The sequence below is a fragment of the Primulina eburnea genome, chromosome 10 (genome assembly GCF_022965805.1).
Source record: "Primulina eburnea isolate SZY01 chromosome 10, ASM2296580v1, whole genome shotgun sequence".
NCBI lineage: Eukaryota > Viridiplantae > Streptophyta > Magnoliopsida > Lamiales > Gesneriaceae > Primulina > Primulina eburnea.
This window is the reverse complement of record NC_133110.1, coordinates 36289211-36433389: the sequence shown is the minus strand read 5'-3', so window position 1 is coordinate 36433389 and position 144179 is coordinate 36289211. Positions and strand designations below refer to the sequence as shown.

Below are 144179 nucleotides of genomic sequence, written 5' to 3'. Positions count from 1 at the left end.
CGGAAATGTTGGTTTGATTTTAAACTCTTCACAATCGATTGCCACCAAATTCATCATGAGAAAATCACTAATGTTGTACTAGGGATTTATTTCAAACCAATTTGGTTGTTTTGATCAATTTATTTTGGGTATGTTTTTTAATTTAATTGAATGTAATGGTGATTTCAATTATTTTAAAATATACCCAAAGTACAACCTAAGGTTTCCCATGAATTGAAGCATTTGATTAGGAGGAAATGTTTTTATTAGGGAGATATTGATGAATGGATTTCGAATGACACTGATATCTTTATTTGAAAATCAACGACCATAATTATTATTAAAATGGTTTGAAGTTGATATATATGATGAATTGGCAAAAACTTGTGTGAGACGATCTCACGAGTCGTATTTTGTGAGATGAATAACTTATTTGAGTTATCCATGAAAAAATATTTTTTATCCCAAGAGTATCACTTTTTATTGTGAATATTGTTAAAGTTGGCCCGTCTTACATATAAAGTTTCCGAGACCGTATCACAAGAGACATACGCCAATGAATTTGACATTCACTCGAACTTTATTTACCCAAATCATGTTTTTCAATAGAATATCTCGAACGTCTTACTTTGTATGCGATGAGTATCTTATCTGCACTGAATGTTACTATTATAATGTTCAGTCCATACTAACCATGTTTTGTTTTTCTATAAATAAACAAATCGAGCTTTCCTTCTATAATTTCAGAGGAATTAAAAATTCGATCCTAATCCTTGGGTATTATTATATTCAGATGGGGCCCAAATGTTTTAACATTCAAATCCCAAACGATGTTAAATTCGCCGGAGATCTATTTCATGTTTTTGTTTTGAATAAGATGATCAATCGATCATCTCACTTCCGATCATCTTATACAAACACACATAAGTAAAACTTTCGATATAACGTAGATTCATCCCTTAAATTCATGTCATGGTACACATGTGATAGCATTAAACCACAAGGAAGATATCCACCAGTATTACATGTAATTACGAATATTGTGCAACGTCCAAATTATGATAACAATAATTGGGAGACTAGTGGATTATTTTAATACCGGAAAATTTTCTTTTACAACTTTACAAAATTTTCCAGAAATAAACTCCGCCACCATTTCGGCCGAGACAAGTGATTTTCGGCTAATTTAGTGCCGGTGAATTTTCAAGGATTCCCGCTTGTCATCTGCATTTCAATTACAGGAAGGATCCTTTAGCTACTGCACTAGGTGGTTTCAATTTTCTTCTATTTTCATAAAAATTTTATTGGAATTCAATCAACATTTCACGTTGAAAATACATGAAAAAGACTACGAGTTTATAAGTTCGAAGATATCTTCAGTTGTATGAGACTTTTTGGGTCAAGTCCAAAAAATGAATTCATGATGATTTATGCCTAAAGTACACGTACAATATCATACCATTGTAGATATATGTGACTTCCATTGTACAACAAATGGTATCAGATCCATGGTTCATATCGAGTCATGTGGGTGGAATATTTATCGGATACTTAAACGAATGAGGTGAGAACTCCCGATAAATTTATGATAAGACCGAGGCAGACGGGGCTCCAAGTATTTCACATAAAGCGTGCGCTCCCAATGCACTGGAGAGGAGTAGCCTTGAGGATGGATGGATGTCATTGAGAGGATGTTCGGACCGTCAGAAGAATGATGGTCCTTCGTTTGAGGGGCTGATTGTTGAAAATTCAACCAAAATCCCACGTTGAAAATACTCAAAGAATGTTATGAACTTATAAGTTGGAAATCTCAATTGGTATGAGATATTTTAGATAAAGTAAAAAACAGCAAATCCATGAAACTTTATAATTAAAGTTGACAATATAAAATTATTGTTGAGATATGTGATTTCTATTGCACAACAAATTGTATTATTTAATGGAGTGAGTGATAGCGTTACAGAAACTAACTTTAATTGGTTGGTGAAGTCTTACAAATTAGGCAAAAATTTGTGTGAGACGGTCTCACGGGTCGTATTTGTGAGACGGATCTCTTATTTGGGTTATCCATAAAAAAATATTACTTTTTATGCTAAAAGTATTATTTTTTATTGTGAATAAGGGTAGGGTTGACCCGTTTCATGGATTAATATCCGTGAAACGGTGTCACATGAGACTCACTCTACAAATTATACCGGAGGGAACCCGTCATTTAAAACTTCCACTCATTTTTTGAGAAAAGATTAATAGTTAATTTTCAAATTATATTAATTATTACATTATTTATAATTCTAATTTTTATATAATATTTACGTGTTTTATCCATTATTTTACTCACACATGTTTACTCATAAACTTTAGAGTACGTGTATAGCCGACTTCACGATTTTGGGTTTTGGGCGTGACATTTTGAGAATTCCCCGAATGGCTGATACTCTTATTACCCTTCCAGAAAATTGGAATTCTAATATGGAGTTATTTTAGATTTTAATCGTGCAATTTGTCGAAATTTGGTTTTCATCCAATAACTTGAATTTGTTTGTTTTCTTTTTTGTCCTTTTTTCATCAGAATGCACTAAACTATTTTATATTTGACATTGATTTTCTCTTATGTGACTCATATGGTGCAAACAAAGCTCGTGTTACAATTTAATCCATCTATGCAAAATTGTAAGGAAGAATAAATCAGAACTGACACTCAATAATTCAAAATTAGATGAAAAAGCTTCATTTCACTAATGTATATTTTAATGTATAAGAAATAAGTTTATCGAGAAGTTTGTCATCAATCATGTCTTCCTAGAAAACCGAATATAAGAAATCAATAGCCGTCTTTCATGTGCAATTGCTTCGATATTAGAACATTTACGATGGTTTTGTCCGGGTAAGAAAATGAAAAATAGTGTAAAAAAGAAAGTTGTATTAAAATAACTTCATTACTATTATAAGTACTGCGAATGCACTAAAAAAGAAGGAAATGAAAACATATAACAAAACTAATAATAATTCCAAAATGTGGCAACACATATTGCCATTTAGGATGGTATATAATACAGCTAGATAAAATACATCATATACCTCTAAAGCAAGGAAAGAATAATAGCAATGCTTCATGTCTATATATTACATTATGCATTTGAGTTTACAGGCAAAATGGTTGAAACCCGAGATGTTTGACACGAATTCTCCCCCACTCTAGTGTGGACACTGCGTGTATTTTCGGCAAGTTATGGAGAATGAATCTGAGTCGGTTGCTATTTACTCCAAGAGCTTGTTGCAGGTGCCAACTCCAACAGCAGCTGCAAGATGCCAACCAGCGTGCAGAAATGGAGTTTCAGGGAATATGTCATCTGCAATGAAAAGTGCACCACCTAACAAAGAAGACATCTTATGCACATTATGGGCCATCCTCAGATCTGGATCTTGAAATGCTCTCTTTGCAAATGCGACCTGAATAAGTAATTATGATCAGAAATATTTTGCAAGTGTGCCATGTTTTTCCAAAAATAATGTGTTGGTCAGGACCAAAAACCAAAAGGCTATGATACTCAATTGAACAGCTTATACATAAATATCCATATCTGAAGGCCAAAACCATAAAACATTCACAGAAGAAGTGTATTTTTAACATGTGTAGCAACACGAAAGGTCAACTACAGTCAGTAGTCACCCAGATGAAGTTCCAAACCTAGATAAACATAAGTCATGGAATTTATCGTCTGCAATAATACTGATATTTATTAATTTAAAAAAAGAATCAATCAGGCATTGACCAAAAGTTAGGATGACAAGGTGAGGCTAAATTAAAATCTTCTTCAACAACTAAAAATTACTAAATTGAACGAGGATACCAAATAACCAACTTTGAAGAACCAAATACTGTTCGAAACTAATGAAGAGTAGATAAATCAGAGCAGTGCTCCCCTGATATTACAGGCCTCACGAATCAGAGAATAAGACAACGCTGTAAACTTGATGAGCACGATACATTAGAACTAGATAGATTAAATCCTTAAAGTTGCAGATTATACCTCCATCAGCCCTGTGTGAACTGCTGAAACCATCAAAGGCTGCACTGGTAAACATATGGCTGTTGCAGCCATCAGCAACTTGGGGTTTTCATCACGAAGTGCTCTTGACAGGCACTGCGAATGGAATCAAGTTGCAATAGCAAAAATGAAAAAAAATCCGGTCCATGGAGATCAAATTCAAAAAATCTGTTCTCACCACCGTTGCTGTGGCTATCATTGTGTAGTCAGCCCATCTTAGATACTTCCTCAATTTCCCCCTTGAAGCATGATACAAACTGGAGGCAACACCCACTCCGATCAAAGAATTGGCATAGAGTTTACAGTTAAGGTTTTTCCTGCATAAGCATGAAAGCAAATATTAGAAGGAAAAAAAGTGTATAAATTATCACTCGTTAATGCAAGTCGAAGGGAAGCTATTGTAATCACCTTGGTGCATTGATCCCAAGGAAAATAAAAGGAAGTGAAGTAAGCACATTAACAACTCTTTCGGCAAGGTTCCTGTCACCTGAGAGGAATTAGCACATTGTTACGACAGAAATTGAAGGGATAATTGATAAAGAGGTGATAAAACAGACTAAAAGGAAAGAGTAATTTATTTAAAGCAATTTTTTTGTGATTGGAATACCATTAAGACAACAATTGATGGGCCTCAGACAAGCAGATCTTTGCTGCCAAACTTTCCTGATTAAAAGATGAATAGGGTCAGTTACATAATTATTGAAACATGTAGGACCGAGGGCTTGCCACTTTACCGAAGTTAAAGCTGGTGATAATTGTGCAACTCAATTTTTTTAAACCGTACATCAGCTCAAGCGTCACGTTTCGATTGCTCTGACAAGCAGAGACCATTACTATATCCCAACAATCTCCCTCCCAAAATTTGCACTTTTTGTAATGAGAATCGAACCCGTGACCTTGACTCTGATACCAATTGTAAAACTGAACGTTTTCAGTTTTTACCAAAGGTTATAACCTATGGAAATGGTGCAACTCAAATATTTTAAATTGTGACATTGGCTCCGATATCAATTGTAAGACCGAGCGTTTGTCGTATTACCAAAAGTTATAACTAGTGGTAATATTGCAACTCCAATCTTTTAAACCGTACAACAACACAAGTGCCGCGTTTCAATTACTCTAACAATCAGGGTAACAAAACCCACATGTTTCTATTTCTTAGAAACTTTTTTGTGGATTGGTAAAATATGTGGAGATTATATTTGAAATGAAATGGAATCTACACTCACTGCATGTTTAGCCGCGGATCACCCCAAAAGTTGAAAGTTCCATGAGATAACTTATTAAAATCCCCCTGTTTTATCTCTTGGAACGAAAATGGTGAGTGAGGTATCAAATGCACTCCATGCACTCCGTTTAAGGCCCTGCTAGGTTTCAATGCATTCTCGGGAGTCATATGAAACTTGGCAATCAGTCAAATTGACTGATTGCCAGAAATAATGAGCTTCAATATGAAGCAGTGAGGAAGCACCAAGTCTCTGCAAATTCAGTTAAGAACAGTATGAAAAGAAAGCTTATTGCTTTTAAATGATTTCATGCATTTCTATTTATGGCTAAAACCTTGCTGTTGAAAGCCGTAATAAAAACTGAATAATTAGTAAAAATGGTTGAAATCTACATCATACATTTAATTCTACAAACATGATGTGCATGCTTCTCACAGACATTGTCGACTTCGCGAAACTCAGGCAATTTCAAACTCTTATCTATCCCATTTTGTTTCAATTGTCAGAGATATTTGCCCTGGTTTCTGTTCTGAAATAAAAGCATCTTTTCCTCAATTCATTATTATAAAAAAAATCATGTGAAAATTTTTCATCTCATTTTTGTTTACTTCTTTTCTTCCCAGCATATAAAAATTAAAAGATACATCCCATTCAAAATTTTCCAAACCCTTCAGATATGAATAATAATTCTAAACAATATTGAAGAAGATTGATCATTCTCCGCCTCTCACATCCTAAGAAAACATTATCATGAAACAACATCCCAAAATTTTACTCTACAATCTTCACATAATCTTTAAATCAAAATATTAAAACGCAAGGCAAGAGAAGAGCGAGACTACGCACATAAGTATTTATCACTCTCACTACTGTTATCCACACACATTCTCCTTGCCGGCCTCCATTAATTTGACTAGTTTAGTCATTAACACATGCTACATTTTTCTGCCATAACCCGTTTGAAATTCAAAGAAACCTGAAAATTATCTAAATTCGCATTCAAATAAATGATTTCTAGCTGATTAGCAGTTTCCACTCCACATGACCAATCACAAAATCAAATCTCCACTTCCTCCTTTGCATGCATTCAATGCAATATGAACAGATATTTAATTAAAAGACAGATTAAATCACATCCGCCATCTCTTTGCATCAAACATCAAATGAACTACCATTCCCAATTCAATAGCACACCAGATCAAATTTGGGCCCAACTTTCAACTATCTAGGATCAAAATGAACAACTATACTGCCATCAAACAAATGCAAAAGGACGAAAATAAAGAAACTCAAGCTAATAAGATTAAAGAATGTATCAGAATAAATCAACGATAATAGAAATCGCTACAGTAAAGCTGTTTCATCGAAGCCCAATCATCACTAAACAAAAAGCCTTCGCCCACGCTCCAAAGAAAAAGGAAATTACCTGATTAAAAAAGGGAATTCTGTGGCCAAATGAGGAGGAGAAGTTATTTATAGAAATTTGATTTGCCGCAGGAAAGTCAAAATTAGGGCATGGATTGGTCCAATTGCAATTGAAGAGATGCGACTGACGAATAAAGAATCTTCCTGTAGAAATGTGCTGCGAACCGCATATTCGTTCGTTGCTGCCGAATCTTAGTTTTAGATTTTGTCCTTTTTTTAGTAGCAAATAGCATTCGGGACAAGTAACATATATTAGTCACCACGCACGTGTTATGTTTTTGCATAATATTTTTTATAATTTTATTTAATATATTTTAACGATAATCAAAATATAATTATAAAAAATAATAAGATACTATATCCTTTTGGGTTAACGAGATCCTTCTTACGTAGACACTACCCTCACTTCATTTCAACAGATAAGATTTTGCCACACATACAATTTCAAAAAAAAGTGGGTCCTATATATACATGAACAAATTTTGGTCATTCATCCTATCATGGGGACAATGCCTACATAGATAAGATGAAATGAACCGTCATTTTGATACATAAATTAAAAAAATAAATAGAAAAACAAAAGAAAAATAGACTTAAGTAGGAACAACCTGCAACTTGATGTTTAGAGAATAAAAACTCTGTTCATTGAATTACAGTAATTTACATTAAAAAAATTGCATTTTATTAATATATATATATAATTATTAAAACAGACTATAACACCAAAATTAATTACTTTAATTGTCTCAAACAAAATAATATAATATATATATAGTATAAAGAATGTTGTTACACGCAGAAGGATTTATGGCAAAGGATTTCTCAAGATTGGGATGGATGTTGAGGGACGATGGATGTGTGATTTATTGCACTTTTATATATTTATTTATAAATATATGAGTTCCGTTGTGAAATTTATTTGGTGTCCCCATTATTTGTTTTGTTTATTTCTTATTTTATTTGTAATCACATAATGATATGAATCCACGTAAGTCCACCTAAAAAACTAGCTCATGAGAGGAGGATTGTGGATTCATATATATTTTGTCCAAGACAACTCTTGCTAACCGATGTAGTACACATCATTCTCGACCCCTTTAGACTGCACGTCCTCGTGCCAACTCCTTCGTTAACCCACACTCCAGGGCACTTCCAGGAAAATGCACCCACACGAACAGTCAAGAGTATGGCTATGATACCAAATGATATGAATTCTCGTGCGAATGAAAAGCAAACACGATTAAAATCGAATCGCGCCCTCAATTCAAATACGAACAAGGATCGTGTTGTGTTGTCCCGATCTTTTGAATCAAGTATGGTGTGATTTTTACCCCTAAACTACTAGGTTTAGTAATAAAGAATCACGATGAAAACAATCGAAACTAGAACGAACCTTCAAAGAACAAGTCAATGACAATCCGCACAAGACGATCGACAAACGCCACAAAGTTAAAAACTTTGATAAGTTTGATTTGTAACAAAGCAAAAGCTTTAATGGCTTGAGAGAAAACTCAAGAAAAATGTATTCTAATCAATAATATTCTGAATAGTTGTTTACAATCATCAAAATTCGCCTACATATTGTTTTCAAAATAAAAGATACTTAAAATCTAATCTAAACTAGGAAACTAGGATTCTCCTTGCAGCATTCGCGCCCGGGCGATAGGATATTACTGCTCGAGTGCCAGGTCTTCTGGACTGTTCTCTCTCGGGTGGTAGAATTTGATTGCTCGAGCGCCGATGGTTCTGGAAACTTGGCTTGGACAGCAAGTGTGGCGCTCGGGCGGTAATATTTGGCCGCTCGGGCGCCAATGCTTCTGTAATCTTCGTCATCTATCACTTGTATATTGTTCATATGACTCCCAAGCTTGCTCCCATGCATCGTAAACCTCTCTTGGTTGCTCATAAGCCCATGCAATGCGTCCTTGAATTTCTTCGTTCGCCTCCTCGTGATTGGTCCTCCCGAAAACTCTAAAGGACCTCATGCTTCCCTTGGGGTTTGACATACCATGTTCGCATCACATAACATATCAACTTTTACGAAAAAAATCCAAGTTTACTAATTTAGTGTTGGTTTGTAATTACTTGATTTTGGTAATAACAAAGTTGCTTTTGCATCTGATTAAAAAAAGAAAAAAGGAAGCCAACGTACAATTATAATCAAAAGAAATTTTAAGTTGATAATGTCTTCATTCATTTATAGTTTGATACTCCATTCAATGTTTCGTTCATTTATTATTTTATTTTTCATCACATGACATATCAACTTATACCAAAAAATCGAAGTTTAATAATTTATAATTACTTGATTTGGGTAATAATTAACAAAGTTGCTTTTGCATCTGATATAGAAAAAATCAAATGTACAAGAATCTGAACGTTAAAATCAAAAGAAATTATAAATTGAGAGTGTCTTTATTCATTCGAAGATAACTAAACAACTTACAAGTATACAAGCACTCAATTGCTTAAGATCTTCGACAAACTTATCTGAAAACATCGCGTTCAATTTTTTTACAGTCATCAAAGATCCACAGAGCTTCTCATAACTTTTCAACTCGTTCTTTAATCACGGTCAAGAGTTGTTAAATCTAAGGATTCATATAAGTTTTAGTTATTGTATTGTTGTTTAAGTTGTACTATGAGTTCATCACATAACATATCAACTTATATAAAAATATCCAAGTTCAATAATTTAGTGTTGGTTTATAATTACTTGATTTTGGTGATAACAAAGTTATTTTTGCATCTGATAAAGAAAAAGTCAAACGTTACAAGGATTTGAGCGTTATAATCAAGAGAAATTATAAGTTGAAGGTGTCATCATTCATTTGAATATATCTGAACGAATAATTCATCAATGATCAATAGGGTTGTAACGAATAATTCATCAATATATCTGAACGAATAATTCATCAATGATCAAACCCTATTCTTAGAATCTTTTACACACTTATCTGAAACCCATGTGTTCAACTTTATTACAATTCATCAATGATCAATAGGGTTTCTCATAACTTTTCAGTTCGTTATTTAATCACTGGCAAGAGTTGTTGAGTCAATTGAATCTAAAGATTCATATAAGTTTGTAGATGTTGCATTGATGTTTAAGTTGTACTATAAGTTTCAATTTAGGTAAGGTATGAGTCCTAAATTGAATAGTGTTATATAAACTGTAATGCCCAAGAATTAATCACTGCAATTAACGATGATTGAATTATCAGTTCATGTGATTATGAATGGACCAATCGGGATACCGAGAGGAGTATTTAGCATGAAATGGTGAAGGTGAGGCCGAGGGGACACCGCACCCGCGGCCTAGGAAGCACCGCACCCGCGGTTGTGCTTCGGGAAATATTGTGCATCGAGACAGTAGGGTGACCGCACCCGCGGTGCAGCAACGACCTCACCCGCGGTGCTGTGTGTTGTGCGGAAAATGAGCCATGTTCCGTAATGCATGCACGAGTTGTATATATATATATATATACATATGCAACGTGATCCTCAGAGATAGAAATCTGAAAAAGGATCTGAAGAAGAATGGAGAAAATCCTTACGCCTTTTGCGAGAAATCCGTCCGTCTGATTTTGAATCCGACTTCGGTATTGAGTTCCTGGCAACGTAGGCTACAACTGGACGTAAGTTTTACTACGTTTTGACATGTTTTAGAAATATGATATTGTCAGAAATGAATGGAACTCATATATGTTGTTCTTGACATGTTAGACATCGTAGAATCGAAGTCAGATTAAGAAATAGACTGATTATGGAATTGTTATGAATTTCTGATTATAATCGGTTGATATCGGACAGATTTAGATTATGGATTGGATTATGGATTGTACTGGATATGGGTTATGGATTGTAACTATTATCTGGTGATGTTGTATTGACGGGGATATTGGGATTGTACCATTATACTGTTGATTTTGAATTAAATCCAGATTGATCAGATTGTTATGGATTTGAAAGGTATATTGATATGAGATTATTGATATTGTCATTGTCAGACAGACTGTGACCTCAGGACTTCGACTGAGCCAGAAACCAACGAAAGAAAGGTATAAGTCAATGTGGTATTGAGAGATGGACTTGAGTCGGTTTAGACTTGGGTTTCCCTAAATCACATACTTTACTTTACTGCATTGATATTTGCATTGAGTTGATTGATATACTTGTTCTCTTGATTTTAGACAGTAGGTATTAGACGAGTAGTCTTATGACAGAAGTTCCGTTAGTGGTGGGATCACCACGGGCACATTGCACGATGTCATAAGATTTTGTATTGGCGGTTGTGCCAAAGACTGTCACTGGATGTTTGGCTATCGTTGTGGATAGGATGGTGGCTTTTTCTATTACTGTTAATGTAGTAGCCCGAATGCCGAATTGGGTAATTAACGGACTAATGGTGATTAATCATGATCGGAAGGTCTGAAGATGGTTCGGAAGCACCGAAGAGTTCGGACGATCCGAAGTGGGTTCGGTGGATCCGAACATGAGGTGTCAAGAGTGGATCGACACGTCAGTTTTCATGCAAGATCGGACGGTCCGAAGTGTATGATCGGAGGATCCGATCATGAGCTGTCAAGAGCCGATGGACACGTAGGGGTTCGGACGTTCCGAAGAGGGTTCGGACGATCCGAACATGGCCTATAAATAGTGCTCGGATTTCTCATTTGTGACTTGCCATTTCTTGAATTGTGTCTCCTTTTGAGAGATTTGGAAGATTCTAGGGTTAGTTTGTCGGTCGAGCGATAGCCAAGAGTTGCCAGGATTGGTAGCGTAGCGACGGCGGAGTTTCGAGGCAATCGACATCAAAGGGCTGTCGACGGACGAAGGTAAACCCTAAATCTTTGGTAGTACTAGGGAGTACTGGTTTTGCTAGTTGAGCATGGTAGAATTGATTGGGATATGCTTTTGATGCGTAGGCTTGTTCTAGACCTGTTGTCTAGTTGTTCCAGTGGATTAGGATTGCTGTGATAGAGGTACGGAAGTACTATCCGAGATATCCTGGTTGAGTATACATTCATATATGTGTTGCATGATTATCTGCTGCATTATTATATGTCATATGACGCATGCTATTATGTCACGAGTTATGATGCATATTGCATATCATGTTGAGCCGTATCTCCTTCGAGATAGCCTTTACTGTTGAGCTGTATCTCTTTCGAGATAAGCTATATCTTGTGGGGCCGCTCAGCCCTGTCCTGTCTTGTGGACGCATGGACACCGAGAGTACACAGTGGCCGACGGGTCGGGAGGGCTTCGGTGGTCCGGGACATTTTAGGTCCACGTCTGTTCTTGTAATGGATGCAGTGACCCAGAGGTTGGACCGCGCGGCACTATCCACTTGGCGCCTCTAGACTGAGCATTGTTGAGATCCTTTTGTGACTCCTGTTTCTTGACTACCCCGGTATCATGATCATAGCATGTGCATTTCATATAAGTCTGTATACTCATACTTTTGTACTGGGTGTTCTTATCGCTCACGTCCTCGGTTTTGTTTATCTTGGACACCCCATTTCCCACGGGGCAGGTCTCAGGTTGGATGGTCCCGGAGGAGCAGGAGGAGGACGTTGAGTAGCCGGTTGGTTTAGTTTCGGTACCATTTGATTCGATATGGTTGTACCAGATATTCTTTACCTTATTTTGAGTTGTTCTAGACTTCGATTGGGTTGTATAACTATCATTTGTTGGTTGTTTCCGCTATTATCTCTGATTAGTAATTATTAAGTTAATTGCATGCTTAGTTTTCAATTAGTAGGTGATTCTGGAACGGGTCACTACATTTATGGTATCAGAGCATGTGTATGATTTTTGGGATATAGATTCTGTTTTGGGATTTCCGTTGACCATTTCAACATTTTTCCCCATTCTATCTTGTAGCGATGGCTGACCACTTTGATGACGAGAGTAGTCAGAGGAGTGTAGGTCGTTGGGGCGACCAGGATGATCGTAGGCGTCATCATGAGCATCGTCATCGTCGGGATGGTCCTAGGCGTTTCGACATGCATCGTTTTATTCAGATGGGGCCTAAGCCTTTAGTCGGCGGTGAGACTCCCGATGATGCGGAGGATTGGTTAGAGCGCATGGAGAGTTGTTTCCGTGCATTCCAGTGCACCGACGAACAGAAGATGGAGACCCTTAGTTTTCTTCTCGAGGGACGTGCTCGCAGGTGGTGGCGATCGACTTCTGCGCCGATAGTCCAGTCTCAGGGTAGAGCGACTTGGACCGATTTCCGTGCAGCGTTCACGCAGCTGTACTCTCCTCCAGCCCTTCGCCAGGCGAAGACGATTGAGCTCCTGAACCTTAAGCAGGGGAGTATGTCTGTTGATGAGTATCAGCAGAAATTCTTTGAGTTGTTACCCTTCGCTCCTCATATCAGTGGCAGTTCTGAGGCCAAGTATGATCATTTCCTCCAGGGTCTTAACCAGGAGATCTTTGACCGAGTCACTGTCTGTGATAATCCTACTTCTTATGATGGGTTAGTGAACCGGTGTCGCCAGGCAGAGATCAGTCTCCAGCGTGGTAGGGCTATTCTTTCTTCAAGACCTCCGAGTACTTTGAGGCCTCGATCTCAGTCGTTCAAGAAATCTGGTTCGTCTTCTTCTGGATCTGGATCACGGTCTAGTGGTGTTTTCCGCTTTGGTAAGAAGAAGGAGTCTTGTGCGCATTGTGGGAAGAACCATCCATCGGAGCAATGCCGAGTAGCCGCAGGAGCTTGTTATCAGTGTGGGGAGATGGGGCATATTAAGAAGAATTGTCCTCAGTTGCGAGGTGGAGCAGGATCTGGTTCCGGATCTCAGACGACTGTTCAGCAGAGGAGGCAGGGTCAGGCAGTGGGTAGTTCGAATCTTCGACCTCGTGCCCAAGGTCAGGTTTTTGCGCTGAACCAGGATCAGGCTGCGGATGAGACGGAGAGAGTCATAGCAGGTACTTTTTGTTTATGCGGTATTCCTGCTTTTGTACTTATTGATACAGGAGCCTCTCATTCCTTCATTTCTGCACGATTTGTTAAGCGTCATAAGTTACCATACGTTTCTCTAGACGTCATTCTTTCTGTTTCTACCCCGATGGGTCATTCGGTTTTAGCCAAGCGTCTAGTGATGGGTTGTCCTTTAGATTTTGAGGGTAACGAGTTGACTGCGAATCTTATGATCTTAGAGATGGAGGATTTTGATTGTATTTTGGGTATAGACATTTTGACTACCTACCGAGCTACTGTGGATTGTTACCAGAAGCTTGTTCAGTTTCGTACGACTGAGAGCTCTAGTTGGTTTTTCTATGGTGAGGAAGCGCGACCTCCGATGCCAGTGGTATCTGCTCTGAAAGCCTGTCGTGCTTTAGAGGCGGGCGGGGAAGGCTACCTCATCTATGCAATTGATACGTCCACAGGTAGTGTTGGTATAGAGGATATTCCAGTGGTTTGTGAATTTCCTGATGTTTTTCCAGAAGAGATTCCTGGTTTTCCTCCGGTTAGAGAGGTGGAATTTGGCATTGAGTTAATGCCAGGGACTGCACCGATTTCTCGTGCCCCTTATCGTCTTGCGCCGTCAGAGATGAGAGAATTGAAGCAGCAATTGCAGGATCTTCTTGATAAAGGTTATATTCGCCCGAGTGTTTCACCTTGGGGAGCTCCAGTCTTGTTTGTCAAGAAAAAGGATGGATCGATGCGGTTGTGCATTGATTATCGCCAGCTGAACCGTGTGACGATCAAGAACAAGTATCCATTACCTCGTATTGATGACTTGTTCGATCAGCTTCAGGGTACTTCTGTTTACTCCAAGATCGATTTGCGATCGGGTTATCATCAGATGAGAGTCAAAAATGATGATATTTCCAAGACTGCATTTCGTACTCGCTATGGGCATTACGAGTTTCTAGTTATGCCATTCGGATTGACGAATGCGCCAGCGGTGTTCATGGATCTGATGAACCGAGTCTTTCGGGACTTTCTAGATCAGTTTGTTGTGGTTTTCATCGACGATATCTTGATTTATTCCCACAGTGTGGAAGAGCATGCCCAGCACTTGAGGATTGTGCTGCAGATTCTTCGCGAGAAGCAATTGTATGCTAAGCTGAGTAAGTGCGAGTTTTGGATTGATCGTGTAGTATTCCTTGGTCATGTGATTTCCAAGGAAGGAGTCTCTGTGGATCCTAGCAAGATTGAGGCAGTGCTGAATTGGTCACGTCCGACGACGGTGGCTGAGATCCGTAGTTTTCTGGGTCTGGCAGGGTATTATCGTCGCTTCATTGTGAATTTCTCTCAGATAGCTAGACCATTGACGCAGCTTACTCGGAAGGATGTCCAATTTGAGTGGTCATCTGAGTGCGAAGATAGTTTCAGAGAGCTTCGTCGACTTCTGACTTCTGCACCTGTTTTGGCGTTACCGTCAGGATCTGATGGTTTCAGTGTTTACACCGATGCCTCTTCGCAAGGCTTAGGATGTGTGTTGACACAGAATGGTCATGTGATAGCTTACGCGTCCAGACAGCTGAAACCTCACGAGGAGAAGTATCCAGTTCATGACCTAGAGTTGGCAGCTATTGTGTTTGCGCTGAAGATCTGGCGTCATTACTTGTACGGGGTTAAGTTTGAAATTTTTACTGATCATAAGAGTCTGAAGTATCTGTTCACTCAGGCTGAATTGAACATGAGGCAACGTCGTTGGATGGATCTACTGAAAGATTATGACTGCGAGATCAAGTACCATCCAGGTTCTGCGAATCTCACAGCTGATGCTCTTAGTCGCAAGGTGAGAGCTTCTGCACTTCAGACCAGTGCTATGATTAGTACTATCCAGGATTGTTGTTCATTGGGATTTAATTTCAAACATCGGAAAGGTATGGGGAGCATTCGTATTGCTACCATTTTATCTGAGCCAGCTTTATTCACTCGGATTCGAGATGCTCAGATGTCTGATCTCAAGACTCAAAGGTTAGCTCGGTTGGCTGGTGGAGACAGTAATTTCCATTATCAGTCTGATGGTCTCCTATGTTTGTCTAACCGGGTAGTAGTACCAGAGGATGATACGCTGAGGGAAGAAATTTTGTCTCATGCTCATCGAAGCAAGCTGAGTATTCATCCAGGAAGCAATAAGATGTATAAAGATTTGAGGACACGATTTTGGTGGAAAGGGATGAAGCGCAGCATTTATCAGTTTGTCTCCAAGTGTCTGGTTTGCCAGCAGGTTAAGGCAGAGCACCGTCGACCGGGAGGGTTATTGTTGAACTTACCCATCCCTGAATGGAAGTGGGAGCATATCGCGATGGACTTTATTACTCACTTGCCATTGTCTTCGAGGAACAGTGATGCTATCTGGGTAGTGGTGGATCGACTCACCAAGTCTGCTCATTTTCTGCCGTATAACCGTGATTTCACTTTCGATCGTATGGCTCGATTGTACATTCAGGAGATTGTACGTTTGCATGGAGTGCCTGTCAGTATTGTTAGTGACAGAGATCCTCGTTTTACCTCACGGTTTTGGGGTAGTTTCCAGTCAGCTTTGGGTACTACACTGAGTCTGAGTACGGCTTATCATCCGGAGACTGACGGTCAGACGGAGAGGACTATCCGTACACTTGAGGATATGTTGCGAGCCTGTGTTATGGATTTTGGAAACGCTTGGCAGGATCATTTGCCTCTGATTGAGTTCGCGTACAACAACAGCTATCATCGTAGTATTGGTATGGCACCATTTGAGGCGTTGTACGGGCGACGTTGTCGTACTCCATTATTCTGGGACGAAGTTGGGGAACGACAGGTGGAGGGACCGGAGTTAGTCCAGCAGGCTATTGATAAGGTTGCAGTAATCAAGAAACGGATTAAGACTGCTCAGGATCGACAGGCTAGTTATGCGAACACTAAGCGTCGACCTCTTCATTTTCAGCCAGGTGAGAAAGTGTTTCTCCGAGTTTCGCCTTTTCGCAGGATATTGAGATTTGGTCTCAAGGGTAAGCTGTCTCCGAGATTTATTGGTCCTTTTGAGATTCTGGAATGTGTGGGAGATTTAGCTTACAGACTTGCATTGCCGCCGTACCTATCAAGTATTCATGATGTGTTCCACGTATCCTTGTTGAGACGTTATGTAGCAGATAAGTCTCACATCTTGCATCCATCTGAAGTTCAACTTGATTCGGATTTGTCTTACGTAGAGCGACCAGTTCGGATTCTAGATTGCAAAGACAAGGTGTTGCGGAATAAGATCATTCCTCTTGTCTTAGTGCAGTGGCAGCGCAGAGGCACTGAAGAAGCCACTTGGGAGTTAGAGAGTCGTATGCGTTCAGAGCATCCAGAGCTCTTTTGAGTTGTGCTTTGTATATGTTTGTGTTTTTCAATTGTAATCGAGATATCAGTTGTATTCAACAACAATTGAGATGTAATAATGATGTTGTTATTTCGTTTTGTTCATTCTCTAAGCCTGATTTCGAGGACGAAATCTTTTAAGAGGGGGAGAATGTAGTAGCCCGAATGCCGAATTGGGTAATTAACGGACTAATGGTGATTAATCATGATCGGAAGGTCTGAAGATGGTTCGGAAGCACCGAAGAGTTCGGACGATCCGAAGTGGGTTCGGTGGATCCGAACATGAGGTGTCAAGAGTGGATCGACACGTCAGTTTTCATGCAAGATCGGACGGTCCGAAGTGTATGATCGGAGGATCCGATCATGAGCTGTCAAGAGCCGATGGACACGTAGGGGTTCGGACGTTCCGAAGAGGGTTCGGACGATCCGAACATGGCCTATAAATAGTGCTCGGATTTCTCATTTGTGACTTGCCATTTCTTGAATTGTGTCTCCTTTTGAGAGATTTGGAAGATTCTAGGGTTAGTTTGTCGGTCGAGCGATAGCCAAGAGTTGCCAGGATTGGTAGCGTAGCGACGGCGGAGTTTCGAGGCAATCGACATCAAAGGGCTGTCGACGGACGAAGGTAAACCCTAAATCTTTGGTAGTACTAGGGAGTACTGGTTTTGCTAGTTGAGCATGGTAGAATTGATTGGGATATGCTTTTGATGCGTAGGCTTGTTCTAGACCTGTTGTCTAGTTGTTCCAGTGGATTAGGATTGCTGTGATAGAGGTACGGAAGTACTATCCGAGATATCCTGGTTGAGTATACATTCATATATGTGTTGCATGATTATCTGCTGCATTATTATATGTCATATGACGCATGCTATTATGTCACGAGTTATGATGCATATTGCATATCATGTTGAGCCGTATCTCCTTCGAGATAGCCTTTACTGTTGAGCTGTATCTCTTTCGAGATAAGCTATATCTTGTGGGGCCGCTCAGCCCTGTCCTGTCTTGTGGACGCATGGACACCGAGAGTACACAGTGGCCGACGGGTCGGGAGGGCTTCGGTGGTCCGGGACATTTTAGGTCCACGTCTGTTCTTGTAGTGGATGCAGTGACCCAGAGGTTGGACCGCGCGGCACTATCCACTTGGCGCCTCTAGACTGAGCATTGTTGAGATCCTTTTGTGACTCCTGTTTCTTGACTACCCCGGTATCATGATCATAGCATGTGCATTTCATATAAGTCTGTATACTCATACTTTTGTACTGGGCGTTCTTATCGCTCACGTCCTCGGTTTTGTTTATCTTGGACACCCCATTTCCCACGGGGCAGGTCTCAGGTTGGATGGTCCCGGAGGAGCAGGAGGAGGACGTTGAGTAGCCGGTTGGTTTAGTTTCGGTACCATTTGATTCGATATGGTTGTACCAGATATTCTTTACCTTATTTTGAGTTGTTCTAGACTTCGATTGGGTTGTATAACTATCATTTGTTGGTTGTTTCCGCTATTATCTCTGATTAGTAATTATTAAGTTAATTGCATGCTTAGTTTTCAATTAGTAGGTGATTCTGGAACGGGTCACTACAGTTAATCAGTATTGTATCGATGTGGATAGATTAGTAGCTCTTCTATTACTGGTAATCGATGTCATATCGATGTGGATAGAATTAGAGTTGCTTCTATTACTGTTAATCGGTACTATATTGATGTGGATAGAATAATAGCTTCCTCTATTACTGGTAATCGATACCGATCGATGTGAATAGAACTGGAGTCTTTTCTATTACTGTTGATCGATACTATATCGGCGTGGATAGAACTGGAGTCTTTTCTATTACTGCTAGTCGATATACGCATGCCAACTTCTGGAATCGGGATCCCTAGACTAGGACTGAGTCTAGTCTGAATGATGTAGCTACGAGTATTGTCGACAGTTTGATATTGATTATGTTTCAGACTTTGCTACATATATCTGTTACCTGATTACATGCTTTATATTGTTTATATGATTGCATGTTTCGTTGATTTATACTGGGAGTATATTCTCACCGATTTATCCGGCTGTTGTCTTGTCTGTATGTGTACTTGACAACAGGTGGGACAGGATCAGGGTCCAGGAAATGAAAAGAGAGATCGTGATTAGAGTGGTGGCACCGGACTTGGACTAGAGATATGGTTGAACACTTGATAGTAGTTGTCAAACCCTAGTTTGAATAAATGTTTATGATACAGGACTTGTATTTTATATACTGATATGTATATATGTCTTGATTTCACCACGTTCCGCATTTTAAAAGAAAAAAAAAGTTAGACCCTGTTTTAATTGATTAATTAGTCTCAATTGTGATTAAGAACTTGATTAGCGTCCGGGTCCCCACAACAGGTGGTATCAGAGCGATAGATCCCTTGACTGAGATAGAAGCTAGTGAGCGGGGTAGATTGATTTTCTTTCCTGCTTTTGATTGCTAGCATGATTCCTGTTTTAATATATGCTACCTGAATTATCTGATATTGATATGGTATTGTATATTATTAGAATGGATCAGCTGTAAGATGATCCGAGGAGGCTTGAAACAGGATTATTGTTGGAATTGCTAACCCTTTTGGTTATCAGATATGCCTCCGAGAAGAATGCCAGAACAGGGAAGTACATCGAATCCCCCTATGGATGTGACCCCTACTCCAATGGAGCAATTGTTGAAAAGATTTCAGTCATTCCATCCACCGACTTTGAAAGGAACGGAGAATTCCGTGGAATGTGAAAGTTGGTTGGACGATATTGAATCGTTGTTCGAATCTTTGGAATATACTGAGGAAAAGAGGGTGAAACTGATCGGACACCAGTTGCATGACGTTGCTAAACACTGGTGGAACATGACAAAACGGACTTTGGAATTACGAGGTACGTCCATTACCTGGAATGTGTTTAAGACTGAATTTTATCTACGGTTCTTTCCAGTTTCATATAAGAAGGACAAGGGAGCCGAGTTTGCAAACTTGAAACAAGGCCAGTTAAACATTGAGGATTATGTGGCTAAGTTCTCTACTCTGCTTCGATTTTCCCCTCATGTGGCTGGGAGTGATGAGGTCGTTGCAGACCAGTTCATAAATGGTCTAAATCCTGAAATCTTTACCCTGGTGAATACCGGAAGGCCAAACAATTTTACCGATGCCTTGAACCGAGCTAAGGGAGCCGAAGCCGGTCTGATGAGACAGAGAGAAGCTTCGTTTGTGCCTTCAGCACCGAGTTCACAGATGCCTCCACCATTTCCTCGATTTGAGAGCGGCGGTGGAAGTGGGAAGAAAGATTTCCTGAAGGCTAAGGGGAAGAAATTCAAGAAAGCTGGAAGTAGTTCATCCAGTTCGAGTGGCTCTAGACAGACTAGTCAGGGCCAGAGTTATACAGGACCATACTGTAGCACCTGTGGAGGGAGGCATTCCACAGAGCAGTGCAGAGGAGTGTTCGGCAACTGCCGCATCTGTAAACAGCATGGACACTTTGCTCGAGTGTGTCCACAGAGAGGTGCCCAGGGATCACAGGCAGCTGAGTCATCGGGATCAGTGGCTCAGGCAGGTAGACGACCCTCTGCCATTCATACTTTTCAGCCAGCACCGTCTACTCTGTTACAGCAGAGGCCAGGAGGGGGCCAGACAGCGAGCCAGCCTCCTAGACAGCAGGCCCGATTGTTTGCTTTGACTGAGGAGCAAGCTAAGGATGCACCTGATGATGTCGTGGCAGGTAACTGTTTTATTTCTGGTTATTCTGCATATGTATTGATTGATACTGGTGCATCCCATACTTTCATATCTGAGCGATTTGCTTTGATGCATTCTTTGCCTATTGAGTCTTTAGCTACTGTAGTATCTGTCTCGTCTCCGTTAGGGACAGGTTTGATATCAGTGAAATCTGTGAAAACTTGTAGACTGCAGTACGATGGACATACGATTGAATTAGACTGTATTGTACTTGGGATATCTGACTTTGATTGCATTATCGGTATCGATATGTTGGCCAAGTACCAAGCTACAGTCGATTGTTTCCACAAGATAGTTCGATTCAGACCTGAAATGGCTGAGGAGTGGAAATTTTATGGTAAGGGTTCTCGTGCTAGAATTCCTTTGATATCTGCAATGAATATGACTCGATTGTTGCAGAAAGGAGCGGATGGATTCCTGGTATATTCAGTTGATTTACTGAAGTCGAGCCCATCATTGGCGGACTTGCCAATGGTGTGTGAGTTTGCTTATGTCTTTCCAGATGAGATTCCTGGATTGCCTCCGATTCGAGAGATAGACTTCAGCATAGAATTGATGCCAGGAACTGTCCCGATTTCGAGAGCTCCTTATAGGATGGCACCAATTGAGTTGAAAGAGTTGAAAGAACAGTTGGAGGATTTACTGGCCAAGGGATATATCAGACCGAGTGTATCTCCTTGGGGTGCTCCAGTACTGTTCGTGAGGAAGAATGATGGGTCGATGAGACTTTGTATCGACTACAGGCAATTGAACAAAGCAACAATAAAGAATAAATATCCGTTGACACGGATTGACGATTTGTTTGATCAATTGCAAGGTTCATCTGTGTATTCCAAGATTGACTTGAGATCGGGATACCATCAACTGAGAGTCAGGGATGCTGATATCTCAAAGACAGCATTCAGAACCAGGTATGGACACTATGAGTTTATTGTCATGCCATTTGGTTTGACGAATGCACCGCCGGTATTTATGGGATTGATGAACCGCGTATTCCAGAAATATTTGGATGATTTTGTTATCATATTCATTGATGATATATTGATTTATTCAAAGAATATGATTGAGCGTGCTAATCATCTGAGGACTGTGTTGAGAATTTTGAGGGCAGAGAAATTGTATGCTAAAATGTCGAAATGCGAGTTTTGGCTGAAACAGGTTGTGTTTTTGGGTCACATTATATCGAGAGACGGTATATCAGTTGATCCCAGTAAGGTTGAAGCCGTGATTAGTTGGCCGAGACCTACATCTGTGCCAGAAATTCACAGTTTTATGGGTTTGGCAGGATATTATCGCCGATTCATTAAAGATTTTTCGAGTATTGCCAAACCGATTACACAGTTGACTCAGAAGAATGCTCCATTTGTGTGGACAGAAGACTGTGAATCCAGTTTTCTTGAGTTGAAAAAGAGACTGACCAGTGCGCCTGTGTTGATGATTCCTTCAGGCACTGGTGGATTTGTGGTCTATTGTGATGCATCTCACCGAGGATTGGGTTGTGTTTTGATGCAGCGGGGGCATGTGATTGCTTATGCCTCGAGACAGCTGAAATCCCATGAAGCTCGTTACCCAATTCATGATCTTGAATTGGCAGCCATAGTCTTTGCACTGAAGATATGGCGACATTATCTGTACGGTGAGAAATTCGAAATATATTCTGATCATAAAAGCTTGAAATATCTGTTTTCACAATCAGTGTTGAATATGAGACAGCGGAGGTGGCTGGATTTATTGAAAGACTTTGATTGTGAGATTAAATATTATCCAGGGAAGTCCAATGCAGCAGCTGATGCACTAAGTCGAAAGATGTGTTCTTTATCTTTATCAACGATTGGTGTATCGAATTTGATTGAAGATTGCTGCTTGTCTGGATTAGTATTTGAGACAGACCGTCAGCCGCTGAGATTGTGTGCTATTCGGGCTGAACCAGAGCTACTTTTGAAAATTAAAGAAGCTCAGAAAGTTGATCAGAATATACAGAATTCGATTGTTATGGTCAGAACTGGACATCGATCAGAATATCAGGTTCTAAATGGTGATTTGTATGTGAATAATCGTATTGTTGTGCCAAATGTTTCAGAGTTGAAACAGCGGATATTGATAGAGGCGCACAACAGTCGTTTTAGCATTCATCCTGGTGGCAGAAAAATGTACAATGATTTAAAGGCACAGTATTGGTGGAAACAAATGAAGTCTGATGTGACTAAATTTGTAGCCAAGTGTCTGAATTGCCAACATGTGAAAGCTGAAAGGAAGAAACCAGGAGGACTATTACAGAGTTTTTCGATTCCTGAATGGAAATGGGATCACATTTCGATGGATTTTGTGACACAGTTACCGAGATCCTCCCGAGGTTGTGATGCAATTTGGGTCGTGATTGATCGATTGACCAAATCTGCTTGTTTTATTCCATACAAAATGACATGCCGATATGATCAGATGGCCGTTATCTATGTCAAGGAAGTTGTTAGATTGCACGGAGTGCCGAAGTCGATTGTTTCAGATCGAGATCCTCGATTTACTTCGCACTTTAGGCAGAGCCTGCAACAAGCTCTTGGTACGAAGTTACATCTTAGTACCGCATATCATCCACAGACTGACGGACAGTCAGAGCGTACGATACAGACATTAAAAGATATGCTGAGAGCTGTAGTACTTGATTTTAGCATTAACTGGCAAGATGCATTGCCTCTTTGCGAATTTTCGTACAACAATAGCTATCAAACGAGTATTGAGATGACACCATTTGAAGCGTTGTACGGAAAGAAATGTCGATCCCCTCTGTATTGGGATGATATCTCTGAAGTTCCTGATATTGGACATGATATGATCAGAGATATGACTGAAAAAGTAAAATTGATTCAGAAGAAAATGAAGGCAGCCCAGGGCAGACAAGCCAAATATGCCAACCTCAGACGACGACCGTTGGTATTTGAGGCTGGAGACCGAATATTTTTGAAAATTTCACCTTTCAGAGGAGTTGTCAGATTTGGCAAGAAAGGGAAGTTGTCTCCACGATACGTCGGTCCATATGAGATTCTCGAAAAGATAGGAGATCGTGCCTATCGACTTGCATTACCGCCTTCATTGTCTGGGATACATGATGTTTTTCATGTATCTATGCTGCGGAAATATCTCCCAGATGATTCTCACGTGATTCAGTCAGACGAGACCGAGCTGGATGAGACATTGAGTTATGTCGAGAAACCGATCAGGATTATTGATCGTAAAGAAAAACAGCTCATAACGAAAATGATTCCCCTGATAAAAGTCCAATGGACTCGTCATGGCGTAGAAGAGGCCACTTGGGAGACTGAATCTGATATGAGACAAGAATTCCCAGCATTGTTTCATTAATGTAAATTTCTTATACAGTTTCTGTATATACTCCTTATTGATATGATAGATTGCCTGTGATTTCGAGGACGAAATCATATCTTAGGGGGGAGAAATGTAATGCCCAAGAATTAATCACTGTAATTAACGATGATTGAATTATCAGTTCATGTGATTATGAATGGACCAATCGGGATACCGAGAGGAGTATTTAGCATGAAATGGTGAAGGTGAGGCCGAGGGGACACCGCACCCGCGGCCTAGGAAGCACCGCACCCGTGGTTGTGCTTCGGGAAATATTGTGCATCGAGACAGTAGGGTGACCGCACCCGCGGTGCAGGACCGCACCCGCGGTGCAGCAACGACCGCACCCGCGGTGCTGCGTGTTGTGCGGAAAATGAGCCATGTTCCGTAATGCATGCACGAGTTGTATATATATATATACATATGCAACGTGATCCTCAGAGATAGAAATCTGAAAAAGGATCTGAAGAAGAAAGGAGAAAATCCTTACGTCTTTTGCGAGAAATCCGTCCGTCTGATTTTGAATCCGACTTCGGTATTGAGTTCCTGGCAACGTAGGCTACAACTGGACGTAAGTTTTACTACGTTTTGACATGTTTTAGAATTATGATATTGTCAGAAATGAATGGAACTCATATATGTTGTTCTTGACATGTTAGACATCGTAGAATCGAAGTCAGATTAAGAAATAGACTGATTATGGAATTGTTATGAATTTCTGATTATAATCGGTTGATATCGGACAGATTTAGATTATGGATTGGATTATGGATTGTACTGGATATGGGTTATGGATTGTAACTATTATCTGGTGATGTTGTATTGACGGGGATATTGGGATTGTACCATTATACTGTTGATTTTGAATTAAATCCAGATTGATCAGATTGTTGTGGATTTGAAAGGTATATTGATATGAGATTATTGATATTGTCATTGTCAGACAGACTGTGACCTCAGGACTTAGACTGAGCCAGAAACCAACGAAAGAAAGGTATAAGTCAATGTGGTATTGGGAGATGGACTTGAGTCGGTTTAGACTTGGGTTTCCCTAAATCACATACTTTACTTTACTGCATTGATATTTGCATTGAGTTGATTGATATACTTGTTCTCTTGATTTTAGACAGCAGGTATTAGACTAGTAGTCTTATGACAGAAGTGTCGTTAGTGGTGGGATCACCACGGGCACATTACACGATGTCATAAGATTTTGTATTGGCGGTTGTGCCAAAGACTGTCACTGGATGTTTGGCTATCGATGTGGATAGGATGGTGGCTTTTTCTATTACTGTTAATCAGTATTGTATCGATGTGGATAGATTAGTAGCTCTTCTATTACTGGTAATCGATGTCATATCGATGTGGATAGAATTAGAGTTGCTTCTATTACTGTTAATCGGTACTATATTGATGTGGATAGAATAATAGCTTCCTCTATTACTGGTAATCGATACTGTATCGATGTGAATAGAACTGGAGTCTTTTCTATTACTGTTGATCGATACTATATCGGCGTGGATAGAACTGGAGTCTTTTCTATTACTGCTAGTCGATATACGCATGCCAACTTCTGGAATCGGGATCCCTAGACTAGGACTGAGTCTAGTCTGAATGATGTAGCTACGAGTATTGTCGACAGTTTGATATTGATTATGTTTCAGACTTTGTTACATATATCTGTTACCTGATTACATGCTTTATATTGTTTATATGATTGCATGTTTCGTTGATTTATACTGGGAGTATATTCTCACCGGTTTATCCGGCTGTTGTCTTGTCTGTATGTGTACTTGACAACAGGTGGGACAGGATCAGGGTCCAGGAGATGAAGAGAGAGATCCTGATTAGAGTGGTGGCACCGGACTTGGACTAGAGATAGGGTTGAACACTTGATAGTAGTTGTCAAACCCTAGTTTGAATAAATGTTTATGATACAGGACTTGTATTTTATATACTGATATGTATATATGTCTTGATTTCACCACGTTCCGCATTTTAAAAAGAAAATAAAATTTAGACCCTGTTTTAATTGATTAATTAGTCCCAATTGTGATTAAGAACTTGATTAGCGTCCGGGTCCCCACATAAACCGTTGTAAAACTGAAGTCTTGTTGTAGATTCTTTTCTACGTGGAAAAATGTAATAAATAGAAGAATTAATTCTTCAAAATTTCATAAAATCTATTTTATTGCTTACTTTGCCGCATTTACTATTATACAATTTACATTGTTAAAAGCTTAGTCATTCGATTATATTATTATATAGATCCATTCGGACTTTTCCGTACTTTGAAAATCACTTTTAAGCGAACAAGCCGCATTTATCCTATCGAAAATGATTTTTACAGTTAACTATTGTTGAGTCTGTTTGAGAACCATCTCAAGCTCAAATATTTGGAAAAAAGTTTCAAGAGTTTATTCACCTCATATAAAATTTAAACCAGCTCTTAACAAATGGTATTAGAGCGGGCTTTTCTCAACCTTGATATAAATATATTCACGATTTCTTTTAACAAGATTCCAATGTTATCGATAGAAGATTATGATGACCGAAACATTCGTATCCAGGCACATATTTTTGCCAAGATTATGGCATGTGGTATGTCGTCATAGATGGACCCATGAAGATTCTCAAAGCTAATACTGCAATTTTTATAACTGGAGGTGGATCTCAGATGCTAGAGAAGCACTGGTCTGAGTGGACAAACGAGGATAGGAAAAAACACCAATATAGACAAATGTGGTGTAGTGACCCGTTCCAGAATCACCTACTAATCAAGAACTAGGCATGCAAATAACTTAATTAAATATAATCAGAGATAACAGCGGAAAATATGGCCAACGACAATAGTTATACAACCCAATCGAAATCAGAATAACTCAAAATATATTCGGTACAACCATATAGAATAGAACAGCACTGAAAACTAAACCAACCAGCTATTCAACGTCCTCCTCCTCCTCCTCCTGAGCTGTCCAACCTGAGGCCTGCCCCGTGAGAATGGGGTGTCCAAGATAAACAAAACCGAGGACGTGAGCGATAAGAACGCCCAGTACAAAAGCATGAGTATACAAACCTATATGAAATGCACATGCTATGAAAATATACCAGGGTAGTCAAGAAACAGGAGTCACAAAAGATCTCAAAATGCTCAGTCTAGAGGCGCCAAGTGGATAGTGCCGCGCGGTACTACCTCTGGGTCACTGCATCCACTGCAAGAACAGACGTGGACCTAAAATGTCCCGGACCACCGAAGCCCTCCCGACCCGTCGGCCACTGTGTACTCTCGGTGTCCATGCGTCCACAAGACAAGACAGGGCTGAGCGGCCCCACAAGATATAGCTTATCTCGAAAGAGATACAGCTCAACAGTAAAGGCTATATCGAAGGAGATACGGCTCAACGTGAAATGCAACATGCATCATAAAGCGTGACATAATAGCATGCATCATATGACATATAACAATGCACCACATAATCATGCAACACATATAAGAATGTATACTCGACCAGGATATCTCGGATAGTACTTTCGTACCTCTATCACAGCAATCCTAATCCACTGGAACAACCAGACAACAGGTCTAATCCAAGCCTATTCATCAAGTGAAAACCATCACTAAAACTTATCTACCAGACTTAACTAGATAATCCTGAGATAAATACTGATACAATTCCAAACCTTCGTCCGTCGCTAGCCCGCTGATGCCGCTAGCTCCCAACTAGAGCACAGCTCCGCTACAAGACCAGCAGCTCCCCGCTAGTGCCCGAACCTCGGAAAAAGACTAGAATCTCACAGAAACGACTGAAATGCTATGGAACTCTCTGAATTGGCGAGTCACAAATGAAGCCTCGCGCCTCTATTTATAGCCAATGTTCGGACGATCCGAATCATTTCGGAAGCTCCGATCCGGCACACTTCGGACGGTCCGAACCCTGATCGGACGATCCGATCCTTGCATGACTTCCACGAGTACAGCCACCTGTCTCGGACGATCCGAACCCCAATCGGATGATCCGAACCTTACCACGTGTCCAGAACCCTTCCACGTGTCCAGCCACCTGTCTCGGACGGTCCGACACCTGGCTCGGACGATCCGAACTCATCGGACGATCCGAACGTGTTCGGTCCTTCCGATCCCACCGAAAATATAATTAATCCAATAATTACTCACATTAGGAATCGGGTTACTACATGTGGCCAAAAACATTCTCTACAAGACGCTAGACAAGAATATGTTTAGCAGACGTGTTCAACAGGCAAGGAAATTTGGGAGAAGTCAACCAAATTATGCGAATGGAATGACTAGACCAAAGAGAACAAAATCATTGTGGCCATGCAGAAGTTTGGCAATGCCAAGATGAAACAGATGGAAACCCTAAATGAGTTTGATGAGTGCTTTTGTAGCATTGTTATTGAACTTGCTGCTCTTGGCAAAGAATTTACTATTCGTGAGCTTGATTTTAAGGTTATGTGAGATCTGTTCAGATAGTTGAACGTAAAGACAGTGGTCATGACAGAATCAAAATATATCAACAAACTTGAGTTGCATGATCTTTTTGCAAGCTCTGTCCAGTTCAGAGACCTCATCAAATTAACCATTTTGTTAAAGTGAATAAGAAATAGTTTCTATATATGCCTCTTGTACAATCGCATTGACGTGAGCCTGGCCCCTTGGCATAATACTAAATGAGTATAAAATACTTTCGCAGTCATTTGATTAAGTTAAGACAGAGAACAAAAACCTAAAAAATAAGACAAGTGACTCCAACTGTATCTAGTAAAAGTAACTTGATAATCTTCGGGTGAAACAAAATCTATTGGAACCTGAGAATGATAATATGAGAAGAATATTTTAAAAAACTCTGAATGAGAATCAAAAGTTATTCAACACTTGGAACAAGTCTTCAACTTCTTTGGAAAAGATGCAAGAGTTGCAAAAGCTAGCTGGTAGCAAAACTGGCCTAGGTTATGACAACCACGACTGAAGCTCCTTGGAGGTAAGTATTCAATCGTGTCTTGACAAAGACAAATCTAATATGATAAATTTTGTGTGATTTAGCACGGTATATGAATATGATGAGCCGATAATTCAAACACGCTGGGGTCTATCCTATGAGAACATGGCTAAACATAAGGGACTGTGATACATCAAACCGAAGAGTTCTAAGCCCGACAAGAATTGTGATCGAGCTTTTCTTACACTGAAAATCTCCAATAAAATTAAATCTTTTATGTTCAAATAAATTGCAAGTATATGAATCAAATTATAGTATATGTATTGTACGGATATCGTCTCACAAAAACTGTATCACACAATTATTACTTTCAGAAATTGATCTATAGTAAAATATAAACGATATTTTTGAAATGTTATAAGTTTAAATTGCATTCAATGTAAAATTATAATTCAAATAATAAATAAACGAAGCAATTTAAAATGTAGATTAAAATAAAGTTTCAAAAAATTTATTGAAAATTTTAATTCACTTATCTCTCGTTTATTTCAACTAATTAATTTCGAAAATTACTCATGTTTTTGACAAAGATTTCCTAAATTATTAACACACTCTTTCAAGCTATATTAAAATAATTCAACCCAATGAATTATTTGATTATTTATTAAAGGTGATTGGTCGCATGCACGATTTATGTAATCTCTTTACTTTCGGTCTATTGGACTATCACTACCATTGTGTATTCAATTTTATATATATATACAAATTGTAAATCCACGAATTATGCTACTCGTTTATATTGCAAATTATTCTCTCAAATTCATTCACAATATAAAACACATAATTCAAAGAAAACAATAACATAATCAAGCAGGATACCAAAAGGAGAAGATTAAATTAACTAAAACTATGTATTGGGGTAGGATCTCCTTAAATCCCACAAATATGAAAATTTAGCTACTAAACAACTTCATCAAATTATAAAAAACAATGTTTTAAACTAGAAATACAAAAAGAAATGAAGAAGAATGAAAACATTACTTGACTCCGAGCTTTTTTCTCTCTACTTTTTCTTGTGGCTGCTAAAAAATGATAATCCCATCCAAAATTTCGAGTATTAGGGCTGCTTGCATTTAATTGTGTCCAATAATAATACACCAAAGAAGGAAAGAAATCATGTCCTCAAAAAGTTCCATAATTTGTCGTGCTGGAACGATAAGAAGTGATTGTCCTAGCACGACATTAATTGTCTGTGTTCTTGCATATTCCTCAAGCGCACTGAGACGGTAAAAAGTGACCACCCTAGCGTGAGATCATATGTCCATGCACATCATATTTTTCTTTTTCCCGCAGGGACGGTAAAAAGTAACTATCATAGCGCAATCTGCAATGTCCAGCTTCTTTATACTCCATGTGCTCGTGCCGGGCGATCGAGAATGACAACCCTAGCGCGACTTCTTCTGTCCCACTTCATTAAATCTTCAAAATTTTCATATTTTTCACCAACTTTCTTGCAAATCACTAAATAAAGGTGAGTCATTATCATATGCAACAATTAACACAAAACATATGTTAAAACTAATGCAAGAAAGATTAACATAAAAATCAACACACAGAATTACGTGGTTCACTAACAATGTGTTAGCTACGTCCACGGACAGAGAAGAGGATGCTTTATTGCTTTTGGTATTCAGAAATTACAGAGTATGTCTCTAGGTTACAGAATAAGCAGTATTTATGCTGCTAAAAAAAACCCCTAGAACATAAATGAAATACGAGACCCTCGTTAAGGGTTGCAGTAGGGGCTAGATAGGTTCAAGGCATATTCTAACAACATAAATGAAATACGAACTTGACACACGAACTCATGCCATAAATAGACTAAAATCAACTTAGTAAAACATGAAATATGGCTCGTATCAACTTGGCTAAGGAAAGACAAGGCCCGACTTGACAAGGTCCACTACAAGAAAAATGGTAAACGACAACACACTTTTAACAACGGTTTTTGTTAAAACCGTTGTTAAAAATGTGTTTTTTAAGAAAAAGACAACGGTTTTTATAAAACCGTTGTCTTTTGGGGGCAAACTACAACGGTTTTATAAAAACCGTTGTCTGTTGAGTGCAAAAGACAACGGTTTTTAGGGTAAAAAACAACGGTTTATAAAACCGTTGTCTATTAGCGTTTTTTTGGGACATTCGACAACGGTTTTAGAAAAAACCGTTGTGGGAAGTGTGTTTTTGTGGCATATTTAGCGACGGTTTTCTTTAACCGTCGCTAAAAGTAGCCACGGTTTTACTTAAACCGTCGCAAAAGTATAAATCGACGACGGTGTAATCTAAACCGTCGCTAAATTTAGCAACCGTTAAAGAAAAACTGTCGCATGTTTAAAACTAGCGACGGTTTTTCCAAAACCGTTGCTAAATTTGGCGACTGTTACATATCAACCGTCGCTAAATCTAGCGACAGTTTAGATTAAACTGTCGCCGATTTATAATTTCGCAACGGTTTAAGTAAAACAATCACCATTTTCAAAAAAATTAATTCCCACCTAAACTTCCCCCCATTTTCTTTCACAACTCTCTATAAATACATGCAAATTTGCTTCAATTTCTTCCACTTCACTTCACAACAATTAAAATTTTTCTCACTTACACGATTTTACAACTACACTACACTTAAAATTTTTACATCTTACATGATTTTTTTACCACTTCAAAACAATTAAAATTTTTATCTCTTACACGATTTTATCACTTCACGACTTTTAAATTTTTTTATCTCTTACACGATTGTGCCAATTCAAAACACAGATTTATTAAATTCTAAAAACTTTTTTTATTTTACCTAAAATATCAGCGACGGAATGTATAAACCTAAACCGTCGCTAAATAGAGACAGTTTTGCACATGAATACCGTTGCTAAATGTAACGACAGTGATTAGTAAACCGTCGCTAAATTTAGCGACGGGGTTTTGAACAGTCGCTAATTAGCGACGGTGGTTATATGCAGACCGTCACACATATATTTTGCCACAGTTGTCACAACCGTCGCAAATTGTAGTTTCGACAACATTTACTAACCGTTGTCTTTGAGCAGACCATTTAACAACATTGGCTTTAACAACAGTTTTAAAATAGCTACAACAACGGTTAAAAATCGTTGTCGTATGTTATTTTTCTTGTAGTGGTCACTGGTCTCGCTCAAATCGGTTTAGCAAAAAGACATGGAATACCAAAACATTATTCAATGATTGCAAGTACAAAATATTAATAAATTCAAATAATTTACTCGGTATCTTGGCCGTAATTACTATAGACATATTACCGGAGATGACAAACTAACCACTTTCATAAGTAACTGAATGCAAATAACCAAAAATCACTTTTGGAGACGATTCAAAAGATAAGATTATAGATGATGATAAGATTATGAACGACAAAATTATTATTAAATACGTTTTATGATCATAAATATATGTAGTACAAATTCATATCATCGTTGCGTAAGTACACGCATGGGTGTAGTATGTATGAATCATAAGATTATATACATAATATCTTCTGTAATTTATATATTTAGTTGAGGTGAAAATACCTTTTAAAATATTTTTAAAATGTTCCAAACGCACTTGCAACTTACAGGGGTAAAAAGAATTGAACCGAGTCAAAAAATATTCAATTTGTATTCCAAATAATTGGATTCGATCCAAGTTCGAATACGTATATCTTATAACAAATTCAAAAGCTTGTTATTTTGTTCGACAAACTTTATTATCTTATCCTTATATTTATAATAATATTTCCAATAGCTCACAAATATTTTATAATATTTGGAACCGAGGTAAAATAATAATAATTAACAATTCAAAGTTTTCAATTAGCAACATTAATTACAAGTTTTTAACCATCAATCACTACAATCCTAGGTACGATAATAAGCAACCTCAAGGTGTCGTTGGAGCATCAGCTCCAAGTAGTACGAACTGTGACCTTTTCAGCCTAATTTTCTATACGAGAAACAACACATATACCATCGATAGGACCAAACATATATGCTTCAACTCATATTTAAGATAACACAACAGTCTCGATAACAAGATATTGATAGAACTCTTTACTCTCACCATGCCTCCAAGAAAGGGTTGGGGAAGAATGCCCTGGTGTGAGTTAAGTTGGACATAAGTTAACACAAGCACTGTAGCCAAACAAACAATCCAATCGGGCCACCTTTGTACACTCTGTCGGTTAACAAAGAAATAACAAAACTGATATTTGATTTGAACAATACCAGGATATCAATAAAACTTTTGGCGTCTCTTAGAACTTAAGAAAGAAATGGGGAAGAATGTCACTACGTCCCGCCAAACACATTAGTTATACAACCATTGTGTCTACAGAAACAATCCAACATCAAAACCTCAGTTTCACTAACAAAGAAACACAAAAATGAAACATGGTTTTGACCAGAACAAGCTATTAATAAAACTTTTGGGGTCTCGTAGAACCCCAAGAGATGATTGGGAAACGATGCCATTAACTCCCGCCGAATGCAACCATTGTAGTTACACAAACAAATAACATCCAACGGTCCAGTATGAGGAGCGGCCGGATGGAACTTCTTGCTATCCAACTGTGCTGCCTCAGCAATTCTCTTGATTAACAAAGACAAGAACATAACTGAAACACGATTCTAACCATAACAAGGTATCAATAGAACTTTTGGTGTATCTTAAAACTCCAAGAAATAATTGGGGAAGAATGCCATTGTGTCCCACCAATGGCATCACACAACAATTGTAGCTACAAACAATCCAACTATGAATGATAAAAACAACAATCCAACCGTGTCACCTCATATATTCTCTTGATTAACATAGAAACATAAAGAACCAAAACACGATCTGTATAACCACATAAGGAAAAGACACAGCACTGAAAGTCTATCACCACATTCCAAATGCTTCACTACCATTTCCGAGTCATAACACAAGAAAAACAACGAATCCAATATACCATCTCCATGAAGCACTACAATATATTCATTCCCAAGCCAGAATAGTAATTGATGGATAAAAACACAAAAAGGATAAAGTCGCTCCAACTAAATTAATAAATCGATCCCAACAAATATTGATAACAAAGGGAACGAATAGCCATAAACAATCAGAAAATCACAAGGCAGAAACCCAAGTAACTGACTGTCTTGGCAGAAGAACTTACAAGAAGCTAAATGAAAAAGACCACGAAAAAGGATCTTTTGATATTCAAAGTGTGTAAAATCAGAACATGGATCAAAACCATGATTGATTATACATTAGGCAATCTAATAAACACATACTCAAGAAATGATTCCTCTTTATACCTCGAATAACTGTTACTGAAAGGCAAACCCTTTCAAATACTCAGGATCACGCTTGGCACGCTCCTGGAACTTCTTGAACCATCGGTCCATGATGTCCATAGGCACCACCAGCTTCGACCCATCTACCCCACAAAACGACTGCATGAAATTGAACAGATTCTCCCCAACTTTCAAAGCCAGCCGCTCGATCTTCCGTTCAGCGGCCACATCCAGCGAGGGCAGCGAAGCAATATCCTCCACCGACACCCCGATGTTAGCCGAAAGAGGCGGGGCATCTGGGGCCATAATTTGAAGCTGGGCTGGATCCGGCCAGGATAGTGAGAGGACCGCGGAGGGGCGTGCGAGGGTGAGGGCTCCACAGAAGACAAAAGGGGAGCCGGGGGACTGGATGTACAAGGCCAGAGCCTTGTCTGGAGGGAGGGTGAAATTGTTCAGCAAGAATATGCAGATTTCTCGGATGGAATCGTAGGATTCGCCGACGAAATGGTTCATATCAAGCAGCCAATGGGTGGCGTCGATTTGCTGGAACGTGGAGATGTCGAGAGGGAAGCTTCGATTCGGGAACACCACTCCGAACATTATTGATTCCTCTTCTACTGCTACACTCGACGGGCGCAATTAGCAAACGTTTCGAAGGTTTTAAAGAACTTTTTTCGTTTTTCCAGAAGAATCCCGAAAATTCCAGCTAAAAATGGATAAATCAAATATCGCAAGCCTTCAGTTTTCAGAAAAATTTAAAGTAATCTCGGACTTAAATTAAAAAAAAAATAGTGCTTTTTGTTGGTGGAAAAGGGTATTACAAGTTCCATCAGTTGAACATTTAACACAATATTTTTTTCCTTAATCAAATGTTATTTGGCTTGGGAATTATGGATTGTAAGTTTATTTCCTTGTTCCTTAGATCTCTTACAATTTTCTTCTATGCTATGAATATAAACTTTTCATTTTTGAAAAAAAAAATGGATCGTATTCTTGTTCTATAAATATGGATCCCCTCCTAGTATTTTGTTTTCCGATGTCCGTTATTACGTGAATCAACGGATTTTGAAGTCTCTCCATTATGAGAGAATCAACCTGATAATCGAAACCAATTGTTCCCACATACACTTGCATCAAAACCATAGGCACCAGATATAAAGACATCGTATTAGCACGTGTACGTTTTTAGTTAAGTTAGTTAGTCAGTTAGTCAGTTAGCTAGTTGGTTAATTGCTCAATTAATTGTAGCATTAATTGTCATTAGCGCTTGTATATATATCAGTTTGTACATACACATAAGATTGAATGAATGAGAATACAGAAGTTCACATTCCAGGAAGTTTTTCTTTCCAACTCTAATATGGTATCAGAGCTATTCCCGCTCCACTCACTCAATAATTGAGGCTCCAATTCAGAGCTTCATCGCAGCATATTCCGGGGATCTACTTGCAGTGAATCATCGCTGATTTGATCATATCTCACGGATTGAAGATTAGCTGGATCTTACTGATTGAAGGTGATAATCAGATTGATTTTTTTTTCATTACCGGCAATGGCACCAGTGACCAATGTGTCTGAGGATTCCATGAGCCCCTATTACATACATCACTCTGACAGCCTCGGGCTTGTTCTTGTCTCTCAACCGCTGACCGGAGATAATTTTACATCTTGTCATTGTGATATGATCATAGCTATATCCGTGAAGAACAAACTAGGTTTTGTTGATGGATCAATTCCGAGACCAGATGATTTCATGCTATTGAACTCATGGAAACGCAACAATGGCATTGTGACATCGTGGATACTCAATTCAGTCTCAAAGGACATATCGACGAGTATAATTTTCACAGAATCTGCCTTGGATATTCGGCAAGATCTCAAGGAACGATTTCAGCAGAGCAATGGCCCGAGGATCTTCCAATTGAGACGTAATCACCGACAAGGATTAATGACGGTTAGTACATACTTTACGAAACTCAAAACTATCTGGGAAGAACTCAATAATTTTTTACCTCAATGTATATGTGGAAGTTGTTGCTAGGGAGTTAAGAAACTTGAATCACATCATCAAATGGATTATGTGCTCGCATTCTTGATGGGGCTTAATGAGTCATTCTCTCAAGTTAGAAGTCAGATTCTGTTAATTGATCATTGCCTTCAATCAACAAGGTGTTTGCCATGATAATTCAAGAAGAAAGACATCGTCAACTTGGCTCGCAATATTTGCCTACTGAATCGGCTCATGGCATGGCTCTCACAGTCAAAGGCGAAGTTACCAAGCCTTCATCTGGAAGCATGTGATCTGTCCACAGAAGCCAACCAAGTACATCCTCTGGTAGACTTCGTTTCAACTCAAGGAGTTATCCGAGAGAGCGTCCTTATTGCTTTGTTTGCAACATGAATGGGCACGCTGTAGATACATGCTACAAGATACATGGTTATCCACCAGGTTTCAAGTTCAAGCCTCGAAATCAATTTCCGACTCAATCCAGCTCGGTCAATCAAGTTTCAGATAAATCTAACCTATCTGATGGGACAATTGATGATGTTGGTGGTAATGGTGGACAATTCTTTCAAGGCCTTGATAAGAATCAGTACAGTCAACTCATGAATATGTTTGCCAACCACCTATCCTCTACTATCTCCAAAACGCATGATGAACCTGGACCATCACACTCCTCAGGTACATGTTTTTCCATATCTTCACCACATCCCTTACTATCTTCATCATGTTGGATAATGGACTCGGGAGCATCACGCCATATCTGTTCGAATATTAAAGATTTTATTCATTTGAAATCTGTGTAACACTCGGTGGTCACGTTGCCAAATCATACACAAGTTGATGTTAAGTCATGTAGGGATGTCAAGATAAACGACAGATTGATCATTGGGGACGTTTTGTATGTTCCAGAATTCAAATTCAAATTATTTTCTGTGGGATCCTTTATTGCTAATACTGAGATGATTGTGAGCTTTTCCCAAGATCAGTTCATGATCCACGATCCCAAACTCAGGAGTATGATTGGCAAGGGTAGGCGTGTTGATAATCTGTATGTCCTTGAAGCAGCCAATCCATCAGAATTTCAAGCTAACGCAATTTCTGTGCAAGTATGGCATAATCGTCACTGACATCCTTCCAAAAGAAATCTAGAATGTATGCAAGATCAACTCCACTGCCAAAAGGTTACTATGGACAACAATAATCCATGTTGCATGTCCTTTAGCTAAACAGAAACGATTACCCTTTGTTTTGAATCATAGTATGTCTTCATTTCCTTTTGAGTTAATACACTGTGATATATGGGACCTTTTGTTGTTCCCACCGTGCATAATCAAAAATTTTTTCTTACTCTTGTGGATGATTGTACACGCTTTACTTGGGTGTTTCTTATTCAAAGCAAGTCTGATGCGTCACAACTCTTCTCACGTTTTATACTATGGTCGAGACACAGTTCAATTGCAAAATCAAAGCTATTAGGACTGACAATGCTCGAGAGTTAGCATTCACATATTTGGTGAATAAAAAAAAGATGATACATCAATTATCTTGTGTTCAAAGACCATAACAGAATTCTGTGGTTGAAAGAAAACACAAGCATTTGTTGAATGTTGAAAGGTCACTGTACTTTCAATTGAAAGTACCTATCCACTTTTGGGGGGAATGTGTCTTAACAACGACCTTTCTGATCAATAGAACTTCTTCCCCTTGGCTCCAAAACAAAACACCATTTGAGCTCTTGTACAAGACTTCTTTTGATTATTCAACACTTAAGGTGTTTGGTTGCTTGGGTTTCGCTTCCACACTCCCAGCTTCAAGGAATAAATTTTAACCACGAGCAAGAATGCGTGTCTTTCTTGGATATCCTTCTGGTATGAAAGGTTATAAGATGTATGACCTCAATAATTCAGAGATTTTTGTGTCACGGGATGTGATTTTTCATGAAGGTATATTTCCTTTCCGTTCGGTTAAATCATCAGACCCATTAACCGATGTTTTTCATGATCTTGTGCTGGCCACACCAGCACCTGGAGGCTTTTCTTTGGATGATCACGCTCAAGGCAGGATATTGGATCAAAACTCTGATCCTATTCCGGCTGAGGAGACAATCACTCAATCTGTCACTCTACCCACACAAGCTGTTGTATCAGTCCCAAGATCATCTGCCAACCCCCATCATATCTTCGACACTACCATTGTAACTTGTTAACAGCACAAACATCTCCTGAAGTTTCAACTACATATCCCTTAAGTTACCACTTATCATATGACACTTTGTCTCCACAACATCGGGCCTTTGTTCTTAACGTATCAACACAATTCGAACCCACATTCTACCATGAAGCTGTCAAATACCCACAGTGGAGAGATGCCATGCATGATGAACTCTCGGCTCTGGAAGAAAATAGCACGAGGTCTATTGTGCCACTTCCCCAAGGCAAACACACCATTGGATATCATTGGGTATATAAGATTAAACATGCCTCAGATGGATCAGTTGATCGATACAAAGCTCGGATAGTCGCTAAGGGATACACTCAACAAGAGGGTGTTGCTTTCTTTGAAACCTTTTCACCAGTCGCCAAACTTGCTATGGTTAAGATACTCTTGGCCTTTGCTGCTGTCAACAATTGGTGTTTAGTTCAGCTAGACGTCAATAATGCTTTCCTCAATGGAGACTTACTTGAAGAAGTCTACTTGGATTTGCCTCTTGGATATTCAACAACAGCACTGTCGAAGCATATGGTTTGTAAGCTTCATAAATCTTTATATGGACTCAAACAAGCATCTCGACAATGGCACTCGAATTTTTCTCATTCTCTTCTTGGTTTTGGTTTTACCCAATCAAAATCCGATTACACATTGTTCACTAAAGGCTCTGGGTCATCATTCATTGCATTACTGGTCTATGTCGACGATATAATCATTGTAGGACCATCTCATCCAGCCATTAATTCTCTTAAGGCATTCCTCAAAATACAATTCAAGCTGAAAGACTTGGGCAACTTAAAGTACTTCCTCGGCCTGGAAATTGCTCGATATTAGTCCGGGATTTATCTCTGTCAGCGTCAGTATGCATTACAGCTATTATAAAACACGGGCTTCCTTGCTGGAAAGCCAATCACTACTCCCATGGATCCAACACATCAGTTAGATGCTGATGATGGAGACCCACTTGAGGACCCTTCTGTCTATAGGCGCCTTATTGGTCGTCTATTGTATCTCACCATCTCACGCCCCGATATTACATATGATGTCCAATAGTTGATCCAATACGTTGCTCATCCTCGTTCCTCACATTTGACAGCTTCTCATCATCTACTCAGGTATCTCAAATGATCACCTGGTCAAGGAATCTATTTCTCAACTATGTCATCACTTCAGATCAAAGCCTTCGCAGATGCTGATTGGGCGTCATGTCCTGATACTCGACGCTCCGTCACGGGTTTTTGCATCTTTCTTGGTGACTCTCTTATATCCCGGAAGGCCAAAAAGCAAACTACCACCTCCCGATCCTCTGCTGAAGCCGAGTACAGGGCTCTAGCTGGCACCACCAGTGAGTTAGTTTGGATCTTGCAGCTGTTGAAATACTTTCAAGTCCATATATACACTCCAGCAATCATCTTCTATGACAATCAGGCGGCCATCCACATTGCCAATAATCCAACATTTCACGAACGTACTAAACACATTGAAATCGATTGCCATTTTGTACGAGAAAAGATTGTCGATGGCCTCATTAAACTCCTTCCTATACGCTCGCACCTACAACTCGCCGAGATGGCCATCAAAAACATTTTTTGTCCATCTTGAGGGGGCGTATTAGCACGTGTACGTTTTTAGTTAAGTTAGTTATTCAGTTAGCCAGTTAGCTAGTTGGTTAATTGCTCAATTAGTTGTAGCATTAATTGTCATTAGCGCTTGTATATATATCAGTTTGTACAGACACATGAGATTGAATGAATGAGAAAACAGAAGTTCACATTCCAGGAAGTTTTTCTTTCCAACTCTAATACATCGCAAAAGCTCAACTTAAAAAAAACTTTGATTTCATTGCAGATGTTACGACTATCACCTTACCACTCAATAGCTTCAAACTTGAAGGGTTTTTCCCTCCTCCGTCGAACAAGTGGCGATATTCGGCATTACATATCCTTGACATCGAACAATTACTAAGCTAGCCGGGGGCAAATTTTTGGACAGTGGGTTTGTAGACGGAAGCAATGGTCAAAACCATAAGACTTGGAGCGGATCACATAGAGTGATTAGGATCCTTGTAGTCTATCTATGCTAGCAAGGAATGAACCAGTTTTACTAAACCTCATGCTTCAAGAGCTACATAAAAACTCAAATTTCTTTAAAACCACTTGTTAATCACGTGAAATCAAGATCTTATCCACATGCCTAATACATCATTTGCAAAAGACTTCAGATTTTGCCACATTGATGATTTTTTTCCGGTTCTGCAGCCGAAGCTGGTACTTTGTGCGAATCCCTGCAAAAATTAAACATACAAATGCTTGACAAGGACGATATACAAGATATGGAAACTATCGAAAACAAATTCTTCACGAATTGATACAGCATAAGGAGTTGATTCCGCAATCCCACACGTATATCACAAAACATGCTCATGTGAACTTCAGGGCACAAGCACGACAGATATTCCAATGAAATTGTTTCCATTTCCCAATGAAATAGCAGTTAAATTCTTTTAAGAGATTATAACATCTAGTCAAGTGGAAAAGAGATTACGATTCGTGTGTTTCTAGTATTCTTGATTTTTGCTTATCATTCGGATTCAGCTCATTCATTCGGATTCAGCTCATCATATTTCAGAAAATCTTCAGAAGCCATTTCTTTCAAGTTAGTCTCTGGATTCTCGAGATCACAATGCAAAATACCATCACATTCATCCATCAGGTGATGAGATTGAGTTCCACTATCTTTTGATTTATCACTCTAGCAGAATAAGAACCAAATATTAAAAAAAATCCAAAATCACCAGAAACAGGTCCATTACACAAAATGTTGATAATCCTATGATCTGTTCAAGATCGGAGCAAAAAACTTGCACAAGAATCAGACTTCGATCTCTGAGCATCACATTTAATTAAAAAAACAAGAAGAATTTGTTTACCTCAACTAAAATTGAAGATTGTGACCTACCCTTCTTCCGATTCAACGTTCGGGGAACTGGATTCCTCAATCGGCAGATTCAAGATTGATTCATCCACAATTACATAATTGCTTGAGAACTCTTCGGCTCCACATAATGACTTTTCCTTGTCCACTTGTTTATCCACAAAAACTCCATGTCTCTTAACACCATAAAAAATTGTGGAATTTGATTCTGTTTGAATGCTTGACGTATCCATGTTCAGAGTTACAAGCCCACTTTCTTTATCTAGTTTTGTTGCTGATGGGGAGTCAAAACTATCTGCTTCCAATCTAGAGTCATTGCCTGGAATCAGTACATCTAGGGAAGGTTTAATACAGTTGATGACTTCTTCTGATTCCCTGTTCGAGAGACATCTTGCAACCCAATGTTTAAAGATGGATTTTATTTCAACTCCTGAAGGTTCTGTCTTACAACATAGTATCTGCCGCCAACATTTTTTTTGGCACCCGATGCAGTTGCGAACTTCCCCGTTCATTGTTATGTACCTGTAAACCAGACCAACATAATTAAACCTTAATACTCTTCACTAACATTTTGGTTGTGGTACAATCGTAACTCATCGTCAAAGACCATGTATAATATTAGCGGCATCATGCGTCAAATTTTCACTCACTTGTAGGGATGTAAACGAACCAAACCGTTTGTGAGCTATTCAAAAATCGATTCGATAAAAGCTCGTTTAATAAGGCTCGTTAAGATAAATAAACCAAACTCAAGCTTTACAGTATTCAGCTCGTTAGCTCGTGAACATGTTCGTTGGTAAGTTCGTTGGTAGTTTTGATATTTGATTTATTGATTTTGCATATTATTTATGAAATATATAGAAAAATCTATTAAATTATTTATTATAATAAATTACAAATTTTAATAAGAATAATATATTTTTCTTTAATTATATAATTTACTTTTTTAATTAATTTAATGAAAATTTAAATGTATCATTCATATTTATTAAGCTTGTTTAGGCTCGATAAAGGCTTGAATAAGCTCGTAAGCTATGCATATATTCGTTAAATAAAGCTCGAGCTCGGCTCGATTATAAACGAACCAAGCTCAAACATTTAAGAGTTCAGCTCGGCTCGACTTGATTACATCCCTACTCACTTGTATCACATCATATAATCATGACAAGTGTAAAGGGAAAAAAAACATAAATTTGTGAGTTTTGTGAGAGTGTATCTAAAGAGGAAGAAGTATTCTCTTATTAATTCACCTCAAATAACGAAAGCAGCTTAGAGATATATATACTAAACATTAAGGAAGGATAAAGCCCTAAATCATCCAATATTTTAAATACAAAATAAGAGATAAAGTCTATATATCTGACAGCTTATTCTAATCTAATCTTATCGTATATTCAACAATCCCCCTCAAGTTGGGTTTTATATATTGATCATACCCAACTTGGACACCAAGTCTTCAAATTTCGGATGACAAAGAGCCTTTGTTATGATGTTTGCAACTTGTGAATGGCTAAGAACGTTGGAGAGTTTCAAGGTTCCCTTCTCGATCTTTTCATTTATGAAATGAAAATCGACTTCAACGTGCTTAGTGAGATCTTGATGAACTGGATTCTTAGCAATACTTATCGCAGCTTGATTACCACACTGTAGTTCCATTTTCTTGATGACCTTCTAATTTCAATTTTGTCAAAAACCTTTGAATCCATATACCTTTGCAAATTCCATTAGCCAAGGATCGAAACTTGGCTTCTGTATTGTTGTCACCACATATTGTTTCTTGCTTCGCCATGTGACAAGGTACCCCATACAAAAAAACAATATCCAAATGTGGATTGTTTGACAATAGTTGATCTTTCCCAATCAGCGTCACTTTATAACTTATTGTTTCTTGTGGAAGTCTTGCGAAAGTATAGTCCCTTTTCCAGGAGACCTTTTTAGATACTTCAATACCTGGGAGACAACATCCATATGTTCTTTTGTTGGATTGTTCATGAACTGGCTTATGATGCTTACAACAAATCCAATGTCAGGTCTTGTGTGATACACAAGAGATAAAAATCAAGAGAAACAAAGTTACTTATAAAGTGTTGGGTGCATGATCTCGCCCTTATTCTCAATGCAATGAGTCTATCATCAAGGTCAACCACATTAGATAAATCAGAAGTTGGTGTACCTTAATTTTTTTCCAGAGGGTCCAATATCAAGGGAGTAATCTTGGTCTGCAAATCGTGTGAATGTTCCTGAAAAGGCTTTCTACAATAATAAACATGGTCAAAAGGTACAATATGATGTTGGGATATGGCTCAGAGTTATCTGGTTGGATTGTGTATGGTATGTTGAAGAGCTCCAAATTCCGATGTTTATGTATGCTCCCTCTGAATCGAGGAATGGGGAAAAAAGTTCAGTCTCATTTAAAGCGACATCCATGGAAGAGTAGAATTTCTTAGTAGTCGGAGAATAGTATATGTATCCTTTTTTATTAGACGAGTACCCAAGGAAGACACATTTGATAGAGCGAGGATCAAGTTTGTCACGACGTTGGGAATGAATGTGTACGAAAGATGAAAACCAAAGATTCAAAAGGGGATGTTGTGAAGGAGATGTGAATTTGGGTAAGATTTGAGGATAGTCTGAATGGGTGTGCGGTACTTAAGGACTCGAGAAGGCATTCGATTGATAAGGTAGGTTGTTGTGAGGAAGGATTCACCGTAGAAATGATGATGGACGTTATTAGTGAATAACAGAGAAAGATCCACCTCAATTATATGACAATTCTTGCATTTCGTGACATCATTTTGCTGAGGGGTATCAACGCAGGAGCTTTGATGGATAATTCCTCGAAAGGATAGGCAATCTCCAAGGATTGAGTTAAAGAAACCTCTAGCCCGCTCAGTGCGTAGTATTTGGATGTCTGTTGATTTGTGTTTGGATCATAGTGTTGAATGTTTTAAAAATAGTGGAGGTCTCACTCTTATATATCTCTCGTGAGAAAAACCCAAGATAAACAAGTATGATCATCTGCAAATAGTAAAAAGCAATGTGTACTCAATATGTTTTTCACACGACAAAGACCCCAAATATCATTGTGGATTAGTGCAAAAGTTTTGGACGATTTATATAGTTGTGGTTTGAAAGATGTACGAGCACGTTTCAACAGTTGATAAATATCATAATGTAGATAATTATTTTATTAGATAAAAATGGAAATATATTTTTTTAGGTACAAAAAATTTGGATGACTAAGTTATATTTTCATAAAAATCACTATCTTTATTAGACATAAAAACAGAAATAGGGTGACAGGTGATATCGGAGGGCGGAGACATTGGGGAACTTCATATAAAAAATGTACATGCATGCACAACAATCAGTACAATCGTCCTTCCCAAAGCCAAATCATGAAAACAAATTAGTCGAAAAAAATGGTAGAGCACACGAACTTGTCGAAAATACGTTAGACCAATATATATATATATATATATATATATATTGTGGCTGATAACATATTAAAATGTAGTGCGGGAACAAATAACACATTACGTAAGCATATATAGGAATTAGATAATTATTATGATTAATCAAATAGATGTCCCGAGATACCCAAACTGAGCTTGAGTCAAGTACTTTTGTACACAACCCATTGGCGACTCAAACTGATTTTGTATTACGAAATGGGCTATATGACGTGAAAAACTGTCGTAGCCTGACATATGATCTGACGCACTAAAATCGATTATCCAACATTGTGATAAATCAGTTTTTAACAGTAAAGCAATAGGAATTTCACCTTGGATCGCCGCACTACCCGTACCAATAATATCATTTGATGAAGGAGATGGAAGTTGTCCGAAAGCTTTTGAAGTACGTCCAGTTGCTCTTTTTTCAATGGCACTGATGAAGAAGACTGATCAGAGGCATTAGTAGCAGCGAGGGCACGACATTCTCTGGCTTGCTTCCAATCCCATGGCTTCCCATGTATCTTCCAGAAAGTGTTGATATTGTGGGTTGGTTTCTTTCAAACATCACACCAAGGACGTCCATTATTCATCTTTCCTCTAGTAGTGTTTGAAGGTTGTCGAGTTGTCACTCCTTGATGTGCAGAAATATTGCTGGAAGAGGATGCGAATTGTTGATGAAGGGCGAGGGCAGAGCTACCAGAGGATGTGGAAGTGTGCTTTGATGAGCCCAGCATTACCTTGCGTCTGCTATCCTCCTGACATATCTCTGAGAATGGAGAGTGTAAGCTAGGTAATGGCTTGGTGCTAAGACTCGCTTGCTTTCCATAGTTGATCATCCAATATTTTAAATACAAAATAAGAGATAAAAAGCCTATATATCTCGCAGCTTATCCTAGTCCAATCTTATCGGATATTCAACAAAATTTAATATTTAAAAAATGAGCAGAACAAATATTCTCATATATTTTTCCACCCCGACATTATACAATTGACTCGGGCCAAACATCAGACATCTCAAAATGAAACTGTTATGTAATATGACAAATATCAGCATTTTAAAAATGTTGAGAACCAAACTACTTTCCAACATTGCAAAGAATTTACAAGCCCTCTCCAAGTTAAAGAAATATGAGCAAAAGTAGATTGTAATCCACAGTCACTGCTATATGTAACTTAAACACAGTCCAAAATTTATACAATATATGATGGAATATGTAGGACATATTTTCATTACACAACTTTGAAAATCCAAGTATTTCAAACATCAAAAATCACAAAAGAAAATACACCTTTGTCCAACCGCGTATTCGACGTCTTGATCACTCCATGACGTCCAAACTGGCAAGAGAACTTGGCAGGCACAACAACGTTCAGACCGAGCCTCATCTATGACTGATCACACAACATTCACTAACATTATAATTTTAGTAAAATACATATTAGCAAGTTACACCCTTCAGAATTATTTTGATTAAATTAAAGGCATTAATCTAAAACGAATAAGATTCCACAAAAATTATTTCCTCAATAATTCAACTACCCTCAAAATAATATGAAGATAAAACAAGAAAATAAGTGAATCATCACCTGGAAGAGGAATCAAACACAAATGCTTACTAACTTTAATAATTAATCAAATAAATTAGCATTATGTGTATCACAAATGTAAAATACCAGTAATAAATAAAATTGAACTGCAGGGTTTAAAACCTTGGCTACTGCTTGCTTTTCAAATAAACAAGCCGTTCGAAAACGGGTAAAAAAACAAGCAGGAGCCGGGGCTTAAAAAAAGAAAATAGGGGAAGAGAATTTGAAATACGATTGAGATGTACAATTCAAAACAAGTGAATTATTCAATTATCAATAATTATATATTTTAGTAAAATGATAATAACTCGATCCTATGAAAATTATCAAATAAATCCCTATTTAAATATAATTGTTCCCAATTAACTAAACGATATCCTTTATTTATTAGTACAAGTAATTTATTTATATTTTTTTGAATAGATTTTAAATTCATTGAAGCCTCCAATTTTTTTATGATTGCCATTTTTTTAGGACAAAAACTTATGTGAGACGATCTCACGGGTATTATTTGTGAGACGGATCTTTTATTTGGGTCACTCATAAAAGAGTATTACTTTTTATGCTAAGAGTACTATTTTTTATTGTGAAAATGGGTATTGTTGACCCATCTCACAGATTATGATCCGTGAGACGGTCTCACATGACACTCACTCTTTTTTTAGATTAAAACAAAAAAATTCAAAATCCTCATTTATTGGGATCACTTAATGTGGGATTATGCATAATTTACTCGGATACTAACAAGAAATAATTAGTATGATTGTATATATCCTTTGTATTAAAATACATTGAAAGTCAAATTAAATAATTCAACAAACACAATATAAATAACTTAAATCAAATAATAAACAATAAATTGTTAGGATTTTTGTTCACCTACTATTTAATCTGCTATTAAGATTCGATCTCAATTCATAAGTCATGTTTTTTTTACAAGAATCAATACTCTACCAATATATTATGTCGAGCTATATTAATATAATTAACAAAATGTAATAATCAAATGTCCATATGTTATTTAACAATTGTAATCGCATTAACAAACAATGGAATCTTCTAGTTTTTGGCCTATTGGACTATGACTATCAACATATATTCAATATCAGATGTCTATGCAAGTTGTAAATTCAGGGATTATATTTACTATCATGTTATAAAATCTCTTGTCGGACTCAATTATAACATATAAAATCACTTCGAAGTTAGTCATGCTACAAAGATACAATAACCACAATAACATAATCAAATATGTTCAAAATAAAATATCATCTTAAAAAATAAATCAAAACATATATGTCTAAGGGATTTAATCCCCAAATACCAACAAAAAAAAAGAGAAAATGTTGTGATGCGGTTTTTGTGCTTCACTTTCCCTCTTGCTCTCCCTCTTCTCATTAGCATTTTTCTGATGAAAATGGTGGCTCCTAATCCTTTTGCTCCCTAGGTTTTTCTTCTTTTTTATCAACCAAAGAGTTCATCAATTCATTCTTTCTTGGCCCGAAAAAATTTGTGTAGATCTGTTTTTCATCTTCGCGTCGCATTGGGGTGGTCATTTTTGTCGGCAATAATGGAGTGGAGCAATTAATGAGGAAGGACCACCTATTTAGTTAAAAATAAAAAACGTGTTTTGAAAATTGTAGATGGAAGAAAAAACGTAACGCGGTTTCACATCTCAATTTTAAGTTATAAATAAGAGCTCCCTCTTTCATTTTGAAATCATCCTTTTTTCGAGATTATTAATTCTATAATATTTGTGAGGTATTTTATTCTCTTGTATTAAGAGAGTGTGTGTTCTCTTTGGAAACACAGTGAGTGAGTTGTACACCGTAAAATATTATAGTGGAATTCTTTTCATCTTGTCCGTGGTTTTTATCCTAATAATTGCTATAGGTTTTCCACATAAATCTCGGTGTCCAGTATATTCTTTATTTTTGGGTTTTATTATCTCAAATTCCGCACGTGGGATCAACAAGTGGTATCAGAGCCTTGGTTTAAATTTTCTTAAAATTCTGAGTATGCTTTGTGGTTGCAGCCCATACTGATCTTCCACATCAGCAAAGATTTTTTTTGAGATTTTTTATTTAAGGCGAGATTATTTTGTCCAGTTTACTAAATTGTTGTAGACATAATGGTGGGCAGGTACGAGATAGAAAAGTTCAACGGAAGCAATTTTATGCTGTGGAAAATAAAGATACAAGCAGTTTTAAGAAAGGAGAATTTCTTGGCGGCTATTGGAGATAGACAAGTGGAAATTACGGACGATGGAAAGTGGAATGAGATGAATGATAATGGTGTTGCCAATTTACACTTGGCTATAGTAGACGAAGTACTGTCAAGTATATCTGAGATAAAAACAACCAAAGCTATCTGGGATACCCTGACAAAGATGTATGAGGTCAAGTCGTTACACAACATGATTTTCCTAAAGAGAATGCTTTATACTATTCGGATGGCGGAATCCTCATTGATGACCAACCATGTCAACGAACTAAATACTCTATTTTCCCAACTCACTTCCATGGGGCATAAAATAGGGGAAAATGAACGTGCACCATATTCATATGATCAACTTATCATCAACATAACCAACAATATTCTTATGGACTTTCTAAGATTCGACGATGTCTTAACTGCCGTTCTCGGAGAAGAAAGTCGACGCAAGAATAAGGAAGATAGGTTGGTAACCTCGAAGCAGGTAGAGGCTTTACCGACAATAAGAGGAAGATTTATGGACCATGACTCCAGTGGGAATCAAAGTCGAGAAGTAAGAAGAAAAATATTTACTGCTTTAAATGTGGCAGTAAAGGGCACTTCAAGAAAGAGTGTACGAGTATCAAGAAAAGTTCTCAAGGAAATGTGGCCAGTATTTCAGGCGGTTGTGAAATATTATTCAGCGAAACAACAACTGTTGCAGAAGGCAGGAACAAATTTTGTGACACATGGATTATGGATTCAGGAGCGACGTGGCACATGACGTCTCGGAGAGAATGGTTTGATCATTATGAACAAGTCTCAGGAGGATCTATATTCATGGAAAATGATCATGCCTTGGAAATCGCTGGGGTCGGTACTATCAAAATTAAAATGTTTGATGGCATCATTCGCACTATACAGGAGGTACGACATGTGAAAGGATTGACGAAGAATCTTTTGTCCTTGGGGCAATTGGATGACATCGGTTGCAAAACACGTATCGAGAATGAGATCATGAAAATTGTGAAGGGTACGCTTATGGTTATGAAGGCGGAAAAAGTTGCTGCAAATCTGTATGTAATTTTGGAGGAAACACACAAAGAGGAAGAACTAGTTGTTGCATCAATTGGTTCAGGAGAAGAATTAACAGTGCTATGGCATTGAAAGCTCGGGCATATGTCAGAACGAGGGTTGAAAATTCTCACAGAACGGAAGCTGCTTCCGGAACTTACAAAAGTGTCACTACCCTTTTGTAAGCACTGTGTTACCAGTAAAAAAGACAGATTAAAGTTTGGCACTTCTACTGTCAGGAGCAAAAGCATATTAGAACTGATTCATTCGGATGTTTGGCAAGTACCAGTTGATTCCCTAGGAGGAGCGAGATACTTTGTCTCGTTCATTGATGATTTTTGTAGGAGATGTTGGGTGTATCTAATCAAGAAGAAATCAGATATTTTCCAGATCTTCAAATATTTCAAAGCGCGGGTTGAACTTGATTCAAAAAAAAATCAAGTGTCTGAGTACTAACAATGGAGGAGAATATACCAGTGACAAATTTGATGCATATTGTCAACATGAAGGCATCAAAAGACAATTAACAACGATTTACACACCCCAACAGAATGGAGTGGCAGAACGGATGAACAGGATCTTGTTGGACAGAACAAGAGCTATGTTGAGGACTGCAGGTCTAGACAAGTCATTTTGGGTGGAAGCAGTCAAAATCGCTTGTTATGTTATCAATCGTTCTCCTTCAGTAACGATTGAACTGAAGACTCCGATAGAGATGTGGACCGGAAAACCAACAGATTATTCTCATTTGCATACATTTGGAAGTCCTGTGTACGTTCTGTACAATGAGCAAATAAGATTGAAGTTGGATTCGAAATTCAGAAAATGTATCTTCTCGGGTTTTGCAGATGGAGTAAAGTGATTTCGCTTGTTAGATCCTACTGTTCACAAGCTTGTCATCAGCAGGGATGTTATCTTCGAGTAAAATAAAGTAAAGAGACAAAGACACACTGAATTCAGAAACTACTATTTTTCAGGTGGAAAATAAGACAGAAGAAAATCAAGTTTCTTGTGAAGCAGTACCAGAGCACGAAGAATTTCCAATGTGAGGCAATCAACTCGAGATAGAAGACCACCAAGTTGGCTTTCAGATTATGTCACTGAAAGCAATATTGCATATTTTCTATTAACAGAGGATGGGGAGCCATCGAGTTTCCACTAGGCTACTCAAAGCTCGGATGTATCCTTGTGGATGATAGCAATGCAAGAAGAGTTGGAGACCTTAGACATGAATAAAACGTGGGATCTTGTTACACTACTATGAGGAAAGAAATCAATTGGAAATAGATGGGTATATAAGATCAAGCGTGATGGCAATAACCAAGTGGAGCGGTATCGTGTTAGTTTGGTGGTAAAAAGGTATGCTAAAAAAGAAGGCATTGACTTCAATGAGATATTTTCTCCTGTGGTTCGGCTTACAACAGTCAGAGTGATGCTGGCATTGTGTGCGGTGTTTGACTTACACCTAGAACAACTAAATGTGAAAACAACATTTCTTCATGGAGATCTTGAAGAAGAAATCTATATACTCCATCCAGAAGGTTTTTCGGAAAAAGTCAAAGAGAACTTGGTTTGCAGGTTGAACAAATCTCTGTACGACCTCAAACAGGCACCGACGTGTTGGTACAAGAGATTTGATTCCTATATCATGAGCCTTGGATACAACAGATTGAGTGCAGACCCTTGTACATATTTCAAGAGGTCTGTTGATGATTATATCATTTTGTTGTTGTATGTGGACGACATGTTGGTAGCAGACCCCAACAAAGATCAGGTCCAAGGTGTGAGAACCTGAATTTCCAGCAGCAGCTAACATTTTGCAGCAGCTATCAAAATTCAGCATCAATGCAAAATTTCCAGCAGAAGCTGGTATTTTTTCCAGCAGATAGAATCCAACAGCAGATAACAGATAAAATCCAGCAGCAGAAGAGTTCAGCAGCGCAGGATTCCAGCAGACAGTTACTAATTCAGATTATGACTTGTAACTAAAGTATTTAACATGGAATAAAGGCTGTTAATGTCAGATTATGGCCATTAATTGGGAGGCCAACAGTCAGAAATGTGCCTATAAATAACACTCTCAAATCTCTGATTGGTGTTACACAAATACTGAGTTATCACTTGAATTTTCGAGTTAAGAGAGTGCTTATTTTCGAGCTGTAAAATCCAGTAGAAAGAGCAACCAGATTCCAGAAGACTGCAACCGAAACTTTCAAGCAAATTATTACTGTAGTGGGCTTATGTATAAATATCTTGAAACCAATTTGATGATTCCTGTTTTAAAGCAAAATATAAGTATTCTTGATTCCTGATATCTGATTTTTGAAGCACTGAAACCTAGTGAACTAATGGTAGGAATATATATTCTGAACATTACTGATTACTGGCCTCACTCGTTAGAGGAGAGAACATATAGGGGACTGATATCAGTTTAGCCATGAAATTCACGAACGTGCTTCGTGCTTACTTGTTAAATTTCTGATTACTGAATACTGGTTACTGAATACTGAATACTGAATACTGGTTTCTGTTCTGAAAATAAGAATTTATGTATATTATTCGTATTATTGTTTCTGTTAAAAATAGTTTTGAAAACTGGGAGTTATTCCCGCCCCCGCTTACTGAGTGACAACCATATCACTCACCCACCAAATCATCCCAGATAGGAACGACGAAGAAATGCTATAAGAAGAGGAACAAATCCAGTTCTGGGGCTGGTGAAGAAGATTGTTAATTCTCAGTTTTATTTTTTTTGTTTTCCGCTGCATCTGTAAGACATTGTTATGTCTGGTTTGTTTTACATTTCCACTGTAAAACATTAATTATTTGAGTTTGTAGCAGACATTGAAATATTCAGTAATTATGAATAAAAAGACTGGTTTCTGAATTATGTATTCTGAGGCTTGTTGTTTTCGAATGTAAATTTGAGAGCAACGCCGGTGTCAACTAACCCCCGTCCCGGGGCGTGACACAAGGATTGAAGACACAGTTGGCTAGGGAGTTTGATATGAAGGACTTGGCACCAGCAAACAAAATTCTAGGGATGCAAGTTCACCGAGACAAAAGTAATAGAAATATTTGGCTTTCTGAGAAAAATTATTTGATGAAATTCTTGCAACGCTTCAACATGCAAGATAGCAAGCCAATCTCGACCCATCTTCCTGTTAACTTCAAGTTATCCTCCGAGATGTTCCTAGAAGTGAAGCAGAGAGGATGGAGATGTCTCGAGTACCATATGTATCAGCAGTGGGAAGTTTGATGTTCGCTATGATCTGTACAAGACCAGACATTTCTCGAGCAGTGGGAGCAGTTAGTTGGTATATGACGAATCCTGGACGAGAGTATTGGAGCACTGTTAAGAGGATCCTTAGATACATTAAGGGTACCTCGAATGCTGCATTATATTATGGAGGATCAGATTGTACAATCAGGGGCTATGTCGATTCAGATTATGCATGTGATCCTGATAAGAGGAAATCTACTACTGGTTATATGTTTACACTTGTAGGGGGAGTAGAAAGCTGTGTTTCAAAACTGCAAACAGTCATGGCGTTATCTACGACTGAAGAAGAATATATGGCAGCTACTCAAGATTGCAAGGAGACAATATGGATTAAAAGGTTATTTAAGGAGATCATACACAAACAAGATAAGGTTTATTTGTTTTGTGACAGTCAAAGTGCCCTACACATCACAAGGAATCCAGCCTTTCATTCCAAGACTAAACACATTGGAGTTCAATTTCATTTTGTGCGAGAAGTAGTAGAAGAAGGAAGTGTCGATATGCAAAAAATTCATACAAAATATAATATGGCTGATTTTCTGATCAAGCCATTGAACACTGATAAGTTTGAGTGGTGTAGTTTCTCAAGTGGGCCTATCAGAAACGTAAGCAGCAGGAAATGGCAAGATCGAAAAGATGTATGGAGATGTGTGATTCTCAATCAAATCTCTAGTGAGAGAAATGTCGGCAATCATGGAGTGGAGCAATTAACGAGCAAGGACCACGTATTTGTTGAAAAATAAAATGACGTGTTTTGAAAATTGTAGATGGAAGAAAAAACGCAACGCGGTTTCACATTTCAATTTTCAGTTATAAAAAAGAGCTTCCCCCTTCATTCTGAAATCATCCCTTCTTCGAGTTTTCTATAATCTTATAAGAATTTGAGTGATTAGTTCTATAATAGTTGTGAGGTGTTTTGTTTTCCTGTATTAAGAGAGTGTGTGTTCTCTTTGGAAACACAGTGAGTGAGTTGTACACCGTAAAATATTATAGTAGAATTCTTTTCATTTTTCTGTGGTTTTTACACTAATAATTTTTAGGGATTTTCCACGTAAATCTCGGTGTCCAGTTTATTCTTTATTCATATTTATTATCTCAAATTACCGCACGTGGGACCAACAATTTTTGTAGACGCCGTGCACAATGCTTAGATTTTTTTCCTTTCGCGTTGGGACGATCATTTTTTCAATCCCTGGCGTGACCCTTAGCAAGATCTCTGTTGTCAGACATTTTAATCCACCACCTCTATTCGTTTTTTGTCACTTTTTTCAATAAAACAACCAATTTAAATGAATAGCAGCCTATATGCACAAATTATGAAATAAATGAACAAATACGGACTTGATGCAACAAAAAATGCAATAACATGCTCAAAAAAATTGATACGACGTACTAAGACATGTAAAATTGACACATATCATAAACAAAGTCTATATTACTCGTGTCTAAAATATTAATCAAGTATCTTGTTTAAATTTAACCAAAATAACAATTGTTGGAAATATTTTTTCGACCATTCCAATTATTTTTATCTCATAAATAAGGATGTAGTTTCTTTAATGTAATTAGTTAATTTCGAATAAAAATTTATTATTTCTCTTCCAATTTTTTTTTCATTTTTTGAGAATCAACGTGCCTAGACAGGTCGTAGCTTAAAATATGTCTGAATTAAGTCGTAGCTTAAAATATGTATGAATTATTCACTCATTTAAGGCCCATATATGTTGAGGCCACTAAGTTCAACAAGAAGCAACTTCATAATGTCGCCAATGACTAGTGCATTTTGGCACTTCGCAATCGGTGCTAAAGATAAAACGTTAGTTGATTACACTTTTTTGTTGTTTTAAAATTAATTATGATTATATAATATTATATTTTATATATATATATATATGTATATATTTATTTATCATATATATTTTATCAACACCAGCATAAACCAAGTCCAAAAAGAAATTAATAAATATGTGTGGGGTATATGTGGATATTAATGGGGCAAGTGAGAGGATATAAATCATAATACAATTGTTATGGTTCTTTCTATTATACTTTTCAGTTTGGTGAAGAACCTAACTAGTAAGATCAAATCGAGTAGGTAGTCTGACGAGTTATTTCCCTAAATTTTGAAATTTCAACATTATTCTTTAAAATTGAATATATATTTTTTACTGATCCATGCTCTCCTAATTTGTGTTAAAAAAATTATATATTAAATTATAATTAATTTATGCACGTATTTATATGTGTATGTGTTATGCCGGGGTAAATTGGGTTAGTTGGGTAAAAATTTTATTGGGGGGGGGGGGGGGGGGGGTTATTCTTCTTTCCTGGGACTGCTGGAAACCGGGCGGAGGGATCTTGGGCTAGGTGTTCTGCACACTTGTAAAACAAAGAACGTTAGTGAGACGCCTGAAGATTTTGTAACGTTGTCACTCTAACGCTTAAGATAGTCAAGTATTTACGCGGAGGAAGGTGCGATATATAGAGTATACAGTGAGAACTTGTGAAAAATGTTATGTGAATGTCCTATATGATCGAGAAAACTGAGTATTCATATAGAGAAATGTAACGATGATCTTATTTCCAGTGTCTGTCTACTCATCGTGATCAAACAAATGCTCACGCTTTGTCCATCTGATACTATCACTACTGACATCTCATATTGTTTTCAATCTTGTTACACCACCCTTACATGCGCTGACTGACATATTAATGATTTCGATGCATATTGATCCATACCTGTGTGGCCATAATCAATGTATGTCCCGAGATGCTCGTGCAGAGGTCATAATGCGAGGACACAAACATTGTCTCTCATCCATTATTCTAGTCTTCTTATACCGTTCAAGCTAAACTAGGAACCCAGGTTTGTTTGAGCATACGCTGATCTAATCAGCTTCCCTAGTTGATGTATACCAATGATGGCTTATATGATAACAGTTTCTTCACTTGTGTTGATTCTTGCTCCGTCCTCCCTTGGCTTCCCAATCTTTCTCATTATGCCCTAGTCCAAAAATGACCTTGACTGTTTTCTGGGGTATCAGGGTGTATTATCCGTGCACGACAATATTAGATGCACCAATCCCACTTTCAATTCAACCTTTTCTGCATGAAGGAAATAAAGCCTGCATACCTTCTAAAAAAAGTGATTAATTGGGTGGCTTTGGTCCAAAAGAAGGTGGTTTTTAAAATTTTCTATTGAAAATAAAAAATCCCGTGTGAGGATTCTTTAAGTTTTATATCGAAAATAAAAAAATAAAAGGGTTTATTATATTCATTGTTATTTTTTAACAGAAAGATAACATTGCGAAAAAAATACTATTTTAAAAAATTGTTGTTCTAAAAACACATTAACAATATGAGAAGAATATGTTTGCATGTGTAATGTAACAATATTCATATTTGCGGCTATAGTGGATCAAATCAGAAATTTATAAGCCTCGAATATGCCTATGATGCCGACGACTTATAATCGGTTATAGATTTGGAATAAGGTATCGGGTTCGAAATCCAATTATAACAAACATCTCCCCTAACTTTAAAAAGATTTATATGACAATCAATTTTCAATGTCAGGCAGGTACATACAAGCTTGGCGATTATAACTCGCTTAAAATATATAAGGTACGTTTTAAAACTGATGGATCTCGTATGTATTGATTTTAATATTATTAAGTTAAATGACAAGTGATGACCGTATGAAATTTTATGTTTAAGAAAATTTTTAATTTTTCCGCAAATTTTGAAGTAGTAAAAGTACGGTACGTTACAGTTGGTATCAAAGCGGTGTTCTTGTAAAGGGTTATGCCTACTGCCAGTCGCAAGAAGCTCACGAAGTCACACCTCAAGTCTGTAAGTTTTAAAGTCTTTTAAGTAATGAACATCAAGTCATGATTTCAGTATGTGTATGCTTTAAATTCTATTACCTGTATGTTTAGATGACATACGTTTTTAGAGTACAGGCTGACTTGTCATTATGAATTGAGATTGGATCTTTAAAATTTTTATGCATGTTATGACATGAAATGAGAAAGTAATTAATTTCTTGCATGTTGGTGTGGTGGACTTGGACATGAGTAAGAATTTTACTTTTGGGCGTTTGGAAAAGTTGAAAATGATTTGTCTATATTAATTTTTGGTTAGTAGTACTGATGTTATACTTGTGGGTCATAAGTTAAACTGGATAATGATGAATGCTTTTGGGACTTGTAGATTTTATAAGAAATTTCTGATGATTCATGGTTGTTAGCTGAGTTGATTCTTTTAGAACTCCATTAAAGGATTAATGGTTCAGGACTACGACGATCTTTAGAAATATAAAGACGTAGAATTTATTTAGGATGCATGTCTTCCCAGTTGGATTTAAGGATTGAATTGCACGAATTGAAAATTTTAAAGACCTAAGTGCAAAGCAATATTCTAAGGGATTATTTTCGAATTTACCAAATTTTGGGATTAAATTTTTAGTTCAAGAATTTTAAGGTTAATGGGGTTAAGTCGAAAAATTTATGGGTATGAAGATGCAAATTTCAAAGAGTTGTATGGCCAAAAATATAAATTTTGGGAACTTTAAGGGCCAAATTGCAAAGTCCGAAATTTTTGAGGATTAAATACGAACTTTTGAGGAACACTTGGGATTTTAAATATTAATAGAAATGTAAGACATGATATGGAAATTGATTTTTGGGTTTAATAAGCTTAAGATTGTCGAACTTTATGTTACGAGAAACTTATAAGATGGAATTAATAATGCCAACAACTTATGGGTAATTGTGGAATTTTTGAAATTTAGGACAATTGGGTAATTTTTTTAGGAAATTAAGAATTTATGCTACAATTTTAAGAAATTGAGAGAACTAGTATAGCGGTAAATGAGAATTGAATGGTTTAAATGATAGAAATCTCGGGGATTTAAGCTCGAAGAGATCATTAGAACATTGAAGTATTTGGGTTATAATATTATAAGAAATGGTAATCAAGGGAGTTGTAAGATGAATTGATATTTGGCTCGAAAGTTAGGCGCTAGTGAATTAATGTTGCGGCAAATTAAGAATTTAGAATGATAACGATTTGAGGTAAAAGTTGCTCAATTAACTAAGTTATAAGAGTAGACAATGATTTAGCAAAATTTTTGGGAACTTAAGATTTATGTGTTATAAGTTTTTATCAATGATCTTAACAGCTAAGACTATACTTTTGTTGGAATTTTATTTTCTAGAAAGTTGAGTATGATCGATGGTTAGGTTACTCGATAGATGTATGAAAAGATTTAAGTAGACATCTGGTCTTGAGAAATTTTTTTTTTAAGTTATTAAGAAAATTGGGAATAAGTAAATATGTGTGTTGGAATTATGTTATCTAAAACTATTTGGATTGCACAAGTTGAATTTAAAATGTATGAAATATTTGTTAGTACGGAAATTTCTGTGGGTGAAATAAATACAAAAGAGAATTAGTGGTGTTCAACATAAGTTATCAATCAATGAATATTAAGATTTTTATTTAGTAAGAAATCTAAAAGTTTGCCATGGTGGTATGACAAATCACGATGCATTTTATTAATTAATGAATATTACAATACAAAGTAATGGATAAACAACAATTACAAGTAATCGTAAAAATAAAGAAAAAACATGAGGAGGATATTCTCCGATAAATACAAGAATCGTAAATATAATAACTAAAATAATTGAAAATAACTTTGCAAAAGTCATCTTCTTTTTCTTCGAAAAAAAAAAATTTGATGAAGAATAAGTTTTAGAAGAGAAGAGAAAGTTGGAGTGATTGAATGTATTTGTGAGATGGTATTTATAGAGAGAAAAAAAAAACTAGCCGTTAGTTACCGTTTTATGACCGTTGGTATATGTATGTATTTGTATAATTTTATGGTAAAAATATGGTGTATATAATATTAGATATGTTTAAATAATTATGTATATCATATCTCATTATTATAATGAGATGTCATAATTTATTTTGTTTAAAAATCTTATAAGCTTTTATACTTGTCGTATCCCTTACTCGAAATTTAAGATTGACAACAATTTTGTAATTTAGATGTACTTGTAAATAGCTAAGTTATGTAATTTTGTATCGTAAGGAAAGAATCGATTCAAGAGTTGTAGGCCAATATTATTATGAGGTAAGATAATGTTTAACTATTAAGTGTATTGCCGAGGATAGGAGTTGATCAGTAATTTTTGGGTGCTAAGAATTTTTAAGATGAACTGCGTAAATGCAAATGTAATAGGTCGTTGATCATTACGGGTATAGTATAAGATAGGTATGATACGATAAGTTTGAGCCTCCATTTCTAAAATTGGGAACGGTGAGAAAAGTTAGAAGACGAGATCATAGTAAAGTAAAAGTAAGTCTCCATAAGTCGTTTTAAGTTGTGAATCGCAAATGAGGTTTTTGGTAGGAAATTTAATTAGTATTGAAGAGAAGTAAGGACAACATAAAACTTGATTTATCAGAGTAGCGCAGCGGTAGCGTGGATTTTTGGAATATTAGAATTAAGAATCTAAACTTTTGGATTATTGAGGATTAGCGAATTTCGGGGACGAAATTCAAATTAAGGGGGATAGATTGTGAAGTCCCGAAAATTTTAAGTCCATATGAACCACGTGCGTGCAAGTTATTAAAATCCTTATGTATTTTATTAAATGATTTTAATGCATACTTTCATTTAATTTATGAAATTTATTATTTTAATTATTCATGTTTATTTAATGTATGTTAAAATGTTCTTGAGTTTATGTTTCAGGCGATTATTCGAGGCGGTATCAAGGAAAGGAGACCGGGATGTTTTTTTAGTAATTTTAATGGAGACAAATTATTGTAAGATAAGATTTAAGTATTTTAAATGATTTATTTAATTCTTAGTATTTTAAAAGTCTAGTTTAATTATTATATGATATTATAATTTTAAAACTTTTATGGATTAGTAATTTGTGTATTTTAGTTATTTTTTTAAGCAAAATGATTAGTAAGTTAGTAGTCCTTAATTAGTAAGTTAATTATTAATTTAAACCTTAACTATAATTACCTAATAATTGACTATTTTCTACACACATGTATTATTCATTTTATTCTTAGTCAAACACATTACCCATTTGTTCTCCTAATGCACACATAAACATATTCAAATATTTAATTTAAACTTACACACACTCACACCTTACATACATACATATACACGTATACTATATATACACATCAAACAAAATATATATTTCAATCCAACTTTTGACTAAGGGAAAGAAATGTTTCTAAAACACTTCCCTATCAATTCTTGTCTCCATTTCCTTCCTTTTTCCCTTTCCTTTAAACAATCGTACAATCTCTGAAAATTTCCAGCATCATTTCATTGAGGTTATTTAAAGAAAATCGAGCTACGTTCGTCCCGGATCGTCTATCGCTCCGTCTCCGCTTCGGTATCGTCGTTACGGTATTTTAAATATCAAAAGGCATGTATATTCTGTTCTTGATGCATCGATCTTGTCATATTATGCGTTGTGTTGTTATTTATGCGAAAATTATATGTGCGATGCGTAGAAGTTTGAGCAATCACGTCTAGATCAAGTTTGAAACAAATTTTGGATTACCAAATTCACGTTTTTGCTGTTCTGTAAAATACTGCGATTTTCGGTACATATTTTGAGAAAACTTTCAACTACAAAAACGTATATCTTTTTGATACGTTCGATTTGATATAAAATTCGAGTTATTTGGATTAAAAACGAGTGAGTTATGGTGTTTTTAGTATGACTGCTCAAATTAGATCCGAAAATTCCTGTTTTGAAGTTCTTTCGCAAACTGCGATTTTTCTGTAAATATTTTGAGAAAACTTTCAACTACAAAAACGTAGATCTTTTCGATACGTTCGATTTGATATAAAATTCGAGTTATTTGGATTAAAAACGAGTGAGTTATGGTGTTTTTAGTATGACTGCTCAAATTAGATCCGAAAATTTCTGTCTTGATGTTCTTTCGAAAACTGCAATTTTTCGGTACATATTTTGAGAAAACTTTCAACTACAAAAACGTAGATATTTTTGATAGATTTGATATAAAATTCGAGTTATTTGGATTAAAAACGAGTGAGTTATGATGTTTTTCGTATGACTGCTCAAATCGTGTTTCAAGAAAGTTATGAATTTTAATGTGTTCTTGAAGTTTTTATGTTGCAGCCTTTGTTGGGGATTGATGGGTGATCGTTGCTGCATATAAGAAAGTTAGTAATGATGTTTAGAGTATTTTTGAGGTTTCGATTCATGTCGTTAAGAGCTTGAATTATTAAGATGTCGTAAGAAATTAACTTTAATATAAATGACAATATTTTGGGTCGTATGAATTGTAGGGTGATTATAAAAGTTTAGTTCATTGTTATGGTGTCCTAGAATGGTCTCATAGTGATGAATCTTGATGCCTTATGTGTTAATTGGGAGAGTAGACATGTCGCAAAATTTTCATAAAATAATTCGTCGAACAGAGCGGACACGGACCTGGACACAGAGGTAGGCACGGTGTCCGTGCCTTCTTTTTTCATCACAACAATTTTTAAGCGCACGGACACGGACCATGATACGGACCTAGGGACGGGGTCCGTGTACCTTCAGATTTTAGGTATATTCTTTTATTATTTAAGGTTTGATTTGAGGTTTTATACCATGGTTTAATATGATGTTTTACAGGGTTATGTCATGGGAAATTATAGAATGTTCTAAGAATTTATTTAGCTTGGGATTAAGCATGACATTTACGTTTAAGTTGTACAAGTTAAGTTTATGTATTCATATTAGTATGTTGCAGCAACGACCCGATTGACATCCAACGAATCCCTCAATGCAAAGTAAGTATGTATGACGTGCAAAGAAAATATTTGAAGTTTTTGAGGTATGCTAAATGTCTTGTGACCAAAAGTGAATGGGTTTGGAAGTCGGTGAACGTGGCCGAGGACCTCTCCACCCCGTTAAATTATGAACGGGTTTGAAGTTAGGATTGGAAAGCGTTAAATTATGAACGGAGACCAATCCGCCCGTTAAATTATGAACGAGTTTGATCGTGGTTTTGAAGCGTTAAATTATGAACGTGGATCAACTGGCCTGTTAAATTATGAACAGGGATCTCATGTATGTGGCAGTGGATACGTCCCTGTCAGCCCAGTACTGTGGTTTGTCTGATCAGATATTTATTATGTTATGAGTCACTTGCTTTGAAACATCCTCTACGCAAAATGATGAAGTTGAGTATGTTGAAGTATGAAACCATGTTTAAAGAAAAGTTTATGTGATGGCACGTCATATTATGTATGCATGTATGTTCAAAGTTTATGCAAAGCTCAAGTTTATGAAAGTTCAAGTTATTATGCAATTTCAAGTTTCAAAGTATGTATGTTCAAGTTCAAAGAAGTTTATGAGAGTTCAAAGCTATTATGAAAGTTTAAGTTTATCAAGAGTTCAAGTTTATTACGCAAAGTTTAAGTTTCAAGTATATATGTTATATTTTGAAGTTGTATGGGGTTTTATTATGTAATACTCGTTATTCCCAGTTTATACGTGTTGAGTCTTTAGACTCACTAGACTTGATCGATGCAGGTGAGTATGTTGAGGAGGAGACAGGAGGTGGCGATCAAGGGGCAGGTTTGGACTGATCAGAAGGCTAAACCCGAGGACCACTATGTTTATGTTTTATGAAAACTTTAAAATATTATGTTTTTATGTTGGATGTGAGATGATTTGAAATAAGTACTTTGTTGGAAAATATTAGTTGGGAATGTTGATTTTAATATTATTAAGTTAAATGACAAGTGACGACCGTATGAAATTTTATGTTTAAGAAAATTTTTACTTTTTCCGCAAATTTTGAAGTAGTAAAAGTACGGTACGTTACAGTATACCAACGATGGCTTATATGATAACAATTTCTTCACTTGGGTTGATTCTTGCTCCGTCCTCCCTTGGCTTCCCAATCTTTCTCATTATGCCCTAGTCCAAAAATGACCTTGACTGTTTTCTGGGGTATCAGGGTGTATTATCCGTGCACGACAATATTAGATGCACCAATCCCACTTTCAATTCAACCTTTTCTGCATGAAGGAAATAAAGCCTGCATACCTTCTAAAAAGAGTGATTAATTGGGTGGCTTTGGTCCAAAAGACGGTGGTTTTTAAAATTTTCTATTGAAAATAAAAAAGCCCGTGTGAGGATTCTTTAAGTTTTATATCGAAAATAAAAAAAATAAAAGGGTTTATTATATTCATTGTTATTTTTTAACAGAAAGATAACATTGCGAAAAAAATACTATTTTAAAAAATTGTTGTTCTAAAAACACATTAACAATATGAGAAGAATATGTTTGCATGTGTAATGTAACAATCATATTTGCGGCTATAGTGGATCAAATCAGAAATTTATAAGCCTCGAATATGCCTATGATGCCGACGACTTATAATCGGTTATAGATTTGGAATAAGGTATCGGGTTCGAAATTCAATTATAACAAACATCTTCCCTAACTTTAAAAAGATTTATATGACAATCAATTTTCAATGTCAGGCAAGTACGTACAAGCTTGGCGATTATAACTCGCTGAAAATATATAAGGTACGTTTTAAAACTGATGGATCTCGTATGTATTGATAAATGTTCAACGTTAGGTACACCGTTGGAGTAATGTTTTAAAATTAGCATTTCATTTTCTCATTATAACATGCATTTGATGATTTAAGTAAATTATTGCAAGTCGAAATTTTCGGGAAAGTACTTGTTTCATTCCCGTTCTGGTACGTACATTATTACAAATTTACAAACATATATATATGTTCTTGATTTTTCACGAGAAGCGAATAGAAATAAAGATTAATCAACAAATAAATTTAGATAACACTTTTCCTTTTCTTTTTTAGGCATAATCAAGACTTTAAATCTTGATTTGATGGCCTTGATGATATTTAATTTGGTAAGCCAGCAGCTAATCTTGCTCTTAATTCCTTTCTCAATATCTTCCCCGATGGAGATACGGGAATCGAGTCTATGAAAAACACCCGGTTTAATCTCTTGTAAAACACCACCTGCCCAAAATAATCCGGGAAAAAGATTTTTTCATCGTGTAATTAAAATAAATACCATATTATAAATTCTATTTTCAAAAATGTTGGAAATGGACTTTATATTAATCACCTGATCTGAGACATATTTCTTGATTTTCTCCTCGGTGACCGTGGATCCACTTGATCGGACAACAAATGCAACCGGAACTTCCCCCGCTTGTTCATCTTGCATGCTGCAATATCATGCAAATATATAGATTTATTATGACGACATATACAAACTTTGGGAAAGAAGTCGTTGTAATTAACTCACGAGACGACAGCCGCGGCGGAGACGGAAGGATGGTTGAGGAGAAGGGCTTCTAATTCCGCGGGAGCCACTTGGAATCCTTTGTATTTGATTAGCTCCTTCAATCGGTCGACTATGAATATTTCGTCATCGTCGTCGATGAACCCTATATCACCGGTGTGTAGCCAACCTTCTTTGTCTATTGTATTTTCAGTTGCCACTGGATCATTCAGATAGCCTGAAAAATTAAATATTTCATGAGCTATTTATTGCACTAAACATAAATATAATTTTTAAATCCCATAAAAATATTGTCTTAATATTTAATGTCCTAATTAATCATATAACATTCTTGTTAGGTGTATAAGTTGTGGGTGAAAATAATCAATTGTGACAACTGATAAATCCTTGTGGGTGAAGCTGGTCACCAACTCCACGTGTATATATATATATATATACATATATATATATATATATACATACATATATATATATATATATATGAAAATTAATCAATTAATTGATTAAAGTTGGACACACGTATTGATATGAAAATTTTATTATGTACCTTTCATGATTTGGTCTCCTCTGATGCAAATTTCTCCGGGCTGGTTACGCCCCAACGACGCACCAGTTTCGGTGTCGACGATTTTCATCTCGGCGTTTATGACCACAGTCCCGCATGCACCGGACTTGATCTCGAATGGCTGCTTCGCGAATGCTAAACACATCGAAAGCACCGGCCCGGCTTCCGTCATTCCATAACCCTACATTAAAATTATTGGCATTTTAATCCACTATATATACCTCTCCAATTTATTTATTTTTTTCATCATTAAATTTAAGAACATGATCGAGGTCTAATAGTCCATCTTACACCAATCAATTCTCCAAATTTGAGACGATGTCTCATATTCGACACCCAATTGTAACAAACATGGAAGAAATAAATATTAATTGCAAAAAAAATTGAGAAAATATCATGTTCCAAGAAGGCTTTGTTTGATTAACGTGTGAATAATCAAAGTCAACTAATGTGATAGCAATATGAGAACCAATTCACGCGACATGGATGCATCCATCGTACAAGCGATGGGCATATTTAATCATTTTCTCATATTAAATTAAAAACGATAAAAATATATTCTTTTAATTTAATCATTAATGCAGTTTTTGGAAGCTCGTAATTGTACTTTATTTTGACCTTAATTGCCTGCGATTAACTTAATTATCGTTGAAGTTTAGCTAAGGACGTAATTCATTATTAAATTAACTACAAATTTAGAAGTTTCAGAAAGTTAAATATAAAATTCTAAAAGATGGCAAGTGCTGTGACGTGGTCAGATTTAATTTGGAATAACTCAGTTGTCTGAGATATTGCGCGTCTACGAAAATCATATAATTAATTAATTATTAACTCGCATATGTTCGGGTTCGACATTCAAATATATCAAGCAACATAATTGTATTTAAATTAGTTCCATGAATGAAATAATCATTTTCCATAGTCAAATTTTTTTTGGGTGTACATTAAATATTTTAAAATAAAATTCTTAAATAATAAAATGAAATTTAATAATTACCTGGCCAACTGTTGCATTAGGAAACTTGGCCCTGGCAGCATCCTCGAGCTCCTTCCCCAGTGGTGCCGCCCCAGACATCACCATTCTCACAGATGAAAGGTCATACTTGTGGACGACCGGGCTCTTGGCGATAGCCAGAACAATAGGCGGAACGAAGGGCCCGATGGTCACTTTATATTTCTGTATCAGCTCCAAAACTGAGATTATCTCAAACTTCTGCATGATCAGGATCGCCGCCCCGACCCGCAACCCGCAAAGCAGGACGGAATTCAACGAGTATATGTGAAACATGGGCAGGACACACAGCATCACGTCTTCGCTGTGAATGTACAGGTTAGGGTTTTCACCATCAACCTGCTGCGCAACACTGGTGACCAACCCCTTGTGCGTGAGCATCACGCCCTTGGGAAGCCCAGTCGTCCCCGAGGAATATGGCAGAGCCACCACGTCGTCCGGGTGGATCTTCGCAGCGGGAATGTCCCTCTCATCCGCTGAAGTCAGCTCGGAGAAGCTGAGACACCACTCGACCGGCGGTTCGTCAATGCACATAACCTTCACGCCGTTGTCCAACGCGTATCCCTCGACTTTCGCGACGTGACCAGCTTGTGTTATGATGATCTTGGCTTTGGACGCCTTGGCTTGTTTCACCACCTCGGCAGGGGTAAATAAGGGATTCGCCATGGTCGTTATGGCGCCGATGTGGGAAGAACCTAGGAAGACGAACACATATTCGGTCGAGTTGGGGAGGAGGAGCATGATGACATCGCCTTGTTGGATCCCGAGTTTGCTCAGGCCGCTCGCGACCTTTCTCGACATCAGCTCGACTTCCTCGTACGTGTAAACTTCCCCGGTCGGACCATTTATGAGACATGGCCTCGTACTATGTTTGGATATGTTTTCGAAACAATAAGAATGCAAAGGGAGGTGTTTCGGTATGTAGATATCGGGGAGTTTCGATCGGAATATTATATCTTCTTCCTTGGATATTAGATCCATTTCCATTATTTAGTGAAAGAAAGATGATGAAAAATTAGGGGTATCGACTTTTTTTTTAGTTGTAGAATACCCTAAAAACGAATGTTGAGTGTTAGGAGTATAAATATGAAAAAAGTTTAATTTGGTGAGGGTTGGTGAAGGGTAGGGAGTTTACTTGATTAAGGGTTTTCGTGTAATTAAGGGTGAATCAATTAAAGAGATCATCGTCGATATCGCTTTTTAAGCATAAATTATAAACTTTTAGCTTTTTAATTTGCTGTTGTTGATTTGATTTGAAAATTGATTTTTTAGGAAATAGATTTCTATATAAAATTTAACTTTTATTTATTTTAAAATATATATATATATACATATAATCCCCTCATTGTTCTCACATGATGAAAGAACGTGTGGTGGGGTTGGTAGGAAATATTGGGAGGTTTGGGTGGAGGTTGGGTCCATGGAGGTAGGTAATATGGAGATGTTTTCGATAGCTTGACTTTAAAAATTTTAATAAATAAATGAAATAAAAATTAATTTATTTTTTCCACGTAGCATTTACTTCACCAAGACCACGGCGGAAGACGGGAAAGGACAAATTTTTTTTTTATACCCATTCGTGAAACGACGACGTTTCTACGAGCCGCGACGTTACGATGATGTCGTGCTTACGTCGGCCTTGGACTAATTCATAACGCGGTTGGTGACTGTGTTTATTGAGGTAAAATTAAGAAACAATATATAGTATGTCTGAACTTTTTGACCCATTAATAAGATTGTAACAAAAAAATTCACTGAATTTAAATTTATTTTAAATATTTTAAAAAATAACGTTTACCCACCTTTTACATTTAAAAAAATAAAAATGAGTAGATCTCTTATGAGACGGTTTCACAATCTTTATCAGTGAGACGAGTCAACACTACCGATATTCACATTAAAAAGTAATACTCTTAGCATAAAAAATAATATTTTTTCATAGATGACTCAAATAAGATATTTGTCTCACAAAATACGACCCGTGAGACAGTCGCACACAAGTTTTTGCGGGAAAAAAATTGCTCCGGTTTTCTAAAAGACTTCACTATATAAACGTGTTTTTTTCCTAAATAATAAACAAAAAAAACTCTCTCTTATGTATTAAAAATACATAGTTCAAGATAATTATTTTTAATAACAAAACATACCTTGAGTATGGTGAGAAAAAAATTCTCTGAAGGAATTTCAGAACCACCGAAATTAAATTTTAATATTCCATTTGTCCGAAATTGAACATCACATTGATATATATTCAACAAGGAAATTTTATCAAATTTTGAAATGTAGTTTTGAACAATCAAAAAAAATTGTCTTTATCTTTTAATAATATCAAAAAAAAAATACAATAAAAATAAATACTTGAATTATCAATAAGTTTGACCGTATAATCATAGAAATATTACATTATTAACTAAAATAGAAATGAAGATAGCAAGGTATATAATCTTTATTCACCTCTCTCCTTTAGAGGAGGAACATCTTCGATCACCTTCTCTTGTCCCTTGGGGTAAAAAATTCTCCGGCCGTCCCGAATCCACCATGAAGCATCACCCTTTCCGGCCGCCACCACGGAAACCTGGTTCTTCTTTTCATCTCTATTTAAATTTAGTGGACTGGAACAAGGTGAAATTTTTTAAGAATATTTTGTTGATTGATTGATCATATTATAATAACTAGCAACATAAGCACACACATTAAGTATATAATGTTTAAATATTTATTTAAAATTTAAATATGTTGTTAAAAAATTATCTGGCTATGTACTTCTCTGGGATAAGAATCATTTTGAAAAATGAGGTAGATAATTTCAAGATGTTGAAAAAAAAGAAAATTCCATGAAGTTAGTTTGTGAGTTTGTGGCATTGATGTGGGGTTTGGAGGTTAAGAAGTATGCATGTGGATTTTTAGGACTAATTTGTGTATGTATGCCAAGTGTCTTAACTTAATTTTTTAGTTAAAAATTCATGTAATTGTAATTTTTAGAGAAGGAAATTTAGTAAGATCACTTAAAAGACCAATAATTTTTTTCCAAGAGGTTGAGGATGTAAGGATATGGAAATGTGTTATAATATTAACCACAACCATTTTCCAGATCCCAAAGCAACGGTGAGATTTAGATCATCTGACATTAAAATCTCAAGTTCGAAACTCAATTGTAACAACAAAAAAAAAACAACTCACTGATTAAAACAATTGCACTAAAAATCCAAATTATTATCAGGTTTTTAAATTCGAATCGATCCGATTATTTTTTTTATGTTTTTTAAAAATAATATTTAAACTAAAACAAAATTAACATAAAGAATTTTTTTTTATTAGTATGCTGATTGAATAAAACAATTAGGTAGGTTGTAAGGATAATCAGAATAAGACACCACCAATCAGCCAAATTACATTGGGCTGACTATTCGGGTTGGACTAGATCAAATTTTAAGCCTAGTCCAAAAATAGAGCCCATTTGAACGGTCCAATTTCCAGTCTTTAGCCTAAGCCCATTTAAAAGTGCTAGCTCGCGCAAGAATCTCTTCCCGTCGAGGTTTTTGCCGCTTCTGTAGCTCTTCTCCTTCAAAACACTGCAGCGGAAATCGAAACTCGAGAGAAAGAACGCGAAAAAAACGGTGAGAAAAAGCTCGAAAGAGGTGAGAAATGGTGAGGCTAACGGCGGATTTGATTTGGAAAAGCCCCCACTTTTTCAACGCCATTCGGGAGCGAGAACTAGATCTCCGAGGTGTTTCACTCTCTCTGGAATTGTGTATGATTTGTCTATATTCTTGATGTATGGGCTACTCTTGCAGTTTATTTGATTCGTGTTTTGTTTTCGACAGGAAACAAAATGGCTGTTATTGAAAACATTGGTGCCACTGAGGTTAATTTTTCTTCTATTACGTCTCATTGTAGCTTTCTTTGCACAAGCCTTTTGCTTTAAGCTGAATGTTCAGTTTTTTTGGCACCAAATATCTGTTCTAGTTTTGAAAGTTTTGATGGGTTTTTGTGTTATTAGCTGTTTTCAAAATTTACTGTAGTTTGTGTTGGTTATTTGTTCTTTGTTAGTTATTTTTTGGGTTAATTTAAAACTGCAGGACCAATTTGACACCATTGATTTATCTGACAACGAGATTGTTAAGCTCGAGAATTTTCCCCAATTAAGTCGGCTCGGTACTTTGCTGTTGAACAACAATAGAATTACTCGAATCAATCCCAATCTTGGAGGTGAGGTTTAAACTGAAAATGACTCAAATTTCCTGCGGAAAAAAGTATGCATGACTTGTTTCTTAACTATTTGTTGGCTTAAAAATTTGCAGAGTTTTTACCCAAATTGCACACCTTGGTACTGACTAACAATAGGTTAACTAACCTGGTTGAAATAGACCCACTTGTATCGCTCCCAAAGCTGCAGTTCCTTAGTCTGCTCGACAATAGCATTACGAAGAAACCAAATTACCGTTTGTATGTTATCCACAAGTTGAAGTCTCTACGTGTGTTGGATTTCAGGAAAGTCAAAGAAAAGGTTAGATTTTGTATTTTCAGAGCCTTCTTTATTCTGTTTGGACTGATTATTAAATCTTGATCAAGTCAGGAGTAGTGTGAAGAACATTTCCTATCCTAATAAACCCTCTTCTCTGATTACAGTTATCTACTTTCTTCTTTATGATCTGTATTTGCTTGCGAGTTGCATTGTTTACCACTTCTTCAAAAGCTAATTATGTATTCATAATATTTTACTCCATTTTGGATAACTATGGAGCAATCCCTTTCCACTGCTGTGCTTTGCTAAAGTCTGTCTCTGCAATATTACAGGAGCGAGTTGAAGCCAATAAATTATTTGCGTCCAAAGAAGCTGAAGAAGAGGCCAAAATGGAATCAGCAAAGACAGTTGTACCTGATGAGATTCCAACCACCCAAGATGTTGCAAAAGAGGACCAAGCTCATAAACCAGTTGCTCCTACTCCGGAACAAATTTTGGCTATTAAGGTACATTTTTTTTCCTACAGTTTTCGTTTTATCGTCTTCCTATTTTATGATCAATATGAAAAGCATGGTAGTGGTTCCATGTTCATGGCAACAAAAGTGCCAATAAGAAGAAGATAAGATAGGTTGCTATTACTAATTTCCTTCAATCTCTCAAATAGTTTTGATTGAAAAATTGATTATTGAAGAGAGAAGGAGAAGATTCAGTTTCTTGGTGTAAAAGAAAGGGATATGAATTTGATATGACGAGACAGAAGTTAATGTTCTGTTCTGCCTTCGAGTTTGGGGTTTTGACTGATGGAAAGAAAATTTTCGAGCATTCTTCTGTTTTCTTCTCTCTTAGCCTATCATGCTCCCAGTGTTCTTATTAAGTCAATCCTGGCAGTACCTAATCTCTGGTATTGCTTTAATGCATGCACCTCCAGCTGGCTTTTTAATTTTCTCATCTATCATTGCAGGCTGCCATTGTGAATTCTCAAACTCTTGAGGAGGTGGCAAGGCTTGAACAGGTGTGGTAAAAATTGATGCATTGGAAAACAATTCTCTTCTTCTGCTGGACGCAAGAGGGTCCATAATTTCATTTTTTTCTCAATGATTTTGTGATGATTTTTCAGGCGCTAAAGTCAGGCCAGCTTCCAGCTGATTTGAATTTCAGTGAGAGTAACAGTTTGCCTAAAAAAGGAAGTGCCCAACCGGATAATATGATAGCTGATGGAAAAGAGGCAATTGACGAGCCCAAAGACAAGGAATCCGAGCAGAAAGAGGATGGGCCTGCAGAAATGGAAGAGGTAATATGAATAGCTGAATGTTGCTGTTTATTGTTTTTTATATTCCTTTCTGTTTTTAGCCTCTGGTCTTGTGGCTGTTTTGGCATAACTATTTTTGCGAGGAAATGGAATTTATTCTTCCGACTGGAAAAAAAAAACTCTTTGTATGAAGACTCTACGATAGGTGGATATGAAACTATATTTGATATATTTTCAAGACAATCTAATCTTCAAATTCATTATCTTGAGATTGAATCTATATGATTGCTTTGCCGAATTTTCCGTCATCGGCACAAGGCTTTAACATCTTTTATCTTTGGTTATCTTACCAGGAATGAACTCTTACTCCTCTGTCAGTGTACAATGCTTATCATGAATTGAGACCAGAATGGTGTTATAGGTACTTTTTGCTTCTGAAATTTGTCTTTGTAGTACTCATCGGAGAGACATTAAAGAACCGACGACACGTGAAGTCAGTCGCCCGGTTGGATCGAAGCCTTGTGCTATATATCTCACGATGATATTTCAGCAAAAAACCTCTCGTGTTAAGGGATATTTTCAAATGAGTTTCCATACTAAATTCTTGTTGAAATTTTGTTGTTCAGGGGACTGACTATATTCTCAAACTTTCTTTTATGTGGGTTGATCGAAAAAGGGTTTTGACAGTATCGATGGGCTGTTTCTGGTTTAGCCCATCAATGAATACGCCCATTTAATAGAGTTTATTTATTGTCCCAACTCATATATTTTACCAAAATATATAAATATATACCATACAAATTTGGACTTATATATATAACGATAAAATAAATAACATATCATTTAATTTTAGGATGAAAACGAAAATTATGAAAGATATAATATAAAAATGAAAATAAATATATTTAAATTGCATCAAACAACTTTCATCGATCAATTTATTTAAAAAACTAACTAATACTCGTTCTTTGAACAAAGAAATAATATAAGTTATGACTCATGAATACTTGTAACTTAGGTTTGGAGTAGTTCTTTTGAGATACGGTTTTATTAATATTTATCTGTGAGACTGATTAATCCTATCGATATCACAATAAAAAGTAATATTATTAGGTTATTGGGATGACTTAAATAAAATATCTGTCTCACAAAATATAATCCATGAGATTGTCTCACATAAGTTTTTGTTCTTAGGTTCTTGGGTATTTTGACAAAAGTGAACAAAATTTAAAATTTTTGGTTGATGACCATCTATGCATTGGGTCAACTTTGGATGTAATTTAGTATTTTATAAATCAAATTATTTAGTTAAATTGTACTAAGCAAACTTTGCGTAACAGACTTGACCATTATAATGTCGGCAAAAAGACAAACTCGTGATAATTTGGTCAAGATACCTCACGAGGACTCATTATTATTAGTCTAAATGAGGTGAGATTACTTAACTTTTTGGAATGTGAAAAATAAATGTTGGGAGCTTAATAATTGGGATTGCGTAATTAAATGATGCTAATCAAAGATCACTCCGCCATTAGCAAACCCAAACAGTGTGCTCTTACTTTTCCAGTACGCGGATTCAACGGGGGTGGACCAGTAAACAAAGAACTAAAAATCGTCGGTTCAAACACAAAATAATCGTCAAACTTGACCTTAGATTGGATAATATTTCTGACGAAATGCTTCTACCCACAATTATATAGACTTTTTTTTAATTTTTCTGTTGTCCCAACTATATAATTCTTATTAGCAATTTTTTACACATTTTAACTAAATATTGGAAATTATTCAACATATTTTTGAATAAACTAAATAAAGACAAAACTGGAAGTTTGCTTGCAAGCTTTTATTTTCCAATGGTTTTCCTCAATGTGTCTGAAAAAAAAAACAAATCTATATATTTTTAGAATATATTTATTGTAAGACAATTTCACGAACATGTATCTATGAGATAAGTCGATATATGACTTATTTAGAGTGAAAAATAGTAATTTTGGCTATTGATATTTATTTATTTAATGGTGTGGAACGAGAAGGTAAGTGACAAGAAACTCCCTCAATTGGACGAGTTCTTTTTCTATGTTGTTTTTAAAGAAATTTTTATTTTTCAAAACGGATTCAAATCACATAACAGTGTTTGGGAATTGACCATTAATTTGTGGCAGCCAGTTGCTGGAAACTATGTGCACCAAATTTATCAGATAGTCCACGTTATACGTTATATTTTGAGTAGTTTTTGTGAATATTTACCTGTGAGACATATCAATTCTACCGACAATAAAAATTAATATTTTTTTATACATGGCCCAAATAAGAGATTCATCTCACAAAATACGTCTCGTGATACCGTCTCACACAAGTTTTTGTCTTATATTTTACATCAATGTTTAAAATCTGAGACAAAATTTGAATTCGCTATTCAATTGTAACAAACTCATAAAAAAACATTTTGAATTATTTATAATGTTGATAAATATATACAAACATGCTTTTGCTTAAACTGATAAATAAAATATAATTTAGTTATTTAATAATGTTATAAAATCTTTAATTTTCATATATGAGAATTGACATGTTAATTATATATATATATATATATTTAAAAAAAATTGGTCGGATACACCTGTAACAGGACAAATTTTGTACCTACTCTTGAGAAATACATTTTGAAAATAGCTGACGGGCCCTACTTAGATGTCGAACATGGAAATCTAAATTCATAATATTGAAATAATAAATAATTATTACTATTATGGTACGACGACTCTTTGATTGATGCTTTGATAAACGATATTTCCGACAAGAAGTTACAGATACACTAACTCATGCTAATAAGTCAACATTCTCCCATATAAAATTGAAAGCAACAAAATAATTTTTTGAAATAAATAAAATTTAAGAAATTTTTATAAGTTAAAAGATACAAATCTTGCTCATTCAATGAAAATTTCGAAGATCAAAATTTACAAAAATCTATTTTTGACGGCTATCTATTTTGTAACTTATTCACCTAAACAAACAGTTTCATGATCTCACTCAATTAACAATTAAACTAATTTCCATTTCTTTCATTATATTGAATCAACTTATGAACTCTTTTATAAGTATTTTTTGATCTACATCAAATTAAACTTCTTAAATTCAATTTCTTGAACTTTGACTATCTCAACGAGAACACATAATCTTATATTTATGTGATCCTCAATGGTTCATAGATACAGCTAGATGTAAGTTCACATCTCTATTTGATTCATAATAGTTTCGAGCTTACCCTAATTAGTATCATTCTTTTCATAACACTTTGATTAAGAATGTCAGAATTCATTTCTGATTGCACTCATCAGATATAGGTAAGAGCATCTAGTAACATCACCTCATTATCCTCTAAATATAACTGATATGCCTGCAGAAACCTTAAGTTATGGTTAGTGTACTGTACGGTTCCTTCAATTCATATATCACAATCGAATCAACAAATATTGGTATATCGAGAGTTGAATATAAATTCGATAACTATGTGATGTATTTTTGAGTGATAATAATGACATAATATGTGTAACTGAGGAAACACATTTCCAAAATGCACATGTCTTACTTTGGTCAGAGATTTTTTGCACTACTAACTCATCAGATCATATAGAATATCTTCAACCTAGGAAAAAGGTGAATCCCCGACTACAATGTGTTTGATCATACACCCAACCTCGCTACTTGGTGACCCTCAATGGAATCGAAGTGCATACATGTCTTACTCTGGCCAGATATTTCTTGCATTATTAACTCATCAGATCACATATGATATCTTCACTGTATGCAAATGATGTATCTCCAACTACAAGGCATTTTCTCCTACGTATTTCGAAACTACATTCAATCTCGTCATCTGATGACCCTCAATAGAATCAAAGGGCATATTATTATGTAGAGTCTCTACATTGTCCCGGGTCAAAGGACCAATATTATAAACCATAACCGCTAACTATTTCACTCGAAAAACAATAACCACTTAGATAGTTCGAGTGAGAGTTCAATGAATCATCAAATGATCACGCATCTATATGACTGAACATCTCCACACCCTTACCGATGAAACGTGAGGTTACATCACAAATGCTAGTATTAAGCTCAAGCTATCTTTATTCTAATTTTAAGCGACTGAGTCAACTAGGAAAATGTTTAAAATATATGATAAACTTCCTAATGAGTTTTCATGATCTTACGTTGAAAGACAAATCTCATGGTTCTTATTAAATATTCAAGAATTTTATCTATGAAACTTGCATAAATATACAAATAAAATAAATGTCATAACTAGATAAAACAATAAAAAATTATTAAAATAAAAATTGTTTATACATTTGAGACAATAAAAATCAAGCAAAAAGTTGTCTCACTCGACAACTACTCTAACAGTTTATCAAACATAAAACAACTTCGTTATATTAGTAATAAAGAATTCAAGCAAAAAATAAAATCCAAACTTTATCGGTGTATGTTAATTTGAATTAATGATGAAAAATATAAGTAGTAAGAGTCAAGTAAGAATCATTCTCCTTATATCATCTTTATTTTACACATGCAATGTATATGTATATCTTATCTTCTAGTATATATATATGTATATATATACATATTCGGACAAATGTATTCAGTAGGAGCATGCCTATTTACTTTATCTATTTAATTTAATCGATGAAAAGGATGCATGTCAACTGATGAAAATGAAATTAGGGAGAAAACAATTCTTCAGTCAATTTCGGCAACTGACGCAATTTTATCGTACAGCGACAAAATCTAAAATGTTGAAACGATTTGATTAAAAAACAGAAACCCTATAATAATTAATTATATATCTTTTCAAAAATATACATTCTAACATTAAAAAATTACAAAAAGTCGAGACAATTTCACGTGTCAATTTTGTGAAACAAATCTCTCATTCAAACCATTCCATAAATTTTTTTTATGAAAATACTTAAATTGAATTGACCCATTTCATATAAATATATCTGTAAGAACGTGACACCTACTCAATTAATTATTCGTACATAACATATACATATTATAGTAACTATAATATATACATACATATAAATAGCAAAAACGTTGATAATTTATGCGTTCATTTATGATAAATTACCTGAATTTTTTTTTAAAAAAAAATTCACCGTTCGTTCAACAATTTACACACAATTATACATTCTGATAGATTATTTATTTTTTAAAGTCCAAAAGATTGACTATATAAATTGACACAAATAATAGTATTACTACATGTTTTTTTTTTTAATGAAAATACATTAAAAAGGTAAAAAGATGTTCAGTACAAGTACACTGGGCATACCCAGGAGAAATCGAAGAGAGCGCAATCATAATACACAATATCACTAAACATCAACCACTAGAAGGAGAAACAAACAACACATCTGAAATACGATGATTACATCGAGAAATCCATATAGTCTATGCTATTCGGGATGCTTCTCATAACATGAATCTTAATCTAGATGATCACTTTTTCACTATTATGCGTCTCATTATAAAAAACCAATCTATTCCTTAAGCACCAAATGTGATAGATTGTAGCTGCAAGTGCCACACACATCATCTTATTCATTCTCGAGCTTCCCCGGTAAACCCCCCTGAACGCCGATAGGACAGTAGTAGGAGATCCCATTAACTCAGTCATACCTAACCAAGATCGAATAGAATTCCAGATTGTGGCAGATAGCTTGCACTCGAAGAACAAATGATTAATCGATTCGTCGGATGCATTGCAAAGTACACACGCTTTATCAGTAAGGTATCCTAACCTGTCGCGAGTGAGCAGCTTCCGATGCGCAAATAGCCACAAAATGAACTTGTGTTTCGGTAGAATGCACTGCTTAGATATAAGTGGTTTCCAAGGCCATCTAGCCCATCTACCAACGAAGAAATCATACGCACCTGATAAGCCCTTATCACCACCAAACCACTTGCACATTCCAAAACCGAAGCTTGCGTAGTACCATGCGCTGCCAGTATTTCATCACGAATGGTAATAATCTGTTTAATGAGTGGCGAATGATCTTTACACCACTCCCAACTCCAAATATCTGATGAACTGCTATACACCTGATTAACCCACTTTATCCATAGGCAATCTTTCTTGATATGAATATTCCATAGAGTTTTTGCTAGCAAAGCTTTGTTCCATGCCTTGAGATTCTTCAACCCGAATCCACCCGCATCAATTGGTTTGCAAAGAGTGATCCATGCGATTGGGGGATGTTTGGTTGGCCAAATAAAACTTCGACACATCGAGTATATACTATCAATAACACAACTGGGTAGGGGCAAGGAAGACAACCAATAACACGCAACACCTTGAACAACAGACCTGATAAGCTCAAGTTTCCCGGCATATGATAGAGACTGCCGAGGCCAAGATGTGATCTTATTCGAGATTGCAGCCACAAGCATGCTATAATCCGCAGCACGAAGGTGCTTGGAAGCAAGCGGAACACCCAGATAACGGAAGGGGAGTCCCCCGAGGGCAAAGCCAGTAACATCAAGTATCTCCTGTCTCACAGCATCCGACACACTTTATGCGTCGAAGTGCTTTCCCGTAAGTTAAAGCAGATGTCTAGCGATACACATTTTGGTTTCCATACTAAGTGTCGTAACTTAGGTATCACTCATTTAGCTTATGCGGATGATTTACTACATGTTGAATTTATGAAAGAGGGAAAAACAAGGACACACGTATTGCTCTCCAATGGAGAAGAATGCTTCAAGTATCTATTATTGATGTGTGTATAACTAACAGAAAACTACCCTATTTATATACAAGAGTAAAAGTGTTATTCCAAAGTGCACTTCTATAAATTAAAACACAACTTTAACACTCCCCCTCAAGCTTGAAATAGGTTCACCATTCCAAGCTTGAACAACAGATTTTTATGTTGAGTTTTGCTCAAAGCCTTGGTAAACAAATCTGCTGGTTGTTCTTCAGTTTTGACGTGCGAAGTCTTGACTAACCCGTTACGTATCTTTTCTCGAACTAGATGACAATCAATCTCTATATGTTTCGTTCTTTCGTGATACATTGGATTCGCTGCGATGTGTAAAGCCACAGTGCTGTCACAATGCAACGTTACTGGAAGAGTTAACTCTAACCCCATATCAGTTAGAATACCGACCAACCAGACTACTTCACACGTCGTGTTGGCCATTGCTCTGTACTCCACCTCAGCTGAAGACCTCGAGACAGTCGCTTGTTTCTTAGTTTTCCACGAAACTAAAGATCCTCCCAGCTTAATGCAATATCCAGTTATGGATCTTCTGGTCATGGGACAAGTTCCCCAATCAGAGTCACAATATGCTGTCAACGAAAAAGAGCGTCGTGCCGAGAGTAGAATTCCCCTGCCAGGTGCAGACTTTATATATCGCAACACTCTTAATGCTGCCTCTAAATGCGATGTCTTAGGATTGTTCATAAATTGACTTAATGTCTGTACAGCAAAGCAAATGTCAGGCCTTGTCACTGTAAGATATATAAGTCGACCAACTAATCTTCGATATGCACTAGCATCGGGTAACAGAGGATCGACACTAGTATCTTGCCCTGCACTTTCATCAAAATCTTTTGACGTAAACTTGCCATTTTGTTCCATAGGACTATCACAAATCCTTGCACCAAATAAGCCCGCATCTGATATAAGTTCAAGAGCATATTTCCTCTGGTTCAAACATATCCCTTCCTTTGATCTAGCAACCTCTATGCCGAGAAAGTATCTCAGTGTTCTCAGATCTTTAAGTTTGATATGCAAGTTTAGGTGCTTCTTGAGTGTTTTGATTGATTCCTCATGATTGCCCGTGATCACTATATCATCTACATACAACAATAATATGGTAATGAACTCTCGCTCTTTCTTAACAAACAATGAGTGGTCATGCTTTGATTGGCAGAAACCAGCACCTTTCATGATTGATGTGAATTTCATATTCCATTGTCTCGAAGCTTGTTTAAGGCCATAGAGGGATTTCATCAACTTACATACCTTAGTGCATTGTATTTCGTTCGTATTTCGAAGTCCCTCGTGAAGCTCCCCCTGACTTCGAAAGCCTTGAGGTAAGATCATGTAAATTTCCTCATCGAGATCACCTTGGAGAAACGCATTTGTGACATCCATCTGGTACAAGGGCCAACCAGACATGGCAGCAACACTGAGAAGGCACCGAACCGTGGCAATCTTAGCCACAGGGGAAAAAGTATCATGAAAGTCCACACCATAGAGTTGAGTATACCCCTTAGCAACAAGACGTGCTTTGAACCGATCCACACGGCCATCGGGATGGTATTTGATCTTATAGACCCACTTATTGGCAATAAGAATTTTCCCTTGAGGAAGATCAACAATCTCCCATGTATGATTACTGGCCAAAGCCCGTAACTCAAGGTCCATAGCATGCTGCCAGCGGGGATCAAGAATTGCCTCATGGTAGGTGGAAGGTTCTTTTATGGCAGAGAAAGAGGATAGAAAAGCACGATAAGCAGGGGATAAACCAGTATATTGAACATAGTTGGAAAGAGGATGGGTATAAGGGAAAGATGATTGAGATTTTGAGCAAATGTAGTCATGAGACCAAATGGGTGGTTTGGAAATGCGAGTGGAGTGGCGAGTAGGACATGGGACATGGCCAGGAGAATGTGCCTGTGGGTGGGGAGGTGATGGTAAGGGTTCAGGGACAGGAATGGGTACATCTAAGATGGGAAAGATAGGCTGGATATCTGGAACACATGAGAAGGGAAAGACATCTTCATGAAATACTATGTCCCAGGAAACAAAAATTCTTTTGGTGGTGAGGTCTTGAACCTTGTATCCTTTTTGGTTACTGGAATAGCCAAGAAAGACACAAGCACTGGCACGAGGGGCAAATTTATCTCCTTTGGGTAAAGTGGAAGCATAACACAAGCACCCCAAAACCCGTAGATGTGAATAAGAAGGTGAAGAACCAAACAATGCTTCAAAGGGTGTCTTATTGGATAAAAGGGGTGTTGGTGTTCGATTAATAATGTAAACCGAAGCAAGCACACAAAATCCCCAGTATAGAGTTGGAAAAGAAGCTTGGAACATCAATGAACGAGCAACATTGAGGATATGTCGGTGTTTGCGTTCCACTAAACCATTTTGTTGAGGGGTATATGGACATGAACTTTGGTGAAGAATGCCGAGGGAATGGAAAATGGCAGAACATTCCTGCTGGCAAAACTCCATAGCGTTGTCAGTCCTAATGGTTCTAACCCCGGCCGAAAATTGTGTCTTAATGAAAATCAAGAATCTCTTGATTAAGGGAAGGACATCTAATTTAGAATGCATAAGGTATACCCAAGTGGAACGTGTGAAATCATCAACAGTAGTAAGAAAAAAACGCTCCCCATGATGTGTGGGCGTATTAAAAGGACCCCATACATCCATATGTATCAACTGAAATGCCATAGTGGAACTAGAGGACCTGCGTTGTGGAAAACTCATACGTGTTTGCTTAGACAAGGGACAAATAGAGCAGTGTGACAACTCAAAATCAGCAGGCAAGAAAGATAACATTTTCATTCGAGATAAAGAAATATGTCCAAGTCGTTGATGCCATAAAGTTTCGTGTGACATGGAAGTACATGGTGAATTGTTTACAGCGGAAAGTGATGACCTATACAATTGAAGTTGAGAGGCTGGCAGTGTAGAGGGAGTGGAAACACTGCTGGACAGCAAACTTGAATTGTCTAGGTAGTATAGTCCATGGCTCTCTTTACCAATCCCCATTATTCTCCCACTGGAGAGGTCCTGAAATACACAAAAACATGGGAAGAAGGTGACACAACAATGATGTTCCTTAGTGAATTTGGAAATGGATAGAAGATTGTGACGAAAATCTGGAACAAAGAGGACATTGGAAAGAGTAATGGCTTTGTTAAGATACATGGATCCTAAATTGGTAATTTTGGTGGTACTACCATTTGGCAATTGGATTGAACCCGTGGCAGTGGCATAAGACTTAAAGTTTCCAAGGTATCCATGACGCCCAACCATGTGATCATTGGCTCCTGTATCAAGTATCCATCTGGTATTCATATTAGAGAAAGGTGGATCAATACCTGCCATGTTTGCATAAGGATCAGAGGTGTGAGTTTCAGTGTCTGGTGGTTGCTTCGCAAGGAGCTTGACAATGGCAGCATACTGTTCAGGGGTGAAGAAGGACCCAGTGTTCTTGGAGTGCATCGATTGTTCAACCTCACCAGAGTTCGAAACAGAAACATTAGCTCTGCCCATCGGCTTACCTCTGATATCACCTTCCCTATTGTACCTTTGATTACCACCTTTCCACTGTCCTTGATACAGTTTGTGTCCAGGAGGATATCCTACCAACCGAAAGCAATTCTCTTTGCTATGACCAAGTATGTTACAATGCTCACAACGAACATCAAATTTCTTCTTATTTTGAGCAGAAAAAAACGCAGTAGAGTCAAGTTGTTACGGAACAACACTTAATAGACTTCGATGTGATTCCTCTTGTGAAATTATGGCAAATGCATTATTTACAGTAGGAAGGGGATTCATCATTAAAATGTGGCTTTGAATATGAACAAAGCTTTCATTAAGCCCCATGAGGAACTGAAGGAGCTTATGTTGTTGATCAAATTCAACATATTTCCTCGAAGATTCACAAGAGCACGTAGGCAGTGTTACGAGAGATCCGTATTCATCCCACAACTGTCGAAGCTTTGAATAGTATATGGAGATCGAGTTATTACCTTGAACAAGACAACCGATTTCACGATGAAGTGCGAAGATCCTGGAACCGTTCACTTTGTTGAATCGTTCACGCAAATCATTCCAGACCACAGCGGCGTCAGTTGAATACACAATTCCATAAAAAATCTCCTTCGACACAGCATTCATAATCCAGGATAAAACAATGGCATTACATCTCTCCCATTGCGATATTTTGTCCGGTTCAGAATCTGGACGTTGACAGCTTCCATCGATGAATGCAAGCTTATTCTTAGCGCGCAAAGCAATTAACATCGCGCGACTCCAGATCCCATAGTTTTCAGTACCGATTAGCTGCTCATTGATCAGATTGAGCCCTGGTGTGTCGGAGGGATTGACTTAAAGCGGATCCAGAACATCAGTTACAGCTGAAGCCATAGCAATCGAAGCAGATTTCTCAGCAACAACGAAGAAGAAAAACAAATGTAGATCCGTCTAACAATGAGGATCGAGTAACATAATCAAATCCAAAAAAAACTTCAAGCTCTGATACCATGTTGAATTTATGAAAGAGGGAAAAACAAGGACACACGTATTGCTCTCCAATGGAGAAGAATGCTTCAAGTATCCATTATTGATGTGTGTATAACTAAAGAAAACTACCCTATTTATATACAAGAGTAAAAGTGTTATTCCAAAGTGCACTTCTATAAATTAAAACACAACTTTAACACTACACTCATAGCTAGCAGCCACAAGTTTTCTTTTTTCAACCAAAATAAAAATTCATGAACACCCACTTAGATGTGCCTGCCACTCCAGTTTCTTGAACTTGTGTCCAAATACATAAAAAATTAATAAACTTAAATTCACGGTATGATCACGTGACACGGGAGAATAATTGACACATAAGTATTTCAGAGAAAAATACTTATGTTAGGAATATTGCTTGAGAGAAGTAAGACTATATAATAACAATAGTGTAAGGTTAAAATTTGTGTTATATCAGAATTAAGTGGTGTGTCAAATGTTAAAATATTTAAGACAACATGCAGCAGAATATTAAAGTTTGTAACACAAATTGAATCTGACTAAATTCGATGGACAAGATTAAATTTACACAAGTATAAATATTTGTGTAGTGCCTGAACGCAAAAATTAAAAACTAGTAAACCAAAACATTTACAAAAATATCTATCACTAGTGATTTTCACAAAAATCAATTTCCTCAACATATTGAGAAAATAAACGCTTTCTAAAACAAAAAACCAGAACAAAACTTATTTAAGAAAGCAACAAAAACGTGAGCAAAAAACTAAAGCAACAAAACGATCTCCAGCCAACTTCGTCAGGGATGTTGTCTGTTGATGTTTCCGACATGCAAGGCAACACGCGGTATCTGCATTCTTCACAACAACACGTCCCTTAAAAGAAATATTTCTCTGAAATCTATGACGTGCACAAGTGCGTGTATATTTGATCGAGAGAAGATACCACCACGAAAATCTCTCACGAAAAACTCCCACGAAAATCACCTCCACGAAAAACTATCTCCACGTAAAACTCCCTTCACGAAAATCTCTTCCACGAAAAATCCTACACGTGAACTCTCTGAATATTTCTGTTCTCTCAGTGCTTTTGAATCTTCATCTCTTAATTATAAATGTCTCATCTTCTATGATATATCTTGACGGAAATCTGTAAAATATAGTATACAAGAATTCTATTAGAAACAAAATCAATAATACCATATTATGTAAATCATTATCATAAATATTATATCTAGAGGATCTTTATCATAAAAATGATATCTAGAAAGATAAAACCCAATATACCATATAATCTTAACATAATCATCTAGGAAGGCAAAATCATAATTAAATATTAAATATCATATCAACAATGAAGAATATATCTTAAGAAATAAATTTAATATGAGAATTATATTTCCCTTCAACTTAAATTAAAAAAATACAAATTAATATACTAAAACTGTGAATTAACGACAACATGACAAAAAATGAAAAACCGACAAATTACGTTACCAGTTATGGTAAGGGAGTTTGCTATCAATTTTTCCTACTAATCATATTACTTAATTACAAGTTAGTCTACATCATAATGATATTGTTTCTTTCCGTATTCTAATATCATTAGATCATGTTAGTCATCCACATTTTTACGAAAATTGAAATATATGTTGATGATCCAAGACTAATATTTTACCACATGATAATAGGAGAAATATTTTAGAATTAATATAGAATAATATCTTAATTACTTGTATAAAATGATAACGCAAGTGAATTTGATTAATTTAAAGTTTTTGAGATGGTCAATTTTTTTTTCCCACAATAGGCTATGTGATGCAGCGACACATACGACCAAGAAAAGTACAAAAATATTAATTAATAGAAGCCGACGCATGTATAGGAGGGGAGAGAGAAGTTTCCTATCGTTCAAGGTTCTTCTCGAGAAGTAGAAGGTTGTTAGAAATCTCAGAAGCCTCCTCCCAACACACAAATTTTGATTTTGAAAAAAAAAAAATTGTCACTTTCTTCTAAATAAAATTTACATGTAACTTTTTTTAAAAAAATCGATTGAATGGGTGATCGCCTCCACTGGATCCGACATTATATTGATGAAATAGAGAGAAATCGACATATGACGTTGCACGAATCTCGATTAAAGAAATTATCTCTTGTTTTTCTAAAACATTTTCCATCCTATGTATTACACAATATAGCTATTGTTCTCAAGCATGGTCTCTTTTGTGGTACCTTGTCTTCTATGCAAATGTGAAGGTGGTGAATGCAAATAATGAATGGGAAAATTAGGAACAATCCCAATGGTGGTTTTTTGTGTTTGTCTGTTTATAATTTTGTTCATACGTATGTCAAAATTATACTTCTAATAATGTATCTTTTTTGGTGGTTTTAGTTATTTTTTTTGTAGTGCTGACGTGACACTGACACAATGCACATATGAGCATTACATTGATGTTAAGTTTGTGCCGCATTGATGGTACATCAATGATAAATCAGTAAAACGAACAAAATTGTAAAAAAAAATATGAAAATAGCATAGTAGAACAAAAATTTCACAAAATAGACTATAAATCCGCAAAGTTACATATTTTTAGGATCAAACAGGACCCATTAAAATATATTAAACAATATGAAGACTTTTTTGTGTTGCGGCCCAAATGTAAGACGAGTGATAGTTTAGTAGATAAATTAATGTCCCAAATGGTGAAAGAATCGTCGTATGCCCCCGAAGATAGATTGTTACGAGCCATACCTGGCATTCATGTATCTATTTTAAAAAAAACTTGTTTAAAGCTACATATAGGTGGTAGGGGCCGGGTCATTAATGTGAGGTGGATCCAGAAAAATGGAGGTTCTAGTTATAATCTAGAAACTATTCGTATATATAATTCACAGAAATGTGAAATCAAAGTAGATGATTGTGAGAACCTGAAATTTCAGCAGTAGTAGCAGCTAGCAAATTCCAGCAGTAGCAGCAGCTACTCATATTTCAGCAGCTAACAATTCCAGCAGCAACTCATATTTCAGAAGATGGTATTTTTCAGCAGACAAAATCCAGCAGACAGAATCCAGCAGCAGAAGAGTTCAGTAGCGAGATTCCAACAGATAGCTACCGATTCTTCTCAGGACTTGTAACTGAAGCATTTATCATGGAATAAAGGCTGTTAATGACAGATATGATCATTAATTGGAAGGTTAACAATCAGATTTTGGTCTATAAATAGCACCCTCAATCTCTGAAATTGTTGTTACCAAAATCTTGAGTTATCACTTGAAATTAGAGCTAAGAGAGTGCATTTTCGAAACTGTAAAATCCAGTAGCGAGGCAAGTAAATTTCCAGACTTCAACCGAAATTTTTTAAGCAAATTATGGTAAGTGGGCTTACGCATAAATATTTTGAAATCAGTTTGATAATTCCTGTTTTAAGTATTTCTGATCTCTGATTTTTGAAGCACTGAAACCTAATGAACTAATGGTGAGAATATATATTCTGAACATTACTGATTACTGATACCTGGCCTCACCCCTTAGAGGAGAGAACATATAGGAGACTGATATCAGTTTAGCCATGAAATTCACGAACGTGCTCAATGCTTACTTGTTAAAATTCTTATTACTGATTATTGAATACTGATTTCTGTTATGAAAATAAGAATGTCTGTATATTATTAATATTACTGTTTCTGTATGAAAATGATTTCAAAAATTGGGAGTTATTCCCGCTCCCGCTTACTGAGTGACAACCATATCACTCACCCACCAAATCCATCTCAGATAAGAGCGAGGAATAATTGATAGAAGAAAAGAAGAACAATATCAGTTCTGAGGCGGGTGGAGAAGACTGTTATTTTTCTCAGTTCTGATTTATGTAATTAGATTCCGCTGCATCTGTTAAGACAATATCATGTTCGGTTTTACATTTCTGCTGTAAAACATTTGAGTTTGTATCGAACATTGAGATATTCAGTATTTATGAATAAAAAGACTGATATCTGAATTTTGTACTTCTGAGGCTTGCTATTTTCGAATGTAAATTTGAGAGCAACGCCGTGTCGACCAACCCCCGTCCTGGGGCGTGACAATGATAAAATAGCTGGAAGACACGGAAATAAAGACATCATTTCAAAGATTTTGTCTAGACAAGATATGCCTTATATGCGAGATGAATAATTTTAACAAAATCTTTCAATTTCTTATTTTAATATGTTAACTCTACGTATTTCTCAATCGTCTGTAGAGCATATTGAATCTACATAAATGACTATAACAGTGCTATTTAATAATTATATTTATAGCTCCAAAATATTTCGATTTATGCTCTACCTATTATCTGGATATAGTATTATAAATTAACAGCTTATCTGAATGTACACACGTCCATTTCTTCTTTTCAAAAAAGAGAAGCCGGAGACTTGGTAAGAATGGAGAAAACCGACTAAAAGGCCAAGAAAAATAGTCTTTCAGAATCTCCATTTATATTTGTTCAAACCCGTTGCCTCTCTTCAAGTATACGCCATATCCAGGCATTACATACAGATTTTTATACTACTTTTTGTGATATAAGTTTCATATGCAGCCGGAAAACAATCACCGCGACATGGATATAATCACCGGAGATCGGACAGCGTACAGCGGACCGCTGAACAAGCGGGGTGGCAGAAAAAGTGCTCGTTTCAACCTCCCGGAAACTTCCACAACCACCTCCGCCATGAATGACTACGTGGAGATCACTCTCGACGTCCGGGAGGACTCGGTGGCCGTACACAGCTTAAAGACGGCCGGCGGGGTCGACGTGGAAGATCCCGAATTGGCTCTACTGGCCAAAGGACTGGAGAAGAGGTCTTCTATTGGATCATCAGTTGTGAGAAATGCTTCGTCGAAATTCAGGCAGGTTTCGCAGGAGCTGAAGCGCTTAGCCTCACTCACAAGACGGCCACATCCGGTGGGGAGATTTGACCGGACGAAATCGGCCGCCACGCATGCTCTCAAGGGGCTGAAGTTTATCAGCAAAACAGACGGTGGCGCCGCCTGGGCTGGGGTGGAGAAGCGGTTTGATGAGCTTACGGCTAAGACGAACGGATTGCTTCCTCGTTCACTTTTTTGCGAATGCATTGGTAAGAAGAAAATGAAGAAAAGACACCAACTTTCTCAGCAACCAAACGCCAAAAGCTAAATCTTTGCATGATAATTTTATGCAGCTTCGTGTTTCTTGTTTACACATTCAAAAACTTTATTCACGAACCTTATGGGGTCTATATTATGTGCAGGAATGAACAAAGAGTCCAAGGAATTCGCAGGCGAGCTTTTCGATGCACTTGGCCGGAGAAGGAATATCTCCGGCGACTCCGTTAACAAGGGACAACTAAGAGAGTTTTGGGACCAAATTTCTGATCAAAGTTTCGATTCTCGGCTTCAAACTTTCTTTGACATGTAAGGATATCAGAAGACTACTTTTAGATAGTAGCTTATCAATTTTCATTTCGAAAATATAAATGAATGACATTGATTTTAACACAGGGTTGATAAAGATGCTGATGGAAGGATCACAGAAGAGGAAGTGAGAGAGGTATGTGGCTTTATTTATTTATTTTTTTTGTGTAAAATTTTTACTATAAAAACCAATTTTCTATTGTTTGTGTTCAATGTGTGTGTTTAACATTGACTTTCCGAGCTAAACATTTTCTATTATTTATGTTCAATGATAGCATGTATGTATTAAAACATTGTAATAATTCTCTCTTGCAGATTATTACCTTAAGTGCTTCTGCAAATAAGCTGTCAAATATTCAGAAGCAAGCTGATGAATATGCTAGACTGATCATGGAGGAACTAGACCCCAACGAGCTCGGATATATCATGGTAACACGAATATATACGACACAATTCACAAACTCGATTGCATAAAACAAGCATAATTATATCCGATGAAGGAAAATAACAGTATATATACTCATCAAACAGATAGAAAACTTGGAGATGCTATTGCTACAAGGTCCTAGCCAATCGGTCCGGGGTGGTGATAGCCGAAACTTGAGCAAAATGCTAAGTGAAAAGCTTAAGCCAACTCAAGACTATCTTGTAAAGAGATGGTACCGAGATTTTAAATACTTTCTGCTAGATAATTGGCAAAGAGTTTGGGTGATGGCACTGTGGATTGGAATCATGGCTGGTCTTTTTGCTTACAAGTACGTGCAATACAAGAATAAAGCAGTGTTTGAAGTAATGGGCCATTGTGTGTGCTTTGCCAAAGGGGCAGCCGAGACTCTAAAGCTAAACATGGCGCTGATTCTCCTTCCGGTGTGCCGAAATACCATCACCTGGCTTAGGAACAAAACAAAACTAGGCAAGGCTGTTCCATTCGATGACAATCTCAACTTCCACAAAGTAAGTTGAATATATATAGTTTTGGTCACACTTGCTTGCTGCATGTGCTACTCTGTCTACTCATTGCAACAAAACGTGTCGTGTCGAATAGTTTCTACCTATGTGAAACACATTTACATAAAAACTTTTGCCTGATTTAAGATTGTTTCAACCGCAGCTAATTGCCATAGCAATTGCACTGGGAACTGGGATACATGGTATTAGCCATTTAGCATGTGATTTCCCTCGCCTCCTGCACGCGACGCCACAAGAGTACGAGTCCATGGAGCAATTCTTTGGCGAACAGCCAACAAGCTATTGGTTTTTCGTGAAGGGGTGGGAAGGGGTGACCGGAATCATAATGGTGGTTCTAATGGCTATAGCCTTCACATTAGCATCACCTTGGTTCAGAAGGAACAAAATTCATTTACCAAAACCTTTGGACAAACTCACAGGATTCAATGCCTTTTGGTATTCGCATCACTTATTCGTCATCGTCTATAGCCTCCTCATTATTCATGGTATCAAGCTTTATTTGACACACGAATGGTACAGGAAAACCGTAAGTACCAAGTTCCTTGTCTTCCTACAAGAATTTAGTGACTCGTATTATGTATATCTTGGATGATGATTTACAACATAATATGGCATGCACTTGCAGACATGGATGTATTTGGCAGTCCCTGTCGTACTTTACGCCGGAGAAAGGTTGGTTCGAGCATTCAGATCAAGCATCAAGGCAGTAAAGATCCTAAAGGTAAATATACAGAAAGGATAATCTAAATCTCTAGTATTTTTCCATACCTTCTAAGTTTTCTTTGGTATTTATGGGCATTTCTTGGCCATATGAAGGTGGCTGTCTACCCAGGAAATGTGCTAACACTTCACATGTCAAAGCCACAAGGATTCAGATACAAAAGTGGACAATACATTTTTGTTAATTGTGCAGCAGTCTCTCCATTTGAATGGTACTCACATTTAAAATGATGGCACTCTATACAATATATCTTTCCATAGTTAATGTATGAGCAAAGCTTGGAAATTAAGATAATGAATTTTACTGCTCCACTTTTAACAGGCACCCATTCTCCATTACCTCAGCTCCTGGAGATGATTATGTGAGTGTTCACATAAGGACTCTTGGTGATTGGACAAGGCAACTTAAAGTCGTTTTCTCCGAGGTAAATTTCCTTCACAAAAGTAATATAAAAATACTAATGGGGGAACACTTGGCTCAAATTTCAAGGTGGTCCTGCACCAAAAATAGTAATCATTACAGAGTACTTTTCTTTTATAGCAGAAGAAAGTTTGTATTTCTAGAAAAAAAAGTATACATGACATGTGAAGATTATTTAATTATGAACATATACTATCTTGTGGAATCTCCTTTGATCAAAAGGCAGTAGTACCTCCACCCAATCAGAGTGACACTCCTACTGAACCATATGCATCTATCCAAATAATCTTGAGAGCCACTTTAATTTGTATGGCTGTTTTCTAAAGAAAATGTTGATTTTCCCACTTTATTTAATAATAATCAGAGTGGAATCTAAGATCAATTATTGAGAACTAAAATTGATGTGTTTGCTATTTTAACTTTCTTGAAAAATGTAAAAACATATTTAATAGTGGAAACTTGTCCTTTTTACATAAGTTCCGTGAAATCTACCATACTTATGTGTCATGCCTGTTCAAACACTTCCGAAATAATCCTGACAGGATTTCTGTTTGTATCTACATAGGAATCCAGTCCTTGCACATGTTTGTTACTAATGGTCTATGGCATTACTTGATCTTTTGTTAGGTTTGCCAGCCACCACCAACTGGGAAAAGTGGGCTCCTTAGGGCTGATTTCTTGCAAGGAGAGAATAATCCCAAGTGAGTCACTTTAAATTTCATCATTGTACCAAGGCAACACCATTCGATATAACAAAAAAACAATATCAAGAATCTGACAAGTAAATACCACAACGTGTAAATTCTCATGAACTTGCTCAATACCCAATTACTGTAATGCTGACAGTATTTCAAATTTTTGTGATTATGACACAGTTTTCCCAGAGTTCTAATCGATGGTCCATATGGAGCACCAACACAAGACTACAAGAACTACGATGTGGTGCTGCTTGTGGGGCTTGGCATTGGTGCAACACCGATGATCAGTGTCGTTAAAGACATCGTGAACAATATGAAAGAAATGGAGGAGGAAGAGAATTATTTGGAGGAGGGTAACAGAGGAGGCAACAACACGCCTCCGAACGCTAGCCCTTTGTCGAATAAACGAAATTCTGGACCAGGGAGTGGGAGACACAACTTTAGAACAAGGAGAGCTTATTTCTACTGGGTTACCAGAGAACAAGGTTCCTTTGATTGGTTCAAGGGCGTGATGAATGAAGCAGCCGAAACAGACCACAAGGGAGTAATAGAAATGCACAACTACTGTACTAGTGTGTATGAAGAGGGTGATGCTCGTTCTGCTCTAATCACCATGCTTCAATCGCTCAATCATGCCAAGAATGGAGTGGACGTGGTGTCGGGAACCCGGGTTAAGTCTCACTTTGCCAAGCCTAATTGGCGTACGGTCTACAAACGCATCGCACTAAATCATCCTAATTCAAGAGTTGGTGAGTTTCTTTATACCAGTCCTAAAACAATTCATGTCAGTTTCAAGATCTTGGCTGAATACTTTTCATAATTCATATGTAGTTCTTATGTCTCTATGTTGATACGTAGGAGGCTGCAATTGGTGATGTATTAAAATACTAATCCTTATGATCACATGTACAGGAGTATTTTACTGCGGGGCACCACCACCAGTGAAGGAGCTAAAGCAATTGGCTTCTGATTTTTCACACAAGACTACCACCAAATTCGAATTCCACAAAGAAAACTTTTGATCTGGTTTGCACATAAAAAAATCATGGCCAGATCAAATTTAAAGGCGTTAGGCTGGACCACCACCAATCACCACTAACTTTGGAGGAGGAAATTTAAGATAATTAAAGCTTTTATCCATTTTAAAATTTTGCCTTTATTTTTCAGAAAACTATGTAGTTACAGGTGATTTCTTTCCAAGTCATGACCTCATAAAGGAGCTATCTTTGGATCAGCAAAGATTTTAGTGGGACCCTATTTGATTAGTTTTTTTTTTTTTTTTATTGATGGTGCTATAAATGATAATAGTGATATGTATTCGGGGTGGAAATGGCGAGTAGTTACCCTAACCACCAACCCCATTTAGATATTGATCCCGATAAATGTATATGTACCGTTCGCTTTCTTCTTCTTCTTCTTCTTCTTCTAATCTATATAAAGAGTAACGTATGTTTTTGCACATTCATTGATTTGTTCAAATCTCAGCTACGTGTCCTTTGAGCCTATTTATCTTTGTCAAAACTGCTACTTTGAACTTGGAAATATGCTTTGAGTTTCATTAATGCCTTCAAATTGGTACCTAAAATCTTAGGCAAGACTGTAATATCAACCCTTGAATAAGTCAGCTTCGACTAAGGGTCTCCAGGTAGCACAAGATTGAAATGGTATATGTTGACTAAATAAAAGATTGGACAATGGCTGCAACTTAGGTAAAAAGTATTACGGATGCTACACAATTGTGAAATGGGAAATTTCTGCTCAAGAAAAGATCGAACACTGATTGATTCCAACACGAGTATTATACACAAAATTGTCAAATATAAAAACGTGTCATAATTCTATTACTCCTTTTCAGATTAAGATATCTAATGAAAAGTTTACATTAGATATATAAGTCACTCACTATCTGCGATAATGCTTCAGTTTGCTTCTGCATATCATAAGTTTCTTTCCTCGCATTTTCTCTTCACTATTCCAAGCTCTCTTGATTTGATCTATAGTTTATTGTGTTTGGATGAAGGCCATTGAAAAATGAATCGAGAAATTTTCTTGGAATCATTTGTCAAGGAGAGGGTCCACAACTTATAAATCTTGTCAGGGTAATATTAGGGGAAGGGAAGAAATAATCGAAATTCAAGGACACATGCCCATTTCCCTGTTATGTACTCCTGCTCCTCATCCAAAAAAGGTTTTGAAAATTCAGACAAAAGTATATATCCTTCTCGGTGCTTCAGTGTTTTACTCGAACCAGAGTTCACACTGAAGATCATACTACATTTAACCATCTCTTTCAAACTATTTAATTATCACCACCAATATAAGATGTTACAAGTTAGTATCATAAAGTTTTGCAAAGTATATATGTTAGTGCATGTCATACCTCGTACTATTAACACAAAACAAAGATGTGTCGGATATGCTATGAATGAATGTATGTACAGGCTTTATCAGCAATGAAACCTATGAGCAAGAGTTGGGCCGAAATTTATTGTAGAAGAGGGAAATCAACCTCATTATATCGGGGAGCACGTAGAGTTAAGCATGAGATTGTTCTTTAGATATCTTATCCTTTTTCGTCCTCTGGAAATTGGGTTTTATCAGCTGGCCAGCTACTGGAGCTTGAACTGCAGTAGTATTAGTGGATTCGAAAGGTATAAGGGGCCTTTTTACTGGTGGACACACATCACAACTGGCAATACTGCTTGAGGTAATCGATGAAACTGCTTTTCTCTTAATCTTACTGGGGATTTCCAGTCTCTCAAGGATGCTTGAGGTTTTTTCATCTAATTTCTTGCTATTTTGTAATGGTGAAGTAGCCGGTTGCTCTCTCTCTGAGTTGGATGAACGAGGGAAGGAATCTGCGTCAGGGAGTTCTTCGACGACTATTTGTTCCCATTCTACTGTAACAGGTTTGTCAGCCCCTCCTGATGAGGTAACTTGCGGATTCAAGTTTGACTCCGAACTCTCTTCTTCTCTTGTAGGGCGTTTTAACCTGCAGTAATGAAATATTGAGTATATTTCACAAGGTTATGGCATAAAAACTGTAAAATGAGTACCATAAATCAGGAGTTCAGGTTATGATCCTGCCGACTTTATTTTCCATAAACACGGCCCAAAGGGAAGAGCCAAGGCCCGAGGGACTTAAATATTTAGTTAATTGTTCCAAAGCTGGAATCCAAGCTGTGTAGAAGTGATGCAAAAATAAATGTACAACAATTTAGTATTTTTAGCATTGGTTTAACTTGACCACTGAACCTTTTCATCACCAAGAACAGCAAGGATAATTGTATGCATAATTCATCACACGCAAAACTATAATTGTCAAACCTTTTAAATATCAAAGCGCAAGCCACGCACCTGAATATCAGAATCTGTTAGGACTACGATGGCTCATTTTTGGAGTAACGGCCGCAAATAAATTTTTTTTTTAATTGGTAAGAGTAAGAGCCTTTTTTTGATAAACAAATAAACAGGTACATATTTAGAACTCAAATCCTTTTCATTAGAAACACAAACAATGTGTCAAGTATTCAAAACTAGTTTGATTGGTGAAATGATTCAAAAATAGACATAATTGATGTTATTTGAAAAATTAATAATACATTCAATAAAGAAAGTGGTAGAATTTTTATTAATAAATATTTAACCAGAAATATTTAAAAATATAATTAAAAACAATGAGTTAAATTATAATTTTAAAAATAATTAAGCATGTGCAAAAGGTAATAATTTGGATATATTAAAATAATATTTTAAAATTATTATTTAAAAAAAGACGGAGGAGTAAAAGAATTGATAAAAATAAATAAACTTTGATAAAATATAAAGGATAGAGAAGATACTTTTTGTTAAAAAGTGAAAAGAAAATATTTTTGAAGAACAATAAACTGAAATAACGGAACAATACAAAATAATGACCTTTTTAGTAAGCCTATTGACGTGTACCTTTATAATTTTGAAACCATCAAAAGTCTCATATTGCTTCTAAGAGTTAAAGGTAATGAGAGTAGAATTTTTGTTCCTGTGGACATGTTACCTAACTTTCAGCAATGTTGCACTTCGACCACCAGAAAGTTAACCCTATTCAAGGAAATTCAATCAAAGCTCGAAACCCGTCCAATTATAAAATACTAGTCATCATTTCTCAACCAAATCAAGATTCCAACCTACAGATAAATCTACCATTTCTGGCATCATAGCATGGCATTCCCGAAGTAAAAAAACCAACGGACCAGCTGAAGTCTAGTTTTCGAGTATCTAAACTGAACATCAGAAGCTAGAAACCACATATCCCAAATCACAGTAGCAGAAAAAGTTCAAAATAAAAATGTAACAGAAAAATTATAATTGAAGAAAATGATTTACCTGATATGTAGGCTATGTTTTACAAGCAAGTCCAGTTCCCGATGGAAGCCTCTCTCGTGCTGGACAGGGTCGTACTTGTTTATTTCTATCTGGGAATAGTAATTCATCTTTTATTATCATCCCAACATGATAAAACATGATAACCTTCCGGAAATTATGCAGCTAATTTTCCATCTCTATCCTAACTGAGGTCAAATGAGCATGTCACTGAAGTGATTCACATGTTTGAACAGATGATCATATTAATTTTTTAATAGAACGCAAGTAGATACAAACATGCATATGCTTTTCAATATGAAGAACATAACTTCTTATTTAATTCTATGTTATAAAAACACTCCCCGTCTTTATGTGTATATATGAAAAAAAGAACAGTGTGGAGTCACTTTTGTTGAAGTTGTGTTTTGTTTTATTAAAGTGTAGTTTAGGAATAGCGCTTTTATACTTGTATATAAATAGTGGTAGTTATTAGTTAGTGTTGTAATATTTTCTTCTAAGAGACAATAATAGAGGAAGCACAAAACATATCTCCATTGGAGATCATCTCTGTGTTCTTTCTTTTCGTCTTTTACAAATTCAACATGGTATCAGAGCCCGGGTTCCATCGTTATGTGTTGGACTGCCTATAATTAGGACCACCCGTCTGCCCATAATTGGGTCATTTGTAAACTCCACGCTTCAGATGTTCATTCCTGGGCGTGAGAGGGGTGTGTTAATTGTCCCACATCGGTAGGATAAATAACCTTTGAGTTGTATATATTGGCATGGACAACCCTCCCCCCTTGAGCTAGCTTTTGGGGTTGAGTTAGGTCTAAGTTCCAATCTTAACTTGTGCACATGCCACGGGTTCAATCCAATTGCCAAATGGTAGCACTACCAATATTACCAGTTTAGGAACCGTTCATCTTAACAACGCCATTTCCCTTTCCAATGTTCTTTTTGTTCCAGATTTTCGTCACAATTTACTATCCATTTCTAAATTCACCTAGGAACATCACTGATTTGTCACATTCTTCCTATGGTTTTGTGTCTTTCAGGACCTCACAAGTGGGAAGATAATGGGGATTGATAAAGAAAGACATGGGCTATACTACCTAGACAATTCAAGTTTGCAATCCAGAAGTGTTTCATCTTCTTCTACATTTCCAATTTTTAGATTTCCGTTGTATAAATCTTCACTTTCTGCTGTAACCAATTCACAATGTACCTCTTTGTCAAAAGAAACTTTATGGCATCAACGACTTGGACACATTTCTTTATCTCGAATGAAAATGCTGTCTTTCTTGCCAGCTGATTTTGAGCTATCTCATTGTTCTATTTGTCCGTTATCCAAACAAACACGTACGAGTTTTCCCCAAAGAAGGTCATTTAGTTCTACTGTGGCATTTCAGTTACTTCATATGGATGTATGGGGTCCTTTTAATACTCCTACACTTCATGGAGAACGTTTTTTTCTTACTATTGTTGATGATTTCACACGGGCAACTTGGGTCTATCTTATGCATTCTAAATTAGATGTCCTTCCTTTAATCAAGAGATTCTTGACCTTTACTAAGACACAATTTTCAGCTACTGTTAAAACTATTAGGACTGATAATGCTATGGAGTTCTTTCAACAGGAATGTACTATTCTTTTCCATAATCTGGGTATACTCCACCAAAGTTCTTGTCCTTACACGCCCCAACAAAATGGTTTAGTGGAGCGAAAACACCGACATATCCTCAATGTTGCTCGTTCCTTGATGTTTCAGGCTTCTTTTCCAACTCCTTACTGGGGATATTGTGTGCTTGCTTCAGTTTACATTATCAACAGAACACCTACACCTCTTCTATCAAATAAGACTCCATTTGAAGCCTTGTTTAGTTCTACCCCTTCTTATTGCCACTTACGGGTTTTGGGTTGTTTATGTTATGTTTCCAATTTGCCAAAAGGGGATAAATTTACTCCTCGAGCAAGTGCTTGTGTCTTTCTTGGATATTCTCCAACACAAAAAGGATACCAGGTTCAGGATCTCACAACCAAGAGGTTCTTTGTTTCGCGGGACATCTCATTTCATGAACATATATTTCCCTTCTCCCTCGTTCCAGCTACTCAACCTCCTTTTTCAAACCTCGATATGCCTATTCCTATACCTGAACCCTTACCTGTGTCTCCTCAACCGCCAGCACCTTCTTTTGGTTCTATCCAATGTCATATTCGTCACTCCACTCGAGTTTCCAGACCTCCAATTTGGTCTCATGATTACATTTGTTCTCAATCACAGTCCTCTTCCCCTCATGACCATTCTATCTCCAATTATGTTCAATATGCTGGTTTGTCACCTGCATATAATGCCTTCATTTCATCCTTCTCTGCCATAAAAGAGCCATCCACCTACCATGAGGCTATTCTTGATCCCCGTTGGCAGAATGCTATGGACCTCGAGTTACAAGCATTAGCCAATAATAACACATGGCAGCTTGTTGATCTTCCTCAAGGGAAAGTTCCTATCGCAAATAAGTGGGTTTATAAGATTAAATACAACCCGGATGGCAGTGTGGATCGATTTAAAGCACGTCTTGTTGCTAAAGGTTACACTCAACTTTATGGTGTGGATTTTCATGATACTTTTTCCCCAGTGGCTAAGATTGCCACGGTGCGATGCCTTTTAAGTCTTGCTGCCATGTCTGGTTGGTCTTTATACCAGATGGACGTCACCAATGCGTTTCTGCAAGGAGATCTTGATGAAGAGATTTACATGGTCTTACCTCAAGGCTTTCGAAGTCAGGGGGAGCTTCATGAGAGACTTCGACTCAAGGACAATATACAAAACACTAAGGTATGTAAGTTGACTGAAATCCCTTTATGGTCTCAAACAAGCGTCAAGACAATGGAATATGAAGTTCACATCAATAATGAAGGCAGCTGGTTTCTGTCAATCAAAGCATGATCAATCTCTATTTGTTAAGAAACAACAAGAGTTTATTACCATATTGCTGGTATATGTGGACGATATTGTACTCACGGGCAATCACAAGGAATCAATCTTAGCACTGAAGAAGCACTTGGAATTGCATATCAAAATTAAAGATTTGGGAACACTAAGATACTTCCTTGGCATAGAAGTTGCTAGATCAAAGGAGGGAATTTGTTTAAACCAGAGAAAATATGCTCTTGAACTTATATCAGATGCGGGCCTCTCTGGTGCAAGGGTTCACGATAATCCTATGGAACAAAATGGCAAGTTTACATCAAAAGACTTTGATGATAGTGCAGGACAAGATGCTGATATCGATCCTTTGTTGAAAGACGCCAGTGCATACCGAAGATTGGTTGGCCGACTCATATACCTCACAGTGACGAGGCCTGATATTTGTTTTGCGGTACAGACACTAAGTCAATTCATGAACAATCCTAAGACATCGCATTTGGAGGCAGCATTAAGGGTATTGAGATATATAAAGTCTGCACCGGGCAAGGGAATACTGCTCTCAGCAGAAAGTTCTCATTCATTAACAGCATATTGCGACTCTGATTGGGGAACTTGTCCCATGACTAGAAGATCCATTACGGAATATTGCATTAAGCTGGGAGAATCTTTGGTCTCGTGGAAAACTAAGAAACAAGCGACTGTGTCAAGGTCTTCAGCTGAAGCAGAGTATAGAGCAATGGCCAACACGACGTGTGAAGTAGTTTGGTTGGTCGGTATTTTGAACGATATGGGATTGGAGTTAACACTTCCAGTGACCCTATATTGTGAAAGCACTGCGGCCTTACACATTGCGGCAAATCCAATGTATCATGAAAGAACTAAACACATAGAGATCGATTGCCATCTAGTTCGAGAGAAGATACGTAACGGGTTAATCAAGACATCGCACATCAAAATTGAAGAACAACCAGCAGATTTGTTCACCAAGGCCTTGAGCAAAACTCAACATAAAAATCTGTTGTTCAAGCTTGGAATGGTGAACCTATTCCAAGCTTGAGGGGAGTATTGAAGTTGTGTTTTGTTTTATTAAAGTGTAGTTTAGGAATAGCGCTTTTATACTTGTATATAAATAGTGGTAGTTATTAGTTAGTGTTGTAATTTTTTCTTCTAAGAGACAATAACAGAGGAAGCACAAAACATATCTCCATTGGAGATCATCTCTGTGTTCTTTCTTTTCGTCTTTTACAAATTCAACAACTTTCATTCATTACTTACAAGTATACAGCTCTGCACTGTATATCAGATAATGTAAACATTAATGCCTGCCTTACTAGCGACGAAAAAACTATTGAGACAATCCATATCTAACCTTGAGCAGAGACTCTTGAACGGTGTTTTCAATCTCTTTATACTCATCACTGTGAATGAAACGGCTGGCATCAGGGATGGGGAGAAATTCTTCTGACGCTAAAAGTCGCTGCACATTAAGGAAGATTCTGGAGTGATAGGGAATAGAGGAGAAAGGAACTCTACCATGCCAACTTTCTTAAAACTATTAAAAAGTTCAGCATTATGTGTTTATCTAGGCTTTATTGAAGGAACGTAAAAGAAAGCAAATCAAATGAAAACATTTTCCTTTCTAATTCTGCAATAATTACTTTGAAACCTTTGGATGTATTCGAGTATCGTGAAGAAATATATAAAATAAATGCATAAATCAACAAGTAACTCATAAATTTAAGTTCCGTCTTCTTTTCCTTAAAACAAAGTAGTTCGTCCAAGATCTCAATGTAGATTTAAGTTAAAAAATAATTATATTGTTCCAAATCGGAATTAGATATGAAGAAAATGGAATTGAATATATGTACTCCGGGATGACGATACAATTTTTATTCTTATCCTATGAATTTGTCCCCTCTGTCGTTACCGCTAGTGTGTAGGTAGTTAATTCTTTATTGGGGGAGTTTCGGAAGATTAAGAATGGAAACAAATTGTGTATGAAGACTTTAAACCATTTTAAAAGGTTAAAATGAAAAATATCAAGGCCGTGAAGGGTTGAAATGTAAGAGAATATAAGAGCTCTTTCTGGATACAGATTTATGTGAGAAGGTTAGACAGTAGAAAGAATAAAATAGATGAAGAAAACGGAGATGATAAAGTAACACAAAAATCAGAGAGTGGTTGGAAGAGCAATTACCCTAAGGATCATCAACCCTTTCTCCGAAGGTAAAAGAATATAATAGCATTTGAATGAGGTCTCCATTAAAGTTTCCAGATTACAATTAGAAGAGCAAACCAAGCCCTGATCAAGGGAATTTAGAACACCACAGGCTGCTTGAAAGACTGCGAAAAAGGAGCCAATATGAGAGTAATCAATACCAAGCTCGTGGAGAATACTGTAGATCTACTGATCCGCACCTTGGTTGTTGAGCTTTGACATATCCATACAATCCATATGAGGAAAAGTTAATGGAGCAACAGCATAGGTAGTGCCAATTATTATCCCTATCAGGAACAGGTAGATTGACGAGTTACAATTAGAATGCGTTGAAAGTGCAACCATTTACTATTATGGATGAACCAATTAATATTTCTTTCAGATTACTGAGAATTTACAGGGTTTTGAAGGCTTAAAAACAACGTCTGATGTATCACAGTGCAAAATGAAATTTCTTTCGAGGGTGCCTTTGAAATATACAAGAATGGGAACTGCTATTTGTCTCTCAAACATTAGCCAATGGAAGTCTTTCTATTTGCTTGTAAAATATGCAATTGAACATAGATAATTAACTGCAGAACTTGCAAACAGAGTTTGAATCAAATCTCACAAAATAAGTTGGACACGAGTTTTATTGGTGGACCACCTGGTTGGAAAGCTTAAGGTACTGGAAATATAAGGCGTTTAGGTCATGTTGTCTCAATCAAAGCCTCAAGGATAGAAACTCAATCTTAAAAAAGCACCAACAGAAAAGTATCAACATTAAGTAGATAAGATTTATGCTTGTTGCTCATCTTTCGTCAAAACCATCACAAGATTCAATAACATATATTCCAATAAATTGATGTCTCATTCAGAGATTTACCTTCACTTAAAGAACCTAAATCTGTTCTCTGAATGACATTGAAGTTGATTGGTGAAGATACTTTTTTGAGTTTCTCGCTGCTATAGAAAGAAGGCATATAGAGGGTTGTTTGTTCACCAATCTTAACAGAATTCTCCCAAATTTCTAAGGTTTCAAGATTATTTTTGGTTATTTGACAATGAGAAGACTTTGAGTGGACTAGTGGCATGCCATGACACCTGCAAGTCTATTTGAATAAAAGCTACATGTAAGCACAGTAGATGTCATATTACTGCAGAAAGCAAAGCCAATGTAAACAAGGAACATATCCAACTTAAGATAACCAGTATTATCTCAAAGAACTCTGGGAACCTTTTGATTTGTAGAGCACAGAAACAATTTTTTGTTAAAAAAACGCAATCCTTTACCTGTCTTCTTGTGGCTCTTTGCTCAAACTATCACAAAGCTACAAACAATATAACCTCTTTATTTTTACATGGACTATCCTATGAAACATTCAATGATACATAAGAGTGTGGAACTCCTTCATATAGACTATGGCTGCTAGTGGAACTTCCAAACTGAAACACACACTAAAAAATTGATATCTGCATTTAGATTTTTTTTTCTATTTAAATCACACGATCATGAAACAAACTGTGGATTTAAAAGTTTATGACAACAATAAAAATATTTTGTCACAGTGAATAAAATATGAAGATACCTTGCAAAAAATGAATCCATCAATTACAGGGTTGAAAAATGTGAACAAGTTGCAGGATAACTGGTTCAGAGAGCCTAAAAGATTGATTTTGAAGATGAAATGAGCCTGTAGTTGTTCTTCCTCCTCAACTTTTAATTCTTGAAACCATCTTTTCACAAGACCGGACAGTACAGGGAGATCTGCAAATAGATTTTGTATTAGTAAAAGCATCGGAATAATGCATGTTCACAACTTCAGCGAAAACTTTGTGATGGACATAGAACTATAGTCTCCAAACGGTTATCCTGAGTTTCTTGCTGCGACCAGAACTAGGTCCAGGTAAATTCAAATATGGTGTTTCATGACTGGTGTACATATTAATAAAATTTCCGAGACATCTTTGACTTTGACCAATTTATGGAAGTCAAACAATAAGCCTACAAGATGCCTGCCGTTATCTTTCTGTTTTTCCATAATTATGTGGAAAAGATAAATTAAAATGATTTTCAATAAATTTATAATTCGTGTTAACATGATAATTAGCATATTAGGATCCAAATGAAGGCATTGCTGCCAGAAAAAAAATGAAGACAATAAAAAGAGGAGAAACTATATTTGTATAACATGGTATGTGTATTATCCACAAGCACATCATATGCAGCCATGCAGGAGAAACTTTATGTCGTTAAACTAGTGAAAGTAAGACTAGATCACACTGAAAATATGAGTTATATCATGCAATATCAGTGCATTAACCTGGAACAAATGTCGAAAATTTGCAGTTCCTAAGATCGCCAAGCTGCTTTACAACGTGGTTGATATTCACAGTGACATCGCCAAAGAGACTTGCTTTTCGCTCCAAAAAAACAAACTCGAGGGACAAATTTTTGTCTGTGGTATCCTATTAAAATGCCTACCAGCTAGTGAATATAATATAGTTATTAAGAAAGCCGGTTAATTGAAGACAATGGTGGGATCGTCTGACCAGTATGGTATCTCTTGTCACATGGCCCATGGTTTCAACGAAACAAGAACATATAACTATTACTTTTCTTTCAATAGCTCTCTCAAAAGATTTCCTTGAGTTTAAGACTATTTCATTTAGAACCTCTTCTAGCTTTAGTTCTGCGATAAAATCATCACAATTAGCAATCATTCCAACTGGGAATAAGGGTAGTTAATTCAAGCATGCATCAATATACTTCATACTTATAATGAGAGAAACCTATAGGGGAGTTGCAACAAGAAGTACCATCACAGAATAGAGATTCAAACTCATTAAAATCAGGACTGAAGTTGTCAGTGGGCAAAGAATTCAAAGCATGGTGAAAGTCATGCAGATTGAAGTCTCGTCGTGGGCTATAAGCAGCCTTTATCTGTCACAATAGCAGTTCCACCTTCTTAGACTTGTGTAAATAAGGCAGGTTAGTTTTGTGTGTGAGAAAGAGGAATCATTCATCCTCACTGCAGGAAAAGACAATCAGACAAACAAAATAGTCCTAGAACATTTAACTAGTTAGCTCTAAAGCCACACTAATTTGAACACAATGAGACCCCGTAGTGAAAAAGCAAGGCAATGCCTCATCCAAAAAAAAAAAAAACTTACTCAAAGTTAACATTCTGTTCCCCAACAATATCGTCAGACATAAACAATAACTTCACTAAAGCGTAGGAAAACACGCTACTAGCTTAAAGTTGAATTTATACAGCGCGCACAAGAGAAACAATTTCGAGTAGAAAACCTCATCGAAACAACAATACATATCTGTCAAGATGTAGTAAAGTCCAAAGGGATCTAGCAGGGGCTTCGACTTAGTGGTACCGGAGCTGTCACTGCAGTTCGACGACGAAAGTGCGTAGTAATTCCCCAACATCCTCAGCGACTAGTAAAGCAGACAAAAATCGAGAAAAATCGAATTCAAAAAGCATCCGATTCACAAATTAACTTCTCAGACGTCGAGATTCAGGGGACGCGATAAAAAAAAATCAACCGATTTAGCTAACTTCTTCGATTATTTCATTCCAGCTTGGCGAGTATACCTGCTTCAAATCTTGAAGAATTGGAGGTGGTAAGGTCCGAAGATCCAAAACAAAGCAGAGCATAACCATTTTCAGCTGACTTTACTTCGCCTATCGATTCAATTTCCTCAACGGAGAAATGTGAACGGTTGCTATGTCCTCGGGTTTATGTATATATATACCTGTGTGCCTCCAGTTTGGCGCGAAGAAGAGGTTTATGTGTAAAATTAGGATTGGCTTCGATTCTAACACAAAATATAAAGTTCGAATTAGGCTCAAATTTATTCAATTCGAATTCAATTAAAAATTTGCTCGAATTCAGTTTGAATTAAAGTTAAATTTGAATTTAACTCGAAAGATTCAAATATGTTCACGAACCATTTAAATTTTTTCTCAGCAAATAAGTCTTCGAAGGCTGGAATTAATTTATTTAATATATTATTACATTATATAAATAAAATATTAAGTTAACAAACTATAAAACAAAATATTTTAGGTTTGAGTTCGACTCGAATCAAATATTTTTCAAGTCGGTTCAAAAAGTTCGCGAATTGACTCGGTTTTTTTACACCCATAACCAGGGACGGAAGGTGGGGTGGGCTCCAGCCCAGGCTACAATTTTGGGTTTAATTAGAAATATGGATTGAGATTTTTTTTTCCTTTAAATTTTAGTCTTGTATTTTTAATTTATTAAAAAATATTATCCCAATTTGGTATTCTTGAGGGTTTTTTCGGTCGTGGAAACAATAATATGACTGCTAGTCTCGTTGGAAAGTAATCGAAAAAAAAATTTCACGCTAGTCTCGTTCAGCCCAAGATCAAAAATATTTCTGGCTACCCATAGCCCAAACCCGCCATTAAAAAAAATCAGTTTTTAAGTTTAGTTATTTTAAAAGAGGTACTTATATTTATGTTTTACAAATTTACCTTAATCACCAGAACTTATCATTTTTCTTAGGATGATTATCTTTAACATTCTCTTTAAATAATTTTTTACACAACACTTGTTTTGCGAAATCTTTTATTTAGCACGATGAGAATGATATTAATATGTGGAATAAATAAGGATTTATGTGTTGTGTTTTTATAACTTAAATCTAAACGAAAAAATATATATAACACTAAATACTTTGATGAATATAAAAATGGACTATCAGCCTGAAAAATCGCTATATTATATAAAATAATAATATAATATCATAGATAATATATTTTTAATTATAAAAAATTTTAAATGTATATATAAATAATAAAAAAGATATATTTATTCAAATTTGAAATCTAAATATAAATATAATATGCATATATATGTATTATATATTTACCAAAGTCTAAAAACTATATACATATATTTAAAATACTAATTATAATTTATACTTTTTAAAAAATAATAACAATAAATTAAATAAATTCTATTATTACGAATGTTTATTTTTTTTAACAAATTTCAAATTTCATAATTATGTATATATATATAACAAAATATTAAATTTAAGATTTTTAAAAATAATTTTTCAAATAAAAAATAATAAAAATCCTGAAAACTTGTTCAACGGGTTATGAAAATCTTGTTCAACACGTTATGCCAGTTCAACCCCTTTTGACTGATTTGAGTACTAAAATTATTTTTTAGGTGCATCAGACCATACCCGTAACCGGTTCTCCGTTGAACCGGATCGGCCGGTTTTGAAAACACTGATTTAAAATAGTCTCATTTTAGCTATGTGAATTGTGGTACGTAGCATTATCCTCAAAGTAATCTTCAAAATTATTGAAAAAATAAACTGAAAACTAAATTAAATAATTATTATATAAGAGAAAATGTATTGCATGCACTTATAATTTAAGTAGATTTATAAAATCGTATGGTACACTAAAATTTAATAAATGTACATATGTCTAGAATCACTAATATAACACTCACACAACATTGATTACAAAACTAAAAAAATAAAATTGTACTCTTTTTGCAAAAATAGCGAGGTCTTTTAATTTTGTCTATTTTGTGTTTGTGTTATAATTATTCAAATTTGACTTTTGGTCTGGTAAATTAGATTTTCTTTTAATTTTGGGTATTTTCTGGTTAGAAGCTGAAATATTATAAAAGATGTTGACGTGATATCGAGAATACTGACATGTCAACACCACGTCAAATTCCGTAAAAAGAACTCAAACCAAGGAACAACGTAATTCACATTACCAAAATTCAAATTTGAATGTTTACAGAATCAATACACAAAATAAGAAAAGTAAAAAGACCACTTTTAAAATTATCCCAAAGGTTTTTCTAAGTAATTAATTAAACGTCACCCCCTATTCCCCTAACAAGTTCCCAACATCAACTCCATCCAAATCAAAACCCTCCAAAGAAGTTGAATTCTTCATCACCATTCCCTTCACAACTTCCGAAACCTTACTGCCCGCAAACATGGCACCCGTAATACGCACAAGCCCAGGATTCTGGCTGTTCAGCACAGAAAAAGCCGTAGCAGTCTCGAAACCAGCATTGAAACAATAGTGCAGCAGCCCTCTTGGAAAGACGAACACATCACCTTCTTTCAAACCCTTTTGAAAAACCCGATCACTCGAGTCCAAGAATCCGGCCACCACGACTCCGCTTCTCACATACATCATCTCCGAAGCCCTCGGGTGAGCATGTGGCATCAGTGTTCCATCCACTTCTATGTCGACTCGTGCTGTTGATAGGCCGAGGGTGTTGAGTCCTGGAAACTCTGCTGCTGTGGCCATGATCATCGACGAACCGTAGAAGTTGTCCGTGTCGCCGGGTTCGTTCAGCAACGAGGATTTGAAATCCGAGGGTGTTATGTCTGATGGGTTCTTGCATGGAAGTCCGTTAATGAAGACTTTTTCGTTCGAGAGGTTGGTCGGACATATGTCGTAAAGATTATCAGCATCACCTGCGAAGCTATATTGGATGAAAATTGGAAGACATGTTAGAAATGAAATGGCAGTACTTGGAATGGAGAGTTTCATTGGTTTGAAGTTTGACTTTTGATTGAAAGTATATATTTTAAGGGATTCTAGGAGTATATTGGTGTATATATATATATAGAAAAATAAAATTAAGTTCTTGAACTTGGAGTTTAATTCACTTCTTTATTGTTTTAGACGTTGCTTAGCAGTGAAAATGATGGTTGCTTGGAAGGAAGTTCGACACTTGGCCTTACGTTCATCTATGTTACATCTGGATAAACTCTCCCAATGCATTCAAATTTTTGTATAATATGTGTGTAGGGAATTTAAGAGAAGTGATATATAAGAAGCTGTAATCAAAGAGTGGAAAGATGTTATTTTTGACATTGATTTTGATCATGTACTGTTGAAGTATAGTACACTAGTTGTGATACTCCATTAAATGTTAAAGCTTCTAGGAAGCACTTCTTATATTCTAGATTGATGAAATTGTTGTTTGAGAATGTCAGCTTATGTAGTTTTTAACCACAAGTTAGAAGCAAATTAAAATTGTTTAAAATATTCTACCGTTATTTTAAATTTTTATAAATATTTTTGGAGAGAATCTGGGGTCAGTCCGAAATTGTCTCAATAATAGGACAAATTGTTTTTCATCATTTCCATTCCTTGTTCACTTTCTTGGCATTTTTCTTAAATAAAGCTCGAATATATATATACTCCTGCAGATGCTAGAGATCGAGAAGGGTGCCAGGGATATATTCCAATTATCAGATCCAATCGGAAATTAGTTGCTTCCGCTAATGGGGGAATAGAAAATCCATCTAGTTTGGTTTTCAATTCAGGATGGCATCAATCAGGCACAACTTACCTCTGAAAGATTCAATTATCCTTCTCTATCTGGGCCAAAGAATGATGATGACATTGCTTTTATGAGTGCAAGTTTCACTGGTTGGGGGAATCCACATAAAAGATGATTGTTATTTCCTCTTCTAGCTATTTCAGATGTGATATTTGTTGGCTCAGATTCTTGAATTGGGGCAACTCATAAAGTCTGAACAGATCACATCTGAAGAACTAGCTGCGATATTTTTGCGTAGATTGAAGAGTTATTACTGTAAGAAAATTGTGACCAGTAAAATAAACGTGTTGAAAATGACAACGGTCATTGCCAATAATTGTTGAAAAAATTTGTACACGGCACCCTCAAATTTTGAAAATTGAGATGCGTATGCAAATTTGGTTTGAATCTCGAGCTCCCAAAACACTCGGTGATGGTATGAGTGTGCCTATAAATAGCATTGAGGTCCCTAAACATACAATCTCATACAGAAAATACATCATCTAAAGGAGTGTTGAAGTGTTTAGAAGGCTTCAATCGAAAAGAAATCAGAAAGCTTCAACAAATTTTCAATGGCCGGAGGTAACACTCGATTCAAGCTTCTGCATATTATATCATGTTTATATATACGTAAAAATATGATTTTTGAGAAAATCACTAATATTTGGTATCATAGTAACGATACCTCTGCCTTGAAAATTTTGCTTCTGGGAAATTACGTAAGAAGTTTGAAGATCAGATAAAATAACTTACCTTAGATAATTGTGTTCTCGATCGGAGTTTGAATTTCTTCATTGAATATTAAAAAATAAGATTTTTTTTTGGAGCGAAATATTTTCGGTGAAGTGCTACTGGTTTTTCTGCAACTGGAGAAATCTTGAAGAAGTCGGAGTTTGAATTTCTTCATTGAATATTAAAAAATAAGATTATCTGTTTCAATTAACCATCTGTATTGCTGCAGGTATGGTCACTTTCTCAACCTTCATGATATCTCAACCTTCATGATATTCAATTTTTCCATTTTTACTTAATTTTATTTATTTATTATTATTATTTTATAAAAATAAGTAAAAATTGACTTTATTTACATCTTTAATTTTGTGGGTTTCGAATTTTAATAATTCAACACATCACCTGCACGTTATTGCAATAGAATTATTGAATTCAAGACTTTCAATTCATTTTCAATTTACAATCATTTTTATACTACTTTTGAATATTTAAAATTTCTCATTTCATTTCAGATTCATAAACTTTATTTAATTTCAAGATTTCAAAGAACTTCAATGTGCGACCGAGAATAAAATTCTCCTACCATATTCAGATGAAATTCTCGTTTAAATTTTTTAATATTATTATATCAGACTTTCAAACTTGAAGGCTTTTACGCAAAACTTTCATAAATATTTTTTTTTAATTTCATGATATCAAATTTTTAGAAAATAAAAACAAATATTTTTAAAACAGAGATATCACGAGTCTAGTAGTCAAGACAATCATGTATTTGCTTTCCATCCATTTTCCGTCCATCACCAACAATGAACTTACGATAACAAAATCTATAGGTACTTCAGGGAATATTTCACCCTACCTCATGGGGTACTGCCTCCATGAGAAGATCAAAGGCCCAGTTTTAACCACATATATATGGGGTCCACCAATTCATATGCGAGGTCCATCAAATTCTTCAAAATCAACGGCCCAGATCCTGTGGGGCACTGCCCCACAAGTAGCATCCACCTTTCAGTAGTTCAAAAACTCCAGTCAAAATGTGTCAGAATGGTTCCAATAATCCAAATTATATATTAAATACTGGATTTGAATAATCCAAATCATTTTATCTGTGTCTTTCAAAATCTAATAAAATAAATTTTTCTAAGGCAAAAACTTGTGTGAGACTGGTCTCATGGGTCGAATTTGTGAGACGAATCTCTTATTTGGGTTATCTATGAAAAAAATATAATTTTTTATGCTAAGAGTATTACCTTTTATTGTGAATATGGGTAGGGTTAACCGTCTCACAGATTAGTATCCGTGAGACGATCTCACATGAGACCTATTCATTTTCTAATTACTCAATTAAGATATAATCATGTTATTATAACCGCAATCATGTGACAAATTATGTCAAAAAAATGTATATATACCGCATAAATCTTGAGAAATTTTGGAGAAGATATTTATTTTTCATTTTTGAAAGTAATGTAGTAATTGATTGATGGTATTATAATGATTTGATTTTCCTTAAAATGATAAAAGGACAGAATACGAGGTAAAAAGTGTGTTTCCTGGTTTAGGCTAAAATCTAATCTCCTTTTTGCACATTCAACTGTTTGCTTTTTCTAAAATCTGTATATTTCCACTGCAAGTCGAAAACATTTTATACCACATTGAAATATATACATACATATATATATATACTAAGTATGTGAGCGTTAGAATAAATAATTTAGCGGTCTCGGTGTCACATAAATAAAAATTACAAAAACTTGTGTGAGACGGTCTCACGGATCGTATTTGTGAGACGGATCTCTTATTTGGGTCACTCATGAAAAAATATTACTTTTTATGCTAAAAATATTACTTTTTATTGTAAATATGGATAAGATTGACCCGTCTGACAGATTATAATCCGTAAGACGGTATCACATGAGACACACTCATTAAAAATTACAAAAATTGTCATATTTTGATTATTATTTCACCTTTATAAAGCACATAACGTATACAAAACGACACTAGTTTTTTTTTACTATATATAACTAACTTAGTATCTTGATATACTCATTTTCTTACTCACAATTTATCCTTTGTTATTTTCAAATTACAATATTGAGTAGGTTTCTGTGAAGACGGTCAACCCTATTGATAATCATAATAAAAAAAATATTTTTAAAATAAAAAATAATATTTTTTCACGGATGATCCAAATAAGAGATTCGTCTCACAAAATACGATCCGTAAAATCATCTCACATAAGTTTTTGACTACAATATTATCTTTTCTCACGAACAAATTAAATCATTATTTATGTGTATGTTATATTGAGCTTTTTAAGAAAGTAAATCATCTTAAATTTTTTGAAAATGTAATATATATCTTATCGATAGAAATACCTACCGTACCCACCGGCGGTCCGGCACACAGGAAACACAGGCTGACATGGCAAAACAACAACCAACGCCACGTATCGGATCCTCATTGGCCCTTTTGCTGAGCTAGCGTTCTCGAGTCGTCACAACCCAACCACCTAAATGAATCTCCTGTCTCTCTCATCAAAGTACAGTTCCAGATTTTGAAATTAAAAATAAAAATTTTAATAAAGATTTTATATGTAAATAATTAATATATGAATTAAAGATTTTATCAATTATTTGATCGTTAACAATAATACTAAAAATCTCGGAGAAAATAAAGATTTTATACGTAAATAATTATTTATATAAATTAAAAAGTTTATCTTTAATTTTGATTGTTAATAATATTCATTACTAGTTAGAAAGATTCATGGAGGAGTTAAAGATTATCCAAAGATTTTGGAGGCAGGAAAAGAAAATTCAATATACGGATGTGGCAATCAAGTAAATTTATACTAAAAAGAGGTTCTTTTCAGTTCTTGCTGCTGTCCTCGATTTCAGCTATTAATGCCGTTCACGTCTATTTTCTCTGTATTTTCCGATCCGCCGTCCACAAACGGAGCTTTCTCTCACGGACAGGGCATCTCAATTTTCGTTCCTCTCCCGATAAAGCATCGAAAAAAGGTTTTTTTTTTTTGGAAATTTGATGAAGTATTGATTGGATTTTGATGCATTCGTTGTAGCAGAACAGCATTGGAGCGGTTCGATCTTCTGTGCATCAACCAATCTCCCTGAGCCTCGGTCAGCATCGAATTTTCTGCTTTTTTGGGTGAATTCTCCGGATTTTTGTTTCCTTGACCTGTTTATGATTTGCATGTAATTGGATTGAGTTAATTGAGTGAGATTTGTGATCTTTTTTGTTTGGTGTGTAGTTTGTGTTGATCGTTGGTGTTTGAGTGTGATCTCTGCCTTTCGATGTAAATTTGTGTGGATATATGACTGCATGTGCTTTTAGATTTTTGTTTGTGGTTTTGCCTTGTTTCGTGTGTTTTTTTGTTAAATTGAATTGAATATTTGTGTGCTTGAAAACGGTGGCCTTCGAGTCTTTGTAAACTGATAGCTATATGATTCCTTTTGGTAAAATAGATCAGGTTTGAGTCAGCCTGAAGAATGTGGTGATTTTTATGTATCTTGTGTAGAACGGCACCTTTTTCTGTATTTTTCTTATGCAGATGGATAGCTTGTTCGAAAAAGAACCTATAAATTTTTTTCTATTTTTTACGACTTTTTTTATTAAGTTGATCAAAATTCTTCTTTTAGCCGATAACTCAGCCAAAGATGTGATTTTTAGCCGTTATATCGGCCAAAGATACGAATTTTACGAAACTATTACATTTGGCGTTGTTTAATAATGAAGGTTTGATCTATTTCCCACTTTTTTCTCTTTTTTTAGCGCAACGGTTAAATGTCTGGTTGTACACTATTGTGAATCTTAGATTGTTTGCTTAGAGTTGGAAGGGATTATTTAGATGGATTTAGCAATTAAAGATGCTACTGTTGAAATTCTTTGTGCTTAAATTTCTGAGATGCGGAAAGATAAAGTTTTTTAATTGTGCTGATAGCACGGTGAATATCGTTTTATTCATCTCGTGTTCTGAAATGTGTATGATTTGGTTTTGTTGTCGGCTATAAAATGATTTTGGTGCTCACCTTTGGTTAATGGTTGTGTTATTGCAGACTTCTTTGCTGAAATGGCGTCGGCAACTGGATGGTTGAGGGGAAGAGTTAAAGCTGTTCCGTCTGGAGACAGCTTGGTAATAATGGGAAACTCCAAGGCTGAAATTCCCCAAGAAAAGAGTATCACTTTGTCATCGTTAATGGCTCCAAAGTTGGTACGCTCAGATTATACGGAAATCTTCATATTTATTCTTAGTCGCAGAAAATCATATTTCCTGCCAACCTGGCTATCAGATTTTAATGCTTGTGGTAAAGGTTCTATATTCTCTCCATTTGTCCTTTTGGGGGATTACGAAAGAAAATTTGTTGGTTCTTTTGACATCCATGCATGAACATTTGTTTATGAATAATAAAATTGTGTGTCCTGTTGTCTCGGCTTAGTGGATCCATAAATTAGAGATGAACTCCACTCGCTATTTGTGAACCGGTGCAACTTGGTTATATTAGTGAGCCAATAAATTTAGACGGTAAGTGTACCTCATGGTTGTATGGACTCTCTCTTGCAATTTGTATTAAGAGGGTTTCATATTTGTAGCTATCTTTGGATTTTTGGTTTTGCGACTTGTGTCTTTAGTTTAATGTGGGTTGTACATTTGAATGAGCTTTTATTTTACACTTTTATTGGGCCATCAGTTCTATTTTCTGTTTATAGAGCGCACCACATAGAGGTGGTATCGACGAGCCTTTTGCATGGGACAGCAGAGAATTTCTGAGGAAGCTTAGTATTGGAAAAGTATGATATACTTTAACTTTTGTGTGTGTGAAGAAGTACTAATCATTTGGACCTAATTTTGTAGTCTCTTGGAAAGAGATGACCCACATTTATTTGGTCTTTATGCCGGACAGGAAGTCACTTTCAAAGTGGATTACACTGTTCCATCCATAAACCGGGAGTTCGGCACCGTTGTTCTTGGAGACAAAAATGTGGCTTTAGTCGTCGTAGCTGCAGGCTGGGCGAAGGTTTTTCTTTTTCTTTTTCCTCAATTTTCTAGCCTTTCTCTTTGGTTTAAGCCTTGTGTTCTGTTATTTGGTTCCTTTGCAGGTTAAAGATGTAGGTCAACAGAAAGGAGAAGCCAGTCCTTATTTAACAGAGTTGCTTCGGCTTGAAGACCAAGCCAAACAGCAAGGTGTGGGTCGCTGGAGCAGGGTATGTCTTAATTTTCTGTTTGAAGATTAGTTTATTGAATGCTAACATTGAATTACCTTTTTACGTGGATGAATTTTGATGCTGCTTCTTCAGGTTGTTTCTGATTTTGTTATAAAATGTTTTGGCCTCATTGCTGCATTCAGGTACCGGGTGCTGCTGAGGCTTCCATTAGGAACTTGCCGCCATCAGCCATGAGCGATCCTGGCAGTTTTGATGCTGTGGCTCTCTTGGCCGCGAATAGAGGTAGTCCTTTGGAGGCTATCGTGGACCACGTCCGTGATGGAAGCACACTTCGTGTACATTTGCTTCCAGAATATCAGTATGTCCAAGTGTTTGTTGCTGGGATCCAGGTATTGAACCTGACTGAACGGTCATACAAGATCAAATTTTCAGTCCATCTTTTTTCCTTTCTTGGTTTCCAGATGTTGATTCTCCCAAGTGCAATTTTCAATTAGGCGCCATCTGCAGGTAGGAGGGCTGCATCAGAAACTGCCATTGTAACTGACACAGCCTCGATTGAACAAAATGGAGGTTCAGTGGCGGAATCTCCTGCCCCATTAACATCTGCGAGGAGAATTGCTGCCTCTTCAGCATCCATGGTTGAAGTTCCTCCAGATCCCTTTGGTAGAGAAGCAAAGCATTTTACTGAGACTCGTGTGTTGCATAGAGATGTGAGTATTGCTTAGGTATCATTGAGATTTTTCAGTTTAATCTATTAAAAAATGTAACTATCATGTATTTGTCATATTGTTGTTACAGGTCCGGGTTGTATTGGAGGGTGTTGACAAATTTAGCAATTTAACTGGTTCGGTATATTATCCTGGTGATGAATCAGCCAAAGACTTGGCATTGGAGCTTGTTGAAAATGTAAGATGAAAAACTTATTACCCTTTTTTCAAAAAACGATGTGTTGGATTAGATTGAGAACCTGTTTGAGCTCCAACTCTCTTGACGTTTTATGTAGAGCACAAAGGGAGAATTTGATGCTTGAAACAAGCTTCTGAACCAGTGAATCAATATAAATTCGAGCATACTCTTTGGTCTATTTTTTTTTAAGTTACTGGTTGAAAGATATTTGTACCAGATTGATCCCTAATTAGATAGTATTTGAAACAAAAATATAAAAAAAAATGGCATTGGAGGTTGTTGAAAATGTAAGATGAAAAACTTAATACCCTTTTTTGAAAAAGCGATGTATTGGATTAGATTATGATGCCTGAAACAAGAGTTTGAACCAGTGGATCAATATAATATTCGAGCTTACTCTTTAGTCTATTTTTTAAGCTATTGGTTGAAAGATATTTGTACCAAATTGATCCCTAATTGAGACATTAGCTTGAAATAAAACTATAAAAAAGTTGATTAGGGTGCACAAGATTGCATTCTGCTTGTAATGACAATCTGGTGTCAGATTGCTGTTCTCATCATAAATATGGTGAATCAGAATGGAGTATGTGTGGTCACTTGACACAGTCTAAATTCCCACTTGCACTATGAACATTTTCTGATATTCAATCTGCAACAGTTAGCGTCTTGATCTATATCGCTCTGAAGACTTATTCCTCAGAATTTCCTGTTATGATGTTACAGGGTTTAGCTAAATATGTGGAATGGAGCGCAAGCTTATTGGAAGATGATGCTAGAAGGAGATTGAAGAATGCTGAGCTTCAGGCAAAGAAGTCCCGGTTAAGAATGTGGACTAACTATGTTCCCCCTTTGTCGAACTCAAAGGCCATTAATGACCAAAACTTTACAGGAAAAGTAAGTCACTCCAGGTGTTGATACCATTCACCTCTATTTTTTTTTTGTTTCTGCCCTTTTTTTCACAGAAACTTAGTTTTGATCTTATGCAGGTTATTGAAGTTGTAAGTGGGGATTGTATCGTTGTTGTTGATGACTCATTGCCATTGGGAGATCCATCTGCTGAGCGACGAGTCAATCTCTCAAGCATAAGGGGTCCTAAAATGGGCAATCCTCGGAAAGATCAAAAACCTGATCCCTATGCTCGTGATGCTAAGGAATTTCTGAGAACACGCTTAATTGGCCGTCAAGTATGGTTTTTGACTTTTGATGCATTATTTTATGTACCATATTTGTATTATAATATTGGCTCTCTTTTCAGGTGCATGTTTCGATGGAGTATTCTAGGAAGGTTAGTTTGGTAGATGGGACTGCTGCTGCTTCATCCGGAGCAGCTGAAACGAGAGTGATGGATTTTGGATCTGTCTTCCTTCCATCCAAAGATGGGATTGAGGCCGCAGCTGGAACAAGCAGTCAACAGGCTGGGACAAATATTGCTGAGCTACTAGTGGCTCGTGGTTTTGCCACAGTTGTCAGGCACCGTGATTTTGAGGAGAGATCTAATCATTATGATGCCCTTCTTTCTGCCGAATCTCGTGCAATTTCTGGGAAGAAGGGTATGCATTCTGCCAAAGAGCCTCCCGTGAGGCATGTAACTGACCTGCTAACGGTTAGTATTTTGCCATATAGAGTTGCTGATACTATTTTGTGTTAAAAAAAATTTTGTTGTGTTTATATTAATTAAATTACTGAGACAAGTGCTTTTCTGTCCTTGTGTTTGAAATTGTCTCAGGCTTCTGCCAAGAAAGCGAAAGACTTCTTGCCATCTTTGCAACGTAGTGGGAGGATGACTGCTGTTGTCGAATATGTTCTCAGTGGCCATCGATTTAAAATCGATATTCCCAAAGCAACCTGCAGCATTGCTTTCTCATTATCTGGGGTTAGATGTCCTGGTCGTGGAGAGTCTTATTCTGAGGAAGCTATTTCATTTATGAGGAGGAGAATAATGCAGAGGGATGTTGAGGTAGTGTTGTCCTTTTCTCGTTAGATTCCTGGATTATGCTTTCATACCTTACCGTGTTTTATATTCTCTGGCACTAGATTGAAGTAGAAAATGTTGATAAAACCGGAACTTTCTTGGGAACCCTATGGGAGTCCAGAACCAATATGTCTATACCCGCTGAACTGATTCTCTATGGCAGTTTCTAATAACCATATGTTGACCTGAAATTTTTTATTTAGTCCCAGATACATGGGGTATTTAAGTAGATTGAAGTTATAAATATACCCCCCTTGTTCACCCTGAAAATTATAAATTTGTTACTGTTTCTTTTCTATTTTTCTAACACGTTATTTAAAATTTGAAGATTGTGAACACTCCTCGAGGTGCTGTTGAATCTGCAAATGACAAGTTTGAGGTGTTCTACATTGATTATGGAAATCAAGAAATCGTCCCCTACAGTCATTTGCGTCCTCTTGATCCATCAGTATCCTCTGCCCCAGGCGTCGCTCAGCTTTGCAGCTTGGCATTTGTCAAAGTTCCTAGCTTGGAGGATGACTATGGCCAAGAAGCGGCCGTTCGTTCGTTTGAGCGAACACCTATTAAGTGCACCAAAAGAATTTAGGGCCCTGATAGAAGAAAGGGACGCATCGGGTGGAAAAGTGAGAGGACAAGGAACTGGGACTATATTTATGGTTACATCGATCGACACAGAAGCTGACACAGAAGCTGAGATCAGCATAAACGCTATCATGCTGCAGGTTCGACTGACTCCTCTTTCTAGAATCATTTTTCTTAAGTTCTGCTTATCTTTATGCTCTAACATTTTGAATGATCGATCATCTATTTTCTTAAATTCTCTTTCAAGTTCGTGCTGCGAATCTTTTTTTCACGTGCTCGACTTATTTAGAACAGGAAGAGTTTTATTAGTTAGGTTGTACTCTAGTCATGACCAAATTCCTGAACTTCTCAGGAGGGACTTGCTAGGTTGGAGAAGAGGCGTAGATGGGAACCCAAGGACAGACAAGAGATGTTGGATGCATTGGAAAAATACCAGGAAGAAGCACGTGAGAAGAGACTCGCGATGTGGGAGTACGGAGATATTGCATCCGACGATGAGGATACAGCACCACCTGCCCGCAAAGCTGCCGGAAAGCGGTGAACACTTGCTTTTCTCAGCCTGTACCCATATTAATGCGTCTCGGTATGAATCTAAATCTTGACACAGGCAGATGACAAGTTATATAGAGAAGTTTAAAGTTCTATAAGTCCACCGGTAATGACTATTGGTTGGTAGTTGAGAAGAATTTTGTTTTCTTGATTCGTATTTTTTCAAGTTTAGACTCTTAATAAGGTTTGACCTCCAACTTGCCTCATGTTAATTATCAGAGATGACAATAGATCGGATTTGAATAGAATTTAATATACTTCGTCCTAATCCTCATGCTTATAGATGACAGTTGGCTGGATTTGGGTACAATTCCATATTCTCTTTTCAAATCTTCAATTTTCATTTATTATGTTCATCATCGTTCTCATCATATATTCAATTTCATCTACATCTTCATACTTGTTGGAGGATCGAATATTCATATTCTACCCAAATATCTTATTATCTTCTATAGTTGAATTTTCTCAATTTTGAATTATTTTGAGTAAATTATGGATATTTATTTAATAACTGTAAGAAAAAAAAATTTAAATATTAGCAATTAAAAATTAAAAAAATAACAAAATAATAGAAATAATTTATTTTCACGTAGTTATCTTACAAAAACACATCAATTTTATAATAATCTTTTTATTTCATTCAACAAATATATGTGTGTGTGTTTGTATTAATTTAATCGGGTATTTGGATAAAGTATAAGTAAGAATTTTTAAGAATGGCTTTGATCCTCATATTTGATTATTTATTTATTTAATCAAAAAAAATATTCTCCATTTGGATCAGGTATCGGATTATACGTCGAGTTCAAAAGAAATTGTCATGTCTATTGCTTATCATTTACAAATATGCTGCTATATTTTATTATTTATTATTATTATTATTGGAGAATTTTGAAACATAACTCTTCAAATGTATTTTATTTTAAAAAATGGCATCCATCTATTTGATAGTGTAATTTATAAGGTGTTGCATGATGTGGTTTTTCAAAGGGATTTCATTTTTTAAAAACGCTTAAAATAATACAAATGTTGATAGGTATTAAAAAGCATTTTTCTTCATACTCAGTGAGCTCGAACTCCATACTAGAATTTTTACAGCAACAAGATGAGTCAGTTGATTAAGCTTAGTGGGTTCCTGAATTTTTCGATTCAGCTTGCAAGTGTGAGTAGAGACATTAAGTAAAACTTGTTCATCAAAATTTCCTTGATTTGAAAGCCAATCCACGTAGAAGTATGAAAACACCACCACATCCCAATAAATGTTCTCTTATACACTGTCATACAAAACCCAACAAAGGAAAAAAAAAACAAGTGATCTAGCAATGGATGGCAGTGCATTTTTACTCCGGTTCCCTAATTTCGGGGGATGATAACTGAAATCGTCAAAGCCATTTATCTGGCTTCCTAATTGTCACGCCTATTGTTCCTTCGCCGAGGTGCAGTAGATGCAGAGGCATCCTCATTCTGCTCGTCCTTCTCCTCCGAGATCCCTTGATCGTTCGAAGTTTCTGCAGCAGCGACTGTCGTCTTCTCAGCCTCTGTACTTGCTTTAGCCTAAACAATCAATTCATACACAATAGAATAATATATTAGTAATTAGTAATAATAAAAAGCAGATGGGAAGCAAAACAAATTGTTAATGGCGTCAACCCACAGGCTTCTTTCCACCAAAGATGAGATTCAACAAAACTGTGAAGATGATGACAACAAGGGAGACGAGAATTCCAATCGTGAGGTATGGTTGTTTCTCGGCCTTCTCAAGCAGGTCCTGCATAGATAAAAGACTAGTCTTAGAAATTTGAAGTCTGCCGGAGGGAACTAAAACCCAAGAAATAGGGCAACTTACCAATACTTTGACTTTGTGCTCACCCAAGAAGGGAAGGTCTGCAGCTTTGTAAAGGAAATCAAACACAATTTTCTGAAACAATTTACCAGTAGAACGCTCGGTTTAAAACCAGCATACAGGTGAAAGAAAATGTTAAAAAGGGTAGGAAAACACAGTAAGATTCCATAATTACCTGGACCCCCTTAAGCCCATCTGAACTAGGTTCCTCGGTCTTTTGTTTCTCTTTCTCTATGTCAAATTTCGGTTTCCATGCTGTTTCTCGGTACAATTGTGCAACTTTTTCATCGGAGGCTATCAGAATATTGTCAAACAATATACCATCTTGCATTGTCCAAATCTCAATGCCAATTGCTGCAATTGGATCAAAGTTTGGTTTGTCCACTTCGAAGTACTCCGGATTTCCAATTAGCTGAGCCTTCCAAATACCCTTGTAGTTAGGGTTCTCAATGAGCGGAGGTTGCCACTTTCCTTTGTAAGCAGGATTCCTCTTCATCGGCCTCTTCCACTCCCCACATCCAGGAGCCTCTGCACATTTGGGATTGTCAATTTTTGGTGCCTCCCATTCACCATCCTCTTCATCATCCCAATCTTCTGGTTTTGTAGCTTCAGGATCATCAACCTCTTCAGGTTCATCATCCAACCAACCTTCAGGCTTCTCAGCTTCTTCATCTTCAATTTCCATTGGAGCATCCTCATCCCAGTCCACAGGTTTAGTGGCTTCTGGGTCAGGGATTTTCGCCCTCTCATCCCAATCTTCAGGTTTCCTGTCATCAGGATCTGAGATAGTCTTTGGCGGGATAATTGATGGTTCAAAGTCTTCCTCCGAAAGGAAGTTAGCTTTCTTCTTTTCTTCCCCATCAATCAAGATCTTCAGCTCGTTATCTGGTTTCAAGATGGCAGTGTAAACATGGGTCAATTTGTCTGATGGCACTGATGGTGGATACTTGAGATGATGTTCAACATATTTTCCAGTCTTGGGGTTTTCATGCTTCAAAATGAAGTGAACCTTATTGGTGGCTCCACATTTGTCAGGACCGAACATTATTGTGTACGGTGACTCATTGTCAAAATTCTTCGGAATCCATCCAGCATCTTGAGGGCGGAGGTATTTAATATAAGCACCTCCACATTCTAGGCCTTCCTGTAGGCGAACCTCAAACTGAAGGACAACTGTTTCATCCTTGAGTTCAACAGGTTCGTCAAGTACTTTCACTATGGCATGTTTCTTGGCCTTATCGCTGACAAGAAGCCCATAATCATCATGTCCCTCACTCTTGGAATGTTTCCACACACCTGAGAACACATCATAGGCGTGATTTTCCTCAAAAACTTGAGTTGAGAAAATGTCAGTCATTTCAGAAATCAAGAACCGGATATACATCCATTTTTCGAAAAAATAACCAATTAGACAATAAAAAACATGTGGCTTGGTAGGCAAATAACAAGGATATAAAGAAGAACCCTCAACAAACTTCAACGACACCACAATTTAAATCAAACGAAAACTGTATCTCCAGAAATTAGACGAAACACTTAACCAAATAAGTTCTCCTAGAGTAGACAGAACAAGGAAAAGCATTATATTTTGTTTTTAAAAAACGATGTTTGAATGGAGATATCAAGAAACCCAAAGCCGGTAAATGTGAGTTTAGAGTTCAAGTTTCAGCTTCTTTTACAAAAGAAAAGGCATATTTTAATGTGAACAATGCTTGATAAATTAGGTAATAAATTTTTTAAGCTTCGGCATCCATCCATGGTCAGCGGTAGAAATATTAAAAGGATGTTCTACCAAATGCACACAACTTGCTTTCATTTCCCCACACTTCTATGAAAATTCTGAATAGTTTACACAGTTAATATAAATAGCCCTCGTCGATCTTTTCCGAACTGCAAATTAAATGCACAAACAATTTCTAAATCAGATAACAAGGCAAACTACTAAAAGTACACAAAGAGAGGCGAAATTCCCAAGCACGAAAACCACTGAAGATATAATATGGGCTTTAATCTCCATTCTCCATATCCAAACAAAAAATTTGAACCAATCAATAAATGCATAAACAATTTCTAAATCAGATAACAAGGCAAACTACTAAAAATACACAGAGAGGCGAAATTCCCAAGCACGAAAACCACTGAAGATATAATATGGGCGTCAATCTCCATATCCAAACAAAAAATTTGAACCAAACAGAACAAAACCAATCAACGAACTCATAAAACAACAGAAAAAACAAAATAAATCCACAGCAGATCCGATAAATTCTTACCGTTGTAACCCTCCTTCTCAGAAACCACCCATCTCCCCTCGAACTTCTCATCAAACGAATCGTAGAATTTCTGCAAAAAACCATTAGGTTCAGAAGCTAAAACAGATATAATAAAAAGTACCCTAAACAAAACAACAGCAAAAAAAAACAAGCATTAAAAAATTGGGCCACAACCCACCACATCATCAGAAGCTCGGAGCTGGGATACGAAGCACCCGATCGACAACAGAAACAAACATTGTATTATCCAAATCTTCCGCTTCCGATCCTCCATCATACGAGCAAAAAGCTGACACCACTCAGAAGGATTGTAAATCTGCAGCACAGATGGAATTATTCCCGGCGGATCTGGGAGTGAGGCGAGCCCAAGAATCTTCGAAAGAGGGGAAAATGGTAACTACAGAGAGTGGCTTTGCTCATTTATGTATAATTAATATATATAGAGAGATCTGGTCACCAACTGGAGTCGCGTATTTTCGACCAATGATCTTTTATGCCACGAGAAGTGGACCAATAAAAACCGGCCACGTTTCACGTTTTTTGCGCCTGTCGCCGGATCTGGGGTAGACCCGTTTATTATTATTATTTATTACTATTTATTGTTTTTTTTAATTATGACATTTTTTAAATAATTTGTTATTTACCCTGGATTTTAATACAAAATGAAATATAATATTAACATTATTTTTAAAATAATATGTATTTATATATTATATACCGATATCCGAGGGGATAGGGTCAACCCATCTCGACAGCTTGGGAGAATTAATGTCCAATATCCAGATAGTCCCGAGAGATTATCTTAATGACTAAAATTCATTAGGAGTTCATCTCATTCACCCGGATCAGTTAAGTTATCTAAAGACTCATAATTGGCTTCATTTACCCAGATTCATTGGAATGTCATCCGAGAGTTCAACCTCGATAACATCTCATACTTCCGTAATCTTATCGATTAGCAAAATGTTTCTGACCTCCCGAACCGAGCTCTCATTAAGAACTTATACATGCTCACTAGACAGCAGACGAGCTCATGCCTCATATGAGCTCCCAGTCAGATATATCAATATATCTCCAATATATACCTATATTCTGGTAATTGTTTATTTATTTATATATTAACTCATTATAAACACACATAGTACTCCCTCTATTTTTTATTTTTGACTTAAGTGTCAGAGAAGTTACGTGTAAACAACTTTCTGTCCATTTCTAACGTTTTGGTTTATGTGTTTTGGTTTATGCTTTTAGATCCGAACATTCGAAATGAGATATGATCTCTCAACGTACCTCACAATTTTCATCAACATCAAATTATATATATATACACACACACACACCCAATGCCTACCTATCTACAACCTAAAAATTTCCAATATCTAACTACTTTTTTATAATTTTGAATTGCTCATCACACATTCAACTCTACATATAAAAATTTGTTTCTGAATTTGAGCATTTTTTAAAAAATAATTTGTATTCGAAATTTTACACATTCAATTCGATCATAATATCATATTAATCAAAATTCGGAAAACAAAATATGTAAAATACACAACATTAATGCTTTACAATTCTAAATCTCATTCAAAAAATTTATTTTTGAGATAAAGCATAATTAATCAAATAAAATTTCGAGAAACAATATAGTATAATACATTATTTTTTATGTAATTATGCGTATATTACAAATATATGCTCAGCTACTGATATAAATAAAAATAGCATATGTGCATTGTGGTATGACATATGTTACGTATATCCTCGGTTACTAATATATATAAAATAAATTAAAAAAACTAGTATATGGGCTATGACCTATTTTTAATAATATAATATAATATTAGCTATCATAATACGATACATTATTAATTTTTTTATATTCAATCCATCCAATATTAGTTTTTAACTTAGTAGAATATTTCATGTTTTAAATTAAATGAACGAGTAAATGTGCTTTAAATCCAAACAAATTTGCATCTGCCTAACATCATTGACTTTTTGATTCACAAAAAAATTTTATTTACTCGTTATATCCACGTATTTTTTTTCTTAAGTCGACGTGTTTTTTTATTCACAAAAAAAAAATTATTTAATTTTCAAAAAAATTGATCAGTTTTTATCAAACTCGAACATATTTAAATTTTTTAAAATTAAATTATACTAGAGTTCTATATATATTGTTCAATAATTCACAAACAGATGATCTCAAAAATTTATTAATATAATACAAATATATATTTAATAAATTTTCAAACAATTGGAGATTTATTTTCACAAACATACAGAACTATTCAAATCGAATTCAAACTCGAGCTAGTTCAAATAGAACTCGAATGAATAAATAAATAATATTTTGAGCCCTTCAATTTTTTTTCCCTGCATATTCAGTTAGTTTACATCCATGACTGCAAATCATTCTTGATCAAAATCCATTAAGCCAGCCCAACTTAAAACTTAAAAGATAGATTAGCAGGTCCAATATTAGTACACACCTGGCCGAAACATCGCCGCTGATGGGATTCGACAGGATTTCTTGGCGATCGGAGCCTGGATATGGGCCACCTTCCGGAAGAACGAAACGACTGCTTCACGAACTTCTTGTTGGATCAATTTTATTTGTATGGACTTAGATGTGAATAATTATGTGTTGTGAGTTGTCTATTAAGTTAAGCCCAAAATAAAGTGATCAAATAAGGTTTCGGGTTATTGGGCTTTAACATATTTAATAGGTTGTGGGCCTTTAATGTGAGGCACGGGGCCGAAGAGGGCGGGGGATAATCACCGGTACTATGAGGTGGCACGGACAATGAGCGGCTCCTGGCAGGCTTTTAGGTAGAGGGGACATGAATGAACCGTTCTTACACCGGAAGGAGAGGGATTCCGAGACTGTTCAATATAATGGACTGTACATTGAAGATGGCTTAAAAGATTTGATTGATACTACTCATATCACGAAGGTGCATCTTTTTTTTAATAGCTCATCACATAAGAACTCTAAAGTTAAGCGTGCTTGACTTGGGGCAATTTTGGGATGAATGACCTCCTGGGAAGTTTCCCAAGGTGCGTGTGAGTGAGGACATAAGCACGTTGGAAAAACCCGTCTTGATACAGTGATGACAGTCATCGAATCTGGGGCGTTACAAGTGGTATCAGAGCCGACATCTCCGAGTACGGTGTGGTTCGGGGACGAACTAAGCGGAAGCTGGTGGGCATGTGAGGCCCGGGGCCGAAGAGGGCGAGGGGTGACCGCCGGTGCCATGAGGTGGCACGGACAATGAGCGGCTCCTGACAGGCTTCTAGGTGGAGGGAACATGATGAATCGTTCTTACACCGGAAGGAGAGAGATTCCGAGACTGTTCAAAGTAATGGACTGTACAGTTGAAGAGGGCTTAAAAGATTTGATTGGTACTACTCATACCACGAAGGTGCATCTTTTTTTGGGTAGCTCATCACATAAGAACTCTAAAGTTAAGCGTGCTTGACTTGGGACAATTTTGGGATGGTTGACCTCCTGAGAAGTTTCCCAGGGTGCGTGTGAGTGAGGACATCGAATCTGGGGCGTTACATTTAATGTGTAGAAGCATAAGTATACTTTCTGTTTTTATGATGAGCTAAAACAGAAATATCAGACGATAATAATAAACATTATCTATATATATGAGTCATGGTCTTAAGATCTCGTGTTATCACTCTTACTATTTTTTCTCTCATTAAGAAAATAGTTCTGAAGAGAAATTAAAGGATTCTCTCAATGAAAGAGCGTGTACATCTGAAATATAAAGACACATTCTAAAGAATTTAAGATTATGACTTTAGGTACGCTTCCGCTTAAGTTTTCAGTCAAATTAGCATGATGGATTCTGCGGTTTATAGGTTTTTCCCAACACTTCTCGGCATCCTCCGCCACCTCCAGGACCGTCTCCCGCCTCGACTTCCGAACGGACACGTTGGGGCCTAGCTGATGCAGCGCCGTGTACACACCGAAACTGGCCGATAAAGTAATCATGCCCATTGCAACGCAGACGACCGGAACAAAATCACCCTTCGGTAACCTGTTTATATAATAATAACTCACTTATTTATGTATTCACACACACACACATATAGATGTTTGATTACCATACTTGGATTTGATGAATCCGGGAGAAGACTGAACCGAAAGAGCAGAATCGATATCGGCGTAAGCTTTCAGTTTCGGGGAAGTGGAAGTCGTGAAACTCGACCTCCCTCGTAGCTCGTTAGCCATCAATTTCCAGGTACCCAAACCAACGAAAATCAGCAAAATATATTACATATCAGGTACTCAAACCAACGAAAGATGATAGATGAAACAAAAATGCAAGAAAACAGGCACATACAGCGGGTCGAAACGCCATGATATTCCAATTTTTGTTGAATTCTCGCGGCTTGTAATTGAAGATTAATAAAGTAATCATAATGGAGGTCGTGCAGATAAAAGTTAACAGAACAGCGTTACGTTCTCACATTTCCAACCTACTTTAACATCTCATATTTTTATTTTTTAAAAATGTACATCTTCTTGTAGAAAAACATCTTACATACTGCATAAAAATAATAGAGTGAGTTTCATGTGAGACCGTCTCACGGATTATAATACGTGAGACGGGTCAACCCTACCCATATTCACAATAAAAAGTAATACTCTTAGCATAAAAAGTAATACTTTTTCATGGGTGACCCAAATAAGAGATCTGTCTCACAAATATGATCCATGAGACCGTCTCACACAAGTTTTTGCCAAAATAATATTATACTCTCAAAAAATAACCTAAACTTGATATGCGATGTGCGATATATATATTTAAAAAAATTTATATATATATATATATATATATATATATATATATATATATCTCTGTGTGTGTGTGCAGGGTAACATGAGCACCGCCTACGTGGCGGTGCATGATTGGTCAGTCTTTTTTAAAAAAACAAAACAAAAAATTTTGTGTGGTTGTGGGCGTGCCACATAGGCAGCGCCCACAAGTGTACAGGAAAAGAGTGTGCAAGGTATCATTGCTATATATATATATATATATATATATATATATATATATATATATATATATATATATATATATTTATTAATACAGATTTTATTTCTTTTATTATTGTTTTATCAACTATAAAAAGGTTAACATCAATATAATAATATTTGTTGTCTATAAAAATTTTAAAAAAAGTATACAATAAATAGGTTAAAAAATAAATAAATATTTTTTTAAATGAAATTAATTAATTAATACTTTCGTAGTGTGTCTATCACTACAAAAAAACGGATCGAATAGCGACGATTTTAGACAACCCGTCTCTATATTTGCGACGGTTGTTTTACAAAGCGACGGTTCAACAAAACACTGTCGCTAAATAAAATAAGCGACGGTTTACTAATACCCGTCGTTTTTTTAGCAACGATGTGTAGTTTACCGTTGCTATTTTAGCGACGATTCCTAAAGAACTGTCGCTACTATGGCGACGGTTAAACAAACCGTCGCAATTTATTGTGACGATTCTAAATACAACCGTTGCTATAAAAAATAAGCGACGGTTTTGTAATGCCCAGAGCAATGATTGACATGTACGAATTCATAGATATGTTGTGAAGATTGTACATAACCATAAGAAATAAGAAATGATATCTATTGAGATTAGATTGACCGATATCGAGAATGTTGGATTATTTATATTTCGGTGAGACCGGAAGGACCGAACCAGGATCGGATCGTCCGATGCGTTCGGATCGTCCGATCGGCGTTCGGAGCGTCCGAGCCAGGTGGCTGGACACATGGATGGCATGCAGAGTTCGGATCGACCGATCGTAGTTCGGATCATCCGAGACAGTTGGCTAGAGACGTGGAAGACATGCAGGATTCGGAACGTCCGAAGTGAGTTCGGAGCGTCCGAAGTGTGTCAGATCGGAGCGTCCGAAGTGGATCGGATCTTCCGATCATTGTCTATAAATAGAGACGCGAGGTCTCAGTTTAGAGTCATTCCTACGAGCTCTCAGTAGAAGTAGAAGTGTTAAGAGTCATTTCTATTGCAGATTCATCTTCACGACTGTAACAGCAATTCTACGACGAAAGGTATACTACATGCTTTGTTTTGGGGAATCACGACTCAAATGAGATCACATTTGAGTTTCCCAACCAAAATCACATACGAGTTTTATTGTTTATATCTTGATATAGGTATTATTATAGATTTGTTTATAGATCTTGTATGCAAATCTCGCTATGCTTTGTTTACAGATCATGTTACATTGCATTAGATGATTATTAGAACTTGTATTCAATTCTTATTATGCTTTGTTTACAGATCATGTTACATTGCATTAGATGATTATGCTTGTTTACAGATTTTGTATTCATGCATTAAGATAGGACAGTCTGGAGATCAGGCAGACTTCTAGACGTTCGGTTCTATCCCAGCTTAGGGGAAGATCACCCCCCTATTGTAGACGTGGATACAGATCAGGCCGAAGTCTAGGAATAAGACGTACCGTCACCCCGATTGGGAGGGTAGGTGATAGATCGTCTTATTCACACCGGGATCCCTAGAGTTTTAGTCGAGTCGCATCTAGACATGATTAGGCTCGCATTTCATGATTTTATATGAATGACATTCATATCAGCATGTTTCATGTTTTATAGTATTTATATGCATGTTCACATGTTTATACTGGGATGTGTTCTCACCGGTTTTCCGGCTGTTGTTATGTCTGTATGTGTGCATAACAACAGGTGGGGCAGGATTTGGGTCGAGACAGAGATGATCGTGTTAGCGTGGAGATCTCGGGCGTAGCAGATGGACCAGTAGTCGTCTTTTATTATGTACTGTCCTTTATTACTGGTTAGGGAAAACATACAGAACAATACATGTATTTGATGTTTGTATGTTGTATTTAAATAAAGAACTCATGCTGGTTTGTTTACATTAGATGTAATGTAAAAAGCAAAAATTTGACCCACGTTTTTAATAACAATCCATGTAATCCCAAGAAAAAGAATTAGAGCCCGGGTCCCCACAACAGGTGGTATCAGAGCCGATAGTTCCGTTAGACTGGCCGATAGTTCCGTTAGACTGAAATAGGATAGAATGAGCGGGGTAGATCGAGTCTTCTTCCTTGCTTGATGATGTGCTAGCATGATTATTGCTTTCTTATTACATGTTGTTTGGTATTTGATTAATTTCAGCATGTGATTGACTGAATCAGAACCGATTCTAGATCAGAGGTAACTGACTAGATGATGGCTGAGACAGTTGTATATCTTGTTTACTAATCAGTTGGATTATTAGATATGCCTCCTAGAAGAGCAGCCGTACCTCTACGACCAGCAGCGCCAGAGCAGGGGAGTACATCCGGAGATTCTATGGATGTTATAGCGACCCCTATGGAGACGTTGCTGAAGCGATTCCAATCCTTTCGACCTCCCACTTTAAAAGGTACCGAGAATGCCATCGAGTGCGAAAGTTGGCTTGAAGATATTGAGATGCTATTCGACTCGTTGGAGTACAGTGATGAGAAGAGGATCAAGCTAATTGGCCATCAATTGCAAGATATAGCAAAGAATTGGTGGTTGAACATTAGGAGAGCTTTAGAGCAACGGGGTACCGAAATTTCTTGGAAGGTATTCAAGACCGAGTTTTATCAGCGATTCTTCCCTGTATCTTACCGTAAAGATAAAGGCGCTGAATTCGCAAACCTGAGGCAAGGGCCATTGAACATTGAAGAGTATGTTGCTAAATTCTCTTCTTTGCTTCGTTTCGCACCTCATGTTTCAGGAAATGACGAGGCCATGGCGGATCAATTTATAAATGGCCTGAATCCAGATATCTTTACATTGGTCAATACTGGGAGACCCGATAACTTCTCGGATGCATTGAATCGTGCCAAAGGAGCTGAAGCAGGATTGCTTAGACAACGGAGTGCTCCGTATGTTGCACCGAGTCCGAGACCGCCACTACCTCCATTCCAAGTGCCTCCTCCTCGATTCGAAAGTGGTGGTAGTGGTAGTGGACGCAAAGAACAGCTAAAGGCGAAGGGGAAACAGTTTAAAAGACCAGGGAGCAGTTCGTCGAGCTCCAGCGGATCAAGACAGACTGGTTTTGATCAGAGTAGCAGGTATACAGGTGTTTATTGCAGTTCCTGTGGAGGGAAGCATGCGACTGAACAGTGCCAGGGAGTTACAGGTCGATGCAACATTTGTAGGCAACCGGGGCATTTTGCCAAAGTCTGTCCACAGAGAGGTGTACAGCAAGGCCAGAGTGGAAGAGCATCCGGTTCAGTACCTCAGTTTGAGCGGCAGGCATCGTCGGTTCACTCTTTTCAGCCTCCACCAGCACCGACTCCACCCAGAGGCCGAGGTAGTCAGACTGTGACTCAACCTCCGAGGCAACAGGCCCAAGTGTTTGCGTTGACAGAGGAGCAAGCACAAGATGCACCAGATGATGTTATAGCAGGTAACTGTCTCCTTTATGGTTATCCTGCTTATATCTTGATAGATACAGGTGCATCGCATACATTCATCTCAGAACGATTTGCATTGTTGCATTCATTGCCTGTTGAGTCTTTGTTAGACGTTGTGTCTATTAATTCTCCGTTGGGAAGTGGATTAATATCTGTAACTACGGTTAGACATTGCATTCTACAGTTTGAGGGGCATGAGATTGACCTAGATTGTATAGTGTTGGGTCTAGCTGATTTTGATTGTATAGTCGGTATTGACATGCTAACGAAGTACAGAGCCACCGTGGATTGTTTCCACAAGATTGTCAGATTCAGACCCGAGATGACAGACGAGTGGAAATTCTACGGGAAGGGTTCCAGATCTCGGATTCCCTTGATTTCGGCTCTTACTATGAACAGACTGTTACAGAAAGGAGCGGATGGTTTCTTTGTTTATGCTGTAGATATGCAGAAGTCGAGCCCGGCATTGGCAGATCTGCCAGTAGTACGGGAATTTCCAGATATTTTTCCAGATGAGATCCCAGGATTACCTCCGGTTCGTGAGATAGATTTCAGCATTGAACTTGCGCCAGGTACCGTACCTATTTCGAGAGCTCCATATAGGATGGCACCCATCGAACTCAAAGAATTGAAAGCACAATTAGAAGATCTTCTAGCCAAGGGATATATCAGACCTAGTGTATCTCCTTGGGGCGCTCCGGTGCTGTTCGTGCGAAAGAAAGATGGGTCGATGCGGTTGTGTATCGATTACCGGCAGTTGAACAAGGCAACGATCAAGAATAAATATCCTTTGCCTAGGATCGATGACCTATTTGATCAGTTGCAGGGATCCTCGGTCTATTCTAAGATTGATTTACGTTCTGGTTATCATCAGCTCAGAGTTCGAGATATAGACATACCAAAGACAGCGTTTCGAACCAGGTATGGACATTACGAATTTATTGTCATGCCTTTTGGTTTAACAAATGCTCCTGCGGTATTTATGGGCTTGATGAACCAAGTGTTTCAGAGATATCTAGATGAATTTGTGATTGTCTTCATTGATGACATTTTGGTGTATTCGAAGAACAGAAATAAGCATGCAGAGCATCTCAGAATTGTGTTGCAGACGTTGAGAAACGAACGACTGTATGCTAAATTGTCAAAGTGTGAGTTTTGGTTGAATAGAGTTGTCTTCTTAGGACATATCATTTCTGGAGATGGTATTTCTGTTGATCCGAGTAAAGTGGAAGCTGTGATTAGTTGGTCGAGACCGACTTCTGTACCAGAAATACGCAGTTTCATGGGCTTAGCCGGATACTACAGAAGATTTATCAAAGATTTCTCCAGTATTGCAAAACCAATAACTCAATTAACACAAAAGAATGCACCATTTGTTTGGTCAGAGGAGTGTGAGTCTAGCTTTGTTGAATTGAAGAAAAGGCTGACCAGTGCTCCAGTATTGACGATACCTTCAGGTACAGGTGATTTTGTTGTATATTGTGATGCTTCTCATAGAGGTTTGGGATGTGTTCTTATGCAGCGAGGTCATGTGATCGCATACGCCTCGAGACAATTGAAGCCACATGAAGTTCGATACCCCATTCATGATCTTGAATTGGCGGCTATCGTGTTTGCATTAAAGATTTGGCGTCATTATCTCTATGGCGAGAAATTTGAGATCTTTTCCGATCACAAGAGCTTAAAGTACCTATTTTCTCAATCAGAATTGAATATGAGGCAACGTAGATGGCTAGATCTTCTGAAGGACTTTGACTGTGAAATCAAATATTATCCAGGAAAGTCAAATGCAGCAGCCGATGCCTTGAGTCGTAAGGTATGTTCTTTGTCCTTATCGACGATAGGTGTTAACAAGTTAGTTGAAAATTGCTGTACATCTGGATTAGAATTTGATACAGATAGTAAGCCACTACGACTTTTTACGATCCAAGTTGAGCCCAATTTGATTATGAGGATTAAGGAAGCACAAAGAACTGATCAGAATGTGCAAAGATCAATCCAAATGGTCAGATCAGGGCATGTATCAGAATATCAGGTACGAGATCATGTGTTGTACGTGAATAACCGTCTAGTTGTGCCAGATGTTGCAGATTTGAGGCAGCAGATTCTGACAGAGGCACATTGTAGTCGGTTCAGCATTCATCCTGGTGGCAGAAAGATGTACAATGACTTGAAGACACAGTTCTGGTGGAAGCAAATGAAGTCAGACATTGCCGAATTTGTGTCTAAATGCTTGAACTGCCAACAGGTGAAGGCCGAGAGGAAGAAGCCGGGGGGTTTACTTCAGAGTTTATCCATTCCAGAATGGAAATGGGACCACATTTCCATGGATTTCGTGACGAAGTTACCTCGATCATCCAGAGGTTGCGATGCGATTTGGGTCATTATTGACAGATTGACCAAATCTGCTTGTTTCATCCCTTATAGAATGACGTATAGACAGGATCAGATGGCGGAGATTTATATTCGTGAGGTAGTCAGATTGCATGGAGTGCCGAAGTCTATCGTATCAGATCGTGATCCACGATTCACTTCACACTTCTGGCACAGTTTACAGCAGGCGTTAGGTACGACCTTACACCTTAGCACTGCTTACCATCCTCAGACAGACGGACAGTCAGAACGGACTATCCAGACATTAGAGGATATGTTGAGAGCCGTCGTGCTAGATTTTGGCATTAGTTGGCAAGATTCCCTACCTCTTTGCGAATTCTCGTACAATAATAGCTATCAAACAAGCATTGAGATGGCACCGTTTGAAGCTTTGTATGGCAAGAGGTGCAGATCTCCGCTATATTGGGATGATGTTTCAGAAGTACCAGAACTTGGGCCAGATATGATTCGTGACATGACAGAGAAGGTGAAACTTATTCAGAAGAGAATGAAGACAGCACAAGATCGACAAGCAAAATACGCCAACATCCGACGTAGACCATTAGTATTTGAGGCAGGAGATAGAGTATTCTTGAAGATTTCTCCATTCAGAGGTGTTGTTCGATTTGGCAAACGCGGGAAACTATCGCCTCGATACATTGGTCCTTACGAGATTCTTGAAAAGATTGGCGATCGAGCTTATCGACTTGCTCTTCCTCCTTCTTTATCCGGAATACATGACGTATTTCATGTATCAATGTTACGCAGATATATGCCAGATGTTTCTCATGTTATTCAACCGAACGAAGCTGAACTTGATCAAACCTTGAGCTATATAGAACGACCGATACAGATTCTTGATCGAAAGGACAAACAGCTCAGAACAAAGACCATTCCACTTGTGAAAGTTCAGTGGAGTCGACATGGCATTGAGGAAGCGACGTGGGAAACGGAAGAAAACATGAGGCAGAAACACCCCGAGTTATTTATATGATATGAGTATGTATTCAGTTTTAGATTATCAAACTGTTTTAGATACTTTGTATGGTTACTTCAGTTCGAGGACGAACTTCTGTCTTAGAGGGGGAGAAATGTAATGCCCAGAGCAATGATTGACATGTACGAATTCATAGATATGTTGTGAAGATTGTACATAACCATAAGAAATAAGAAATGATATCTATTGAGATTAGATTGACCGATATCGAGAATGTTGGATTATTTATATTTCGGTGAGACCGGAAGGACCGAACCAGGATCGGATCGTCCGATGCGTTCGGATCGTCCGATCGGCGTTCGGAGCGTCCGAGCCAGGTGGCTGGACACATGGATGGCATGCAGAGTTCGGATCGACCGATCGTAGTTCGGATCATCCGAGACAGTTGGCTAGAGACGTGGAAGACATGCAGGATTCGGAACGTCCGAAGTGAGTTCGGAGCGTCCGAAGTGTGTCAGATCGGAGCGTCCGAAGTGGATCGGATCTTCCGATCATTGTCTATAAATAGAGACGCGAGGTCTCAGTTTAGAGTCATTCCTACGAGCTCTCAGTAGAAGTAGAAGTGTTAAGAGTCATTTCTATTGCAGATTCATCTTCACGACTGTAACAGCAATTCTACGACGAAAGGTATACTACATGCTTTGTTTTGGGGAATCACGACTCAAATGAGATCACATTTGAGTTTCCCAACCAAAATCACATACGAGTTTTATTGTTTATATCTTGATATAGGTATTATTATAGATTTGTTTATAGATCTTGTATGCAAATCTCGCTATGCTTTGTTTACAGATCATGTTACATTGCATTAGATGATTATTAGAACTTGTATTCAATTCTTATTATGCTTTGTTTACAGATCATGTTACATTGCATTAGATGATTATGCTTGTTTACAGATTTTGTATTCATGCATTAAGATAGGACAGTCTGGAGATCAGGCAGACTTCTAGACGTTCGGTTCTATCCCAGCTTAGGGGAAAATCACCCCCCTATTGTAGACGTGGATACAGATCAGGCCGAAGTCTAGGAATAAGACGTACCGTCACCCCGATTGGGAGGGTAGGTGATAGATCGTCTTATTCACACCGGGATCCCTAGAGTTTTAGTCGAGTCGCATCTAGACATGATTAGGCTCGCATTTCATGATTTTATATGAATGACATTCATATCAGCATGTTTCATGTTTTATAGTATTTATATGCATGTTCACATGTTTATACTGGGATGTGTTCTCACCGGTTTTCCGGCTGTTGTTATGTCTGTATGTGTGCATAACAACAGGTGGGGCAGGATTTGGGTCGAGACAGAGATGATCGTGTTAGCGTGGAGATCTCGGGCGTAGCAGATGGACCAGTAGTCGTCTTTTATTATGTACTGTCCTTTATTACTGGTTAGGGAAAACATACAGAACAATACATGTATTTGATGTTTGTATGTTGTATTTAAATAAAGAACTCATGCTGGTTTGTTTACATTAGATGTAATGTAAAAAGCAAAAATTTGACCCACGTTTTTAATAACAATCCATGTAATCCCAAGAAAAAGAATTAGAGCCCGGGTCCCCACAGGTTTAATCTTAACCGTTGCTCTTTTAGCGACGGTTTAACATTACCCGTCGCTATTGTAGCGACGGTTTAACATAAACGGTCGCTAATATTGCGACGGTTTATCCGCTCATCAAAATAAGCGACGGTGTCCAAAAAACCTCGCTTCTTTAGCAACGGTTTATAGACAACCGTCGCTATTGTAGCCACGGTTTTTTGAACAACTGTCGCTAATATAAGCGACAGTATTATAACCCGTCGCAATATAAGGCGACGGTTAATTCTAAATTGTCGCCGATCTAAATCGGCGACGGTTAAACGTAAACCGTCGCCGATCCAAATCGGCGGCGGTTAATAAATATGTTGTCGCTATTAGCGACGGTTTAAGATGTAACTGTCGCCAATAGCGACGGTTTACTCCTAGCCCGTCGTTATAATTCTATATATACCGAGGTTCGCGAACATTTTTCTTAATCGATTTTCGCCTATCTCTAGTAGTAACGAATCTCTATAAATTTTTCGGAGTTTCGGTTTTTAATTTTGTACTAACTATTTCGTATTTATTTTGTAGATTTGCTATTCGGTGTGATTTCTCAGCGTTATGTAGAATTGCATGTCATCGTGCAACATCAGGTTTTAAAGCTTTTTTTTTTTACAAAAAATTTAACATGATTTATGATTTTAATTTTTGCGAAGTAGTTTGTTTATCTGTGTAAATTTAATACATTAATTTTTGCGTAAATTTAATATCTTCGCGCACATCAGGTTCGATTTTTATGAAACACCGTCGCTATATTAAGCGACGGTTTTTTGTTTTACCACCGCTTATTATAGCGACGGTTTTTTAAAAACCGTCGCTATATTAAGCGACGGTAAACGACGTTCTTGTTTAATAATATCGTCGCTATAATATGCTACGGTTTGTAAACCGTCGTTTTATGAATGCGACGGTAACTTTTGTTACGGACGACCAAACCGTCGTTAAAACCGTCGCTTTAACCTTTTAGCGACGGTTTTGACCTTCGCTAATTTTTTTATTTTTATTTTTTGTAGTGTATTCTCTTTTTGTGTAGGCTAAACATTATTCTTAGAGGTTGTTTGGTATTTTATAAATTCTTACATTTTATAAATTGTTTTATAATTTTGTAAAATTTGATGTTTTATTTTAAATATATATATATATATATATATATATATATATATATATATATATATATATATATATATAGTCATATAATTTTAATATTTTTAAAAATAAATCTATTTTAAATTTATATTTAGAAAAAATTAAGTTTTTTGGTGAAAAAATATTTATTATTACTTTTAATGTGTGTATATAAAATATTGATTAAAAAACTATAGTTAACAATTTTAAAAATAAAATAATAATATTTTTGTTTTTAATATTTTAATATAAAAGATAAAACAAAATCATATTTTAAATTTGATTAAAAAACAAAATGATAAAATTAGAATTTAAATAGTTTGGATAAAATGGAGATTTAAGAAGATATATAAGAATATTTTGAAAAAAAGAAATTCAAAATAAAATATTTCTTTAAAAATGTGGGTATTCAATTTTTTTTAAATGCAACTTCTTTTAATCTGAAAATTACTACAAAATCTCCTCCTTTTTTCCCCATCGGCTGTTTATCCATACAAACTTGATATCGTGTTCAACACAAACTTTAAGACATCGAGGAAAATTCAGCAGAATATTATTAATATAGCAAAAAATGACAGTTTTCCGCAGGTTTGGTATTTGCTGTGCACATATATACCGGTGTGGCAAAAGTATACAACAATCACCTAGTATCACTCAACATAGAGACATTGTGAAACATCCTTACATCTCTCAACTAGTTAGTGAGTCAATCAATCCCTTGAAGATAACTCCATGTATGGTAGTTATCTCAAGCAAGAATCAAATTCTAGAGTATAATCCCAAGAATTAACTGATCGCCAGTTCACAAAATAAATTTATTTTATCATCATCATCGACTCGGTTTCGACCATCTAGCCACCTAGCAGAGAGAGAGAGCATCTCCTAATCAAGATCCAGGCTCTTTTTCATGGCTTCGTAAACCAGATATGTGATGCTGGCTGACGGTACGACTTTGAGAAGATTCGGAAAAATACCTTTATAGAATCCCCTAAAACCTTCAACCCGATATGTTCTCAAGAATACACCTGACATGCTACTGTCAGCGGCGCCTTTGGTGGCACGATAAGCTTGCATTCTGAAAAATAACTCTTATGAATTAATACAAACAAGGTACTACGTTTCTTTATGCATGGACAATAGTGGTTTCTATCACTAAATTTTTCGCCCATGGACAAAAGTGGCTGATGATTTGTGCTCATTACCTTGTTCTTACCACCTGTAGGGGGTAAACACAGGTTGCTCCAAGGGCTCCTGAAATCGTCCCACAACTGAGTTGCACAAGAGGGCCGGGTTCTGCATGATATTTAAATTATTAACTATTTCAGTGATCGTGATGCATATGAGGGAACGAAGACTTAACTTGGTCCAATCAAATAGAAAAGGAGAAGTAGCTAACACCATACCACCATCCTGAAGAATATATTTCCTGGACATGTCTTTCAAGGTCTCATAGGCAGCTAAGTCGATTCCAGCGTAAGGAATAATTCCAAGAAGAGACGGGATCAATCCTCTATATAAGGCTCGAGGTCCTTCCTGAATCCAAATATCTTTTGATAATTTCGCAATATTTGGAACAGTCCCACTTTCACAAACATAAGTTTGTAACCGAGTTTTGACGAGATCCATTGGGTAGATAGAGGTTTGTGCCACGGCTCCAGCCAACCCACCGGAAACAAGTCGACCCGCAGTTCCTACATCCCCGTTAGCATCTCCAATGACGGTCTTCAACTTTTCATAGGTGTAAAACTTGATGGCACTTTCAGGTGCAACCTTCAACACATTTATCCCATTACCCCGAAAAAAACCTAAGAGGCCACCATCCTTCCATATGTTTTGAATTGCAGGAACAATTGAAACACGTGTAGTCTGAACTTGTAAATTAACCTTAAGGCGATCAAGCGGTGCCGTTGCGGTACGAGAAGCGGCTCCAGCAACCCCTCCCGCGATCAAATACTTGGTGGCATCAACATGCTTGCTGATGCCTTCAGGAATTACAGCATGTTCACCAATATCTACAAGATATACCCTTTCCCAGTATCGATATATGTTTTCTATGGTAGCTTCATGTGGATAAAGCAGAAGAAAATCTCTCCACTCTTCAAAAGTTATAATTCCATTATTGTCCTTGTCAACATGCTCAACAAAACTGGCAAGTTCATCATCATCAAGTTCTATCCCTGCAAAAACAAGCTGCCATGGCTTATAAGATGAACCAATCCAAAAATATTGAGGAAAATCAGAACTATAAAAGGATTCATCAAAGAGGTGAAAACAAGACATCTCACAACCATAAAGAAAATTATCAGGACTTTATACGCTAAGCATGCAAAGAAACCAATAATAACTAAATAACAGAGTAAAAGGTTAACTAAGAAAACAGCATTAACCAACCAGCCACGAGATATAGACTAACTTTATCATTCAAAAACAACTAGCACAGCGACTACAACAGTGAGTTTAAAAAGGTCAAATTATAAACATATGAGGGAGATATTGGTCACTTTTTATAACAGTCAAAGGTGCCCTACATAACATTGAAAAAAAATGAAGAACCATTCTAAATTATATATAACTGAGCATAATTATTAAAAGCCCATAAGGCAGGCACCTAGGCTCAAAGCTCAGCCATGCTCAGCCCTTGCACCTCGATACAAGCAAAGGGCAGACCTTAACCATAAAGCTCAAGTCATGGTGCTCTTTTAGGGCTCAAGAACACCTTATTTGTAAGCTTAGTAAATCCAAAATGGAATGAAATATAATATATATTCGTATTGGCTTATAGACTAAAGTTTTAATTTTAATGTTGTTTTGCTAAGTATACATGATAAAATTCTCTACAAATACTCAGATTCTATAAAATCATTCCTTTTAGCACTCGACTTCAATATGCCACACGTCTTGCCTTGAACTTTGCGCCTAAACTCTGCGGTTATCTATGATCCTTAATGTGACTCACGCTTCCAGTAAATATGTGAAAAGGACTACAAGAGGGAAGATAGAATGTGAATTAGGAGAAATAATATAAATTGGAGAAGAGACTACCCCATGACATCAAAAAAATAATATTATCAGAGAATTGAATAATTTGTTTTTGTTAAGCTGTCACAAACAAATGGCATAAAATACTATCAAACATCAAGATAAATCTAAAAACTATAAACCATGTATATTTGACAATTAACTATGAACAGTGAATAAGTTATTTATCAGATCCAAGGGGCAAGAAAAATAGAAGAAGATCCAATGCATCTTTACAACTAAATTATATTCAAGAGCTTTTACAGTCATAGCATATGCCTCATCTCTAGAATTGCCATTACTCAGAAGGTTCTTACACAAGAATCCTAGTCTAAACAAGGTTCAAATAGTTACTATATGCCATATGAAGTTGATCATGGAAAAATAAACAATCTCTTCTTGCACACATATGCGCATTCATGAATCCATTCATTAATCATGATGCCAACTTACTTAGATTTTCCAATATCTGTACTTCAACTTCCAAAAACATAGGAAATCTGTATGTCCCGCCTTTACCATTGATTAACAGTTCTAACTTAAAAAACAGCATCCATTAATCAATTTATGTTTGAACTTATTATCCTTCAACAATATAAGAACCATGGATGCAGTGGCATAATATTTGTCTCCATCTTGGAGTACAATGACAGAAAATAATTTCCTCTGCTCTCTCATTAACATTGCATTCTTTCACCGTGTTTCTGAGTGTATCCAAGTATATTCATATGCAATTTCGAATGTATAAAAAACAAGAAAAACGCGATGGTGGTTTAGAGAAAACAAGTTCTGGCGAATGGATTTGCTAATTTAAACATGTTGGAAAGAGGGAACAGAGAAGAGATAAAAATACCACCAACACAGATAATTACAACATTAAACAAATCATAAAAATCTCTACGCATGTAATTCATCGTAAGAAATAAGAATACAGCTGCTTGTACTCCACATTGGAAATCAGAATGCACAAAAGATAGACTATCACATACATTCATTGAACAGAAGTCTTTCACAATTCAACTTTTACTCTTCAGAAATTCCATTTCAGTGAATTATAACATCTTCGGGGTTCATATGGAGGACAAAAAAAGAGAGAGATATATTCAAAGAAATTCTGCCAGAAAGCAATAAAAAATGGAAAGGAAAATGGCCTCCAGTGACACGTACTCCGATCAAACACAGGGGAAAGAAAAAGGTACTGAAATATCTTGTGTATTACCTGGATTTGAGAGAAAAGAGCTAGAAAAAATAGAAAAATTATATGAGCAAATGCAGATTAATACTATCTTATAGTTCGTGATAAAGGCTTGTTTCATTATGAACGCCCCAACAGAAGTATTTCTACAAATCTATGGTGCCAAGCTCCCAAAACAGGACAAGAAGATTTATGGTCAGCACAATACAAATTAGATCATGAGAAACTAAAAAAGCCAAATCTGCGTCAGTGCACTGCAAAAATATTTCTACATGGTGGACAAGACAACAAGGTAGCATATTATAATCCAAGATCATCTTGATTTGGTATTGTTCATGTTTTCTACAGCACAGTGAACGCCACAGAATTGATTCAAGCACAAACCTTCATGCGTTACAAATGAATTCAGTGTAGTTGAAGTGGCATTCTACAAGCAATGGGACTTCATCATTACTCTAATAGAAGGCATGCCTCTGCTCCTGTGACTGACATTTTTATGCAAAGATCACATTAAGAAGCGATGCATGCGTTCAACAAAGAGAATAGATGGGATGGATACACAAAATTCCCAGCACAGGATAACCATTCAGATCACTTTCAGTCAAGAGAAAAGTAACTTCACGAATTTTACATGCCATTGTAAATTAATTCAACTCTTTACTGTCACAAATCAAAAATACCAACCAGGAAATACAAATTCTCAAATGCAATCGATCATGTTTTTAAACGGGAAAGGGTACAAATACCAAAGTAGAGCCAATATATTTACCAGCCTTGACTAGAGCATCCCACAACTCCTCAGGTAGAATACATCCATTGTGCTCCACGTCAATCGCCTGAAAAATCATGTACAATTCCAGCTCCTTATCATCCATATACTTTCTAAACTCCTGATAATCAACCCTCCCATCCTGATTCGCATCGCAGACCTCGATCAGCTCCTTGGCGAACTTGTAATCCGCGGGGATTTGCATCGCCGAAAGCCCCTTCTCGATTTGCGCATAATCCAAATACCCCACATTATTCGTGTCGAAGAAACCGAACAAAGTCCGGATTCTCGAATCCCGCTCCTCCTTGGTCTCTCTCAAGGCGGACAGCACGTGATCCAGCGATACGGGCCCGGGTTTCGAGACCGGGTTGCAGGGCCCACGGCGGTTTTTCGAGTCCTTCTGCCCAGTATCCATTGTTGCCGCAGCTGATTCCTGCGAATTCGCATTCCTCGCCACTACTCCAGACATGAATAATCTCTACGAAAAGGAATTGGTACAGATGAAACAGAATCAAGGGGATTTTTCTCACTGCATGCTTCGAAAAATTACGGAGTTTTACAGATCTGTGGAGCGAGCTGGGGTGCCTGCGTGTTGTGTATATTGAAGTGAAGACTGGGTTTGATAATGGAGAAGGAAAGGGGAATATTTGGAAAGGATCTTCTCTTGTAGGAAGACCCGAGGAAGTGACCCGGACTGTCACTTGGAGCTCCGTTTTATGAAGAAGCGAATAGCATCAAAAACATGCGTACTTACTACGTGGACAGTTTGAATTCTCAAATATATGCTTTGTTTACAAAATCTCAAGTTTGTAGATGAAGTAGGTGTATAATGAGACGGTTTCACGAATCTTTATTTGTGAGACGGATCAATCTTACCGATATTCACAATAAAAAAAGTAATACCTTTATCATAAAAAATAATATTTTTTCATGAATCACTCAAATAAGAGATCTGTCTCACAAAATATTTATCCATGAAATCGTCTCACACAAATTTTTATCTTATAAACTAATAGTGAGCACATCGTTTTGACAATGGGTCGAGAACATCAACATTCAAAAATTTTATGCGTGTGTGTCGTTTGCCCTTTGACAAGTGAGGAGGTAGTTGCACGTTAACAACACGTGTTTCTTCGTTTTATTAATTTAACCATTCCCCTCGTGACAAGTGAACCACCTCTCCCAAATTATTATTAAAAAAATTATATTTCTTTTTAATTCAATTTCACTTTATTTATATGCATGATTCATATTTGAAATATAAAAAAATATTTATTTTTTTATACAATATACAAAATATTATTTTTATGAATCGAGTTTCATATCACCATATTATTCAGTCAAAAGATTTTTTTTGTCCATTTAAATATAGGTTATTATTTTGATAATAATGTCACGTCTTGATTTGGAAAAAGATCAAGTACGTTTGCTTTATTCAAACTTTTGTTTTTGTAATAAAAAAATGCTGCGGAACCAGTCAACGATGGACCAAAGGTCAATTTATTAATTAAGATTTAATTTTTAAATCGTGTGTTGGAAAATGATGTGCGTAAAAAAATTTTGGAGCATATTTTACACGCAGAATAAAATAGATGGATATTTTATATTAATTATGGTAAAAACTTGTATGAGACGGTCTCCCGGATCGTATTTTATGAGATGTATATCTTATTTGGGTCGTCATCCATGAAAAAGTAATATTTTTTATGCTAAGAGTATTATTTTTTATTATGAATATCGGTAAGGTTGACTCGTCTCACAGATAAAGATTCGTGAGATCATCTAAAAAAATATACTTGTTAATTACAGTTAGCTCGAATTCATGGGGCTTTGGCACAATTGTTAGATGTATATCCACTTTTCAAATAAGGAGATAGAGGTATTCACACCACAGTGATAGTATATTATTTTTGTTGTTCTTGCTACGTTTTTAGTTGGGGATGTATTTTGTTATAATTGGATTTCGAACTAGAAATTTCATGTCATGTTCTGGGACCGCGTTTAGACATCGACGTTGTTTAACGATTTATTTTAAAATTGACTAGCACCTGATTTTTTTTTTTTTTTTGTACACTTGAAATTTATTTATCTGAAATAGAACCAACTAGTTTGGAGATAGAATAAAACACAGTTTTGTAGATTTCTTTTTTATGTTAGAGGCTCAAACTCATAATTCTTCTTAGAAAATTTTCAAGTCCTTTTTAAAAAGGTCTTCCTTATGCAAGTTGAACCATTTTAAAATTTTAAATTAAAGTCAAAACTAACTGTTGTTCCCACGCTAAGCATATCCAAATGTATTATACCAAATTTTTATCATGAAAAAAGTTTCGATGCCTTGAATTTCAATTATTCAAACAATCAAAATAAAAACTACACATAAAATTTTTAAATGAAACAATTGCATTGATAATTAT

The 144179-nt window shown here is 36.6% G+C and overlaps 12 protein-coding genes and 1 pseudogene across 16 annotated transcripts; 5 read left to right on the top strand and 8 right to left on the bottom strand.

Annotated features, from left to right (window-relative positions):
• Positions 1-2884: 2884 nt before the first annotated feature.
• On the bottom strand, positions 2885-6868 carry LOC140803411 (uncharacterized). Its single transcript, XM_073159282.1, has 7 exons — positions 6681-6868; positions 5258-5506; positions 4636-4691; positions 4437-4515; positions 4207-4345; positions 4011-4124; positions 2885-3429 (listed from the first exon to the last, which is right to left on the bottom strand). Exons 2-7 carry the CDS (start codon positions 5422-5424, stop codon positions 3238-3240), a joined length of 747 nt encoding a protein of 248 aa, XP_073015383.1. The 5' UTR covers positions 5425-5506; positions 6681-6868; the 3' UTR covers positions 2885-3237.
• A 26134-nt stretch (positions 6869-33002) lies between these two features.
• Positions 33003-35153, bottom strand: LOC140803410 (protein OPI10 homolog). 2 transcript variants are annotated; one of them, XM_073159280.1, is made up of 2 exons: positions 34424-35153; positions 33003-33712 (listed from the first exon to the last, which is right to left on the bottom strand). In XM_073159280.1, exon 1 carries the CDS (start codon positions 35000-35002, stop codon positions 34436-34438), a length of 567 nt encoding a protein of 188 aa, XP_073015381.1. In that variant the 5' UTR covers positions 35003-35153; the 3' UTR covers positions 33003-33712; positions 34424-34435. The 2 variants fall into 2 exon arrangements, with proteins under 2 accessions (XP_073015381.1, XP_073015382.1); XM_073159281.1 differs by lacking the exon at positions 33003-33712 and adding an exon at positions 33844-33861.
• An 801-nt stretch (positions 35154-35954) lies between these two features.
• LOC140802900 (uncharacterized) lies at positions 35955-36703 on the top strand. Its single transcript, XM_073158518.1, has 3 exons — positions 35955-36356; positions 36444-36524; positions 36572-36703. The coding sequence occupies exons 1-3, from the start codon at positions 35955-35957 to the stop codon at positions 36701-36703; spliced, it is 615 nt and encodes a 204-aa protein (XP_073014619.1).
• Positions 36704-64040: 27337 nt separating this feature from the next.
• LOC140803409 (4-coumarate--CoA ligase 2-like) lies at positions 64041-67207 on the bottom strand. The gene is made up of 5 exons (XM_073159279.1): positions 66070-67207; positions 65055-65253; positions 64511-64724; positions 64328-64430; positions 64041-64218 (listed from the first exon to the last, which is right to left on the bottom strand). The coding sequence occupies exons 1-5, from the start codon at positions 67069-67071 to the stop codon at positions 64099-64101; spliced, it is 1638 nt and encodes a 545-aa protein (XP_073015380.1). The 5' UTR covers positions 67072-67207; the 3' UTR covers positions 64041-64098.
• A 2377-nt stretch (positions 67208-69584) lies between these two features.
• LOC140803408 (U2 small nuclear ribonucleoprotein A'-like) lies at positions 69585-72550 on the top strand. Its single transcript, XM_073159278.1, has 8 exons — positions 69585-69811; positions 69909-69949; positions 70164-70293; positions 70386-70591; positions 70882-71055; positions 71511-71561; positions 71667-71840; positions 72152-72550. Exons 1-8 carry the CDS (start codon positions 69730-69732, stop codon positions 72155-72157), a joined length of 864 nt encoding a protein of 287 aa, XP_073015379.1. The 5' UTR covers positions 69585-69729; the 3' UTR covers positions 72158-72550.
• A 9756-nt stretch (positions 72551-82306) lies between these two features.
• On the bottom strand, positions 82307-82861 carry LOC140802899 (uncharacterized). Its single transcript, XM_073158516.1, has one exon. It carries the CDS (start codon positions 82859-82861, stop codon positions 82307-82309), a length of 555 nt encoding a protein of 184 aa, XP_073014617.1.
• Positions 82862-87395: 4534 nt separating this feature from the next.
• Positions 87396-92770, top strand: LOC140803406 (respiratory burst oxidase homolog protein C-like). 2 transcript variants are annotated; one of them, XM_073159275.1, is made up of 13 exons: positions 87396-87510; positions 87672-88209; positions 88363-88525; positions 88613-88661; positions 88841-88954; positions 89057-89479; positions 89637-90020; positions 90120-90215; positions 90311-90426; positions 90537-90639; positions 91263-91336; positions 91511-92082; positions 92246-92770. In XM_073159275.1, the coding sequence occupies exons 2-13, from the start codon at positions 87693-87695 to the stop codon at positions 92353-92355; spliced, it is 2721 nt and encodes a 906-aa protein (XP_073015376.1). In that variant the 5' UTR covers positions 87396-87510; positions 87672-87692; the 3' UTR covers positions 92356-92770. The 2 variants fall into 2 exon arrangements, with proteins under 2 accessions (XP_073015376.1, XP_073015375.1); XM_073159274.1 differs by having other exon boundaries at positions 87451-88209.
• An 883-nt stretch (positions 92771-93653) lies between these two features.
• Positions 93654-104607, bottom strand: LOC140803407 (uncharacterized). 2 transcript variants are annotated; one of them, XM_073159276.1, is made up of 12 exons: positions 104416-104607; positions 104118-104258; positions 103628-103751; positions 103361-103500; positions 103132-103276; positions 102397-102575; positions 101694-101919; positions 101029-101115; positions 100808-100953; positions 99980-100087; positions 95699-95787; positions 93654-94325 (listed from the first exon to the last, which is right to left on the bottom strand). In XM_073159276.1, the coding sequence occupies exons 1-12, from the start codon at positions 104482-104484 to the stop codon at positions 93869-93871; spliced, it is 1911 nt and encodes a 636-aa protein (XP_073015377.1). In that variant the 5' UTR covers positions 104485-104607; the 3' UTR covers positions 93654-93868. The 2 variants fall into 2 exon arrangements, with proteins under 2 accessions (XP_073015377.1, XP_073015378.1); XM_073159277.1 differs by lacking the exon at positions 93654-94325 and adding an exon at positions 95315-95413.
• A 2015-nt stretch (positions 104608-106622) lies between these two features.
• LOC140803937 (germin-like protein subfamily 3 member 4) lies at positions 106623-107428 on the bottom strand. Its single transcript, XM_073159781.1, has one exon. The coding sequence runs from the start codon at positions 107386-107388 to the stop codon at positions 106708-106710; it is 681 nt and encodes a 226-aa protein (XP_073015882.1). The 5' UTR covers positions 107389-107428; the 3' UTR covers positions 106623-106707.
• A 4249-nt stretch (positions 107429-111677) lies between these two features.
• Positions 111678-117108, top strand: LOC140803405 (ribonuclease TUDOR 2-like). The gene is made up of 13 exons (XM_073159273.1): positions 111678-111927; positions 112981-113135; positions 113633-113713; positions 113827-113940; positions 114023-114127; positions 114271-114477; positions 114583-114798; positions 114887-114994; positions 115718-115888; positions 115981-116178; positions 116250-116597; positions 116737-116951; positions 117029-117108. Exons 1-12 carry the CDS (start codon positions 111735-111737, stop codon positions 116776-116778), a joined length of 1938 nt encoding a protein of 645 aa, XP_073015374.1. The 5' UTR covers positions 111678-111734; the 3' UTR covers positions 116779-116951; positions 117029-117108.
• On the top strand, positions 116934-118417 carry LOC140802898 (ribonuclease TUDOR 2-like; annotated as a pseudogene).
• An 855-nt stretch (positions 118418-119272) lies between these two features.
• On the bottom strand, positions 119273-122645 carry LOC140803404 (calnexin homolog). Of its 2 annotated transcripts, none has more exons than XM_073159272.1 (6): positions 122392-122645; positions 122214-122283; positions 120116-121236; positions 119944-120015; positions 119748-119865; positions 119273-119644 (listed from the first exon to the last, which is right to left on the bottom strand). In XM_073159272.1, the coding sequence occupies exons 1-6, from the start codon at positions 122488-122490 to the stop codon at positions 119502-119504; spliced, it is 1623 nt and encodes a 540-aa protein (XP_073015373.1). In that variant the 5' UTR covers positions 122491-122645; the 3' UTR covers positions 119273-119501. The 2 variants fall into 2 exon arrangements, with proteins under 2 accessions (XP_073015373.1, XP_073015372.1); XM_073159271.1 differs by having other exon boundaries at positions 119273-119651; positions 119752-119865; positions 122392-122644.
• Positions 122646-137316: 14671 nt separating this feature from the next.
• Positions 137317-142495, bottom strand: LOC140803403 (calcium-dependent mitochondrial ATP-magnesium/phosphate carrier protein 2-like). Its single transcript, XM_073159270.1, has 4 exons — positions 141766-142495; positions 138187-138960; positions 137986-138076; positions 137317-137858 (listed from the first exon to the last, which is right to left on the bottom strand). The coding sequence occupies exons 1-4, from the start codon at positions 142232-142234 to the stop codon at positions 137666-137668; spliced, it is 1527 nt and encodes a 508-aa protein (XP_073015371.1). The 5' UTR covers positions 142235-142495; the 3' UTR covers positions 137317-137665.
• Positions 142496-144179: the final 1684 nt, after the last annotated feature.

Excerpts from the sequence above, each read along its gene's own strand:
- LOC140803411 (XM_073159282.1), bottom strand. The coding sequence starts at position 5,424 with ATGACTCCCGAGAATGCATTGAAACCTAGCAGGGCCTTAAACGGAGTG. Across the intron at positions 4,516-4,635 it reads CATCAATTGTTGTCTTAATG|GTGACAGGAACCTTGCCGAA; the intron begins GTATTCCAATCA and ends AATTCCTCTCAG. Across the intron at positions 3,430-4,010 it reads TTCACACAGGGCTGATGGAG|GTCGCATTTGCAAAGAGAGC; the intron begins GTATAATCTGCA and ends TTACTTATTCAG.
- LOC140803410 (XM_073159280.1), bottom strand. The coding sequence starts at position 35,002 with ATGTTCGGAGTGGTGTTCCCGAATCGAAGCTTCCCTCTCGACATCTCC.
- LOC140802900 (XM_073158518.1), top strand. The coding sequence starts at position 35,955 with ATGGCACCAGTGACCAATGTGTCTGAGGATTCCATGAGCCCCTATTAC. Across the intron at positions 36,357-36,443 it reads ACCGACAAGGATTAATGACG|GGAGTTAAGAAACTTGAATC; the intron begins GTTAGTACATAC and ends AGTTGTTGCTAG. Across the intron at positions 36,525-36,571 it reads TTAATGAGTCATTCTCTCAA|GTGTTTGCCATGATAATTCA; the intron begins GTTAGAAGTCAG and ends TCAATCAACAAG.
- LOC140803409 (XM_073159279.1), bottom strand. The coding sequence starts at position 67,071 with ATGGAAATGGATCTAATATCCAAGGAAGAAGATATAATATTCCGATCG. Across the intron at positions 65,254-66,069 it reads CTAATGCAACAGTTGGCCAG|GGTTATGGAATGACGGAAGC; the intron begins GTAATTATTAAA and ends ATTTTAATGTAG. Across the intron at positions 64,431-64,510 it reads TCCGCCGCGGCTGTCGTCTC|CATGCAAGATGAACAAGCGG; the intron begins GTGAGTTAATTA and ends ATGATATTGCAG.
- LOC140803408 (XM_073159278.1), top strand. The coding sequence starts at position 69,730 with ATGGTGAGGCTAACGGCGGATTTGATTTGGAAAAGCCCCCACTTTTTC. Across the intron at positions 69,950-70,163 it reads AAAACATTGGTGCCACTGAG|GACCAATTTGACACCATTGA; the intron begins GTTAATTTTTCT and ends TTAAAACTGCAG. Across the intron at positions 71,056-71,510 it reads AACAAATTTTGGCTATTAAG|GCTGCCATTGTGAATTCTCA; the intron begins GTACATTTTTTT and ends CTATCATTGCAG.
- LOC140802899 (XM_073158516.1), bottom strand. The coding sequence starts at position 82,861 with ATGTTAATTGCTTTGCGCGCTAAGAATAAGCTTGCATTCATCGATGGA.
- LOC140803406 (XM_073159274.1), top strand. The coding sequence starts at position 87,666 with ATGCAGCCGGAAAACAATCACCGCGACATGGATATAATCACCGGAGAT. Across the intron at positions 89,480-89,636 it reads ACAATCTCAACTTCCACAAA|CTAATTGCCATAGCAATTGC; the intron begins GTAAGTTGAATA and ends TTTCAACCGCAG. Across the intron at positions 90,021-90,119 it reads ACGAATGGTACAGGAAAACC|ACATGGATGTATTTGGCAGT; the intron begins GTAAGTACCAAG and ends ATGCACTTGCAG.
- LOC140803407 (XM_073159276.1), bottom strand. The coding sequence starts at position 104,484 with ATGGTTATGCTCTGCTTTGTTTTGGATCTTCGGACCTTACCACCTCCA. Across the intron at positions 102,576-103,131 it reads ATTTTCGACATTTGTTCCAG|ATCTCCCTGTACTGTCCGGT; the intron begins GTTAATGCACTG and ends ATCTATTTGCAG. Across the intron at positions 101,116-101,693 it reads TTTAGGTTCTTTAAGTGAAG|GGATAATAATTGGCACTACC; the intron begins GTAAATCTCTGA and ends TGTTCCTGATAG.
- LOC140803937 (XM_073159781.1), bottom strand. The coding sequence starts at position 107,388 with ATGAAACTCTCCATTCCAAGTACTGCCATTTCATTTCTAACATGTCTT.
- LOC140803405 (XM_073159273.1), top strand. The coding sequence starts at position 111,735 with ATGTGGCAATCAAGTAAATTTATACTAAAAAGAGGTTCTTTTCAGTTC. Across the intron at positions 113,941-114,022 it reads TAGCTGCAGGCTGGGCGAAG|GTTAAAGATGTAGGTCAACA; the intron begins GTTTTTCTTTTT and ends GTTCCTTTGCAG. Across the intron at positions 116,598-116,736 it reads ATGTAACTGACCTGCTAACG|CGAAAGACTTCTTGCCATCT; the intron begins GTTAGTATTTTG and ends CTGCCAAGAAAG.
- LOC140803404 (XM_073159271.1), bottom strand. The coding sequence starts at position 122,490 with ATGATGGAGGATCGGAAGCGGAAGATTTGGATAATACAATGTTTGTTT. Across the intron at positions 122,284-122,391 it reads TCCGAGCTTCTGATGATGTG|AAATTCTACGATTCGTTTGA; the intron begins GTGGGTTGTGGC and ends GGTTTTTTGCAG. Across the intron at positions 119,652-119,751 it reads TCTTTGGTGGAAAGAAGCCT|GCTAAAGCAAGTACAGAGGC; the intron begins GTGGGTTGACGC and ends TTGATTGTTTAG.
- LOC140803403 (XM_073159270.1), bottom strand. The coding sequence starts at position 142,234 with ATGTCTGGAGTAGTGGCGAGGAATGCGAATTCGCAGGAATCAGCTGCG. Across the intron at positions 138,961-141,765 it reads GGATGCTCTAGTCAAGGCTG|GGATAGAACTTGATGATGAT; the intron begins GTAAATATATTG and ends TTGTTTTTGCAG. Across the intron at positions 138,077-138,186 it reads ATATATTCTTCAGGATGGTG|AACCCGGCCCTCTTGTGCAA; the intron begins GTATGGTGTTAG and ends AATATCATGCAG.